Source organism: Anomaloglossus baeobatrachus, chromosome 5, assembly GCF_048569485.1.
Source record: "Anomaloglossus baeobatrachus isolate aAnoBae1 chromosome 5, aAnoBae1.hap1, whole genome shotgun sequence".
NCBI classification, from domain to species: domain Eukaryota; kingdom Metazoa; phylum Chordata; class Amphibia; order Anura; family Aromobatidae; genus Anomaloglossus; species Anomaloglossus baeobatrachus.
In genome coordinates, this window is record NC_134357.1 from 21,614,396 (window position 1) to 21,758,574 (window position 144,179).

General features: G+C 46.7%; 2 protein-coding genes and 1 gene segment (V, D, J or C); all 3 read right to left on the reverse strand.

Moving 5' to 3' along the window:
* Positions 1–2,511: 2,511 nt before the first annotated feature.
* Positions 2,512–3,177, reverse strand: LOC142313208 (T cell receptor beta variable 10-2-like). The segment is given in 2 exon segments: positions 2,512–2,885; positions 3,127–3,177. Coding segments are annotated over 2 exon segments (360 nt in total).
* Positions 3,178–19,863: 16,686 nt separating this feature from the next.
* On the reverse strand, positions 19,864–90,109 carry LOC142312580 (ephrin type-B receptor 5-like). The gene is made up of 16 exons (XM_075351568.1): positions 89,056–90,109; positions 88,826–88,902; positions 88,011–88,719; positions 59,022–59,180; positions 54,945–55,277; positions 50,425–50,549; positions 43,717–43,876; positions 41,168–41,285; positions 37,603–37,658; positions 33,798–33,917; positions 32,309–32,556; positions 31,891–32,067; positions 31,406–31,555; positions 25,950–26,143; positions 21,670–21,825; positions 19,864–21,359 (listed from the first exon to the last, which is right to left on the reverse strand). Exons 1-16 carry the CDS (start codon positions 90,107–90,109, stop codon positions 21,251–21,253), a joined length of 3,945 nt encoding a protein of 1,314 aa, XP_075207683.1. The 3' UTR covers positions 19,864–21,250.
* Positions 90,110–139,506: 49,397 nt separating this feature from the next.
* LOC142313209 (galectin-8-like) overlaps positions 139,507–144,179 on the reverse strand; it is a 36,410-nt gene continuing 31,737 nt past the window's right edge. For both annotated transcript variants that reach the window (XM_075352191.1, XM_075352190.1), the window contains exon 13: positions 139,507–139,684. In XM_075352191.1, the coding sequence (XP_075208306.1) occupies positions 139,664–139,684 (21 nt within the window). In that variant the 3' untranslated portion in view covers positions 139,507–139,663. The remainder of the gene's footprint in view (positions 139,685–144,179) is intronic.

The following is a 144,179-nucleotide window of genomic DNA, read 5'->3' on the forward strand; positions in this document are numbered from 1 at the left end:
CAAGTTGGCCGGGCCACATTCTCTCCTCCTGCCGCGTGGCTGTCCCCATGTGCTGCTGCACAGTGTATTTAAGGCATCCTCCCATTAGGGGAGGTGCCTGCTCAACAGCTTAGTTAGTCAGTCAGTCTCCAGTCTGATACCTAACTAGTTGTCAGGTCCTGAGCTCCTGTCCTGTTATCCCTGTGTCCGTCTCCAGTTCCTGCATTCCCATACCTATCTATCCCTTCCATGCCACGTACCCGCCTGTCCACCCTGCCTCTGTCATCCCACCTGTACCTGTGTCCACCACCTGTCCTGGGGGTTAGCTGCCACAGTCCTGGCCACTTCCCTGGAAGTGGTACCTGGCATCCGCCTTGTGGTGGGTGCTTAGTTAAACCCCTTAGTTGGTGTGGCCTTCTTTGCCTGCCCTGGATGAAACCCCTGAAGCAGCAGCCGTCAAGTCCGCCTCATACACTGGCCATGAGGTCATCTACCATCACTGAAGAAGAGTTGCAGGAGAAGACACCTCCTTCTGGCCTGGAGCTGAGGGGACGAAAAGAGGGGGTACTGCAGCACTGCAGAGAAGCCAAATTACTCACCGCCTTGGTGGAGCCACATCCTACCCTGCTGCCGCAAGGCCGTCTACGTGTGCTGCTGCTTCCTTCCCCTCCCGGCCCCGTGCATTCCGCGCAGAGTTTCTGGAAGTGCACCTAAGATGCGCGTGCACCAGCTCTCCTCTTAAAGGGCCAACATGCCATTTCCCGGAAATGCAGTGTATTTAAGGCAACCTCCTGCGCAACTGAGGTGCCTGCACAATGCCAAGTCTGCTACCTAGCTAGTTATCAGGTCCGGAGCTCCTGTCCCATTATTCCTGTGTCTGTTACCTATACCTGAGTCTGCCTTCCCATACCTATCTATCCCTACTGTGCCCACCATTCCTGTCAGTACCCCCCCTGTCCAGTCTGCCTCCATCATCCTGTCTATTCCTGAGTCCGTCACTGCCCTGGGCGTGGTACCTGGCGTCTGCCTCATGGTGGGCGCTTAGTTAATCCCCTCCCACTAAAGAGTAAGCCCGGGTCCCCCTGTGGCCAGTGGGTCCACCAATCCTGCTCGCTGCCCCTACACCGGCTGCGAGCGTTAAAATATGAAGTCTTGTTTTTTGCGGGAGAAGTTGCACTTTTGAATTAACCCATTAATTTTACCATACATTGTAAAAAAAGTGCCATTCCACCATTGTTTTGGGGTTTGTCATTTACCATGTTCACTATATGGTAAAACTGACCAGGCAGTATGATTCCCTAGGTCAGGATGAGCATGTAGATACCAAACATGTATAGGTTTTGTATATTTAATTGGTGAAAAAAAAACAAAACAGAATTTTGTCCCCCCCAAGAAATTGCACTTTTTCGGGATCTGGGGCTGTGTTATTGTTTGTGCCCTAATCTGACATATTTACTGTCCCATTTTGGGGTGCATACGATGCTTTGATCGCTCCTTGTTGCATTTTATTACAATGTTGCGGCGACCAAAAAAGCGTAATGTTTTGATTTTTCTTGTGTTTTGCTGTTTACCAATCAGATTAATTGATTTTATATTTTGATAGATTTCCGAACTCGGAGATACCAAATATGTGTATTTTTTTATATGTTTTTATTGTTTTATTTTCAACGTTGAATTTTTGTGTTTTTTAATTTTTTTCATATTTTTAAAAACTTTTTTTTTTACATTTTTATTGTTTTTACTGGTTCTTTTTGGGGATTTAAAGTTACAATATTCCGATCGCTTGTGCTGCTCAGAACGATGCTTCAGCATCAGCACTGCCGACGTTCTCAGGGAGTGCGTCATGACAGACCTAGGAGTCATCCATTGACCCCCTCCCAGCTGTCATGTGAACCCAACGACGCCCCACTATCACGTTACAGTCCCGCCGATCAGAGGGGAATGAGCACTCTCCGCCAGCATGTGTTAAATCTTTCTGTCAGAGATTGACAGTGGGATTTAACTAGTTAACAGCGGCAAATGGATCTCCAACGTCAGTGTCTGTATTGGTCGTTATCTTGAGTTTGCGGTATATTTGCATATTTAACTTCCCAGTGGAGCATTGTATGGCTTATAAGTCTCCTTACACTGACATGCCAGGCATGTCACTCTTCACAAGGAGATTCGTCCCATTGGATCTCAGTTTGTAGCTTCTCACCTAGCCAAATCAGATCCCGTACTGTGCACTGACAAGGGACAACATCTCGAAAAATGTGTCTGCAAACTGAGATCCTGGTTTGGCTTTTATCCTAAGTCATATGACAAGGCTCGTTAAACAACTTGGAATGATAATGTGGTTGTATTTGTGATATGTTGTGTTTTGGATAAGAGTATTATCACGTTGTGGAATGCAGTGATAATTAAGTTTCTTGTGAAGCTTCTCGTAGCATCTTATTTTGCAGTCAGTGCTGCCCTCTTTTGGTGACTTGAGTGTTTCTTTCTCTTTATTTTTGTCACGTTCCTGCTTCTCCAGTGGTTAAACCGTTCATGTCTGATCTGAGGCACCAGCTTATTAGGGTGGAGGTTTTATCACAGCCCTCCAGCTCTTCTGTGTCACTGTGCTTGACTGGAAGCACAGAAATAAACCCCCTGAACTTGGGCCGTCAGAGACTTGATTTTTAGGCTGCTCTGCTTTTTTCCTCCCGTTCTGCTCATCTCATAAAGTTCTTTGTAGCCGTCTTCATAGTTTGGCTCCTGATCCAGTAGGTTGAACACCATTAACTTCAGCCCCTCGTTGGCTTTTTGGTGGTACCAGTACATGTAGTCGTGGTCTGTGGTCTTCTGCTCACAGTCTATCTTGGCCTCGGCACCAGGTTTCTTTATGATAACTTTCGGTGTTTGAACAATGGTGGCCTCCTGGGCAAGACCTGAGACATGTAAGATGATAAATCAGTAAAGTTACCAGGCGGAAGATGAGGTGGAACCTCATGAGATGACCAGAACCCACCAGAATAGCCCTAACTTCCAACATGTGATGGACAATTCTGTAGGAGCCAAAAATTTCCACCTCATCCCATGTTATGGATCTGAGCCTTAAAATACTACAATTATTCTGACCCCAGACCTTTTGGTTAGTGACAAAACTTCAATTTTCGTTCCATAACTTACAGATTGGGACAAGCAGAAAGAGTGAAAGCTTCTGCAGAGGAGCCATGGTGACAATAGTGATGAAGAGTCTGGAGGAGCAAACACCATCATAGAGCGGAAGTCAAAAAACCTCAGTGTTACCTCCAAAACTTAGACTGTGCTCAGTACTGCCCCACATGGACACGTATATGTTGACATTATGGACTTACACTTTTTGATCTTTTGCCGTTTTTGCTCTTTGCAGCTGTTGGAGACTTCTCGTTACAGTTTGAGGTTATATCAAAGCCTCGCGGCTCTTCTGTGTCACTGTGCTAGGCTCGAAGCACAGAAATAAACCCCCTCGGCTTGGGAGGCCACTGCCTTTATCTTCAGGTAGCTTTGCTTGTGTCCTTTTGTTGATCCCACCTCACACAGATCTTTAAAGTCATCCTCGTAATTGGGTTTCTCATCCCTCTGCAATATGGCTATCAGCTTCAGTCCTTGGCTGCTCCTTTGGTGGTACCAATACATGAAGTTATGGTCGGTGGTCACCTGCTCACAGTCTATAAGAGCTTCTGAGCCGACTGTGCCTGTTATCATTGAGGGGGTTTGCTTGATGGTGTCTTTCTGAGCATGACCTATAGAAAGGATACATGGAGGGTTAGTTTTGGGCAACCACATTATTCTTTTTGTCTATGGGAACAATTAGTGGCTTGGTATATAGAGAAATCCATCGTATTACCCTGAGCCACCAGTATTGAGAGTGGCTCAATCAAATCTTTATAGGATTGAGAAGACCTGGAAGTCTCATCCTCTTTCTGAATGACATGTAATTGAGCTAACCTTTTGCAATTATTATGGGGTCCAGTTGATTAGATTCCGCTCTATAGAGAAATCCATGGTATTACCCTGAGCCACCAGTGTTAAAAGCGTCTCCATCAAATCTCAATAAGATTGAGAAGATCTGGAGGTCTCATCCGCTTTCCGAAGGACATGGTCATTGAGATTACTTTTTGTAATTGGTATGGGGTCCGGTTGGTTAGACTCCGCTCTGTAAAGAAATCCATGGTATTACGCTGAGCCACCACTGTTAAAAGCGTCTCCATCAAATCTCTATAGGATTGAGAAGACCCTGAGGTCTCATCCTCTTTCGGAGAGGAGGAAATGTCATTGAGATTACTTTTTGTAATTGGTATGGGGTCCGGTTGGTTAGACGCCGCTCTGTAGAGAAATCCATGGTATTACTCTGAGCCACCAGTATTGGGAGCAGCTCCACCAAATCTCTATATGATTGAGAAGACCTGAAGGTCTCATCCTCTTTGCAAAGGACATGAGATTGCCTTTTGTAATTGGTATTATGGGTGTCCGGTTGATTAGACCCCGGTCTATAGGGAAATCGATAGTACTACGCTGTGCCACCAGTATTGAGAGTGGCTCCATCAAAACTCTATAGCCTGGAGAAGATCTGGAGGTCTCATCCTCTTTCCAAAGGACATGTCATTGAGATTACTTTTTGTAATTGTTATAGGGTCCAGTTGGGTAGTCCTCAGTCTGTAGACATTGGCATGTCTGACACATTACTGAGAATCTACTAAGTACAGAGCCACAGAAAGACTGACACCTCCAGATCTCCATTAGGTTTGTGATAAACATTGGATCAGTAGGGTTCCCCATCCATCCTGAAAATGGAGGCACCCAGTCCTGGTGCTTGGTTCTTTCCCTATCTTTTAATGTAAAGTAACCATAAAGTTATCAGATCAGATCCTCCACGTCTGAGATCAGTGTAGGTTCTACTTCTACTAAATGGACATTTCTGGCAGGTCCAGCTGACAAGAAACCACTATGGGCCTACTGTCCTTGGCCCAGGCTCAGCTTGTCTGGTGGCTACTTACCATAGATTTCTATAGTTTTACTAACTTTTAGATACTTACATGCTGAGAAGATCAGACAGACGAGGAGCCTCCGTACAGGAGACATAGTGATACCGCTGCTTCAGGACCTGAGGCACCACACAAGTGATGTCCCACCCTCAGATACAGATGAATTAACTCTTCCCTGGTTGTAGCTAGTATACGGAGCGGAACAGAGAGAGACAGATTTTGGTTTCTTATATCTGGAGACTTGATACGTCTTGAAGATGTTTTTCCATTCAATAGTTATCACCAATCACTAGGATATTCCTCAGGATTCTGACTCAAGAGGAGTCCAAGATCCTGAAAATGATCTGAGAGAGCTCCCAACAACATCCTAGACCCCAAATACTCACAGACCCCAAGACACATTAAGTACAATTTTGATGGGACTGTCTGACTATCTGATGTGTATTAGGTTCTCCGAGTCCTAAGGGGCACTTTGCACGCTGCAACATCGCAGGCCGATGCTGCGATGCCGAGCGCGATAGTGCCCGCCCCCGTCGCAGCTGCGATATCCTTGTGATAGCTGCCGTAGCGAACATTATCGCTACGGCAGCTTCACATGGACTCACCTGTCCTGCGACCGTCGCTCTGGCCGGCGACCCGCCTCCTTATTAAGGGGGCGGGTCGTACGGCGTCACTGTGACGCCACACGGCAGGCGGCCAATAGGAGCGGAGGGGTGGAGATGAGCGGGATGTAAACATCCCACCCACCTCCTTCCTTCCGCATATCCTACGGAAGCCGCAGTGACGCCGGTAGATGTTCCTCGCTCCTGCGGCTTCACACACAGCGATGTGTGCTGCCGCAGGAGCGAGGAACAACACCGGACCGTCGCGTCAGCGTAATCATGGATTACGCCGACGCTGCACCGATGATACGATTACGACGCTTTTGCGCTTGTTAATCGTATCATCGACCCTTTACACACTGCGATGTCGCATGCGATGCCGGAAGTGCGTCATTTTCAATTTGACCCCACCGACATCGCACCTGCGATGTCGTAGTGTGCAAAGTACCCCTAACTCTACGTCCGAGGATGAGGAATCGAGAAGTTGGAATCCTAACGTCCCATCCTTTGGTTTTCAGGGGGGATGAGCCACTAACAGACATGTGTTGCTGCGGTTGTTGCCTGTCCTTGTTGTAAGCCCATGAACATGGGAGTGGAGGTAATTCAAAGATTCAAGTGATCTATAAGGAAGTGCTGTAGCTCTATAGTCACTCAGTGTAATATATAGAGAGAGGTGCTGCAGCTGTATAATGCTTCAGTGTGATTTATAGGGAGGTGCTGGAGCTGTATAGTCACTAAGTATTATTTATAAGGAGGTGCTTGAGCTGTATAACCCCTCAGTGTAATTTATAAGAAGGTGCTGGAGCTGTATAGTCACTCAGTATGATTTGTAGTGAGATGCTGGAGCTGTATAATCCCTCAGTGTAATTTATAGGGAGGTGCTGTAGCGTCATCCAGTGTGATATATAGAGAGATGCTGCAGCTCTATAGTCCCTCAGTGTGATTTATAGAGAGAGGTGCTGCAGCTGTATGATTCCTAAATATGATTTATAGCAAGGTGCTGGAGCTTTATAATCCTTCAGTGTGACTTATAGGGAGGTGCTGGAGCTGTATAGTCCCTCATTATGATATATACAGAGAGAGACTGGAGCTGTATAATCCCTCAGTGCTATATATAGAGAGTGGTGCTGCAGCGGTTAATCCCTAAATGCGATTTATAGCAAGATGCTTCAGCTGTACAATCCCTCAGTGTTATATATAGGGAGGTGCTAAAGCTGTATAGTCACTCAGTGTGATTTATAGGGAGGTGCTGGAGCTGTATACTCAGTGTGACTGTGAATTGATTGACCTGTGATATACCGAGGTAACAGTAACTTAGCAAAAGTCTTTTTTTAATTATTCACACACAACAAACAAGGAGAGGCAGTACTAAACTCCTCAGTACTAATTTTTCTACTGAAACAGAATCCTTAATCCAAATCTGCGGGCGAGATTGGTCATTGCTGCGTCATCTGAAAGACAGAGCGGGTGACGCAGGAGGAGCGCAGCTCCAGATGAAGTAGCTCTGACCAATCTCAGCTGCTTTCTGATTGGTAGTGGTCTCTTCCTACTCATTGATTGACTGCCATAATTAATGTGCCACCTGCTGGTCTGGCGCCATACTCCCTGATGAAAGCCATACACCGAAACGCACGTCGGAACCTGGCACCAGCAGTAGGAGATGTCATCAGGTACTACTCCCACTACTTTCTGTTTCCTAACCCTGTTATTAAGACCATATGTAGTAATTGCACTTTATTGTAATGCCACTGTGCTTTATACCGTATGTTCTTACATGGGTTCACAGTAATTATCCGTATTATATGCTAAGTGCCTTACTATTTGATATAGTGCACTGTTTATATATTCAGACATATATTAATATGTAGCACAGCAGGAGCTCTCCACCATACACCAGATGATTATAAAATATAATGATATATTGATTTAATATAGGTTTTGTGCAGCCACATACAGTACACACAGAGGAAGCATTTTTGTAAGGCGGCCCCCTCCACCTGCGTCTCTGTGGGACTCCACGCACAGTAATAGACCCCGGCATCCTTGTCTGTAATCTTCTCTGTTCTCAGGGTGAAGTCTGAACTAGTTTTTCTCTCCGCCTTGAAGTGATTGAGTGTCAGCTCTTCTACCGACTCCACCGTCACTGACATAAATATAAACGTGAGGGTCTCGTCCTGTAGTCCTTGTCTGTACCAGAGCATAGTGGGGGTCCCGGCATTACTGACCGTGCACCCCAGAGACACTGGGTAACCCGGCCGCAGGACGAGGAATGGTGAACTCTGGGTGATGGTGGACTGAGGAAGGCAAAAGGGACAGAATATAGTGAGGAGGAAGAGAAGATACATCATCAGCGCAGGAGGGGGGAAGGTCCGGTGTGCAGACTCAGATCTGGGGTCAGCGCAGGAGGAGGGAAGGTCCGGTGTGCAGACTCAGATCTGGGGTCAGCGCAGGAGGAGGGAAGGTCCGGTGTGCAGACTCAGATCTGGGGTCAGCGCAGGAGGATGGAAGGTCCGGTGTGCAGACTCAGATCTGGGGTCAGCACAGGAGGAGGGAAGGTCTGGTGTGCAGACTCAGATCTGGGGTCAGCGCAGGAGGAGGGAAGGTCCAGTGTGCAGACTCAGATCCGGGGTCAGCGCAGGAGGGGGGAAGGTCCGGTGTGCAGACTCAGATCTGAGGTCAGAGCAGGAGGAGGGAAGGTCCGGTGTGCAGACTCAGATCCGGGGTCAGCGCAGGAGGGGGGAAGGTCCGGTGTGTAGACTCAGATCTGGGGTCAGCGCAGGAGGAGGGAAGGTCCGGTGTGCAGACTCAGATCTGGGGTCAGCGCAGGAGGAGGGAAGGTCCGGTGTGCAGACTCAGATCTGGGATCAGCGCAGGAGGGGGGAAGGTCCGGTGTGCAGACTCAGATCCGGGGTCAGCGCAGGAGGAGGGAAGGTCCGGTGTGCAGACTCAGATCCGGGGTCAGCGCAGGAGGGGGGAAGGTCCGGTGTGCAGACTCAGATCTGAGGTCAGAGCAGGAGGAGGGAAGGTCCGGTGTGCAGACTCAGATCCGGGGTCAGCGCAGGAGGGGGGAAGGTCCGGTGTGTAGACTCAGATCTGGGGTCAGCGCAGGAGGAGGGAAGGTCCGGTGTGCAGACTCAGATCTGGGGTCAGCGCAGGAGGAGGGAAGGTCCGGTGTGCAGACTCAGATCTGGGATCAGCGCAGGAGGGGGGAAGGTCCGGTGTGCAGACTCAGATCCGGGGTCAGCGCAGGAGGAGGGAAGGTCCGGTGTGCAGACTCAGATCCGGGGTCAGCGCAGGAGGGGGGAAGGTCCGGTGTGTAGACTCAGATCTGGGGTCAGCGCAGGAGGGGGGAAGGTCCGGTGTGTAGACTCAGATCTGGGGTCAGCGCAGGAGGAGGGAAGGTCCGGTGTGCAGACTCAGATCTGGGGTCAGCGCAGGAGGAGGGAAGGTCCGGTGTGCAGACTCAGATCCAGGGGTCAGCGCAGGAGGGGGGAAGGTCCGGTGTGTAGACTCAGATCTGGGGTCAGCGCAGGAGGGGGGAAGGTCCGGTGTGTAGACTCAGATCTGGGGTCAGCGCAGGAGGAGGGAAGGTCCGGTGTGCAGACTCAGATCTGGGGTCAGTGCAGGAGGAGGGAAGGTCCGGTGTGCAGACTCAGATCTGGGGTCAGCGCAGGAGGAGGGAAGGTCCGGTGTGCAGTCTCAGATCTGGGATCAGCGCAGGAGGGGGGAAGGTCCGGTGTGCAGACTCAGATCTGGGGTCAGCGCAGGAAGAGGGACGGTCCGGTGTGCAGACTCAGATCTGGGGTCAGTGCAGGAGGAGGGAAGGTCCGGTGTGCAGACTCAGATCTGGGATCAGTGCAGGAGGGGGGAAGGTCCGGTGTGCAGACTCAGATCTGGGGTCAGTGCAGGAGGAGGGAAGGTCCGGTGTGCAGACTCAGATCTGGGGTCAGTGCAGGAGGGGGTAAGGTCTGGTGTGCAGACTCAGATCTGGGGTCAGCGCAGGAGGAGGGAAGGTCCGATGTGCAGACTCAGATCTGGGGTCAGCGCAGGAGGAGGGAAGGTCCGGTGTGCAGACTCAGATCTGGGGTCAGAGCAGGAGGAGGGAAGGTCCTGTGTGCAGACTCAGATCTGGGGTCAGCACAGGAGGGGGAAAGTCCGGTGTGCAGACTCAGATCTGGGATCAGCGCAGGAGGAGGGGAGGTCCGGTGTGCAGACTCAGATCTGGGATCAGCGCAGGAGGAGGGAAGGTCCGGTGTGCAGACTCAGATCTGGGGTCAGCACAGGAGGAGGGAAGGTGTGGTGTGCAGACTCAGATCTGGGGTCAGCGCAGGAGGAGGGAAGGTCCGGTGTGCAGACTCAGATCTGGGATCAGCGCAGGAGGAGGGAAGGTCCGGTGTGCAGACTCAGATCTGGGGTCAGCACAGGAGGAGGGAAGGTCCGGTGTGCAGACTCAGATCTGGGATCAGCGCAGGAGGAGGGAAGGTCCGGTGTGCAGACTCAGATCTGGGGTCAGCACAGGAGGAGGGAAGGTCCGGTGTGCAGACTCAGATCTGGGATCAGTGCAGGAGGAGGGAAGGTCCGGTGTGCAGACTCAGATCTGGTGTCAGTGCAGGAGGAGGGAAGGTCCGGTGTGCAGACTCAGATCTGGGGTCAGTGCAGGAGGGGGTAAGGTCTGGTGTGCAGACTCAGATCTGGGGTCAGAGCAGGAGGAGGGAAGGTCCGGTGTGCAGACTCAGATCTGGGATCAGCGCAGGAGGAGGGAAGGTCCGGTGTGCAGACTCAGATCTGGGGTCAGAGCAGGAGGAGGGAAGGTCCGGTGTGCAGACTCAGATCTGGGATCAGCGCAGGAGGAGGGAAGGTCCGGTGTGCAGACTCAGATCTGGGATCAGCGCAGGAGGAGGGGAGGTCCGGTGTGCAGACTCAGATCTGGGATCAGCGCAGGAGGAGGGAAGGTCCGGTGTGCAGACTCAGATCTGGGGTCAGCGCAGGAGGGGGGAAGGTCCGTTCTGCAGACTCAGATCTGGGGTCCTACTGCCAATACTCAGCTCTGCCTCCTCCTACATCCTGTGTCTGCAGCGTCTCCCATCCCCTATAGGAGGCCGGGTAAAAAAATACAAGAACCTCTACAGGTGCATATTATACATATGTTACGTATAAAGGAGGGAATGAGTACACGAACATTCTGGGGGGGGGGGGATTCCACTAAAAACACTTTAGAGTTAATATAAACAAATATAAACATAAATAGAAACAAAAGGAAACTTGGTAACAATAAGACAAAGGCTGATACTAAGTAAGAAGAACAGTATAAACAGAGGATACACAGTAACATCAATACAGAGAGACTGATACAATGAGTAAATGGACACAGAGGGATGTAGTATGGGGGGTTCTATAGTTGAGGGTCTTCCAGCACCCGGACCCCCACCATGTAGACTGCTCTGTATGTCCTTCAATGCTTAGTCTCAGACATATCATTACAGGACTGGGGCCGGCTGTATGTGCACTGTATGGCGTTATATTATGGGGCCTATAAGATCGTATGGGCGGAATACAGTACTTTGTATTACAACATACTGGTATTTGGCACTATATGGAGGTATTATATGAATACTATATAAAGATAGATAAAGTATATCACAAAAGTGAGTACACCCCTCACATTTTTGTAAATATTTTATTATACTAAAGACCTAACCCTGTGATGCAATGTACAGTGTCAGTGTGCAGCTTGTATACAATGTACAGTGTCAGTGTGCAGCTTGTATACAATGTGCAGTGTCAGTGTGCAGCTTGTATACAATGTACAGTGTCAGTGTGCAGCTTGTATACAATGTACAGTGTCAATGTGCAGCTTGTATACAATGTGCAGTGTCAGAGTGCAGCTTGTATACAATGTGCAGTGTCAGTGGGCAGCTTGTATACAATGTACAGTGTCAGTGTGCAGCTTGTATACAATGTGCAGTGTCAGTGTGCAGCTTGTATACAATGTACAGTGTCAGTGTGCAGCTTGTATACAATGTACATTGTCAGTGTGCAGCTTGTATACAATGTGCAGTGTCAGTGTGCAGCTTGTATACAATGTGCAGTGTCAGTGTGCAGCTTGTATACAATGTGCAGTGTCAGTGTGCAGCTTGTATACAATGTGCAGTGTCAGTGTGCAGCTTGTATACAATGTACAGTGTCAGTGTGCAGCTTGTATACAATGTACAGTGTCAGTGTGCAGCTTGTATACAATGTACAGTGTCAGTGTGCAGCTTGTATACAATGTACAATGTCAGTGTGCAGCTTGTATACAATGTACAGTGTCAGTGTGCAGCTTGTATACAATGTACAGTGTCAGTGTGCAGCTTGTATACAATGTGCAGTGTCAGTGTGCAGCGTGTATACAATGTGCAGTGTCAGTGTGCAGCTTGTATACAATGTGCAGTGTCAGTGTGCAGCTTGTATACAATGTCCAGTGTCAGTGTGCAGCTTGTATACAATGTACAGTGTCAGTGTGCAGCTTGTATACAATGTCCAGTGTCAGTGTGCAGCTTGTATACAATGTCCAGTGTCAGTGTGCAGCTTGTATACAATGTCCAGTGTCAGTGTGCAGCTTGTATACAATGTACAGTGTCAGTGTGCAGCTTGTATACAATGTACAGTGTCAGTGTGCAGCTTGTATACAATGTACAGTGTCAGTGTGCAGCTTGTATACAATGTACAGTGTCAGTGTGCAGCTTGTATAACAGTGTAAATTTGGTGTTTCCTCTAAATAGCTCAGCACACAGCCATTAATGTCTAAACCGCTGGCAACAAAAGTGAGTACACCCCTAAGTGAAAATGACCAAATTGTGCCCAAAGTGTGAGTATTTTGTGTGGCCATCATTATTTTCCAGCACGGCCTTACCTCTCTTGGGCCTGGAGGTCACTAGAGCTTCACAGGAGCCGCTCTATCCTCTTCCATCCTCCATGATGACATCACAGAGCTGGTGGATGTTACAGACCTTGCGCTCCTCCGCCTACTGTTTGAAGAGGCCTCACCGATGCTCCATAGGGTTTAGGTCTGGAGACACTTGGCCGGTCCAGCACCTTTACCCTCAGTTTCTTTAGTAATGCAGTGGTCATCTTGGAGGTGTTTGGGGTCGTTATCATGGTGGAATATGAAGGCAGGGGATCCTGCTCTGCTTCTCTATGTCACAGGAGATATTATCATTCAAGGTTCCTTCAAAGAACTGTATCTCTCCACAGCCGGCAGCACTCATGCAGTCCCAAACCATGACTCTCCACCACCATGCCTGACTGTAAGCAGGACACACTTGTCTTTGTCCTCCTCACCTGGTTGCCGCCACACACTCTTAGCACCATCTGAATCAAATAACTTTATCTTGGTCTCATCAGGCCACAGGGCGGTTCAAGTAATCCATATCCTTAGTCTGCTTGTCATGAGTAAACTGTTTGCGGACTTTCTTGGGCATCATCTTTACAAGAGGCTTCCTTCTGGGCCAAGGGCCATGCAGAGCAATGAATGACAACCCTGTAACCTCTGTAGTGTGCGGGGTATGGTCTGAGCACTGAGAGGAGGACCCCCCGACCCCTGTAACCTCTGCAGTGTGCGACGTATGGTCTGAGCACTGACAGGAGGACCCCTCACCCCTGTAACCTCTGCCGTGTGCGGTGTATGGTCTGAGCACTGACAGGAGGACCCCCCACCCCTGTAACCTCTGCAGTGTGCGACGTAAGGTCTGAGCACTGACAGGAGGACCCCTCACCCCTGTAACCTCTGCAGTGTGCGACGCATGGTCTCAGCACTGACAGGAGGACCTCCCACCCCTGTAACCTCTGCAGTGTGCGACGTAAGGCCTGAGCACTGACAGGCGGACCACCTACCCCTGTGACCTCAGCAGCAATGCTGGCAACACTCATATGTTTATTCTGAAAAGACAATCTCTTGATATGACGCTGAGCCTTGGCGAGTGGATCCTGTCTGGTTAAACTGATGTATGGTCTTGGCCACCATGCTGCAGCACAGTGTCAGGGTGGTGATAATCTTCTTATAATGTCGGCCATCTTTATGTAGAGCAGTGATTCCCAAACTCCAGTCCTCATGGCCCCCAACAGGTCATGTTTTCAGGATTTCCTTAATATAGCTCCTCGAGAATTCTTTGCCATGAGGAGCCATGAACTTCCAGTGACCAGTATGAGAGAGTGTGAGCGATAACACCGAATATAACTCCCCTGCCCCCATTCACACCTCTGACCATTTATCACTAATCAGGTACAATTGCTAATGGGGCACAATTTTGCCATTTTCACTTAGGGGTGTACTCACTTTTGTTGCCAGCGGTTTAGACATTAATGCCTGTGTTCAGTTATTTAGAGGACACCAAATTTACACTGTTATGCCAGCTGCACACTGACATAGACAGATGCATGACTGGTGGGTTTTTGTATGGCCCCCCGCACCCTCCCGGCCTCTGTGTGGCTCCAGGCACAGTAGTAGCTTCCCCCATCCTCTTCCTGGACGCTGTCGGAGCTCAGGCTGAATTCGGTCTCGTTGCTTCTGGTTGCGGTGAAGTGACTCACGGTCATTTCTTCTACAGATAATTTTCCGGTAGAAGAGGATATAAGGGTGAGAGCAGACGCGGGGGTCTTCCTGTACCAGTACATATAGGGGTCTCCTGTGGCTCGTGCGCTGCATCTAAGGAGAACCCTCTGCCCCTTGTGTGTGATCAGGAGAAGAGGTGATTGTAGCACGGACTGAGCGAGGAAAGGAGGGAAGAAGGAAAGAAGAGCGAGGAGCAGATACATTGTACAGTCCTGGACGTTCTCAGGGTAATATTGGCCTGGTTACGTTTCGTTGATCACCTCCTCCTTCTCCTCCTCCTGCTCCTCATCATCATCTTATTGCGTTTCCTGCTCGTCCTCTTTCATCCATAATGGCTCCTCACCCCCGATATACAACATATACTAAGTGATGGCACAAATGACTGTGAGAGAATACAAACCATCTTCTAACACTGATGGGCGGAGAAATTCACATTTCTGCTCACATCCCTGAGGCTCTTATTGGTGCATAGTTACTTCTTTGTTTGAGGTACTATATAAGCTGGTCACATGATTTAACAAAACAGAATCTCTCAGTACACCATGCTAGGCTGTGTTGTATTGATTTCTCCAAGCACTTGTAAAAAAAAAAAATCTTATAATTTGGAGTTTCAAGGGCATAGAAGGAGTGGATTTCACTCACATGACCGAATTATTTGCCAGCAGTCTCATGCACTGTGCACTGAGTTTTTGGAGCAGAAAGTCTTGAAATTCTTCTCAAAAACATGGAGTTTTTGCTCATTTTCTGTTCCAAAACTCAGCAAAAAGTCTCAGTATGAACACAGCCCAAACCTTCCTTGGCACCTGCATGACAAATCTGGTGGCCCAATGGTAATTTTTGGGGTTCTGTAAAATCTTTTTACACTACCCTCCCCCCCATCCCCATCTACCATGCAGCATTAATAATACTTGTTTTGTTTTTTTAATATTGGACAAAGTCTTCAGAAGCCACGTGTGGGTCTGGGGTCTGAAGCTTATTAATAGGTTTTGTCTGGGGGTCTGAAGCTTATGTATGGGTCTGGTATGGGGGTCTGAAGCTTATGTATGGGTCTGGTCTGGAGGTCTGAAGCTTAATTATAGGTCTAATCTGGGGGTCTGAAGCTTATTTATGGGTGTGGTCTTGGGGTCTGAAGCTTATTTATGGGTCTGGTCTTGGGGTCTGAAGCTTATTTATGGGTCTGGTCTTGGTGTCTGAAGCTTATTTATGGGTCTGGTCTTGGGGTCTGAAGCTTATTTATGGGTCTGGTCTTGAGGTCTGAAGCTTAATTATAGGTCTAGTCTGGGGGTCTGAAGCTTATTTATGGGTGTGGTCTTGGGGTCTGAAGCTTAATTATAGGTCTAGTCTGGGGGTCTGAAGCTTATTTATGGGTTTGGTCTGGGGTCTGAAGCTTAGTTATGGGTCTGGTCTTGGGGTCTGAAGCTTTTTTATGGGTCTGGTCTTGGGGTCTGAAGCTTTTTTATGGGTCTGGTCTTGGGGTCTGAATCTTATTTATGGGTCTGGTCTTGGGGTCTGAAGCTTATTTATGGGTCTGGTCTTGGGTCTGAAGCTTATTTATGGGTCTGGTCTGGGGTCTGAAGCTTATTTATGGGTCTGGTCTTGAGGTCTGAAGCTTATTTATGGGTCTGGTCTTGAGGTCTGAAGCTTATTTATGGGTCTGGTCTTGGGGTCTGAAGCTTATTTATGGGTCTGGTCTGGGGTCTGAAGCTTATTTATGGGTCTGGTCTTGGGTCTGAAGCTTATTTATGGGTGTGGTCTTGAGGTCTGAAGCTTATTTATGGATCTGCAGCTTATTTAGGGGTCTGGTCTGGGGTCTAAAGCTTATTAATGGTCTGGTCTTGGGAGAAGGTCCCCGTCACAACTAGTGGCAGCGGTGGGATCAACAGAGGGCAGCCTAATGGAGATCCACCCACAGAGTGAGTACAGAGACTGGACCGCATCCAGTCTACAGGAGAGAGCCAGAGATCTAGGCCTGGACCACCATGGACTGAGTAAAGAGGCCTTAATTGATCTACTGGTGGGTGAGAGCCAGACCACCTCCTCCGAGATGTCTGACGGACAAGCACTGGGGACGGAGATCCCTGCCCAAAAAAGCCAGTGGTTGGTGTGGTTTGAAGAAGAGATGGCAGCTCTTGGCCCTGGTGTATCTCAGCAGTATAAGGATGAGGCTGCTCGCCGAGCGCAGCGGAGACAAGAAGCAATGGAGTCCGAAAGAGGGAGTAATGGGAGTTGGAGTATAAACCCAGTGATCTGGGAGCCTGTACTGATCACCCGGGCGGACTTCAAGCCATTTGATGAGGCTTCTGGAGATGTGCAAGGCTTCTTCAAGCACTTTGAGCAGCAGTGTGTGGTGATGGAGGTGCCCCACTCTGGCTGGATGCGTTTGTTAGTGGGACTCCTGAGCGGAAGCCTGGCAGAGGCTTATCGCACCATTGACTCACAGCAGAACTGGGATTAAAACATTGTAAAGTGGACTATCCTGGATTACCATGCCATCACTCCAAACTCACATAGGGCACGGTTCCGAGACCTCCCAAGCACCACGTGGGGATCGATTAGGATGTATGCCTATAAGATATCCGAGGCATGTTGGAGATGGCTGGAAGCGGAAGACGCCTTCACCGTGGAAGACGTTATACAGGTATTTCTTATAGAACAATCTCTTTACAAGTGTCCCTCAGAAATATGGGAGTGGGTCAGAGAGCGCACGCCATGCACCTTGGATAGAGCTGCAGCCCTGGCTGATGAGGCCCTTACTATCCGACCGCAATGGAGGGGGCTTCTGGACAATAAGCCACAGCCTGCTCCTGCACCCCGACCCTCTCCAGTTATATCTGCCCCTTGAACCAGCCGCAGGCCGATGACAACCACGGCTCACAATCCTGGGCCCCAACAGTTCCGACCATGCCCTGGAGGATCACAGAGAGGAGATGTTATGGGTGCGAACAACCTGGGAACCTGCAATCCAGTTGTCCCGCAAGGATTCGGAGGGACCCCCATGCACCTTTTTGTGCACTCCATCCCGCCTGAGGAAGAGTTACCACCACCTCCACCGGAGTATACCGCTGACCCCTGCACCATAGATGCCCCTGTTAGAGTGTATGGACTCCGGCCTTTGTCACCAGGTTCTCCTACTGCCTTCTCCAGCATGCACATTAGAAGGAGTCCGACGCAGATGAGATGTTATCGATGTGGGCAACCTGGGAATTTGCAAAACACTTGGCCTGCTCGTCGATTGAGGAATGACTTTGCACCAAATCGACCTGTTCATTCTCTACAGCCAAATACAATGGGAGAAGAGTTCTCACCCCTTCAAGTTGACTTGCCTAATGACTCAGACACTCGTGGTTGGCCACTAGAGGTTTATGGGGTGCGAGCCACAGCCCCGAGTTCCTCTCACCATCAAAGTAAGCACTTACAGGAGGTCGTGCTGGATGGACGGAGAGTGGTGGGATTTTGTGACTCCGGGGCATTTCTCACAATAGCTGATCCCCGGGTGGTTCGGCGAGAGGCGATGCATCATGGAGCAGAGATTGTTATTGAATTGGCTGGAGGACAAAGGAGGAATATCCCAAATGCAACTGTAGATCTGGACTTTGGCTTTGTAGTCAAGCAATGTGTGGTTGGGGTGATGAGCGGCCTGCCTGCAGATATTCTCCTAGGAAATGATGTGGGAAATCTATGGGACATCTGCAATGCCGATTTGTGGGTGCAGGAAACACAGTTTGAGTGAAGGAGGACACAAAGGGAAGCTTGTCCTTCCAACCCTACCACTGTACAAGGGACTATCCACAGCTGAGCAGCATGAACTTAAGTGAGATGGCCAGAGGTCTGTGTAGACCTCATGGCATACTCACATATTCAGAAGGAGGGAGAGGTTGTGATGGTTGGATATGGTGTACTGTATATCCTGTTGTGTAGATTTGTATTTTAAGCTTGGTTCACTGTCCATTATTTGTACTGCTTGTGTGTGCATTGCATTGTTTGTAGGTAATCACCCCCTGTAGGGCAAGGTTATAGCTTCTTGAAGAGCTTCTATCCCTAGGTGTGGGGGGAGGTGGGCCTAGAGTCTACCTACTGTAAACTCTCTGCTTACCTGGGGAAGAAGCAGTCTATTTGAGAACTTGAAGAGAGAAGGATTGATCCTATGGGAGACGCTGAGACTTCTCAGAGAGACCTGGACATTTATCGCTGGACTAATTTTACCCTCTGTTTTGTGGATTATGTTATGGACCGATTGATTTGCTTGAATTAAATGCTCTTTGGATTGTTCACCCATCTCTCACTCTGCTGATTGTGTGGTATGGGAGAAGGACAACATCACAACCAGCAACAAAATCTGTTTGATACAATGTATCGGTGCGACCGTTCCTGCAGATCTGCCATTGATTCACTTGTTACAATAGTGACAAACCCTCAGCAATGAGATCGATTAGGTTTTTATAGTGAGAAATGGAAATATAAACTACATAAGCGAGGATCAGATTCACCCAGTTACATTTTATTTGCATCAGATGGAATTTCACAAGACTTTATACTGCTGATCTGCCGCACACACACAGAGGAGACGCAGAGGAGACGCTGGGGAGACGCTGAGGAGAAGCTGAGGAGACGCTGAGGAGACGCTGGGGAGACGCTGAGGAGACGCTGGGGAGACGCTGAGGAGAAGCTGAGGAGACGCTGAGGAGACGCTGGGGAGACGCTGAGGAGACGCTGAGGAGACGCTGGGGAGACGCTGAGGAGAAGCTGAGGAGACGCTGAGGAGACGCTGGGGAAACGCTGAGGAGACGCTGAGGAGAAGCTGAGGAGACGCTGAAGAGGCGCTGGGGAGACGCTGAGGAGACGCTGGGGAGACGCTGGGGAGACGCTGAGGAGACGCTGGGGAGACGCTGAGGAGACGCTGGGGAGACGCTGGGGAGACGCTGGGGAGACGCTGGGGAGACGCTGAGGAGACGCTGAGGAGACGCTGAGGAGACGCTGGGGAGACGCTGGGGAGACGCTGGGGAGACGCTGAGGAGACGCTGAGAAGGCGCTGGGGAGACGCTGAGGAGACGCTGAGGAGATACTGAGGAGACGCTGGGGAGACGCTGAGGAGACGATGAGGAGACGCTGAGGAGACGCTGGGGAGACGCTGAAGAGACGCTGAGGAGACGCTGAGGAGACGCTGAGGAGACGCTGGGGAGACGCTGAGGAGACGATGAGGAGACGCTGAGGAGACGCTGGGGAGACGCTGGGGAGACGCTGGGGAGACGCTGAGGAGACGCTGGGGAGACGCTGAGGAGACGCTGAGGAGACGCTGAGGAGACGCTGGGGAGACGCTGGGGAGACGCTGAGGAGACGCTGGGGAGACGCTGAGGAGACGCTGAGGAGACGCTGAGGAGACGCTGGGGAGACGCTGGGGAGACGCTGGGGAGACGCTGAGGAGACGCTGGGGAGACGCTGAGGAGACGCTGGGGAGACGCTGAGGAGACGATGAGGAGACGCTGGGGAGACGCTGAGGAGACGCTGAGGAGACGCTGAGGAGACGCTGGGGAGACGCTGAGGAGATGCTGGGGAGATGCTGGGGAGATGCTGGGGAGACGCTGAGGGTGATGTGTTAGGAGTGGCATTGTTTTTGCCAGGTTTACTAATAAAGGCTGCTAAAGTAAGATAGGCCAAACTATTCAAGAATTCATTAATGAGAAGTCCTGACCTGAGAGGAAAATTGCAGACCTATAAATGACCTCGCTGCTTCTGCTAATCTTTGCCCAGTTTGTAGAAAAGTTGTATCAAGTAAAAAAGTCACAAATTATAGTTCAAATATGATGTGTCCCTTAATATGCATTTTTTTTTTACTCCAATTCATACTGGGGAAAAAGTTTCACCTCCAACTTATTCTGAATTACAGCCTCTAGAGCTGCACTCACTATTCTGCTGGTGGAGTCACTGTGTACATACATTACTGATCCTGAGACATCCTGTATTATGCTCCAGAGCTGCACTCACTATTCTGCTGGTGCAGTCACTGTGTACATACATTACATTACTGATCCTGTACTGCTCCTGAGTTACAGCCTGCATTATACTCCAGAGCTGCACTCACTATTCTGCTGGTGCAGTCACTGTGTACATATATTACATTACTCATCCTGTACTGACCCTGAGTTACAGCCTGCATTATACTCCAGAGCTGTGACTACTATTCTGCTGGTCGAGTCACTGTGTACATACAGTACATTACTTATCCTGTACTATGCTGCAGAGCTGTAATCACTATTCTGCTGGTCGAATCACTGTGTACATACATTATATTACTTATCCTGTATTATACTCCAGAGCTGCACTCACTATTCTGTTGGTGGAGTCACTGTATACATAATTTACATTACTGATCCTGAGTTACATCCTGTAGATCTTTTATTATAAAAGTATGAGTTACATCCTGTATTATACCCCAGAGCTGCACTCACTATTCTGCTGGTGGAATCACTGTGCACATACATTACATTACTTATCCTGAATTACTTCCTGTATTATACCTCAGAGCTGCACTCACTATTCTGCTGGTGGAGTCACTGTGTACATACATTACATTACTGATCCTGTACTGATCCTGAGTTACGTCCTGTATTATACTCCAGAGCTGCACTCACTATTCTGCTGGTGCAGTCACTGTGTACATACATTACATTACTGATCCTGAGTTACGTCCTGTATTATACTCCAGAGCTGCACTCACTATTCTGCTGGTGGAATCACTGTCAACATACATTACATTACTTATCCTGAGTTACTGCCTGTATTATACCTCAGAGCTGCACTCACTATTCTGTTGGTAGAGTCTCAGTAAACCCATTTAATCAATGTGTGATGAGAACTTCGGCACTGTCTATTGTATCCTGTGAATCGTTGGTGACACTTTGCCCCTGATTCTTGTGTCCTCTCGATGTCTCTGCGGCGCCCCCTCCTGGTATGAACCTCTTCGTAGTCTCAGTACAGCTTCATTACATTGTATCTGTGTCTGGTTTGTTGGGTCGGCCCCGGTGTGGTCTCCCGCGTCCTCGCTTCACCCCTCATCGGCAGCTGTTCTATTCCCGTCTCGGCGGTCTGTCGGCTCGTCAGACTTCCACCGGCTCCAGGGGCTGCAGATGAGCCTTGAGGAGCTGGATACTGCTGAGAATCTTCTTCTGGTGACCGGACAGCGTCACTCCGATTAGCTGGATATCTCTGGAAACAAAGGAAAACACGTCAGATACAATAACGGGGGCGGAAAGAAACTAATTTAAAGGGCCGGGATCCCGAGAACCTAATGCTGCTCGTTACAGAGCATTAAATCCCCCGATATCTTATACATCCAGCCACATCCAGAGCAGCATTCCGAATTCTGCTGACCAGTGTTTCCCCAAAAATAAGACCTATCCCGAAAATAAGCCTTAAAGGATCTTTTGGACCCAAAAATAATATAAGACCCTGCCTTATTTTTGGGGGAAACACTTTACGAGTCACCCTTTATAACATGGATATCTGCTTCCCTTACTCTGCGGTCAACCGGGAGATGGCGTCCAGCGTGGTGTATCCGGCCTTGTCGAAGTTTTCTTTGTATCTCTCCATCTTGATGGCCTCCAGCCATTCGTGCGGCGAGGACAGGGAGGGGAAGTCTGGAGGGCAGTTACTGAGGAGCGGCTGGGAGGGTCTGTGCAAGAAAAGAAGGCGAAACGCGTCAGCAGAACAGGCGCCGGATAGGCTTTTAGGGTGAATTATTTACTTATATACATATATATCACAATAAATAAAAGAATATCCTCCATCTGTGCCGTCTCCGAGAATAAAATATGTAAAAGCTGCAGAAAGTTCTGACACGAGCAGATGTTATATAAAGGGAACAATCCAGCGGATCAGGAGATGACAGAGACGTCCAGGACATTAATGCTGCGTGGTTCTGGGGACTAGTTACACTTTTAGACACAATTTAGAGATTTCCTCTAATTTACTGTTAAGTTACAATGAGATTTCACTAATCATTTTTGGGTGATATTTCCTATTAAACCTGGAGCACTTTGATCTACAGCTTGGTGTGGAGGTTTACACCACCTCCATACACACAAACTGATGAGCAGAGGTGTAACTATACCTGTCATTTCACTGCTTGATGGGGAGGTTCACACCACCTCCATACACACACACTGATGAGCAGAAGTGTAACTACAGTTAGGTCCAGAAATCTTTGGACAGTGACACAATTTTGGCGAGTTGGGCTCTGCATGCCACCACATTGGATTTGAAATGAAATCTCTACAACAGAATTCAAGTGCAGATTGTAACGTTTAATTTGAAGGTTTGAACAAAAATATCTGATAGAAATTGTAGGAATTGTCACATTTCTTTACAAACACTCCACATTTTAGGAGGTCAAAAGTAATTGGACAAATAAACCAAACCCAAACAAAATATTTTTATTTTCAATATTTTGTTGCGAATCCTTTGGAGGCAATCACTGCCTTAAGTCTGGAACCCATGGACATCACCAAACGCTGGGTTTCCGCCTTCTTAATGCTTTGCCAGGCCTTTATAGCCGCAGCCTTCAGATCTTGCTTGTTTGTGGGTCTTTCCGTCTTAAGTCTGGATTTGAGCAAGTGAAATGCATGCTCAATTGGGTTAAGATCTGGTGATTGACTTGGCCATTGCAGAATGTTCCACTTTTTTGCACTCATGAACTCCTGGGTAGCTTTGGCTGTATGCTTGGGGTCATTGTCCATCTGTGCTATGAAGCGCCGTCCGATCAACTTTGCGGCATTTGGCTGAATCTGGGCTGAAAGTATATCCCGGTACACTTCAGAATTCATCCGGCTACTCTTGTCTGCTGTTATGTCATCAATAAACACAAGTGACCCAGTGCCATTGAAAGCCATGCATGCCCATGCCATCACGTTGCCTCCACCATGTTTTACAGAGGATGTGGTGTGCCTTGGATCATGTGCCGTTCCCTTTCTTCTCCAAACTTTTTTCTTCCCATCATTCTGGTACAGGTTGATCTTGGTCTCATCTGTCCATAGAATACTTTTCCAGAACTGAGCTGGCTTCATGAGGTGTTTTTCAGCAAATTTAACTCTGGCCTGTCTATTTTTGGAATTGATGAATGGTTTGCATCTAGATGTGAACCCTTTGTATTTACTTTCATGGAGTCTTCTCTTTACTGTTGACTTAGAGACAGATACACCTACTTCACTGAGAGTGTTCTGGACTTCAGTTGATGTTGTGAACGGGTTCTTCTTCACCAAAGAAAGTATGCGGCGATCATCCACCACTGTTGTCATCCGTGGACGCCCAGGCCTTTTTGAGTTCCCAAGCTCACCAGTCAATTCCTTTTTTCTCAGAATGTACCCGACTGTTGATTTTGCTACTCCAAGCATGTCTGCTATCTCTCTGATGGATTTTTTCTTTTTTTTCAGCCTCAGGATGTTCTGCTTCACCTCAATTGAGAGTTCCTTAGACCGCATGTTGTCTGGTCACAGCAACAGCTTCCAAATGCAAAACCACACACCTGTAATCAACCCCAGACCTTTTAACTACTTCATTGATTACAGGTTAACGAGGGAGACGCCTTCAGAGTTAATTGCAGCCCTTAGAGTCCCTTGTCCAATTACTTTTGGTCCCTTGAAAAAGAGGAGGCTATGCATTACAGAGCTATGATTCCTAAACCCTTTCTCCGATTTGGATGTGAAAACTCTCATATTGCAGCTGGGAGTGTGCACTTTCAGCCCATATTATATATATAATTGTATTTCTGAACATGTTTTTGTAAAGAGCTAAAATAACAAAACTTGTGTCACTGTCCAAATATTTCTGGCCCTGACTGTATATCTGTCATTTCACTGCTTGGTGCGGAGGTTCTCACCACCTCCATACACACACACACTGATAACCAGAAGTGTAGATATATCTGTCATTTCACTGTTTAATGGGGAGGTTCACAACACATCCATACACACACACTGATGAGCAGAGGTGTAACTATATCTGTCATTTCAGGGGACCTTTATATAAAGCTATTGTGTGTTGATAAGGAGTAACAATATTTATGGTCATCTTATGCTTTCATTTTTCACCAGTTTTTACTACTGCTCATTTCTCTAATTTTCAACAGCTATAATTTCTCCCATAAACAGCAAACACAGAGATGAGAGATTCCTGCTCTTCAGTCTTTACAAGACACACGCTCAGAAGCAGCATAGGGAACATTATACAACAGTACTGAGCTGTGTAGCTGTGAACCAAGCTCTGGAGTGAGATAAACACTTACTAGAAAGCAGTATCATGGAAGACATTACACATATGTACTGTGTAGTGTAGCTGTGAATCTAGCACTAGTATGAGATAAAACACTTACTGGAAAGCAGCAGCACAGAGGACATTACAGAGCAGTACTGAGCAGTGTAGCTGTGAATCCAAGCTCTGGAGTGAGATAAAGACTTACTAGAAAGCCACATCGCAGAGGCATTACACAGATGTACTGCGCAGTGCAGCTGTGAATGCAGCACTGAGATGAGATAAAATACTTACTAGAAAGCAGCAACACTTGAGAAGTGTAGCTGTGAACCAAAGCTCTGGAGTAAGATAAACACTTACTAGAAGGCCACATCATGGAGGGCATTGCTCAAAAGCAGCATAGGGAACATTGTACAACAGTACTGAGCTGTGTAGCTGTGAACCAAGCTCTGGAGTGAGATAAACACTTACTAGAAAGCAGTATCATGGAGGACATTACACATAGGTACTGTGCAGTGTAGCTGTGAATCCAGCACTGGTTTGAGATAAAACACTTACTAGAAAGCAGCAACATGGAGAACATTACTGAGCAGTGTAGCTGTGAACCAAAGCTCTGGAGTAAGATAAAGACTTACTAGAAAGCCACATCATGGAGAGCATTGCACAGATGTACAGTGCAGTGTAGCTGTGAATCCAGCACTGAGATGAGATAAAACGCTTACTAGAAAGCAGCAACTCTGAGATCATTACTGTGCAGTGTAGCTGTGAATCCAGCACTGGGTTGAGATAAAACACTTACTAGAAAGCAGCAACACAGAGAAAATTACTGGGCAGTGTAGCTGTCAACCCAAGCACTGGAGTGAGATAAACATTTACTATAAAGCCACATCATGGAGGACATTACACAGATGTACTGTGTAGTGTAGCTGTGAATCTAGGACTGGGTTGAGATAAAACACTTACTAGAAAGCAGCAGCATGGAAGACATTATACAGCAGTACTGAGCATTATAGCTGTGAATCCAGCTCTGGAGTGAGGTTAAGCATTTGTCAGTGTAGCTCTTATGCCCGCACTAGGCTGAGATTATACATTTATTACACCGCAGCAGAATGTCCAAGACCATGTGGTGTCTACAGTGTGTCCAATATGTCAGAGTATATAAGCCGGGGTGGTCTCATTTAGAATAAAACATTTCCATGCACATTGTTAGGGAATTAATCCTCAATTCAGGATCCTCATTTCTTGACCAGAGAGGACCGCATGTACAAGGAGCGGCTCTCGCTTTAAGGACCCATCACGTCCTGCATTACACAGACCACCCACTGACTTAATGAGCACAAATGTAATACTAAATTTCACCTGTAGGGGCGCTGTAGGGAATCTGAACACTTACTGCCAGATTCACCCAATGACTTCAGCCGATCGCTGAACGCATTGTGTGGTCCTCTTATTGTCAAGAGACCTTTTTGGTAAGTTTGGATTTTCCAAAGCAGAGACCCCCCCATTAACACCCAGGAGGAAATCCACCATGGAGGATAAAGCCGCACTCACCTGCTGCTGGAGACCCCTACTGTTTTCAAGCAGTTAGGATTTCGTATCATTCGGTCTAAAGAGCTGACAATCTGCTCAAACCGAGGCCTCTGAGAACGGTCCAGCTGCCAACAGTCCAACATCAGGAGGTGAAGAGCGCTGGGGCAATCCGGGGGCGGCGGAAGCCGATACTCCTGGTCTATGGCGTCTAATACCTGAGGAGTATAAAAACAGAAATGAGAAATCCAGAAAGGCTTCAAAGAGCAGAGGAGGCCTCAGACATGTAGACCAGTAGGACAGAAGGTCTGGGATCTGGTGGCAGGACGGGATAAAGGGCCTGAGGGCAGAGATCGACAGATTTATAGGACTACATTCAGCATTTTCATTTTAAAAGCTCCAACCAGAAGTCAGAAAGTCTAGGAGTCCGGCCTCCATTTATATGAAAAGCCTAGGAATCCTGCCTCCATTTATATAGAAAGCCTAGGAGTCCTGCCTCCATTTATGTAGAAAGCCTAGGAGACCTGCCTCCATTTATATGGAAATCCTAGGAGTCCTGCCTCCATTTATATAGAAGGCCTGGGAGTCCTGCCTCCATTTATATAGAAAGCCTGGGAGTCCTGCCTCCATTTATATAGAAAGCCTGGGAGTCCTGCCTCCATTTATATAGAAAGCCTAGGAGTCCTGCCTCCATTTATATAGAAGGCCTAGGACACCTGCCTCCATTTATATAGAAGGCCTAGGAGACCTGCCTCCATTTATATAGAAAGCCTAGGAGTCCTGCCTCCATTTATATGGAAATCCTAGGAGTCCTGCCTCCATTTATATAGAAAGCCTAGGAGTCCTGCCTCCATTTATATAGAAAGCCTAGGAGTCCTGCCTCCATTTATATAGAAGGCCTAGGAGTCCTGCCTCCATTTATATAGAAAGCCTAGGAGTCCTGCCTCCATTTATATAGAAGGCCTAGGAGACCTGCCTCCATTTATATAGAAAGCCTAGGAGTCCTGCCTCCATTTATATAGAAGGCCTAGGAGACCTGCCTCCATTTATATAGAAAGTCTAGGAGTCCTGCCTCCATTTATATAGAAAGCCTAGGAGTCCTGCCTCCATTTATATAGAAGGCCTAGGAGTCCTGCCTCCATTTATATGGAAATCCTAGGAGTCCTGCCTCCATTTATATAGAAAGTCTAGGAGTCCTGCCTCCATTTATATGGAAATCCTAGGAGTCCTGCCTCCATTTATATAGAAAGCCTAGGAGTCCTGCCTCCATTTATATGGAAATCCTAGGAGTCCTGCCTCCATTTATATAGAAGGCCTAGGAGACCTGCCTCCATTTATATGGAAATCCTAGGAGTCCTGCCTCCATTTATATAGAAGGCCTAGGAGTCCTGCCTCCATTTATATGGAAATCCTAGGAGTCCTGCCTCCATTTATATAGAAGGCCTAGGAGACCTGCCTCCATTTATATGGAAATCCTAGGAGTCCTGCCTCCATTTATATAGAAGGCCTAGGAGTCCTGCCTCCATTTATATAGCAATCCTAGAAGTCCTGCCTCCATTTATATAGAAGGCCTAGGAGACCTGCCTCCATTTATATAGAAAGCCTAGGAGTCCTGCCTCCATTTATATAGAAAGCCTAGGAGTCCTGCCTCCATCTATATAGAAAGCCTAGGAGTCCTGCCTCCATTTATATAGAAAGCCTAGGAGACCTGCCTCCATTTATATAGAAAGCCTAGGAGTCCTGCCTCCATTTATATAGAAAGCCTAGGAGACCTGCCTCCATTTATATGGAAAGCCTAGGAGACCTGCCTCCATTTATATAGAAAGTCTAGGAGTCCTGCCTCCATTTATATAGAAAGCCTAGGAGTCCTGCCTCCATTTATATGGAAAGCCTAGGAGTCCTGCCTCCATTTATATAGAAAGTCTAGGAGTCCTGCCTCCATTTATATAGAAAGCCTAGGAGTCCTGCCTCCATTTATATAGAAAGCCTAGGAGTCCTGCCTCCATTTATATGGAAAGCCTAGGAGACCTGCCTCCATTTATATAGAAAGTCTAGGAGTCCTGCCTCCATTTATATAGAAAGCCTAGGAGTCCTGCCTCCATTTATATGGAAAGCCTAGGAGTCCTGCCTCCATTTATATAGAAAGTCTAGGAGTCCTGCCTCCATTTATATAGAAAGCCTAGGAGTCCTGCCTCCATTTATATAGAAAGCCTGGGAGTCCTGCCTCCATTTATATAGAAAGCCTAGGAGTCCTGCCTCCATTTATATAGAAAGTCTAGGAGTCCTGCCTCCATTTATATAGAAAGCCTAGGAGTCCTGCCTCCATTTATATAGAAAGCCTAGGAGTCCTGCCTCCATTTATATAGAAAGCCTAGGAGTCCTGCCTCCATCTATATAGAAAGCCTAGGAGTCCTGCCTCCATTTATATGGAAATCCTAGGAGTCCTGCCTCCATTTATATAGAAGGCCTAGGAGTCCTGCCTCCACCACCCAGTTATATGGAAAGCCCTCATGCAGCTTTTCAACTCTGCTGCATATCCCTGGTGTCTCCACCTGGCTATAGGGAGGTGTGGCAAATTCCTGCAGGAACTTATCCCTGCTGTGTCCTGCAGGGTGTAACTTCCTCAGCCTATCCATAGGCAGCTCCTCTCACGGCTCCTCCCCTGGATGTAGAATCCTCGTAGTTTGTCTCTAGTTCCTGTTTGTGCTTGTTTGTGCTGTCTCTCTTGTTATTGCTTACTGTTTATCCTCAGCTCTTTGCTCCTGGCCTCGGCTATATATATTGAAATTGTGCTGACTGCCCTGATTTTGGATTGTCTGACCACATATTTGCCTTTGCCTACCTGTACCTCATACCCAAGTCTATGACCCTCTGGTCAGTTGCTGCAGACCCAGGGACTGCCCTGGATTGGTACCTGGTGACTACGAGCAGCCCAACATCTACGGTGCTAGTGAATATCTGGTAGGCACTTAGTTATGCCCCTCCATAGAAACAAACTACTTGGAAACCCTGTGTCATAGAGAAATTATAAAATCCAAAAGACGTTACTTTGGTCTCTGGATAGAGGAAATGTCCAGCCCCCACATCGAACAAAAAGGGAGAAACTAACTATAACTGAGGAGGAAACGAGATTCAATCTACCACTCCACATGAACCTTATGTAGTCAAACCCCCCCCTCTTTAATTACCTGTTTCCCCCATAGACCTCAAATGAAAGCAGATGTGAGCCCAGCACAAGAATGTGGAGAAGGGCAGATTTACGACCAATAGAGATAAAAGCCTCAGTGAACAGAAAACTTGAGTACATTCAGATCCTTTGTTCAATGCCAGGAAGGTACATTGCTGTGTAGGATTGTTCCGCGTTCCATTGGAGTCCTTCCCTCCATAAATCTGAAGCCATGGCAGTAACATCAAATTTAGTAATTTTATTTGTTAATCCCTTTTATTTGTATTTCAGCATCTCCCACTCTCACACTACCGCCTCCTCCTCTTCTCGCCCCCTATCTGTCGGTGTCCCCCAAGGTTCAGTTCTTGGACCCCTGTTCCCCTTCTTCTACACTTTTTGACATCAGACAGCTCATAGCGTCCCATGGCTTTCAGTATCACCTCTATGCTGATGATACGCAGCATGGTGGCTCAGTGGTTAGCACTGTAGCCTTGCAGCGCTGGGGTCCTGGGTTCAAATCCCACTAAGGACACCATCTGCAAGGAGTTTGTATGTTCTCCCCGTGTTTGCGTGGGTTTCCTCCGGGTTCTCCGGTTTCCTCCCACACTCCAAAGACATACTCTCAGGGAACCTAGATTGTGAGCCCCAATAGGGACAGTGTTGCAATTGTATGTAAAGCGCTGTGGAATTAACAACGCTATATAAATGAATAAATTATTATTATTATTATTATCTACCTCTCTGGACCTCACATCTCCTTACTAACCAGAATCTCACAATGTCTGTCCTCTATTTCATCCTTTTCTGATTTCTAAAATTGAACATGGACAAAACAGAATTCATCTTTTTTCCCCCATCTCACTCTACCATTCCTCCTGACCTATCCATTAAAGTCAACAGCTGCTCACTCTTCCCAGTCCCACATGCTCGCTGCCTTGGGGTAACCCTAGACTCTGCTCTATCCTTCAAGCCACACATCCTAGCCCTTTCCAACTAGTGCTGACTCCTACTCAAAAATATTTCCTACATCTGTGCATTCCTTAACCAAGAATTTGCTAAAACACTAATGCATTCCCTCATCATCTCCCGCCTCGACTACTGCAACCTCCTGCTCTCTGGCTTCCCTTCTATCACTTTTGCACCCCTACAATCTATCCTGAACTCTGCTGCCCAACTAATCCATCTCTCCCTCGCAATACCCCAGCCTTGCCACTCTGGTAATCCCTTCACTGGCTTCCCATTGCCCAAAAACTCCAGTTCAAAACTCTATCCGGGACATACAAAGCCACCCACAACCTGTCTCCTCCCTACATCTGTGACTTAGTCTCCTGGTACCTACCTGCACACAACCGCAGATCCTCACAAGATCTCCTTCTCTACTCCTCTCTTATCTCCTCTTCCCACAATCGCATCCAAGATTTGTCCAGTGCCTCTCTCATACTCTGGAACTCTCTACCACAACATATCAGACTCTCTTGCCTACCATGGAAATCTTCAAAAAGAACCAGAAGACCCACCTCTTCCAACAAGCCTACAACCTGCCGTAACCCTCAGTCCATTATACCGCTGCCTGACAAGCTCTGCCCTCACCTACTGTATCCTTCTCACCCATCCCCTGTAGACTGTGAGCCCTCGCAGGTAGGGTCCTTTCTCCTCTTGTACCAGTCTGTGCCTTGTATGGTCCTTAATTATTGTACTTGTTTTTGTATACCCCTTTCACATGTAAAGTGCCACGGAATGAATGGCGCTATAGTAACAAATAATAATATGCTGTATTGTTGTGTTTAACTTTGTAAATTTTTTTTGTATTTTTATATAAACACTGCATACTTTTCAATATTAAATTTATCAAATTTAGTAGCCTCATTCCTCTTGCTCTATAACGCATCCCTGAAGTCATACTCTACCTGTAACTGGTGTCCAATCAGCCTCTAAAGCGACTGATGGTGGAAGCTAAAATGTTTTGTTGTTGTGGAGTTGGCAGTTACTTTACCGAGGTATATATATATATATATATATATATATATATATATATATATATATATATATATATATATATATCGGTCAATTGTGTAATTATCCTGATGATTGGGGGCAGCAAAGTGCCATCCGTGACCGCCTGCATGTAGTCTGAATGGTGGCAAGAAGGCAGAGGAACTACCGGATCAGACTACATAAAGGGCTTTGTTTGTATTCTGTATACAGAGAGACACATAAATCTGCATAGGAGCTGCATACACAAAACTTTACACATGGAAATAGTGTTAACACTGAAAAGCAAACTTGTGAAGGACAGAAGATCTGTAGAGATCACCTCTTGATTGCTCATGTCCCAGTATGGCCGCTCCCCGTAGGAGGTGACTTCCCACATGACGATGCCATAGCTCCACACATCACTGCCACTGGAGAACTTGCGTTGCTGATGAGCTTCTGGTGCCATCCAGCGTAGCGACTGCCGGCCAACCTGCAGGACCACGGAAGAACCTCAATAAAGCAACGTTCTGAAGAGTTCATAATGATTAGAAGAAGGGCCCAGATCCTCCTCCTTTGGATTGAAGGTTTTTTTTACAACAATGTTAAAGGCATATTCCACTCCCTAACGGGAGACATTAGGAGGTAACAAGCTGGACAATATTTTAGGGGTTCTCAGAGGGCAAGACGCATAAGAACAACCTGGAGTGGAGCTGGAAAACATATGACGCTATATGGCAGGGGATGTGGATTGTACATGACGACTTTATTTCGCACCATATGGCAGTATTATATAAATTGGCCAGGACGCGATGCCTAAACACTTACCAGGTCCAGAGGTCCGCGCAGTCCGGAGACCTTGCACACCAACTGTCCATTCACCAGGATGCTGCGAGCGGCAAGATTTCTGTGGATGTAACTTCTATCGGACAGATATCGCATGCCGGATGCCACACCACGGAGCATGGAGACCATCTGTAGGGCGGACAGACCGCCCTCACACTGCTGAGATACAACAAGAAAGAGGTTGTCAAGTGTCAGGCAAATGGGAGAGTCATCGAGAGTGTCCACTGAGGAAAATGAGAAGATAAACCACCAGCCAAGAACATAAACCACCAACCAAAAACATAGTCAAGTAGCCAAGCATTCACCATCTGCTCCACCACCAGGACCGGTCACGTCCATGGTTCACCTTCCAAACGGAATATTCTATGGTAATTTATGGTGATTAATACTCATCCCCTACCCTGAGATACGCATCCAGGGCTCCGTTCTCCATGTACTCTGTCAGGATCATGATGGGGCGACTGCGGGTCACAGCACCTTCTAGACGCACCACGTTGGGATGGTCAAACTGCCCCATGATGCTTGCCTCCCCGAGGAAATCGCCCCGCTCCTTGTCACCGCTCCCCGAGCGCAGCGTGCGGATACACACAGAGATATCTCTCTTTCCAGGTAGACAGAGGCGACCGCGACAAACATCCCCGAAATCTCCTGAAGGAAGGAAATGAAACATCTCATCCATCATATTCATCCATCTCCCGGTATTTTCCTACATTATATTATTACCTATGCCGATCACCTTTGAAGTGAAACATCTCATTGATCATATCCATCCATCCATCTATTTATCCATCCATCCATCCATCCATTTATCCATCCATCCATTTATCCATCCATCCATTTATCCATCCATTTATCCATCCATTTATCCATCCATTTCTCCATCCATCAATCCATCCATCCATTTATCTATCCATCCATCCATCCATCCATCCATCCATTTATCCATCCATCTATCCATCCATCCATTAATCCATCCATCCATTTATCCATCCATCAATTTATCCATACATCCATCCATTTATCCATCCATCCATCAATCCATCCATCCATCCATTTATCCATCCATCCATCCATCCATCCATCAATCCATTTATCCATCCATCCATCTATCCATCCATCCATCCATTTCTCCATCCACTTCTCCATCCATCCATTTATCCATCAATTTATCCATCCATCCATTTATCCATCCATCCATCCATCCATTTATTCATCCATCCATCCATCCATTTATCCATCCATCCATTTATCCATCCATCCATCAATCCATTTATTCATCCATCCATCCATCTATCCATTCATCCATCCATCCATCCATCTATCCATTTATCCATCCATCCATCCATTTATCCATCCATCCATTTATCCATCCATTTCTCCATCCATCCATTGATCCATCAATTTATCCATCCATCTATCCATTTATCCATCCATCCACCCATTTATCCATCCATCTATCCATTTCTCCATCCATCCATCCATCCATCCATTTCTCCATCCATCCATTTATCCATCAATTTATCCATCCATCCATTTATCCATCCATCCATCCATCCATTTATCCATCCATCCATCCATCCATCCATTTATCCATCAATCCATTTATCCATCCATCCATCCATCCATCCATCCATCCATTTATCCATCCATCCATCCATTTATCCATCCATTTATCCATCCATCCATCCATTTATCCATCCATCCATCCATCCATTTATCCATCTATCCATCCATCCATCCATCCATTTCTCCATCCATTTCTCCATCCATTTCTCCATCCATCCATCCATCCATTTATCCATCCATTTCTCCATCCATCCATCCATCCATCCATCCATCCATCCATCCATCCATCCATCTCCCGGTATTTTCCCACCTTACATTATTACCTGTGCCGATCACCTCTTCAATCTTTACATAGGACACATCGATCTCGCGGGCGAATTCCCTCACGGCCTCTGCGGGGTCCTCGTATGTGGACGGGTCAATGTAATATTTCACCCCTATACCTGAGATAGATGGCGGCCGGTGTCATTAATCACAACAGCAGGATATAACACTTCTGCGCACATTATAGCTTTTGGTTTCTGAGCAGCATTATAACATTTATGTATAGAGTGATTTAGTCAATGGTTCAGTCCCTCCACAGCTGCATTCTCAATTCTGCTTCAGAGCTGAAATCTCCCAGCGTTTTTTCCTTTCTGGAAAGTGTTATTTTTGTATCAGATTTTATCCCTTACATCTTCCTGTGTTGACCGCCGAATGCCACTAGGAGGCGCTGTCAGCATATAGATTCTATCACTTTTTATAGATCTGATGCTAATGCTCAAGTTACAGTCATTTTACTTTTTATTTCATTAATTAATAGTACACATAGTCAGTGAAGACACATTTTCCCATCACTGAGATAGGAGATGACAGTTGGTGTTTTTAAGATTCTATGGAGGAGACACAAACATTCTCCTGAAAAGAGTTACAATCTCCATAGAACTTCATAGGCACCAACTGTCCTCTCCTTTATCAGTAATGGGAAAATCGGAATTTATATATTACCCATCAATTAGGAATTTTGAGAATGAATGGTCAGTCAAGAAGCAGATCTGTCTGATAGGATTTATTAGAAAGTTTCGTATGTTCTCGTAAAGTACTAATTTATGCAAAGAAAACAAACAAAAAAAAAAAAAAATACTCTTGAGGCTATGGTGCGCACTAGACCGTTTTTCCCGCGGATTTACCCGCGGATTTGCCCCGGAAATTTCTTGAGAAATGTCTGCAATCTTTGTGCAGACATTTCCCATGAAATTCAATGAGAAAAAAAAATAGCTGTGCGCACTGTGCGGATTTTTCTCAAGAAAATTTCTTGAGAAAATGTGCATGTCCATTAATTTCCGCAGGTACCGGGGGTATTCCGGGGGTATTCCGCAGGTAGCAATGATGTGCGGTATACCCCCGGTATAGCCGCGATTCACCTGCGGTAATGCCCATCGCTGCCTGCGGTTTTGCAGGAAGCGATGTCATTATGCCAGGAAGAGGAGCAGAGGAAACACACGTCGCACTCCCTGGACGCCGCACAGAAGCACTTCCGTGCGACCTCCAGGTGCCCGTGCAGTGTGTGTCCTGCTCCGGCCTCGCGGCTGCCTGCACTGCAGGGTGTCAGTGTCTGCCCGCAGTGTCAGCAGCCTGTCACGCGGCAGCGCAGGCAGACACTGACACCCTGCAGTGCTGGGAGCCGCGGGGATGACGATCGCTGCTGTCAGGAGGTGAGATCATTACCTGCTGTGACGATCTCCTGCCTCCTGACGTCAGCGCTGTCACTGCTGTCTAAGGCCGACTCGCGAGCGGCCCGAGACTGTCACTAGCGGTGACGTCACGGGCTCTCGCGATACTGCTGACAACGCGGCAGGCATAGAAGTCAGTGACAGCGCTGACATCAGCAGTACAGGAGATGATCACAGAAGGTAATGATCTCATCTATGCTCCTGATGGCAGCGCTCGTCATCCCCTGCAGTGACCTGAGCTGACCTATTGATGTTAGCTCAGGTCACTGCATTGCTCTCCCAGCCAATGGGGAACATTCTGTTCTTCATTGACTGGGACAGTGACTATGGTATGGATCGCCGTGCCCCCCCCCCCCCCCCCCCTTATTGGATTACGCCGGACGTGGAATTGATTGTGCTCTTTTCAATAAATTGGTTAAAGAGGGAATGTTTTGGGGAGTGTTTTTTCAAATAAAACTTTTTTTGTTGTCTATTTTTTAATTATTACTGACTGGGTTGGTGATGTCGGGTATCTGATAGACGCCTGACCTCACCAACCCCAGGGCTTGATGCCAGGTGACATTACACATCTGGCATCAACCCCATATATTACCCCGTTTGCCAACGCACCAGGGCGCGGGATGAGCTGGGGCAAAGCGCCAGGATTGGCACGTCTAATGGATGCGCCACTTCTGGGGCGGCTGCAGCCTGCTATTTTTAGGCTGGGGAGTGTCCAATAACAGTGGACCTCCCTAGTCTGAGAATATCAGACCCCAGCTGTCCGCTTTACCTTGGCTGGTGATCCAATATGGGGGGGACCCCACGTTTTTTGTTTTAAATTATTTATATAATTTAAAATAACAGCGTGGGGTGCCCACTGTTTTGGATTATCAGCCAAGGTGAAGCTGCCAGCGGTGGTCTGCAGGCTGCAGCCGTCTGCTTTACCCTAGCTGGCTACAAAAAATGGGGGGACCTCACGTCATTTTTTTTTAATTATTTATTTATTTTATGGCTAAATACAAGGCTAAGCACCCTTTAGGCTACTTTCACACATCCGGCTTGAGCTCTGCGGCTCAATCCGGCTGTGCAAGCTATGCAACGGATGCGGTGAAAACACCGCATCCTTTGCATAGGTTTTTCCTTTGCGGCCAGTCCGTTTTTTGCCGCTTGCGGCATGCTACTGAGCATGCGCAGTGGCAAAAACCGCATGCGGCGGCCGGATGCGGTTATTGCCGCATCGCGCCGCATCCGGCCGCCATAGGCATGTATTGAAAAATGTGCCGCATCGGCCGAATGCGGCGCGATGCGGTTTTTTTTGCCGCACGAAAAAACGTGCCAGGCAACGTTCCATCCGGCCGCCGCATCGGCTACATCTGCCGCATGCGGCAAAAAACGGACGGAACGCAAGGCCATGCGGCACAATGCGGCACTAATTAAAGTCTATGCAGGAAAATCGCAACCGGCAGCAAAAAAAACCGGTTGCGATTTTCATGCAAAGTGCCGGATTGTGCCGCATAGCAAAAACCGGAGGTGTGAAAGTAGCCTAAGTGCCACATGAAAGTCACTAAAGGGTGCCAGCTTAGAAAATGCAGGGAGGTGGAACATTATATAGGTTTTTCTCATCTATCTATCCATCTATCCCTCTATCTATCTATCCCTCTATCTATCTATCTATCTATCCATCTATCCCTCTATCTATCTATTCATCTATCTATCTATCCCTCTATCTATCCCTCTATCTATCTATCTATCGATCTATCTATCCCTCTATCTATCCCTCTATCTATCTATCTATCTATCTATCTATCTATCTATCTATCTATCTATCTATCTATCCCTCTATCTATCTATTCATCTATCTATCTATCTATCCCTCTATCTATCTATCTATTCATCTATCTATCCCTCTATCTATCTATCTATTCATCTATCCATCTTTCCCTCTATCCATTATCTGTCTATCGATTATCTTTATTATTTATTGCAGGGACAAACCTGCGGTAAATCCGCGGCAAATTCGCGGCAAATTCGCGGCAAATCCGCGGCAAATCCGCGGCAAAAACGCATGCGGATTTGGTGCGGATTTTTTCCGCAGGTCCGGAAATCTTTCACTGGCAGAAGTTTCTCAAGAAATTTTCTTGAGAAACTTCACATTTCTAGTGCGCACATAGCCTAAAGTTGATCAAATCTAAATGGAAAATCTTCATGTAGTGATCGCCCTCTAGTGGCCGTAGCGCTGAACTGCAATGGCAAAAATTCACCATGACATGAATTTTTTCCTTTGTTTTCTTACAAGCGCCGACAGCGACAAAAATAAAAAATGTTGCAAATTTTATTGAAAAAATTAGCAATTTATTTGCAACCAAAAAAATGGCAGAACCTATGTGATGCGCTCCTGCCTATGTGTTCACCTATAAACCAGCCAAAGTGTGCTCACCTCTGGACGTGATATAATGCTGCAGTCGGTCGGTATATGGCGTCTCTCGTCTTTTACTATAATTACACAACAGGAGAAAGTAAAATCAGTGCAAACAGAATAAAATGAATTAAAAAGAAACCAGTAGTATTTTCTAAAGCATTTGCAAAAGTCTTCACACCCTTGACCTTTTTGCTGTTTTACTGTGCATGAGATAAATACATTACTGAAGATTTCACTCGGGTCAGTATGAACACATGTCCCTTAAGGGTGTGGGGAGGGGGGGGTTGAATACTTTTGCATTCTTGTTTTATATATATATATATATATATATATATATATATATATATATATATATATATATATATATATATATATATATATATATATATACACAGTTAGGTCCAGAAATATTTGGACAGTGACACAAGTTTTGTTATTTTAGCTGTTTACAAAAACATGTTCAGAAATACAATTCTATATATAATATGGGCTGAAAGTGCACACTCCCAGCTGCAATATGAGAGTTTTCACATCCAAATCGGAGAAAGGGTTTAGGAATCATAGCTCTGTAATGCATAGCCTCCTCTTTTTCAAGGGACCAAAAGTAATTGGACAAGGGACTCTAAGGGCTGCAATTAACTCTGAAGGCGTCTCCCTCGTTAACCTGTAATCAATGAATTAGTTAAAAGGTCTGGGGTTGATTACAGGTGTGTGGTTTTGCATTTGGAAGCTGTTGCTGTGACCAGACAACATGCGGTCTAAGGAACTCTCAATTGAGGTGAAGCAGAACATCATGAGGCTGAAAAAAAAGAAAAAATCCATCAGAGAGATAGCAGACATGCTTGGAGTAGCAAAATCAACAGTCGGGTACATTCTGAGAAAAAAGGAATTGACTGGTGAGCTTGGGAACTCAAAAAGGCCTGGGCGTCCACGGATGACAACAGTGGTGGATGATCGCCGCATACTTTCTTTGGTGAAGAAGAACCCGTTCACAACATCAACTGAAGTCCAGAACACTCTCAGTGAAGTAGGTGTATCTGTCTCTAAGTCAACAGTAAAGAGAAGACTCCATGAAAGTAAATACAAAGGGTTCACGTCTAGATGCAAACCATTCATCAATTCCAAAAAAAGACAGGCCAGAGTTACATTTGCTGAAAAACACCTCATGAAGCCAGCTCAGTTCTGGAAACGTATTCTATGGACAGATGAGACAAAGATCAACCTGTACCAGAATGATGGGAAGAAAAAAGTTTGGAGAAGAAAGGGAACGGCACATGATCCAAGGCACACCACATCCTCTGTAAAACATGGTGGAGGCAACGTGATGGCATGGGCATGCATGGCTTTCAATGGCACTGGGTCACTTGTGTTTATTGATGACATAACAGCAGACAAGAGTAGCCGTATGAATTCTGAAGTGTACCGGGATATACTTTCAGCCCAGATTCAGCCAAATGCCGCAAAGTTGATCGGACGGCGCTTCATAGTACAGATGGACAATGACCCCAAGCATACAGCCAAAGCTACCCAGGAGTTCATGAGTGCAAAAAAGTGGAACATTCTGCAATGGCCAAGTAAATCACCAGATCTTAACCCAATTGAGCATGCATTTCACTTGCTCAAATCCAGACTTAAGACGGAAAGACCCACAAACAAGCAAGACCTGAAGGCTGCGGCTGTAAAGGCCTGGCAAAGCATTAAGAAGGAGGAAACCCAGCGTTTGGTGATGTCCATGGGTTCCAGACTTAAGGCAGTGATTGCCTCCAAAGGATTCGCAACAAAATATTGAAAATAAAAATATTTTGTTTGGGTTTGGTTTATTTGTCCAATTACTTTTGACCTCCTAAAATGTGGAGTGTTTGTAAAGAAATGTGACAATTCCTACAATTTCTATCAGATATTTTTGTTCAAACCTTCAAATTAAACGTTACAATCTGCACTTGAATTCTGTTGTAGAGGTTTCATTTCAAATCCAATGTGGTGGCATGCAGAGCCCAACTCGCCAAAATTGTGTCACTGTCCAAAGATTTCTGGACCTAACTGTATATATTTATTTTGAAAATACCTAGATTACTTTGTGCTGATTTGTCTTCACCATCGTGGATTTAGGGAGCAGCTATTGTTGAAAAAGGAGTGGTAGGATTTTTTTGAAAAGTGGGAAAACATGGTTTGCAGTTGTTGACCCCAAGGTCCACGAGTCACATGACGTTCGCACAAGATTGGACATGATGATAATTGGAGTCGTCCATGATCGGTTGGAGGCACAAGTACAAAATTTGCTCCCAGGACCAAGACCAGCATGGCTACTACAGGTAAACAACTGAGACTCTAGACCACCAGGGGCAATACTATTAACTTTTTCACCAGTGTCTCTCAAAGACCTGCAAAGGTATAAGTATACCACTCCCTACATCCACCTACAGACATACTCCTGAGACACGTACCGTAGGCTGAGAGGTTAACTCTAGACCAGCAGGGACGCTGCCATGAAACCACTTAACCAGTGTCACTTAGAGTACCCCGAAAAATTTGATCATACACTGTGCTGCTTAATAACAGTCAGCAGGAGCCCCCTATAAGTCCCCTTTACAGACATTCTCGTAAGAGCTCCTTTGGAACACTTACTGCAACTTGGGCTCTGGGCCACCAGGGACTTCACCATCGACCTCTTCCCAGTGTTTTCCACAGTACCTCAAAGGTTATTATTAGGGATGATCGAATACCAAAATATCCACTTCTACGAATATCCGATGAATGTGTCTCATAGACGCTTGCCATAATTAACCTAGGACTTAATGGCAGCTATGGGCTGCCATTAATTCCTTATTACTCTGATTGCCACCGCACCAGGGCAATTTGGGATGAGCCAAGTAGAGTCCTGGGACTGTCGCATCTAATGGATGCGGCAATTCCGGGCGGCTGCTGGCTGATATTTTTAGGCTGGGGGAATCCCCATAACGTGGGGCTCCCCATCCTGAGAATACCAGCCTTCAACACCACAACAAAGATGGCTGCGGCGTTACTGTGAGGGCAAGCAACGTCAGATGTGTTCATTGGCTTGAAAAAGGTGCCAGGAAGTCAGAAATGAAAATGAAAGTACCGGAGCGAATACCATATTAGCCGTCGGATAGCGAATACCTCGAATACCCCATTATCCGCCGGATACCAAATAGTGGCGAATACATTTGCTCATCCCTAGTTATTATCCTACATTATAACTTATAGTAATTGCTAGCAAAAAGACAGTACAGGTACCCCTACACCCATAACACCCAGATGGAAAACTTTTTACTCTAGACAACCAGGGACCATGAACTGCTTCACCAGTATCTCTCAAAGTACCACTAATAAAAACTACAGCATTAACACATTATTAGTTCACCCAACAGATAGACCCCTGGGAGACAATTACTATGACCTCTAGACCACCAGGGTCTTTATTTATAACATTTCATATAGAACTGGTCCTGCAGTTAGGAGTAAAAAAGATTGGGGAACTTGACTGTTTTAAGGACTGGTGAGGTCTATTTACTTGTGTATTGGCATGATTGTTAAAAAAAAGATCCAAGAACTATAAAATTACCTTTTAAAGAGAAGTATGAGGACCAGGAGGATGGACAGACCAATGAAGGCCAAAGCCCCAAGGCAAGACCCAACAATGAGAGGCAGCTTGTCCTGTGATAATTCAAACCTCTCTCCACCTAAAAAGAACACATGATAAGATTCTGTCTGCAGCCACCACTAGGGGGAGCTCCCTGTATACAGAGATACATGATAACATCCTGTCTGCAGCCACCACTAGGGGGAGCTCTCTGTATACAGAGATACATGATAAGATCCTCTCTGTAGCCACCACTAGGGGGAGCTCCCTGTATACAGAGATACATGATAACATCCTGTCTGCAGTCACCACTAGGGGGAGCTCCCTGTATACAGAGATACATGATAACATCCTGTCTGCAGCCACCACTAGGGGGAGCTCCCTGTATACAGAGATACATGATAAGATTCTGTCTGCAGCCACCACTAGAGGGAGCTCCCTGTATACAGAGATACATGATAACATCCTGTCTGCAGTCACCACTAGGGGGAGCTCCCTGTATACAGAGATACATGATAACATCCTGTCTGCAGCCACCACTAGGGGGAGCTCTCTGTATACAGAGATACATGAAAAGATCCTCTCTGCAGCCACCACTAGGGGGAGCTCCCTGTATACAGAGTTACATGATAAGATCCTGTCTGCAGCCACCACTAGGGGGAGCTCCCTGTATACAGAGTTACATGATAAGATCCTGTCTGCAGCCACCACTAGGGGGAGCTCCCTGTATACAGAGATACATGATAAGATCCTGTCTGCAGCCACCACTAGGGGGAGCTCCCTGTATACAGAGATACATGATAAGATCTTGTCTGCAGCCACCACTAGGGGGAGCTCCCTGTATACAGAGATACATGATAAGATTCTGCCTGCAGCCACCACTAGGGGGAGCTCCCTGTATACAGAGATACATGATAAGCTCCTGTCTACAGCCACCACTAGGGGGAGCTCCCTGTATACAGAGATACATGATAAGATCCTGTCTGCAGCCACCACTAGGGGGAGCTCCCTGTATACAGAGATACATGATAACATACTGTCTGCAGCCACCACTAGGGGGAGCTCCCTGTATACAGAGATACATGATAAGATCCTGTCTGCAGCCACCACTAGGGGGAGCTCCCTGTATACAGAGATACATGATAAGATCCTGTCTGCAGCCACCACTAGGGGGAGCTCCCTGTATACAGAGATACATGATAAGATTCTGTCTGCAACCACCACTAGGGGGAGCTCCCTGTATACAGAGATACTTGATAACATCCTGTCTGCAGTCACCACTAGGGGGAGCTCCCTGTATACAGAGATACATGATCAGATCCTGTCTGCAACCACCACTAGGGGGAGCTCCCTGTATATAGAGATACATGATAAGATCCTGTCTGCAGCCACCACTAGAGGGAGCTCCCTGTATACAGAGATACATGATAATATTATGTCTGCAGTTACCACTGGGAGGAGCTCCCTGTATACAGAGATACATGATAAGATTATGTCTGCAGCCACCACTAGGGGGAGCTCCCTGTATACAGAGATATATGATAAGATCCTCTCTGCAGCCACCACTAGGGGGAGCTCCATGTATACAGAGATACATGATAAGATCCTGTCTGCAGCCACCACTAGAGGGAGCTCCCTGTATACAGAGATACATGATAATATTATGTCTGCAGTTACCACTAGGAGGAGCTCCCTGTATACAGAGATACATGATAAGATCCTATCTGCAGCCTCCACTAGGGGGAGCTCCCTGTATACAGAGATACATGATAAGATCCTGTCTGCAGCCTCCACTAGGGGGAGCTCCCTGTATACAGAGATACATGATAAGATCCTGTCTGCAGCCACCACTAGGAGGAGCTCCCTGTATACAGAGATACATGATAAGATTCTGCCTGCAGCCACCACTAGGGGGAGCTCCCTGTATACAGAGATACATGATAAGATTCTGCCTGCAGCCACCACTAGGGGGAGCACATTGCATACAGGTTACAGTCAGTGCCCCCTAGTGGTGGTGCTATAAACACTAGAACTTTCCTATTTTCCTCAGTGCTGGAGATCTGTAGCTCCTTATACAAGGCTCTGACCTTAATAGAGATGTAATAAGAAACTAATCAGGACTGAATGTTGAAGATAAAATGACATGATGATAAAGGTGAAGGTTCCCTGTTCGGTCGCCTGCAGCGCTCGTCCCACGACCCGGCCCAGCTTTCCACATGCCAGAAATGCTAAGAAGCTGTCACAACAATTTTCTTCGAGTGCAGCCTCATATACATAATATATGGCATCTGCAGCCGCGCGTTCCTCGTCTATCGTATATAATTCATCCAGATGTGATGCACATTAGCTGTGCATTATCGGAGATGACATGTGTAGTGCTGCGCTCCGCTCCCAGCCGGGGACCCTGCGCTCAGGACGATGGATCGGCTTTCACTAATTGCTCTGCTTGTCTTTGTGTATCAATGAGCTTCTCCTGTACAATGCATTATTCAGTGGAGTACGGATTACCGGCGCTGCGCCGCGCTGCTCACCTCCCAGCAGGGTCTGGAAGTACATGTTCCCGCTGTAGGCTCCGTAGCCTCGCTCCGTTCTAGCTCTCACCTGGAAGGAATAAATGGCCCCCGGGTTGAGTCCACCAACTGTTGCCGTGTTCGTTTCACTGATCAGAGACAGAGATTCGCCCTCATCAGCCTGAGGACAGAAGACACATGGCACAAGGCGTTATATCATGGAGCCGAAATTAGGTCTAGATTCCAGGAACACACTGCAATCATCCATACTGAACCCAGTCTACAGAAAATCCGCGAAAGTCCATGATCATGTCCAACAGCCCGATGGCTCAATAACCTGATGGTCCAGCAACCCAACGGTGCAGCAACCCAACGGTCCAACAACCCAACAGTCCAACAGCCCAATGGTCCAATGTCCCAACGGCCCAACAAACCAACGTCCCAATGGCCTAACAACTCAACAATCCAACCGTCCAATAGCCCAATGGTCCAACGTCTCAACAGCTCAACGGTCCAATGTCCTAAGAGCCCAACAGTTCAACGTTGAAATGGCCAAACAGCCCAACAGTCCAGCAGCCCAACGGTCCAACGGTGAAATGTCCCAATGGCCCAACGGTCCAACAGCCCAATGGTGGAATGTCCCAATGGCCCAACGTCCCAACAAACCAACATCCCAATGGCCTAATGACTCAACGATCCAAGAGCCCAATTGTCCAACATCTCAGCAGCCCAACAGTCCAAATGGCTCAATGGTCCAATGACCCATTGGTCCAACAGCCCAACAATCCAATGTCCCAATGCTTCAACATCCCAACAACTCTACAGTCCAACAACTTAATGGTCCAATGTCCCAACATCTGAACAGCCCAACAGTCCAGTGGCCCAACAGCCCAATGACGCGACAACCCAACAGTCCTACAGCTTAACAGTCCAACGTCACAACATCCAAATGTCCCAACAGCCCAATAGTCCAATGATCCAATAGTCACCCAAGCTCTATCAATTAATGGCCGGAATAGAAAAATATCATCTGCCTTTATTATTTTATACCACACCCATGTGCCAGTGAGGGACATTCAGCAGGTGCCCGGACTGTTCATTCATTCATTCATTCATAGTCGTCGCAGGCAGAACGTTCTCCTCTTTATGTAGCTTCACTATATGACGTCAGATTTTTGTGTCTGTAAGGCCGTGTTCACACATTGCATGAATACTGTATTGTTATTTTCTGCAGTTGTCATTGCATCAAACTGCACAATATTAATCTTCTCTGGTTATTTTTGCTGCATTTTTTGCCTTCTCCCCCCATTCTGTGATAGCAATACATAGGCGACACGCGGCCTCCGATGACAGCTGATAATGGCGCACCCTCATGATTGTTAAATCCCACTGTCAGAGCTTGATAGCGGGATTTAACAGGGCATCAATGGTGGGAGGAACTCGGCTCCACCCACGATTCTTAAGGACAGGCGATGGCTGTAACACACAGCCATCATCTGCCAAGTATGGGGAGGGCACCCTGCGCCCCATACACCCGATTGTGACATGCGCCTTAAATATATGTTGTTAAGGGGTTAAAGGCCCGTTTTATTTGCTTCTCAGCTTTTTTGCAATGTTTTTTTTTCCACTAAAAGGTCACAAAAAAGGTTAAATATTTATTTCTTAACTTTTACACAAAAATCATTAACCATGTATGAAATTTTGAAAAACTTGGCTTAAAAAAAAAAAAGAAGAATCGGGGTCTCGAGGACAATGTAGCCAAGCTGGGGGGTCACTAAACAGAATTTCCAATATTGTGCTTGAAGATTTTATATTCTTAATTATTGAGCAATTGAAGTCTTCCTGAACAGTCTGGACTGGAAACTGAATGATGCAATGGCCTGAAACTCCTTAATTGCCAATGTACATTATATTTCTTTCTGCCACCACTAGAGGGAGCTCTGCAGACATTTCTGGTTATGAGATCCAATAAACTATAATTTACATTGCACGGAGCTCCCCCTAGTGGTGGCTGCAGGGAATCAGAATTTTATCATCTATCTATCGCTGTGTGGAGGGGACAGAACTCTGAGTGACACCTTTTTCTGCCCTGCCCTTTATTTACTCTTCATCACTAGTAATTATCAATCTTTTTGGATAATTGAGTGGAGATTTTTTTACATTTAAGGCTTCTTTAAATGTCCTTTGCTCCTTGTCACTAGTCTGCAGGTACCAGACCGGGCAGCTCAGATCTCTACTTTTCGGTCCACGATTACTGGAAGTGTTACTTTGCATTTGTGGACTCGATTGGAATGAAATTGTGCATGTAATTAGCAGTTAACGATTCTTCTCGTCTGGACGGGGTCCAATATCTGCCCTCTCTGTATACCCTATTGCTCCCAGTAAGGACATATACAGCAGGGATACAGTATATATACAATGTGTAATGCTACACAATCACTAGATAATGGAAAACAAGCACCATAGCCGATGATGGAAGGTTTTAATTTGGAAACTTGCAGTATCTTTTATTGTCCTGTAGGTGTCACTGTTGCCAATGTTAAATGTATAAGCCATTGAAAAAGTAATAATCATCTGCAAAATCCAAACTTCTTTCAACAATTTCTACAGTTGAAAGCTTTGCAGTGGGTTGTATCCATTCATCTGTTACTTTACTTATTTTATACACATTTGCCTGCAATTCCACGTCCATCCACATGGTGTGCTGTAGAGTTCTATGGGATTCTACACTAATGGACAATGATTAGCACCACCTAGTGGTCACGTTACAAATTGACATTTTCGTTTCAGCAAACTGCTTTTCTTAGGTACGAAAATGCAGAAAAATGAAAAAGAGAGGCCGTGTCACTTTATTTTCATATTGATCCTATTTATTGTATTTATTATTTATTTTTTATTTATTTTATTTTTTGCTTGCTTGTCTGAGCTTCCCTTCACTCTGGTTACATGATAAAATAATATCTGCCTTAATAAAAACTAGAGAAGGGGGAGGATTTTATTAGAAACATTGTACGGGGATAGTAATGCCAGTCGTTGCAATAACTTTTGGGAAATTTTAGCTGCATAACATGGGATTTAAAGCGGCTGTTTTATCTCATCATCTATCTGCAGATCTCTGTAATGTTAATCCATATTATGTCTATGTATCTATCTATCCATCTATCTATCTATCTATCTATCCATCTAGACTCCCTGACAGAAGTTCTGTCGCTTATACATGTTATGTAAATAAAAGCTTATAACCTGACTTTAAATTCATCCATTGGTTTTATAAATTACTCTTTTGAAAGCTGAAACCCTCCCAAATTTGGTTTAGGTTATGAAAATAAAGTTTCTGCAAAGCTGAAATATTGATCATTTAATGAACACCGAAAGGTCAGATTTTGGCAAAACAAAAGTTTTGTCGCCTTGTCATATAATGCACCCAATCCTAGTTTACATCCTCACTAAATGATCGGTTAATTAGTGGGTGTTTATAAAAAGAAACCCAGCACCCCAGACCTTCACTTGAACTGCAATTTGACCTCTGACAACATGCCAAAAACCCACCCTGCGACCAAAGGCTTGATTATCAAGAGGCTGAAAACCAGATCCAGTGCAGAGGTGGCTGGCACCTTTAATGTGTCTCAGCGTCAAGTGCAAAGAATTAAAAAAAGATTTGAAGAGACTGGAGATGTTTTTAACAAGCCCAGGTCCGGCAGACCCTGCAAGACAACTGCTCAGGAGGAACGTTTGTTGGTTAGAAAATCCAAAGCCAGCCCCTCTTCCACTGCAGCAGAGCTCCAACAGGCCTGGTCACCTCAAGTCCCTGTGTCAACTAGAACAATTTGTAGGATTTTGTCTCCATGGTCGAATCAGTGCCCAGAAGCCAGCACTAAACAAAAGGCAACTAAAAAACCGTGTGGCATTTGCCAAGTCCCACAGCCTCCTAAACAGATGGACACTGGAAAAGTGGCAGAAGGTGGATTTTTCTGATGAATCTTCAGTTGAAATACACCACAGCCCCCGCAAATACTACAGGAGACCTACTGGAGCCCGTATGGATCCAGAAAACAGTTAAGTTTGGTGGTGGAAAGATCATGGTCTGGGGTTACATTTAGTATGGGGTGTGCAAAACATTTGCAAGATGGAAGGCAATATTAATAGCCTAAAATATCAAGAAGTATTAGCTACCTCTTATATTCCCAATCATAAAAGGGGTCACATTCTGCAGCAGGATGGTGCTCCATCTCATACATACACCTCTACAGCAAAGTTCCTCCTGGCAAAGAAGATCAAGGTGCTCAAGGACTGGCCAGCCCAGTCACCGGACATGACCATCATTGAGCATGTTTGGGGTAGGATGAAAGAGGAAGCTTGGAAGACAAAACCAAAGAATCTAGATGAACTCTGGGAGGCATGTAAGACTGCATTCTGTGCTATTCCTGATGACTTCATCAATAAATTGTATGAATCATTGCTGAACCGCATGGATGCAGTCCTTCAAGCTCATGGAAGTCACACAAAAAATTAAATATGGCTCTAATAGCACCGCAACTTCACTCACCAATGTTATGCCACATATCTTTGTATTAGAAGTGAATTATTTGTGTGAATTTCACATTACTTTCTGTGGGCGACAAAACTTTTGTCTTGTCAAAATCTGACCTTTCTGTGTTCATTAAATGATCAATATTTCAGCTTTGTAGCAACTTTATTTTCATAACTTAAACAAAATTTGGGAAGGTTTCAGCTTTCAAAAAAGTAATTTATAAAACCAATGGATGAAATTAAAGTCAGGTTATAAGCTTTTATTTACATAACATGGATAAGCGACAGAACTTCTGTCAGGGACTCCATCCATCCATCCATCCATCCATACATTCATACAGTTAGGTCCAGAAATATTTGGACAGTGGCACAATTTTGGCGAGTTGGGCTCTGCATGCCACCACATTGGATTTGAAATGAAATCTCTACAACAGAATTCACGTGCAGATTGTAACGTTTAATTTGAAGGTTTGAACAAAAATATCTGATAGAAATTGTAGGAATTGTCACATTTCTTTACAAACACTCCACATTTTAGGAGGTCAAAAGTAATTGGACAAATAAACCAAACCCAAACAAAATATTTTTATTTTCAATATTTTGTTGCAAATCCTTTGGAGGCAATCACTGCCTTAAGTCTGGAACCCATGGACATCACCAAACGCTAGGTTTGCTCCTTCTTAATGCTTTGCCAGGCCTTTACAGCCGCAGCCTTCAGGTCTTGCTTGTTTGTGGGTCTTTCCGTCTTAAGTCTGGATTTGAGCAAGTGAAATGCATGCTCAATTGGGTTAAGATCTGGTGATTGACTTGGCCATTGCAGAATGTTCCACTTTTTTGCACTCATGAACTCCTGGGTAGCTTTGGCTGTATGCTTGGGGTCATTGTCCATCTGTACTATGAAGCACCGTCCGATCAACTTTGCGGCATTTGGCTGAATCTGGGCTGAAAGTATATCCCGGTACACTTCAGAATTCATCCGGCTACTCTTGTCTGCTGTTATGTCATCAATGAACACAAGTGACCCAGTGCCATTGAAAGCCATGCATGCCCATGCCATCACGTTGCCTCCACCATGTTTTACAGAGGATGTGGTGTGCCTTGGATCATGTGCCGTTCCCTTTCTTCTCCAAACTTTTTTCTTCCCATCATTCTGGTACAGGTTGATCTTTGTCTCATCTGTCCATAGAATACTTTTCCAGAACTGAGCTGGCTTCATGAGGTGTTTTTCAGCAAATGTAACTCTGGCCTGTCTATTTTTGGAATTGATGAATGGTTTGCATCTAGATGTGAACCCTTTGTATTTACTTTCATGGAGTCTTCTCTTTACTGGTGACTTAGAGACAGATACACCTACTTCACTGAGAGTGTTCTGGACTTCAGTTGATGTTGTGAACGGGTTCTTCTTCACCAAAGAAAGTATGCGGCGATCATCCACCACTGTTGTCATCCGTGGATGCCCAGGCCTTTTTGAGTTCCCAAGCTCACCAGTCAATTCCTTTTTTCTCAGAATGTACCCGACTGTTGATTTTGCTACTCCAAGCATGTCTGCTATCTCTCTGATGGATGTTTTCTTTTTTTTCAGCCTCAGGATGTTCTGCTTCACCTCAATTGAGAGTTCCTTAGACCGCATGTTGTCTGGTCACAGCAACAGCTTCCAAATGCAAAACCACACACCTGTAATCAACCCCAGACCTTTTAACTACTTCATTGATTACAGGTTAACGAGGGAGACACCTTCAGAGTTAATTGCAGCCCTTAGAGTCCTTTGTCCAATTACTTTTGGTCCCTTGAAAAAGAGGAGGCTATGCATTACAGAGCTATGATTCCTAAACCCTTTCTCCGATTTGGATGTGAAAACTCTCATATTGCAGCTGGGAGTGTGCACTTTCAGCCCATATTATATATAGAATTGTATTTCTGAACATGTTTTTGTAAACAGCTAAAATAACAAAACTTGTGTCACTGTCCAAATATTTCTGGACCTAACTGTACATTCATTCATTCATCCATCCATTTAGTAACCTGCACTTTCTGCAAAGCAAAATGTGCAATGACTAGTAACCCATCCCCCTTGTACACGACACGTATGTTGCTCTGCCCTTAGGCTTGTGCCCAGTTGGCCGTGCAGTCGCCGCTTCCTCGTTGCTGTGCGCATGCGCTCTGCCAGTGTTGCTGGCCGCAGTCACACGGGGCCGGTACCTTTTCCTTGTAGCGCAGCTGATAGTCCAGAATCTTCCCGTTCGGCTGGTCCGGCTCTGGCCAAGTTAACGTGATGCTCTGCATGGAGCGGCTCACCTGGTGGATGATGGGGACGGCAGATGGGACTGGAATGGAGATGATTAGACATAAGTGGAGAATTGGGAAGACGCGGGGGTGTAAACAGAGCGGAGACGATGAGACCCAACATATTTCCCTGTGTATCAAAACCATCCACAGAATGGTAATACAGAGGATGCCGGTGACATGTGACTTCGGGAGGGCGACGCTTGGCCGGAGCTGTCACTTTGAATTTGGGTCACAGCATCACCGCCTCTTACGAGACCCCCGCACGCACAGTGCAGAGGAAGCGTCACAAAGACAAATTCAATTAGAGTGCAAGGCCTGGGGGAGAGCCAGAGACTGGCAAGGAGACAGCCGAGGAGGCTGGGAAGGAGACAGCCGAGGAGGCCGGGAAGGAGACAGCCGAGGAGGCCAGGAAGGAGACAACCAAGGAGGCCGGGAAGGAGACAACCGAGGAGGATGGAAGGAGACAGCCGAGGAGGCCGGGAAGAAGACAGCTGAGGAGGCCGGGAAGGAGACAGCCGAGGAGGCCGGGAAGAAGAAAGCCGAGGAGGTCGGGCAGGAGACAGCTAAGGAGGCCGGGAAGAAGACAGCTGAGGAGGCCGGAAAGGAGACAGCCGAGGAGGCCGGGAAGAAGAAAGCCGAGGAGGCCGGGAAGGAGACAGCCAAGGAGACAACCGAGGAGGCCGGGAAGGAGACAGCCGAGGAGGCCGGGAAGAAGACAGCTGAGGAGGCCGGGAAGGAGACAGCCGAGGAGGCCGGGAAGAAGAAAGCCGAGGAGGCCGGGAAGGAGACAGCCAAGGAGACAACCGAGGAGGCCGGGAAGGAGACAGCCGAGGAGGCCGGGAAGAAGACAGCTGAGGAGGCCGGGAAGGAGACAGCTGAGGAGGCCGAAAAGAAGAAAGCCGAGGAGGCCGGGAAGGAGACAGCCAAGGAGACAACCGAGGAGGCCGGGAAGGAGACAGCCGAGGAGGTCGGGCAGGAGACAGCTAAGGAGGCCGGGAAAGAGGCAGCCGAGGAGGCCGGGAAGAAGAAAGCCGAGGAGGCCGGAAAGGAGACAGCCGAGGAGGCCGGGAAGGAGACAGCCGAAGAGGCCGGGAAGGAGACAGCCGAAGAGGCCAGGAAGGAGAAAGCCGAGGAGGCCGGGAAGGAGAAAGCCGAGGAGGCCGGGAAGGAGACAGCCGAGGAGGCTGGGAAGGAGACAGCCGAGGAGGCCGGGAAGGAGACAGCCAAGGAGACCGGGAAGGAGACATCCAAGGAGACAACCGAGGAGGCCGGGAAGGAGACAGCTAAGGAGGCTGGGAAAGAGGCAGCCGAGGAGGCCGGGAAGAAAAAAGCCGAGGAGACCGGGAAGGAGACAGCCGAGGAGGCCGGGAAGGAGACAGCCGAGGAGGCCGGGAAGGAGACAGCCAAGGAGACAACCGAGGAGGCCGGGAAGGAGACAGCCGAGGAGACAACCGAGGAGGCCGGGAAGAAGACAGCCAAGGAGACAACCGAGGAGGCGGGGAAAGAGACAACCGAGGAGGCCGGGAAGGAGACAACCGAGGAGGCGGGGAAGGCGACAACCGAGGAGGCCGGGAAGGAGACAGCCGAGGAGGCCAGGAAGGAGACAGCCGAGGAGGCCAGGAAGGAGACAGCTGTGGAGGCTGAGAGGGAGACAGCCGTGGAGGCCGAGAGGGAGACAGCCGTGGAGGCCGAGAGGGAGACAGCCGTGGAGGCAGAGAGGGAGACAGCCGTGGAGGCCGAGAGGGAGACAGCCGTGGAGGCCGAGAGAGAGACAGCCGAGGAGGCCGGGAAGGAGACAGCCGAGGAGGCCGGGAAGGAGACAGCCGAGGAGGCCGGGAAGGAGACAGCCGAGGAGGCCGGGAAGAAGCGGCCGATGTGGAGGCTGGGAAGGAAACAGCCGAGGAGGCCGGGAAGGAAACAGCCGAGGAGGTCGGGAAGGAGACAGCCGAGGAGGTCGGGAAGAAGCAGACGATGTGGAGGCCATGTCACAACAGGTTGTCATAAACCCGAGACACATACAGTGCACGAGAAAAGTATTTGACCCCCACATCCACCTCTGGGGGCTTCTCTGACCTCCCGTCCTACATCCATAGACATTAATATGGCGTCGTCCTCTGCATATGTTATGGCTCCCGCTCTTCTGGGGAGACTTTCTACAAGATTTTGGAGGAGTCTGTGGGGATTTTTGCCCCTTCATCCAGAAGAGAATTTGTGAGGTGACCCTGATGGGGGGAGGCCGGGCTCACAGTCTGCATTACAGGTATTGGATGGGGCTGAGGGTCAGTCATGTTCACCCCTCCATGTCTGTATGGACCTTTTGCACTGGACACAGACATGGGGGACAGAGAGGGGTCTTCCCCATACTGTTCCCACAAAGCTGAAGCTGCAATTGTCCACAATGTCTTCTGCTGGAAGAACTAAAGGCCCCGTCACACACAGAGATAAATCTGTGGTAGATCTGTGGTAGATCTGTGGTTGCTGTGAAATTGTGGACAATCAGTGCCAGGTTTGTGGCTGTGTACAAATGGAACAATATGTCCATGATGTCACTGCAACCACAGATCTGCCAAAGATTTATCTCTGTGTGTGACGGGGCCTTAAGATTTCCCCTCACTGGAACTAAAGGTCTGAGGCTACCCCCTGATAACAGCCCAGAGCATCATCCTCCGCCATGAAACTGTACAGCGGGCACAATGCAGTCAGTGGGTAATGGCTCGGCATTGTGCTTGGTGATGTACGGATCAGCATTGTGCTTGGTGATGTATGGCTCGGCATTGTGCTTGGTGATGTACGGCTCGGCATTGTGCTTGGTGATGTATGGCTCAGCATTGTGCTTGGTGATGTATGGCTCGGCATTGTGCTTGGTGATGTATGGCTCAGCATTGTGCTTGGTGATGTATGGCTCGGCATTGTGCTTGGTGATGTACGGCTCTGCATTGTGCTTGGTGATGTATGGCTCGGCATTGTGCTTGGTGATGTATGGCTCGGCATTGTGCTTGGTGATGTACGGCTCGGCATTGTGCTTGGTGATGTACGGCTCGGCATTGTGCTTAGTGATGTACGGCTCAGCATTGTGCTTGGTGATGTACGGCTCGGCATTGTGCTTAGTGATGTACGGCTCGGCATTGTGCTTGGTGATGTACGGCTTGGCATTGTGCTTGGTGATGTATGGCTCAGCATTGTGCTTGGTGATGTATGGCTCGGCATTGTGCTTGGTGATGTATGGCTCGGCATTGTGCTTGGTGATGTACGGCTCGGCATTGTGCTTGGTGATGTATGGCTCGGCATTGTGCTTGATCATTTATAGCTCAGTTGCTGCGGTTCCTTCCACTTCTCAGTAATATCACTCACAGGTGATGGGGGAAGATTCAGGAGGAAGACATGTCATGAACAAACTTGTTATCCCGGTGGCTCCTGTTACAGGACACGCTGGTATCAGTGAGATCTGCCCCACCGGCTTCTCTGTCACATGGTAGTAAAGACCTACTGCACGTTGGGCGTCCAGAAGTTATACACCGGGGCAGGGGGGCTGGATATAATACATCAGGACTAAAGGCCAGAGCTTATACACCAGGGGGGCAAGGATGGGATTGAATGAGAAACTGGAATTTTGGCCCAATACTAAAAAAATGTGCACACCCTTTTTTTTCATTTTATGTCACTCGGGAGCCCTCATCTGTGGATCGCTGATTTGCCGCCTGCTCCTCTCCATTTTCCGTGGCCTCCATCCATCCTTCAGCTGAATATAATAAAGTTGAGTTTTTCTTGGAGTCCTTTTTTCGGGGGAGGGAGTGAACACTTAAGAGCGAGACCCCAAGTTCTCGGTTCTGCTGCAGCAGATAAGTGTGAACACATCACATACATAACACGTCGGGGGCGTGAGACCACCTCCGCTGTTTGGCTCGGGGGATGTTCTCGCTCCGGCCGCCGTGAACGAACCGGCTCCTATAACCGCGGATTCAGTCACAGAACGACGCAACAAACGTCTCCTCGGTGCCAAATCTGCCAGACGCCCCCCCCCACCGGATGAGACGAAAAAAGTAGTCAAAAATAGTAAGACATTGGAACTACTTGTTTTTATGGATCTAAAAGCAAAAAATAAAGTTTGAAAACCTTGTACCGTTTGGTGTATGCAGCTCCTCTGCGGAGCTATGGGTTCCACCGTTTGGTGTACGCAGCTCCTCTGCGGAGCTATGGGTTCCACCGTTTGGTGTATGCAGCTCCTCCGCGGAGCTATGGGTTCCACCGTTTGGTGTACGCAGCTCCTCTGCGGAGCTATGTGCAACTGGAGACAATTGTTTTCCAAAGTTGCTTTTAGTTATTTGGGTTAGAGCCATTAAGAATGGTTAATTGTGCTAAATAATTCTCTTAAAGGCGTCCCCCTTATTTTTCAGGGGACCCCTTTAAGAGCCCATTAAGCTGTGTCCACTCACCTGATTGGCTGATGCTGACGTTCACAGACACGTATTTGGGTTGCTCCAGGCTCATCTCTGACACCAGGTTTGTGGACTGCACCTCCAGGGTATAGGCCACCCCGGGCAGAAGTCCGGACAGCTGGACCCTCGTCTGGGTGATGCCCACCTGCCCGGGCCGGAACGTCACTCCATCTCCACAGCGGAGGCAGCGTCCAATCACACACTCCTTACACGCCACCGAGTACACGATCTCCGGGCGTCCCCCCATGTCTTTAGGGGTCCTCCACGTCAGGGACACAGCTCCGGGACCACTGACTTCATAATTCAAGTCCCACGGAGCTGAGGGGGGTCCTGGAAATAGAGACATGGGATCATTATTTATGGAGAAGCCAAGTCATTGTCAATCAGCTACTACAAGTCCAAATTATGCTCTTCGAGGAGGTTATCACCCAACTGTCCTGGGATCCAGAATGGCACTGTCTTATTGATGCTGGGGTCTGAAAATGATCAAGGTCTGAAGAGTGGACGAGGGTCGTCTGTTTGCCAAAATTTAGGAAAAGTTCCACAAAACTGGCCTCAAATGGGGCAGAACTCATGGGAATGTTCAACTTTGAGAATCAAAGAGATGGGAGAATATGTGTTAAGTATGGAGGGCGGGGGTCTGGCGGGGTCCAATGAAGTGCAGTGGGGTTCAGTGGGGACTCAAATGTCTAATATGGTAGACTAGGGCTGACACTGTATGGATATCTATGTCTGACACTCATAAAGGGCACTGTCACCGTCACTAACTATTATGGGGCGCTGTGACATCACTATTAATACTCCCTCAGAAAAGTAATAATACACCCTCTAAACAACCCTTATCCAAAATACACCATCTACACTGCCCCTTTCCATCGCCCTCTCCATAATACACCCTCTACATGTCCCCTCTCCATAATACACCGCCCCTCTCCATAATACACCACGTACACCGCCCCTCTCCATAATACACCACCCCTCTCCATAATACACCACGTACACCGCCCCTCTCCATAATACACCACCCCTCTCCATAATACACCATGTACACCGCCCCTCTCCATAATACACCACCCCTCTCCATAATACACCACGTACACCACCCCTCTCCATAATACACTCTCTACACTGCCCCTCCCCATAATATACCCTCTCTCCCACACTGCACCTATGTATAATATCCCCTCACACTGCCCCTCTGTATAATATCCCTCACATATGCTGCCCCTCTTTATACTATAACCCCCACACAAACTTCCCCTCTTTATAAAATCCTCCCACACACAATGCCCCTTTATATAATATCACCCATACACATTACCTCTCTGGATAATATACCCCACACACATTGCCGCTCTGTATAATATCCCCCATACACACACAGCCCCTCTGTATAATATCCCCCACACACACTGCCCCTCTGTATAATATCCCCCATACACACACAGCCCCTCTGTATAATATCCCCCACACACACTGCCCCTCTGTATAATATCCCGCATACACACACAGCCCCTCTGTATAATATCCCCTACACACACTGCTCCACACAACACTTTGTTTAGAAAGAACTAGTGGACACTACAGTGTAATAAATATAAATAAAGGGAAGGGTGCCAACCCAACTATTTATATAGAAGCATGGTTTATATTGATACAAAACATATAAGGCTGACAAAAACAAAGATTAAAGACATGATTGACGAGAGAAAAAGAATGGATGAAATAGGGGGATGGCCATTATAATCCTTCACTTATCCCCAATGACCTATCAGGGCACTGATAATAGAATGCACAATAAGTATACAAAAAGCAGTGTCCGCAGATAAACAATATAATCTCAAAACACACAATACCTGGCAGAGCCTCACCTTAAAGGTAATGTGGCAGTAAATCAATAAAGAGTAGGTTTTTAACCTTTGCTTTTGTCAGCCTTATATGTTTTGTATCAATGAAAGCCAAGTTTTGATATATACAATAAATATATATATATATATATATATATGTCCCTCTCCTGGTATATATCCCCATCCTGGACCCCTCCTGGTGTATTTGTCTGTGGCGCCCTGGACTAGCCAGGTCGTCACAGATAACATACAAAACACCCCCACCCCCATTAGACAGGGACACCAGCCAAACACAAAACCCTTGTTGCCTCCCTCCAGTGTCTGATGTCCACACCAGGTGTACAGGAGTGGTGGAGCAACGCGGAACCGTAGGACCGGGGTCGGGCGCTGGCCCGCCGGTACCAACCGGGGAGCGAAGCAAAGCCAGCACACACAGGCAGGGCCATCGGACCCCGACCAGGCTTGGAGCCGCCGACAATAGTCAGATCCAAATGTGACAGGAAACCCAGGGGTTTCACAACAGCAAAAGTCCCGATTGAAGGCAACAGCCCACACCATGAGGGTATACAGCTACCGCCTAAGGCTAGAGACCCAAGGGCCAGCGCCTGCGGGCAAACGGGCTCCTCCGGTACCCATACACCGGAGAGCGGACTACCATTGGGGATCCATAGTAGTCAAACGAGAACAGCAAGGTGCAGGGAAAGACAGCCGCCATCACCTGTCCGGGGAGAGACACAGCAGCCGGCTGCGGGACCCATCCATCCATCCAGCCGTTTGGTTTACCGAGGACTTTGTACATTTCTTACTGAGTGAGTACACCCGTGCAATCCGGCACCGCGCCGCGCTGTCCCTGCAATCCTGCACCTCACCAACCCTGTCTCCCCGTCACATCACAGGGCCCCGGGACCACTGACCCCTACCAATGGAGGGGGAAAACAACATCCCAGCTGCTCCCTAGCATCGCTCCCGGGATCCCCGTCACCAGCAGTGGTGGTGCCCATCTTCACCACGACCCGTGGGTGGCGTCACAGACTAAATCCCCCAAACCAACCACCCCTTTCACTCACGGGCGAGGAGCGCCGCTCGAGTCCCCGGATCCGGCCCACCGCTCGAGCCACCGAGCAGCAGCAGCAGCAGCGCCGGACCCGAGCGTTAGCGAGAGCGCAGCAGCGACGGCGTCCTCCCCGGCCGCGACATGTCCTCATCCTGGTATATATCTTCCCATCCTGGCATATATGTCCCCATCTTGGTATATATGTCCCCATCTTGGGCCCTTCCTGGTATGTATGCCCCCTCCTGTTAAATATGTCCCTCTCCTAGACCCATCCTGGTCTATATGTCCCCATCTTGGCTCACCCTCCCCGGCTCCCACTTCATGGAGCATCCTCTGTGAGCCACAATGCATTTCAGCTGGATGTGCGCCTTCCATTGTGCATCTTGCTGAAGTAAGACAGGGACTGGGGTCCGTGTGATCATCCCCACCACCTCCATTGATCGACCCGCTCCTGTCTTCAGCTCACAGAGCACTTACCTTTCCCCACCGGCTGCCGCATCCTCACCACCTCCGTTGCTCTGTTACCTGCAGCAGTGTGATTAGGTCTCAGAGTGATTACCTCATCACGCTGCTGCACGCTGGGCCATGGAATGAGGCACCGACACCCTGCTCTGCTCAACTGACCTTGGCTAATTTGTATATGATGTCCCTTTGCATGCAAATTATTCAGAGTAATGGCCAAAGTGACACAGCCGGGCCCCTCTGCTGCTGTTGTGACTGGGACCCGGTGAAGAGAGAGGTCCAGGCTCAGGGCTTAATAAAGCTAAGTAATTACCGTGGGCCTGGCCAGGTCAACGTCTTCACCGGGCCCCATACACCAGTCATGTCCTGATGGCGGCCCTAGTTTCTATTGGTGGGCCCCTGATATAGCACTGGGGTAAATGCTGTTATGGGGGGGGGACCCTAGCTGTTTGTATTATGGAGATTAGCAGTCATTTAGCATAGCAGTGATGGATTGTACTAGGCTGGTGGACAATTTAGGGACATGACCTACAGTTTAGTTACCTAGACACAGCCCGTGTCCGGACATTATCTGGGGCGCTGTGTTGCGCCTTACAAAAGTGTCTAATCCTGTACTGGCCCTTTAAGGCTTTCCCCCTGGGTAGAGGACGCTGTGATACAATTAATAATAACACTTTATATGTAAATATTGGATATTATCACACATCTCACCGGTGCACGGAGAAGACGGCGCTTCCTCTGGGATGCGGAAAAAGCCCTTGTTACACGGACAGCTGAAGGCGCCGGGAGCCGTGGTGTTGCTGTTGGATGGGCAGACATGGCAGTGAGCGACGGCTGCATCTGGAGGACTAAAAGTCCCAGGAGGACAGGCTGTGGAGGAAGGTGAGACAGTCAATATCTTTGTTTTTTTTTTTTTTTTTAAAAAAAAAATAACAAAAAAGAAATAAATAAATTCAGATGCAGCAGAGCTGAGTTTGTCACTTACTATAACTGCAGGGTGATGGTTGTAACATTTTTTTATGCAATGACAAGTCCAGCTCTGCTACATATAAAGAACTCAGCGTCAGTTGAGAACAAACTCCGCTCAGCTACAACTAATAAACTCAGAGCTACATCATAAAAAGTTCAGCACGTCTGCTACTCCAGCTCAGCTCTGCTACTCCAGCTCAGCTTTGCTACTCCAGCTCAGCTCTGCCACTCCAGCTCAGCTCTGCTACTCCAGCTCAGCTCTGCTACTCCAGCTCAGCTCTGCCACTCCAGCTCAGCTCTGCCACTCCAGCTCAGCTCTGCCACTCCAGCTCAGCTCTGCTACTCCAGCTCAGCTCTGCCACCCCAGCTCAGCTCTGCCACCCCAGCTCAGCTCTGCTACTCCAGCTCAGCTTTGCTACTCCAGCTCAGCTCTGCTACTCCAGCTCAGCTCTGCTACTCCAGCTCAGCTCTGCCACTCCAGCTCAGCTCTGCTACTCCAGCTCAGCTCTGCCACCCCAGCTCAGCTCTGCTACTCCAGCTCAGCTCTGCCACTCCAGCTCAGCTTTGCTACTCCAGCTCAGCTCTGCCACTCCAGCTCAGCTCTGCTACTCCAGCTCAGCTCTGCCACTCCAGCTCAGCTCTGCTACTCCAGCTCAGCTCTGCCACTCCAGCTCAGCTCTGCTACTCCAGCTCAGCTCTGCCACTCCAGCTCAGCTCTGCCACTCCAGCTCAGCTCTGCTACTCCAGCTCAGATCTGCTACTCCTGCTCAGCTCTGCCACTCCAGCTCAGCTCTGCCACTCCAGCTCAGCTCTGCTACTCCAGCTCAGATCTGCTACTCCTGCTCAGCTCTGCTTCTCCAGCTCAGCTCTGCTACTCCAGCTCAGCTCTGCCACTCCAGCTCAGCTCTGCTACTCCAGCTCAGCTCTGCCACTCCAGCTCAGCTCTGCTACTTCAGCTCAGCTCTACCACTCCAGCTCAGCTCTGCCACTCCAGCTCAGCTCTGCTACTCCAGCTCAGCTCTGCCACTCCAGCTCAGCTCTGCCACTCCAGCTCAGCTCTGCCGCTCCAGCTCAGCTCTGCTACTCCAGCTCAGCTCTGCTACACCGGTATTTCAAGGGGCTTTGCAACTTTAGGGACATTTAAAAAATAAACAAATAAATAAATGAAACAAAATTCATATACTTGGGGCTTTCAATTAGTCTTCAAACATTTTACCACATTTGGCTTTTCCAAACTCTTGTCAACGATGATGTGGTTTGTGGTCATAAAGCAGCAGAGAGAAGGTAAAAAAAAGAAAAGAAAAAAAAAAAAGTAAAACATGTCCTATAAGAAGGCGCTCACTGACAGATTCTCAGTTAGCTCATTTTACAGCTGGCCACAGAGGGGTGTAACACAGAGTCTGCAGAGGCCAAACTGTGCAGAATATTTAATGATACTTACCTAAATAGATACATGTAACAAAAAATGTTGTCCCCAAAGATCAACAAGTCAAGCCCTTTAAATTTAGTTTTGTTTCATCATTAGAAATCAACTAACTCAACTCTGCTGCACCAGACACGTTCAGCTCTACTACATTTCATACTTAATTTCGTCCAACAAACTCAGCTCAGCTACAATGGACGGTCTTGGCTCTGCTGCTTCTGAAACCACCAGATCTATTTTATCTGACAAGCTTGTCTCTACTACAGCAGACAAATTCAGCTCTGCTACATCTGAGAACCTCAGCACTATACACACATCAGGTCCCAAACGTGGGTGCAACTGTTACCTCTCCGCCCCACATAATATTTCCCTGTTTGTTACATTTAAATACAAAATCTTAGCTACACCTGACAAACCCAGCTCAGCTACACCTTGCAAACCCAGCTCAGCTACACCTGACAAACCCAGCTCATCTACACCTGACAAACCCAGCTCAGCTACACCTGACAAACCCAGCTCAGCTACACCTGACAAACCCAGCTCAGCTACATCTGACAAACCCAGCTCAACTACACCTGAAAAACTCAGCTCAGTAATACCTGACAAACTCAACCCAGCTACACTTGACAAACTTAGCTCAGCTACACCTGACAAACCCAGCTCAGCTACACCTGACAAACTCAGCTCAGAAATACCTGACAAACTCAACTCATCTACACCTGACAAACCCAGGTCAACTACACCTGACAAACTCAACTCATCTACACCTGACAAACCCAGCTCAACTACACCTGACAAACCCAGCTCAGCTACACCTGACAAACCCAGCTCAGCTACACCTGACAAACCCAGCTCAGTAATACTTGACAAAATCAACTCAGCCATACCTGACAAACCCAGCTCAGCTACACCGGACAAACTCAGCTCAGTAATACCTGACAAACCCAGCTCAGCTACACCTGACAAACCCAGCGTAGCTACACCTGACAAACCCAGCTCAGCTACACCTGACAAACCCAGCTCAGCTACACCTGACAAACTCAACTCAGCTACACCTGACAAACTCAACTCAGCTACACCTGACAAACTCAGCTCAACTACACCTGACAAATCCAGCTCAACTACACCTGACAAACCCAGCTCAACTACACCTGGCAAACCCAGCTCAACTACACCTGATAAACCCAGCTCAGCTACACCTGACAAACCCAGCTCAGCTACACCTGACAAACCCAGCTCAGCTACACCTGACAAACCCAGCTCAGCTACACCTGACGAACTCAGCTTAGTAATACGTGACAAAGGCCCCACTCACACTTGCGCTATTTTGACGCAAACGGAATCCGTCAGTAATGTAGTACAGTTCATTTATTTACAGTGGAAGCGCGTTAATATGCCGCGTGTGTGTGTCATGCAGTACCCGCTTGTGTCCACATGGTGTCGCGCTTCCACTGTAAATAAATGAACTGTATTACATTACTGACGGATTCCGTTTGCGTCAAAATAGCGCAAGTGTGAGTGGGGCCAAACTCAAGTCAGCTACACCTGACAAACCCAGCTTTGAAACACCTCACAAACCCAGCTCAGCTATACGTGACAAACTCAGCTCAACTACACCTGACAAACTCAGCTCAGCTACACCTGACAAACCCAGCTCAGCTACACCTGACAAACCCAGCTCAGCTATACCTGACAAACTCAGTTCAGTAATACCTGACAAACTCAAGTCAGCTACACCTGACAAACCCAGCTTTGTAACACCTCACAAACCCAGCTCAGCTATACGTGACAAACTCAGCTCAACTACACCTGACAAACTCAGCTCAGCTACACCTGACAAACCCAGCTCAGCTATACCTGACAAACTCAGTTCAGTAATACCTGACAAACTCAAGTCAGCTACACCTGACAAACCCAGCTTTGTAACACCTCACAAACCCAGCTCAGCTACACCTGACAAACTCAGCTCAGCTACAATGGACAAGCTTAGCTCAGCTACTTCATACAAGCTCAACCTTGCCATAGGACTTCATATAGGATCACCTGTATATATTCAATATTTAATTTGGAAACCGTCAGCTCTGCTACTTCAGCAAGCTTCACCTAACAAACTCAGCTCTGCTACATCTAAATATTAAATTTTAGAAAATAGCAGAGTTTTTACAAATTGTTTATTATTAGTATATATTACTAAACCTTGTCCGCAGGGTGAGTGCAATGTAAATAAGTGGGCAGTGCCCGGGATTCCCTGCTCGCCCCGGCATTAATTAGCGCTCGGTCTGTGGGGCTCCCATGGATCCCAGAGATAGGTCAGGCCCAATCCTTCCATCTGAGTGCTCGTGAATGGCCGGGGGCGCTGCCCGCACTCACTGTCTGCACTCAACAGTCTCTAATTATAGCAATTAATACAAGGTTCACTGCAACTCAATGCAAACTGTGAAACTGACTGCTTACTCATTAGGCTTTTATTAACTGATTGTCTCTCTTCAAGGGAATTTCCATCTTTTATAATAATGAATTAAAATTCTCTATTATTATCTTTATAGGGGCCGGAGATCAGGTTATCTGAGAAAACCAAATCCCACACATAGTAACAGAATGAAGTGATAAGATTCTGTCTGCAGCCACCACTAGGGGGAGCTCCCTGTATACAAAGATACAGGATAAGATCCTGTCTGCAGCCACCACTAGGGGGAGCTCCCTGTATACAGAGATACATGACAAGATTCTGTCTGCAGCCACCACTAGGGGGAGCTCCCTGTATACAGAGATACATGATAAGATTCTGTCTGCAGTCACCACTAGGGGGAGCTCCCTGTATACAGAGATACATGATAAGATTCTGTCTGCAGCCACCACTAGGGAGAGCTCCCTGTATACAGAGATACATGATAAGATTCTGTCTGCAGCCACCACTAGGGGGAGCTCCCTGTATACAGAGATACATGATAAGATTCTGTCTGCAGCCACCACTAGGGGGAGCTCCCTGTATACAGAGATACATGATAAGATCCTGTCTGCAGCCACCACTAGGGGGAGCTCCCTGTATACAAAGATACAGGATAAGATCCTGTCTGCAGCCACCACTAGGGGGAGCTCCCTGTATACAGAGATACATGATAAGATTCTGTCTGCAGCCACCACTAGAGGGAGCTCCCTGTATACAGAGATACATGATAAGATCCTGTCTGCAGCCACCACTAGGGGGAGTTCCCTGTATACAGAGATACATGATAAGATTCTGTCTGCAGCCACCACTAGGGGGAGCTCCCTGTATACAGAGATACATGATAAGATCCTTTCTGCAGCCACCACTAGAGGGAGCTCCCTGTATACAGAAATACATGATAAGAGCCTGTCTGCAGCCACCACTAGGGGGAGCTCCCTGTATACAGAGATACATGATAAGATCCTGTCTGCAGCCTCCACTAGGGGGAGCTCCCTGTATACAGAGATACATGATAAGATTCTGTCTGCAGCCACCACTAGGGGGAGCTCCCTGTATACAGAGATACATGATAAGATTCTGTCTGCAGCCACCACTAGGGGGAGCTCCCTGTATACAGAGATACATGATAAGATCCTGTCTGCAGCCACCACTAGGGGGAGCTCCCTGTATACAGAGATACATGATAAGATCCTGTCTGCAGCCTCCACTAGGGGGAGCTCCCTGTATACAGAGATACATGATAAGATTCTGTCTGCAGCCACCACTAGGGGGAGCTCCCTGTATACAGAGATACATGATAAGATCCTGTCTGCAGCCTCCACTAGGGGGAGCTCCCTGTATACAGAGATACAGGATAAGATTCTGTCTGCAGCCACCACTAGGGGGAGCTCCCTGTATACAGAGATACATGATAAGATCCTGTCTGCAGCCTCCACAAGGCGGAGCTCCCTGTATACAGAGATACATGATAAGATCCTAGCTGCAACCACCACTAGGGGGAGCTCCCTGTATACATAGATACATGATAAGATCCTGTCTGCAGCCACCACTAGGGGGAGCTCCCTGTATACAGAGATACATGATAAGATCCTGTCTGCAACCACCACTAGGGGGAGCTCCCTGTGTACAGAGATACATGATAAGATCCTGTCTGCAGCCACCACTAGGGGGAGCTTCCTGTATACAGAGATACATGATAAGATCCTGTCTGCAGCCACCAATAGAGGGAGCTCCCTGTATACAGAGATACATGATAAGATCCTGTCTGCAGTCACCACTAGGGGGAGCTCCCTGTATACAGAGATACATGATAAGATGCTGTGTGCAGCCACCACTAGGGGGAGCTCCCTGTATACAGAGATACATGATAAGATCCTGTCTACAGCCACCACTAGGGGGAGCTCCCTGTATACAGCGATACATGATAAGATTCTGCCTGCAGCCACCACTAGGGGGAGCCCCCTGTATACAGAGATACATGACAAGATCCTGTCTGCAGCCACCACTAGGAGGAGCTCCTTGTATACAGAGATACATGATAAGATCCTGTCTGCAGCCTCCACTAGGGGGAGCTCCATGTATACAGAGATACATGATAAGATCCTGTTTATAGCCACCACTAGGGGGAGCTTCCTGTGTACAGAGATACATGATAAGATCCTGTCTGCAGCCACCACTAGGGGGAGCTCCCTGTATACAGAGATACATGATAAGATCCTGTCTGCAGCCACCACTAGAGGGAGCTCCCTGTATACAGAGATACATGATAAGATCATGTCTATAGCCACCACTAGGGGGAGCTTCCTGTATACAGAGATACATGATAAGATCCTGTCTGCAGCCACCACTAGGGGGAGCTCCCTGTATACAGACATACATGATAAGATCCTGCCTGCAGCCACCACTAGTGGGAGCTCCCTGTATACAGAGATACATGATAAGATCCTGTCTGCAGCCACCACTACGGGGAGCTCCCTGTATACAGAGATACATGATAAGATTCTTTCTGCTACCACCACTAGGGGGAGCCCCCTGTATACAGAGATACATGATAAGATCCTGTTTGCAGCCACCACTAGGGGGAGCTCCCTGTATACAGAGATACATGATAAGATTGTGTCTTCAGCCACCACTAGGGGGAGCTCTCTGCATACAGAGGTACATGATAAGATCCTGTCTGCAGCCACCACTAGGGGGAGCTCCCTGTATACAGAGATACATGATAAGATCCTGCCTGCAGCCACCACTAGGGGGAGCTCTCTGTATACAGAGATACATGATAAGATCCTGTCTGCAGCCTCCACTAGGGGGAGCTCCATGTATACAGAGATACATGATAAGATCCTGTCTGCAGTCAACACTAGGGGGAGCTTCCTGTATACAGAGATACATGATAAGACCCTGTCTGCAGCCACCACTAGGGGGAGCTTCCTGTATACAGAGATACATGATAAGATCCTGCCTGCAGCCACCACTAGGGGGAGCTCTCTGTATACAGAGATACATGATAAGACCCTGTCTGCAGCCACCACTAGGGGGAGCTCTCTGTATACAGAGATACATGATAAGACCCTGTCTGCAGCCACCACTAGGGGGAGCTTCCTGTATACAGAGATACATGATAAGATTCTGTCTGCAGCCACCACTAGGGGGAGCTCCCTGTATATAGAGATACATGATAAGATCCTGTCTGCAGACACCACTAGGGGGAGCTCCCTGTATACAGAGATACATAATAAGAGCCTGTCTGCAGCCACCACTAGGGGGAGCTCCCTGTATACAGAGATACATGATAAGCTCCTGTCTGCAGCCACCACTAGGGGGAGCTTCCTGTATACAGAGATACATGATAAGATCCTGTCTGCAGCCTCCACTAGGGGGAGCTCCCTGTATACAGAGATACATGATAAGATCCTGTCTGCAGCCACCACTAGGGGGAGCTCCCTGTATACAGAGATACATGATAAGATTCTGTCTGCAGCCACCACTAGGGGGAGCTCCCTGTATACAGATACATGATAAGATTCTGTCTGCAGCCACCACTAGGGGGAGCTCCCTGTATACAGAGATACATAAGATCCTGTCTGCAGACACCACTAGGGGGAGCTCCCTGTATACAGAGATACATGATAAGCTCCTGTCTGCAGCCACCACTAGGGGGAGCTTCCTGTATACAGAGATACATGATAAGATCCTGTCTGCAGCCTCCACTAGGGGGAGCTCCCTGTATACAGAGATACATGATAAGATCCTGTCTGCAGCCACCACTAGGGGGAGCTCCCTGTATACAGAGATACATGATAAGATTCTGTCTGCAGCCACCACTAGGGGGAGCTCCCTGTATACAGATACATGATAAGATTCTGTCTGCAGCCACCACTAGGGGGAGCTCCCTGTATACAGAGATACATGATAAGATTGTGTCTGCAGCCACCACTAGGGGGAGCTCCCTGTATACAGAGATACATGATAAGATTGTGTCTGCAGCCACCACTAGGGGGAGCTCTCTGTATACAGAGATACATGATAAGCTCCTGTCTGCAGCCACCACTAGGGGGAGCTCCCTGTATACAGAGATACATGATAACATCCTGTCTGCAGCCACCACTAGGGGGAGCTCCCTGTATACAGAGATACATGATAAGATTGTGTCTGCAGCCACCACTAGGGGGAGCTCTCTGTATACAGAGATACATGATAAGCTCCTGTCTGCAGCCACCACTAGGGGGAGCTCCCTGTATACAGAGATACATGATAACATCCTGTCTGCAGCCACCACTAGGGGGAGCTCCCTGTATACAGAGATACATGATAAGATTGTGTCTGCAGCCACCACTAGGGGGAGCTCCCTGTATACAGAGATACATGATAAGATTCTGTCTGCAGCCACCACTAGGGGGAGCTCTCTGTATACAGAGATACATGATAAGCTCCTGTCTGCAGCCACCACTAGGGGGAGCTCCCTGTATACAGAGATACATGATAAGATCCTGTCTGCAGCCACCACTAGGGGGAGCTCCCTGTATACAGAGATACATGATAAGATTGTGTCTGCAGCCACCACTAGGGGGAGCTCCCTGTATACAGAGATACATGATAAGATTGTGTCTGCAGCCACCACTAGGGGGAGCTCTCTGTATACAGAGATACATGATAAGCTCCTGTCTGCAGCCACCACTAGGGGGAGCTCCCTGTATACAGAGATATATGATAAGATTGTGTCTGCAGCCACCACTAGGGGGAGCTCCCTGTATACAGAGATACATGATAAGATCCTGTCTGCAGCCACCACTAGGGGGAGCTCCCTGTATACAGAGATACATGATAAGATTCTGTCTGCAGACACCACTAGGGGGAGCTCCCTGTATACAGAAATACATGATAAGATCCTGTCTGCAGCCACCACTAGGGGGAGCTCCCTGTATACAGAGATACATGATAAGATTGTGTCTGCAGCCACCACTAGGGGGAGCTCCCTGTATACAGAGATACATGATAAGATTCTGTCTGCAGCCACCACTAGGGGGAGCTCTCTGTATACAGAGATACATGATAAGCTCCTGTCTGCAGCCACCACTAGGGGGAGCTCCCTGTATACAGAGATATATGATAAGATGCTGTCTGCAGCCACCACTAGGGGGAGCTCCCTGTATACAGAGATATATGATAAGATGCTGTCTGCAGCCACCACTAGGGGGAGCTCCCTATTTACTGTTTCTACTGACTTCACTGTATATGCTGTATACAGAGGGCTCGCCCCAGTGCTGTCTGCGTGCATACTGAATTCTATCAAATAGAGTGGGTGAATAAGTATTGAACGTGTGATCAGTTTTCTAAGAATATATTTACCTAAAGCTGCCGTCCAATCCACCCAGGTAAAGAAATCAAATAATAGATGTCCATATATTAAGTGATGTGTAATAATGAGAAATGACCCAGTGAAAAAGTATGAAATGTATTTCATACTTTGTACAAAAGCCTTTGTTGGTGATGAAGCCTCCAGACTAGTGTTGAGCGGACCCGGATCTGCAAAATCCGAATCCGCACGGTTTGAGCGCCCGATCCGAGTCCAACCAGTACCCGGGATTCGGGGTGCACGATCCGGATCCGTTTTTTTGGGGGGGTTTTCTCTCTCTCTCTCTCACTCTCTCTCTCGTCCCCCATTGATTTATATGGCCGCGGATTCCGGATTATGACCGATTCGCTCAACTCTACTCCAGACGCCTCCTGTATGGAGACACTCGTCGCCTGCTTTGCTCAGGTGGGGTTTGGCCCATTCTTCCGCACACACTCCTCACATGCTGCAGGTCCCGGCTCCTTCTATGATCTCTGGGCTTTAGTTCCTTCCAGACATTTTCTATTGGGTTCAGCTCTCGTGATCGGCTCGGCCATTCTAGACGATTTATCTTCTTTCTGTGAAACCAGTTGGTAGTTTCCTTTTCTTTGTGTTTGGGATCATCGTCTGCTGAAATCTCCACCCTCGTTTTATCTTCATCATCCCGGTAGAGGGCAGCAGATTTTTATCAGGAATGTGTCAGTACATTTGTCAGTTTATCCTTCTTTCAGTCATAGACGTTTCCCAGTGCCCTATGCTGGAAACCAGCCCCACACCATGATGTTCCCACCTCCACACTTCACTGTTGTTGGTGTTTTTGCGGTGATTTGCCTTTTGGCCTCCAAACATGGTGTGTATTATGGCCTCTAAAGAGTTTGATTTTGGTCTCATCTGACCAGACTATATTCTCCAGTATTTCATAAACTTGTCTAAATGTTTTTGATCAAATGTTAAACGATTTTGAACCTGCTTTTTGTTCAGCAATGCAGTCTTGCGTGGTGAGCGTGCATACAGGAGCGTGCATACACACTATGGAGGGGGAGTGCATCACTTATTGTTTTCGGCAAAACAATTGTACCTGCTGATTCCAGGTCTTTCTGTAGCTCTCCACAGGTGGTACTTGACAACTCTTTTGATAAGTTTTTTCACTCCTCTGTCTCAAATCTTGCAGGGGGCATGTTGTCTTGGCTGGTTTATGGTGAAATTATGTTCTTTCCACTTCCAGATTATGGCCCCAGCAGTGCTCACTGAAACCTTCAGTAGTTTACAAATTCTTCTGTATCCAATGCCATCGGTATGTTTTTCAAAAATAAGGGGGCAAAGGTATTGAGACAGCTCACTGGTTTTACCCATCATGAGATGTTTCTTGTGTGGCACCCTGGTAACGACCGTAAGACATCAGTTGAACCAACTGATATTATTTTTCACTAAGTGGAAGGATTGCTTTGTAATTACTGATAGATTGATTTTTGCACCTCTCTTTCTTCATATGTTCAATACTTCTTCTCTGGGTCATTTCTCATTATTACACACTTAATTTTTGGGCATCTATGGATTTATTTTTTTGCCTGTGTGCATTGGATGAGTTGTTACCGACATTTGGTGAGAAATTCATGTCAATATCACCTTTCGAAATATACTAGCTGTAGTAGCCGGCGTTGCCCAGGATAGTAACTGTTCCTCTGTCTCTCTCCCAGTCTCTGTCTGTGTGTCACTGTCTGTCTCTTTCCTTGTCTGTCTGTGTCTATGTCTCTGTCTGTCTATTTCTATCTCTATATTTGTATCAGTCTGTCTCTATCTCTGTGTCTGTCTCTATGTGTGCATCTGTCTCTTTCCCCGTCTGTCTCTTTGCCCGTCTGTCTCTTTCCCCGTCTGTCTCTTTGCCCGTCTGTCTCTTTCCAGGGCTGTCTCTTTCCAGGGCTGTCTCTGTCTGTGTCTCTGTCTGTCTATTTCTATCTCTGTATTTGTATCAGTCTGTCTCTATCTCTGTGTCTGTCTCTATGTGTGCATCTGTCTCTTTCCCCGTCTGTCTCTATGTGTGCATCTGTCTCTTTCCCCGTCTGTCTCTTTGCCCGTCTGTCTCTTTCCAGGGCTGTCTCTGTCTGTGTCTCTGTCTGTCTATTTCTATCTCTGTATTTGTATCAGTCTGTCTCTATCTCTGTGTCTGTCTCTATGTGTGCATCTGTCTCTTTCCCCGTCTGTCTCTTTGACCGTCTGTCTCTTTCCAGGGCTGTCTCTTTCCAGGGCTGTCTCTGTCTGTGTCTCTGTCTGTCTATTTCTATCTCTGTATTTGTATCAGTCTGTCTCTATCTCTGTGTCTGTCTCTATGTGTGTATCTGTCTCTTTCCCCGTCTGTCTCTTTGCCCGTCTGTCTCTTTCCAGGGCTGTCTCTTTCCAGGGCTGTCTCTGTCTGTGTCTCTGTCTGTCTCTCTCTGTCTCTCTATCCATCTCTCCACTGACATCATATAACCTCACACATAAGCTTCAACTAACAGTTTATTTTGTTCCTATAGCAACCACTGACAGTTGCTATTAATAGCCTGTAGCTGCCACCTCCATTCAGTTTAATGGAGGCAGGATTTTAGAGACTGTAAAGCACGGGGTTAAATTTTTCTGTCAAAACATAGTCTATGACGTTCCCTGAGTCATATGAGGCGTATGTGCAAAATTTCGTGATTGTAAATGCGACGGTGCAAATTCCTTTAGCAGACATACACACACACATACACCTCACCCCACACACACACACACACACACACACACACATGAGCTTTATATATTACATTTACTTCCTCCTCTGTATATCCTCATACATTCCTAAGATAATGTATCCGTATTACAGACCGATAATTACCAAATTTACCATCTTGCCAAACTTTTTTTGGGGTATCTCATTGAGCTCCTAGAGTCTTACATCACCGAGCTTCTCATAGTGCCAAGATAGTACTACCACATAGTGCCAAAATAATAGGTAGTATTCGAGTACAGTAATGCTGCCTTAAACCGTACATTCAGGGTGATGGTTCAGAGTCAGCCATCCTGTGTCTGTAGATGAGGATTACACTATTCCTGGCAATTACATGACTTGAATTCTGCATTTTCTTCACTTTTCTCCACTTCAGGTTCTATCTGTAATTCTCAGTCGCCTCTGATCTATTGGGTGGAGATATTTCCCATATGCGGCATTCCTATTCTCCTTTCTCTTTTCTGCATGTTCAGAAGCAGTAGCCTGTGCATTGTGGCGATTATACACCAGTATTGAGCAGTGTAGCTGTGAATCCAGCTCTTTGTTCAGATAAACACTTACTAGAAAGCAATAGCAGCATAGAAAACATTATACATTGGTACTGCGCAATGTAGCTGTCACACCAGGTGGAAGAGGACTCCTGCGAGCGATGCGACACAAAGAGAAAACTAGGAAAGCAAAACAACGGAAAGCCCTGGCGCTGTGGAGAGGGAGTGGGGTCAACTCTGAACACTCACCTGAGGCTGATCCCTCACTCCCTCATGTCCCTAGATGGGTCCTTCTCCCCGTGTGCTATCACATGCCTACATCCTCCCCGGCCCTCAACTTACCTCGACTAGTATGAAGGTCAGCAAGAAGGTGGTCTCATCACTGTGTGGCGCCCCTGAGGCTTCAGTCGCCACAGGGTACTGCATCTCACTTAAGGTGCAGTACTCATCCCGGGTAAGGAAGGAGTTAATCGCTGGTGTTTCTCACATTCCCAAACCACACACAGTTTGGACTAGGGTAGATAGGGGTGTGGCCATCACGAGGCATGGGACTATCCTGGTCACTAGGACAACCACCTGGGAGGCGGGCACCACTTGGGGAAAAGGAAGGAGCATCGATATACTAGAGGAGTTGACCCCGGGCACACCTTGGGGTGAGGAGCACAGTCGGGACCTTGGCCCACGCATCACCTTTGCACTTCTAGGAGCACTACAAGGCCCGTGGCTTGGATGAGGCAGCTCAGCCCGGCTGCTCTATAGCTACCGGGGATTTCAGGGTCTGCGGAGAGTGCAGGAAACACCCATGGCCCGTTCCACATTCCATCCACGGGATTGGAGGGACCCCGACCTGAAAGGACACACAGTGGGAACACCGGCGGTGACCTCCAAATTATCCAGGATCGGCTGGGCCCATCACGACAAAGAACGGCACTCCAAGGGTGACAACCAGACTGTGACTAAAAGCCCTTGAACCGAAACCACTGAGTCAGCCCTTCATTGCCTGCGCCAGCACCCCACACTCCGGCGCCAATGGCCACTTACTCCCCCATCATCCTCCCTGGGGCTTAGCTCTACCTGTGGGGAGCTGAACCATCCCGGCTGCGACACCATCTGCCCCAGAGGACAGCACCGGCAGCGGCAGCTAATCCCTGGCCGCACACCACAGGTAGTGTCACGAGACAACTACTCCCAACATCCTCAACCCCTTCATCCTCATCATCCCACCATCCATCCCTTTTTGTGGACACCTTGGGGGTCACGAAATCGGGCAGGGCCACCCGTTACATCCCCTGATCCTTCACCAGCCCGTTGACAAGTATTGCCCGAAGCCCCGTGGGGTGTAAAAAAAACAAAAAACAGGTGGGTAAAGACACAACAAATAACACTCCACGTCTTCTCCAGCAGGAAACTTCACAGCTCCAACAGAAACGTGCACCTCAGTTTCTCTAGAGACAGGACAAAGTGGACAGTATGGAATAAACTATAGCCAGCTTAGGGAGCGGTGAGGAGACAATGTTTATAGCAAAAGGGAGTGGCTGCAGCTGAGGTTACAACTACCTGTTAAATCACAGCAGGATAGAAAGGAACCTTAACCCCTTCAGCAATGGATGAAATTAAATAAGCTCCAACCCAGGGTATGTCACAGGGTATGTAATGACAGGACAGGGGCCCCTAGGCTGGCCCTCAGACATGAGACCCTGCGCTGTCCCTTATCTCAGAGGTAGGTTTGATGGTAGCCAGGTCCAAACCCCCAGCGTGACCCTAACTCCTGTCTAAGACCTGATCTTACTCCCCCTCTCCCACTCCCTTGGTGTGGGCTGGAAAACAGTAAAAGAAAATCCACAAAAAGACAGAAACAAAGGAGAATGGAAACTTGTACACACAGCAATCAAAACACACAGGAGAGACAATATGTGTACCGGGGAACAATGAAAGGGGGAGAAAGTAACGCACAACAGGGGAAGAATCACACCACTCAAAAGCACAACACGGATCACCATTAACAGGATAACCATCAAGACTGGAGCGTATGCTGAAGCTATCATCAGCACATACAGGAAGGAAGCCGGACTTTAAATAGGGAGGAGACAGCTGCAAGAGGCAATTAGCAACCTGAGCTGTTAGGTCCTGCTCACCAGTCTGCAGGAATTAACTCCTGCAGTGCTGAAGACCAGTGAATCTGAACCAGCCGACTCACTGATCTGGCTGAACAATCCACAAACCTCAGATTGCTTGTCAGACTGCGTGGTGTGAACAGAGTCCACAAATACTGTGCCTGCATGTGTGTGCAGAGCCGAACATTACATGACAGGTAAACAACGAGCAGGCACTAATGAGGATCTGCAATCAACCATACGCTGTGACCTTCTGATCCCAGATCCCCCCAAGATCACATCAAGCTGTGCCACACTTGTGACAGCAGCTGTGAATCCAGCACTGCGGTGAGAAAAAAAAACTTAGGAAGAAGAAACAGCAACAGCAAGATATTATGAGGATATAAAACACTTACTAGAAAGCAATATTAACAATCAGGGCCTTATATAGGGGTATGGAGCAGGTCAGCTTTAATCCAGAACTGCAGCATAGAGGAGATTAGACAGTGTAGCTGTGAATCCATCTTTCTTCTCTGTTTCTGTCCTTTCCTCCTCACTTCTGCATATACTTCAATGGGCAGCTCTGATCACTCGCTGTACTGGCTGTCCCTTTTTGACCAAAACAGACTTAACTGCTCTTCAAAGTGAATGAAGCAGTAACATGTGCATTGAGGAGATTATAGACCTGTACCGAGCATTGTAGCTGTGAATCCAGCTCGTCGGTTAGATAAACACTTACTAGAAAGCAATAGCAGCATGGAAAACAGATCAAAACAGATTTAGCTGCGCTTCAGAGTGAATGAAGCAGTAACCTGTGCATTGAGGAGATTATATACCTGTACCGAGCATCGTAGCTGTGAATCCAGATCTTCGGTTAGATAAACACTTACTAGAAAGCAATAGCAGCATAGAAAACAGATCAAAACAGATTTAGCTGCTCTTCATAGGGCATGATAAGTTCAGGAGGCAGATGAGATGGAGAAGAGGCTCATATGTGGCTAAAGAAACATGTTTATCTGATCAGATACTACAAAGTTTCTTATACTTGCTTGAATCCACAGAGCCCACAAACTACTACCATAAAGTTCCAAGATAATGCTGCATAAAGCAGCTGTCATGAATCCTCTGTGCGGAGCATCTTGCCTTTGGAGATGCTCTGCTGCACTTTCCTGTGTTACTAGCTAGCAGTTTGATCAGCAGCACTGGATTCCATGTTGGTGCTGATTACTCAGGTATCACACCTTCCTGATCATTGCTCTGGCTATTTACTGAGCATGCTTTCCCAGAACCTCGCCAGTTTTATTCTCTTGTTCTGCAGTTGTGCTGTTGGCCTGTGTTCCTGCCTATGTTCTGATCTTTGTTCTCTGACCCCAGACTGTTATTTGACTCCTCTCTGCCCGCTCACTGTTCCTGTCATGACCTTCTGACTTTTGACCTCAGACCATTACCTGACTATGTCTCTGTTTTCTCCCTGAACCTATTACGTGCTCTGAACCTCGGATATTGACCTGACTACGCCCCTGTTTTCTCCTTGTGCTCATACATGTCCTCCTGTTACCAGACCATTTGTTGACTACTCTTTCATCCATACTTCCCGTAAGTAGTGGCTAGCACTACAGCAACCATGCTCAATAGAGGGCGCCACTGAGCATGCTCGCCCAGAATCTTGCCAGTTGTATTTTCTGGTTCTGCAGTTGTGCTGTTGGCCTGTGTTCCTGCCTGTGTTCTGATCTTTGTTCTCTGACCCCAGACTGTTATTTGACTCCTCTCTGCCTGCTCCCTGTTCCTGTCGTGACCTCCTGGCTTTTGACCTCGGACCGTTTCCTGACCATGTCTCTCTTTCCTCTCTGAACCTATTACGTGCTCTGAACCTCGGATATTGACCTGACTACACCCCTGTTTTCTCCATGTACTCATACGTGTCCTCCTGTTACCAGACCCTTTGTTGACTACTCTTTCATCGATACTTCCCGTAAGTAGTGGCTAGCACTACAGCAACCATGCTCAATAGAGGGCGCCAATGAGCATGCTCGCCCAGAATCTTGTCAGTTGTATTTTCTGGTTCTGCAGTTGTGCTGTTGGCCTGAGTCTTTTCTGCCTGCTCCCTGTTTTTGTTGTGACCTCCTGGCTTTTGACCTTGGACCGTTACCTGACCACGTCTTAGTTTTCTCCCTGAACATATTACGTGCTCTGACCTGACTACGTCTCTGTTTTCTCCTTGTTTTCATACGTATCCTCCTGTTAACAGACCTCGGCTTTCCTGACTACTCTTCCACCCATACGTCCTGTAAGTAGTGGCTAGCATCACAGCAGCCATGCTCAATAGAGGGCACCACTGAGCACCAGCGATAGCACCTACCACTATAGAGTGAGACACCCAGGACTACTGGACCTCAGAGAAAGGGGATTGTGAACATTGCAGCCCTCAATCTCAATATGTAACGTGCCCAGAACCGCTCGTTCTTCTGGCGCCCGCGGATCACAGAAAATGCAGTTTCCGGAGCACATTGTCCGTTTCTGTTGTGCTGCAGCCACCGTGACATTTTATTCTTCAGAGAAGCAGAAATCTGTTCACGCTTTGGGGCCTATGACCTAGATTCATCGTGGGGAGATAAATGTTTAAGTTTTATATATTTATTTATTTTCTCTTGCCATAGGGAATACAGGGCAAAAAAAAAAAGAAGTGGACCTTATTCTGCCTGATGTTGTAATCATGTAAAGCAATGAAGGGATGAATATTTTATGGAGAAAAGTGAGCTTTAAACACCACGTGCGCCTGTTTGATACATCCAGATCCATTGTGTCAAAATTAGAAAGGTCGGAGGGGGGAGGGGTTGAAGCAAAAATAACAACGGGGCACACAATGGAAGCATCAACACATAAAACAGCGCCGCGCTGCCAAGTGGACTCGAAACTGTAACCACTTGGAGCCACAGCCCGTTTGGCCATTTTTTTTGGCCTCGATTTCACCAGGAAGCGCTGGAGTAAGAATTGCGTCGTGACCAGGCAGGCGCCAAATTAACAAATTTCAAGCATTTTTCCAACTGCCAGAAATGTGTGGAAGGAGCGTAAATCATAGCGTAAGTCATGTTGGGTTTGTTGGGCGCTCTTGGCCATGTCTTCTCCCACCGGATCGGGTTCAGACTAGGGTAAATAAAGTTGGGACTGGTGGAAAAAAAATTCCAAAAGTTGCTACATTGTGGCACAACTTGGAGCTTTATGTTGCAGTTGCTCGACAGCTTTAATGACCTGTCCATTGGAATAAGACGCACCAAATCCTTTAAAGGGAACCTGTCACCAGATTTGGGGCCTATAAGCTGCGGCCACCACCAGTGGGCTCTTATATATAGCATTCTAACATCTAATATATAAAGCTGAGTGTATGTATGTGTGTCTGTATGTGTGTATATGTGTGTATGTATGTATGTATGTATGTGTGTGTCCGATAAAGAAATCCGCATCGCTCCATTTACAATCACAAAATTTTGCCCAGACGCCTCATGTGACTCAGGGAATGTCATAGACTATGTTTTGACGGGAAAATTTAACCTCGCGCTTTGCAGTTACTCTCCAAAAACCTGCCTCCATTAAAGTCAATGGAGCTACAAGCTATAGGTCATTAATAGGAGATGTGGTTAATTGCTATAGGAACTTAAGACATTCATAGCATAACAAGCTTATGTGTGAGGTAAGAAGATATCGGTACAGAAACAGAGAGAGACAGACATAGGCACAGACAGAGTAAGAGGCAGACAGGGAAAGGGAAAGAGACAGAGAGAGAAACAGACAGTCAAAGAGACAGAGGCAGACAGACAGGGAAAGAGACAGGGAAAGAGACAGACAGGCAGAGAGAGAGAGACAGACACTCAAAGAGACAGACAGGGAAAGAGACAGAGAGACAGTCAAAGAGACAGAGGCAGACAGACAGAGATAGGGAAAGAGACAGGGAAAGAGACAGCCAGGGAAAAAGACAGACGTGGAAAGAGACAGACATACACAGAGCTAGAGACAGACAGAGACAGAGAGAGACAGACAGACATAGATAGAGACAGAGACACATGGATAGAGACAGACACACAGACAGACAGAGACAGAGAGAGACAGAGACACAAAAAGACAGAGACTGGGCTGTGTAGAGCGTAAAAATCACTTTATAATACTCACCTAAGGGGCGGTGCAGTGCTGAACGGTCGGTTGGGTGTCTCCGTTCTCCGGTACCGGCGCCTCCTCTTTCGGCCATCTTCGTCCTCCTTCTTCTCAATCCTGGGAGCATGACGCGTCCTACGTCATCCACACTCGCCGGCATTGAGGTCCTGCGCAGGCGCACTTTGATCTGTCTTGAGCAGGGCAGATCAAAGTATTGTAGTGCGCCTGAGTGGGACCTCAATGCCGGCTAGTGTGGATGACGTAGGACGCATCGTGCTCCCAGGCTTCAGAAGAAGGAGGACGAAGATGGCCGAAAGAGGAGGCGCCGGTACCGGAGAACGGAGACACCCATCCGACCAGTCTGCACCGCTCCTTAGGTGAGTATTATAAAGTGATTTTTAGGTTCTACACTGCGGCCTGGGTTCTTATATACAGCATGTTAGAATGCTGTATATAAGAGCCCACTGGTGGTGGCCATAGCTTATAGTCACCAAATCTGGTGACAGGTTCCCTTTAAGAGATGTCAGCCACCTGCCATGTGCCAACCTCCAGAAATGTGGCCTCCAGTCAAGGATTGTCCCACGTTTTTGTCGTAAGTTACACCAAGTAGGCAGAACTGGTTGAGACGGGCATAAAAGCGCCAAAAGTCCCCAACATTTTGTGCATCTTTGAGATGTTAAAAAAATGTAACATTTCAAACAGATGTAACGATGTGACTGCATCCGTCACGTCAGGTCCGAGAGGGCACCAAGTGAGCGACGTAATACAGAGGGAAGACCGGGGTAACAATACAATGGAAAGCCCTGGTGCTAGGGAAAGGGGAGCCGGGTCACTTTCTAACACTCGTCTGAGGAAGATCACTGCACTCCCTAATGGCCCTAGGTGAGTCCTTCCCTCGTGCGACGTCATGTGCCTAGGACCTCGCTTGCACTGAACAAACCCTGACTAGTGAAGGAATCGAGAACTCACTGCAAAAAGACAACACAAAGTAGGAAAGACCCAACAAATAACACTACAGCAGGAACTTCTCAGCTGCAACTGAAGCGACACTTCAGCTTTCTCCAGAGACAAGTTTCTTCCAAGTGGACAGCATAGGTATGAGCTATAGCCAGCATAGGAATCAGTGAGCACTGGATATTTGTAGCAGAATGGAGTTGCTGCAGCTAAGATTACAACTACCTGTTAGATCACTGCGGGATAGAAAGGAACCTTAACCCCTTTAGCACTGGATGGAATTAAATATGCTCCAACTCAGGGTAAATGACGAATGGTCACTAAAGCGAATCTGCGAAAAACAACTGTGACCTTCTGATCTCAGATCCCCACCGAGGTCACATCAGGCCATGACACACTCGTGACAACAGCTGTGATGACTGTTACAAGGTGGCGCTAGTCCCTACATGTATGCAGTAATTGTAGAGGAAGTCAGACAGGCTGGGTTCATAAACCAGAAAGGCATGAGAGTAAAGGGGGGGCAGACACAGACAAGGTCAAGATACAAGCTGAAGGTCAGGGTTCTAGGAGAGCACATACAAAATACAGGGACATGGTCAGGAGGAAGTCCGAGGTGAGAAGCCGGGAAGTCATAACAGAAACAGGGGAGGACAGGCAGAGATGGTAAACAGCAGTTTGGAGTTGAGAGACCAAGATCTGAACACTGAGCACCACAGGAGCCAACAGCACAACTGTGACCAGGAAGTATGACTGGCGGCGTCCTGAGCTAATACACTCCCTAATGGAGCAGAGCAATCATCGGGAACGAGAAGCATCTGTGAGAGCACCTCCAAAGACCAGCGTGAAACCCAGTGCTGTGAAACAACCAGCAGAGAATTCAGCCTGCAAAACGCTCTGCACCATAGGCAACATATACCGGCTCTGCAGGAGAGCATAGCAGAACAATACAGAATGTTCTGCACAATGGATTTATGACAACAGCGTTTCAGAATGTTGGCGAAAACCGCTGCATGAATCCGGCCCATTGAGAAAAAAAAGATAGCACTAATATATCCAGTGAAGTAAGAAAAGGTGAAGAGACACAGCAAACATGGGCCAGATGCAAGGACCGGAAGCAGAAGAGGCTTCTGATACAGTAATGTAAAGAATGCCAGGCAGCTGCAGATAAAGCCAGCAATATAAGGGATTCATATGTGACTGAACCACAACTGAGCGTCTGGTAAATTCTCATCCAAACAATAGAAGAGAACACAATGTTTCCAAGAAAAAAGAACTTGGTCTTACACAAGTCTTCAAGAGCTCGGCTTAATTAATAAGGCAGTGGAATTAATTAGGGCTATTTGTATCGGAGCCCACTGGTCGTCTTGGACCCTCTCCTACGTCTCTTAGTGGCTGGATTTGTCATTTTTAATCAATTTGCCCAAATTCTAGGTCAACTGGAAAATATGAAGTGAAAAATATAGTAGAAAAAAAAAGATATAAGTATTGGGAAAGGCTAAAATATACAAGAAGAGGGAGGGGGGGGGGGCGATACTCCGAGGCTGGGGGCGCTAACAGGGAAAAGAATTTAGGAACGATCCGAATAATACGCCAGCGGCAGAACCCACTGCGGAGGGACGTATAATACCGCCAGGAAATGTGCGGATACGAGACTTACTGCTCAATCAGAATCACCACAAAGAACGGGATAAATGGGAGGAAATAATGAAGGGAGGAATCAACCTCAAAATATATACATACATACATATATATACTACTCAAAGTCAAGAATCAAGTAATTGTACAAAAAGAAATGTGGAGATGACAATAAAGAGTGCAATCATCTGGGCACTCGTATCAATAATAGTTATGTCCTTGTACATAGAGGCAGTATTATAGTTGTTATATTCCTGTACATAGGGGCAGTATTATAGTAGTTATATTCTTGTACATAGGGGCAGTATTATAGTAGTTATATTCTTGTACATAGGGGCAGTATTATAGTAGTTATATTCTTGTACATAGGGGCAGTATTATAGTAGTTATATTCTTGTACATAGGGGGCAGTATTATAGTAGATATATTCTTGTACGTAGGGGCAGTATTATAGTAGTTATATTCTTGTACATAGGGGCAGTATTATAGTAGTTATATTCTTGTACATAGGGGGCAGTATTATAGTAGATATATTCTTGTACATAGGGGCAGTATTATAGTAGTTATATTCTAGTACATAGGAGCAGTATTATAGTAGTTATATTCTTGTACATAGGAGCAGTATTATAGTAGTTATATTCTTGTACATAGGGGCAGTATTCTAGTAGTTATGTTCTTGTACATAGAGGGCAGTATTATAGTAGTTATATTGTTGTACATAGGAGCAGTATTTTAGTAGTTATATTCTTGTACATAGGGGCAGTATTATAGCAGTTATATTCTTGTACATAGGGGCAGTATTATAGTAGTTATATTCTTGTACATAGGAGCAGTATTATAGTAGTTATATTCTTGTACATAGAGGGCAGTATTATAGTAGTAATATACCTGTACATAGGGGCAGCATTATAGTAGTTATATTCTTGTACATAGGGGGCAGTATTATAGTAGTTATATTCTTGTACATAGGGGCAGTATTATAGTAGTTATATTCTTGTACATAAGGGCAGTATTATACTAGTTATATTCTTGTACATAGGAGCAGTATTATAGTAGTTATATTCTTGTACATAGGGGGCAGTATTATAGTAGTTATATTTCTGTACATAGGGGCAGTATTATAGTAGTTATATTCCTGTACATAGGGGCAGTATTATACTAGTTATATTCTTGTACATAGGAGCAGTATTATAGTAGTTATATCCTTGTACATAGGGGGCAGTATTATAGTAGTTATATTTCTGTACATAGGGGCAGTATTATAGTAGTTATATCCTTGTACTTAGGAGCAGTATTATAGTAGTTATATTCTTGTACATAGCAGCAGTATTATAGAAGTTATATTCTTGTACATAGGGGCAGTATTATAGTAGTTATATTCTTGTATATAGGGGGCAGTATTTTAGTAGTTATATTCTTGTACATAGGGGGCAGTATTATAGCAGTTATATTCTTGTACATAGGGGGCAGTATTATAGCAGTTATATTCTTGTACATAGGGGCAGTATTATAGCAGTTATATTCTTGTACATAGGGGGCAGTATTATAGTAGTTATATTCTTGTACATAGGGGCAGTATTATAGTAGTTATATTCTTGTACATAGGGGGAAGTATTATAGTAGTTATATTCCTGTACATAAGGGCAGTATTATAGTAGTTATATTCTTGTACATAGGGGCAGTATTATAGTAGTTATATTCTTGTACATAGGGGGCAGTATTATAGTAGTTATATTCTTGTACATAGGGGCAGTATTATAGTAGTTATATTCTTGTACATAGGGGCAGTGTTATAGTAGTTATATTCTTGTACATAAGTGGCAGTATTATAGTAGTTATATTCTTGTACATAGGAGCAGTATTATAGCGGTTATATTCTTGTACATAGGAGCAGTATTATAGTAGTTATATTCTTGTACATAGGGGCAGTATTATAGTAGTTATATTCTTGTACATAAGGGGCAGTATTATAGTAGTTATATTCTTGTACATAGGAGCAGTATTATAGTAGTTATATTCTTGTACATAAGGGGGCAGTATTATAGTAGTTATATTCTTGTACATAGGGGGCAGTATTATAGTAGTTATATTCTTGTACATAGAGGCAGTATTATAGTAGTTATATTCTTGTACATAGGGGCAGTATTATAGTAGTTATATTCTTGTACATAGGGGCAGTATTATAGTAGTTATATTCTTGTACATAGGAGCAGTATTATAGTAGTTATATTCTTGTACATAGGGGCAGTATTATAGTAGTTATATTCTTAAACATAGGAGCAGTATTATAGTAGTTATATTCTTGTACATAGGGGCAGTATTATACTAGTTATATTCTTGTACATAGGGGCAGTGTTATAGTAGTTATATTCTTGTACATAGGAGGCAGTATTATAGTAGTTATATTCTTGTACATAGGAGCAGTATTATAGTAGTTATATTCTTGTACATAGTGGCAGTATTATAGTAGTTATATTCTTGTACCTAGAGTCAGTATTATAGTAGTTATATTCTTGTACATAGGGGCAGTATTATAGTAGTTATATTCTTGTACATAGGGGGCAGTATTATAGTAGTTATATTCTTGTACATAGGAGCAGTATTATTGTAGTTATATTCTTGTACATAGGAGGCAGTATTATAGTAGTTATATTCTTGTATATAGGGAGCAGTATTATAGTAGTTATATTCTTGTACATAGGGGGCAGTATTATAGTAGTTATATTCTTGTACATAGGGGCAGTATTATAGTAGTTATATTCTTGTACATAGGGGCAGTATTATAGTAGTTATATTCTTGTACATAGGGGGCAGTATTATAGTAGTTATATTCTTGTACATAGAGGCAGTATTATAGTAGTTATATTCTTGTACATAGGGGCAGTATTATACTAGTTATATTCTTGTACATAGGGGCAGTGTTATAGTAGTTATATTCTTGTACATAGGAGGCAGTATTATAGTAGTTATATTCTTGTACATAGGAGCAGTATTATAGTAGTTATATTCTTGTACATAGTGGCAGTATTATAGTAGTTATATTCTTGTACCTAGAGGCAGTATTATAGTAGTTATATTCTTGTACATAGGAGCAGTATTATAGTAGTTATATTCTTGTACATAGTGGCAGTATTATAGTAGTTATATTCTTGTACATAGAGGCAGTATTATAGTAGTTATATTCTTGTACATAGGGGCAGTATAATAATAGTTATAATTTTATACATAATAGACAGTATTATAGATTTATTTTTGGTGCAGTAGTTTCAGTATATTCTGTTGAGATTTTTGATACCTGAATAAACATTAATTACAACTATTCTCTTTAGTTTATTAATTCCCTCCAAATAATAATGCTATAATGTCTGTACTTTGTAGTGACCGCTGCTAATATCCAGTGTTGTAGTGATCTCGGATGCGGCGCGATGTCTTTTCTCTTAATTCCACTTTAATCAGAATATTCCAGGATTCTGCTCAATCTTCAATGTTCATGAAATAGGTTTTATTACTAAATGGATTGACCGGATTACAGTGGTATAAGCAGAGCCGGAGCGCTCTATATACAGGCGATGGAGGATGGAGCCAGACATATGACCGATATAAAGTACAGACCAAAAGTTTGGACACACCTTCTCATTCAAAGAGTTTTTTTTATTTTCATGAAATTGTAGCTTCACATTGAGGGCATGAAAACTATGAAGTAACACATGTGGAATGAAATACTTAGCAAAAAAGTGTGAAACAACTGAAAATATGTCTTATATTCTAGGTTCTTCACAGTCGCCACCTTTTGCTTTGATTCCTGCTTCGCACGCTCTTGGCATTCTTTTGATGAGCTTCAGGAGGTAGTCACCGGAAATGGACTTCACTTCACAGGTGCGCCCTGTCAGGTTTAATAAGTGGGATTTCTTGCCTTATAAATGGGGTTGGGACCATCAGTTGTGTTGTGCAGAAGTCTGGTGGATACACAGCTGATAGTCCTACTGAATAGACTGTTAGTATTTGTATTATGGCAAGAAAAAAGCAGCTGAGTAAAGAAAAACGAGTGGCCATCATTACTTTAAGAAATAAAGGTCAGTCAGTCCAAAAAATTGGGAAAACTTTGAAAGTGTCCCTACGTGCAGTGGCAAAAACCATCAAACGCTGCAAAGAAACTGGCTCACATGAGGACCGCTCCAGAAAAGGAAGACCAAGAGTCACGTCTGCTGCGGAGGATAAGTTTATCCGAGTCACCAGCCTCAGAAATCGCAGGTTAATAGCAGCTCAGATTAGAGACTAGGTCAATGCCACACAGAGTTCTAGCAGCAGACACATCTCTAGAACAACTGTTAAGAGGAGACTTTGTGCAGCAGGCCTTCATGGTGAAATAGCTGCTAGGAAACCACTGCTAAGGACAGGCAACAAGCAGAAGAAACTTGTTTGGGCTAAAGAACACAAGGAATGGACATTAGACCAGTGGAAATCTGTGTTTTGGTCTGATGAGTCCAAATTTGAGATCTTTGGATCCAACCACCGTGTCTTTGTAGAAAATGTGAACGGATGGACTCTACATGCCTGGTTCCCACCGTGAAGCATGGAGGAGGAGGTGTGATGGTGTGGGGGTGCTTTGCTGGTGACACTGTTGGGGATTTATTTAAAATTGAAGGCATACAGAACCAGCATGGCTACCACAGCATCTTGTAGCGGCGTGCTATTCCATCCAGTTTGCGTTTATTTGGACCATAATTTATTTTTCAACAGGACAATGACCCCAAACACACCTCCAGGCTGTGTAAGGGCTATTTGACTAAGAAGGAGAGTGATGGGTGCTACACCAGATGACCTGGCCTCCACAGTCACCAGACCTGAACCCAATCGAGATGGTTTGGGGTGAGCTGGACCGCAGAGTGAAGGCAAACGGGCCAACAAGTGCTAAGCATCTCTGGGAACTCCTTCAAGACTGTTGGAAGACCATTTTCGGTGACTACCTCTTGAAGTTCATCAAGAGAATACCAAGAGTGTGCAAAGCAGTAATCAAAGCAAAAGGTGGCTACTCTGTAGAACCTAGAATATAAGACATATTTTCAGTTGTTTCACACTTTTTTGTTAACTATTTAATTCCACTTGGTATAATTCATAGTTTTGATGCTTTCAATGTGAATCTACAACTTTCAGAGACATGAAAATAAAGAAAACTCTTCAAATGAGAAGGTGTGTCCAAACTTTTGTTCTGTACTGTATGCACAGTGCAGATCACAGCACACCTCCACGGGTACTGACATCAGTGAGAGCGCCTTCATCAGGTCAGCACTATCAGTTTATACCCTATACTGCACCTTCCAACATGCAGAGGTTCGGATCGGGTTCTATAGGACAATTTATTGCAGAGAATAACCTAAAATGTGCATATATTCCGCTCAGTATTTCTCCATAATGTCCTCCATGCAGCTTCTGAACATGCACTACATAGGCACAAGAAAGCAAGAATCCCTCATGTCTGTGGCAGACATCATAGGAGCTGTTCTCCTCCCACTAGCTAAGAGATAACTGAAATTTAGGGATCAATCGGGAAAAATTGGTGAAAAATGCTGGATATAATTCACATAATGGCCAGAAATAGTGTTTTTCCTCATGTACACACGTAAGAGCTTATTCTCTAAAGTTTGCTTAAGCAACAGAAATGCTTTAAAATATGTCATAAGGTCTGTAAACACCAAGATAGCGTCAGTCCTGCCCAAATGTGTCCCATACTGTAGATTCCCCTGGGTTCAATAGAAGATTTTAAAATGAGACCAATTCTGTATGTTGGCTCATGGCATTATATGTCCACTTTTGGGGTCAAAAATGCCCAATTTTTGATCAGCCGCCCAACATTTTTCTGTCTGCCTGTGGCTTCCAGCACCTCTAGTAATGTTCTCCTGTCTGCCTGCAGCTTCCAGCACTTCTAGTAATGTTATCCTATCTGCCTGCAGCTTCCAGCACCTCTGATAACGTTCCCCTGTCTGCATGTGGCTTCCAGTACCTCTGGTACCATTCTCCTGTCTGCCTGCATCTTCCAGTACCTCTGGTACCATTCTCCTGTCTGCCTTCAGCCTCCAGTACCTATGCTAACATTCTCCTGGTTGCCTGAGGCTTCCAGCATCTCTTGCAATGTTCTCCTGTCTGCCTGTGGCTTCCAGCACCTCTGGTAACATTCTCCTGGTTGCCTCAGGCTTTCAACATCTCTTGTAATGTTCTCCTGTCTGCCCGCAGCTTCCAGCACCTCTGGTAATGTTCTCCTATCTGCCTGATGCTTCCGTACCTCTGGTACCATTCTCCTGTCTGCCTGCATCTTCCAGTACCTCTGGTACCATTCTCCTGTCTGCCTTCAGCCTCCAGTACCTATGCTAACATGCTCCTGTCTACCTAAGGCTTCCAGCACCACTTGTAATGTTCTTTTGTCTGTCTGCAGCCTCCAGTACCTCTGGTAACATTCTCCTGTCTGCCTAAGACTTCCAGTACCTCTGGTAACATTCTCCTGTCTGCCTGCAGCCTCCATTACCTATGCTAACATTCTCCTGTCTGCCTGCAGCTTCCAGCACCTCTGGTAACATTCTCCTGTCTGCCTGTGGCTTGTAATACCTCTGCTAATATTCTCCTGTCTGCCTGCAGCCTCCAGTACCTATGATAACATTCTCCTGTCTGCATGAGGCTTATAGTACCTCTGGTAATGTTCTCCTGTCTGCCTGCAGCTTCCAGTACCTCTGGTAATGTTCTCCTATCTGCCTGCAGCTTCCAGCACCTCTGGTACCATTCTCCTGTCTACCTGAGGATTACAATACCTCTGGCAACATTTTCCTGTCTGCCTGCAGCTTCCAGCACCTCTGCTAATATTCTTCTCCTGTCTGCCTGCAGCTTCCAGCACCTCTGGTTCTCCTGTCTGCCTGCAGCTTCCAGTACCTCTGGTAATGTTCTCCTATCTGCCTGCAGCTTCCAGCACCTCTGGTACCATTCTCCTGTCTACCTGAGGATTACAGTACCTCTGGCAATATTTTCCTGTCTGCCTGCAGCTTCCAGCACCTCTGCTAATATTCTTCTCCTGTCTGCCTGCAGCTTCCATCACCTATGGTAACCTTCTTCTGTCGGCCTTTGGTCTCCAGTCCCTCAGCTACCTATCTGCCTGCAGTTTTCAGCACCTCTGATAACGTTCTCCTGTCTGCCTTCAGTCTCTGGTCCCTCAACTATCTGTATCCTATGTGCCTCACCATCTGCTGCACCGATGCCCATGGTCCGTGTTCCCACCCGAACCGAAGGCTTGGAGGATCCATTTCACTAGGTGAACCTAACACTACCTATTGGATAATAAGCTGAGCCTCGCTGCTGATGATTTTCTATGAGCTTCCTTTATGGTTCATCAGCCATTGTACATAGTGCCGAATATTACACCAGATACCAATTGGTGGAGTGCGTTGGGCTTCTCGAGTCACAGTATGTTGTACCTTACCCCGACATTCAGTTCCTTCTTCACTTTCTTCTCTTCCCGGGTTACAGATGCAGCTCCCACTTGACACCATCCACTCGCCCTCTCCTCCGCAGTGTAGAGTAAGTCGCGTGGTGCCCAGAAGATGAGCCCCATTTACACAGCTCCCTACGGCTTCCGCCAGTGATGCCCCTCCATCGCCACTTGACGGAGTCTCAGGGAAAGATGCCAGGCTCCTCACAGAAGCCGGACACTTATTAAAGTAAACTTTTACTCCAGCCAACGATAAACAAGCCCCGGAATCCACAAAGGCCAAGTAGAATCCATTTCTAATGATTGGTCCAAAGTCTATAGTTCTCTCGTCCAGCCGAGGGCCCTGCCCACCTTTTCCCGGGTCTCGTGTGAAGCTTTTGCCGGCTCCAATGGTATCTACTTTTATCCAAGACGCTTCTGTCCATTCCCAGTCCTCGGCCTCCATGGCGCTGTCCACTTGCTGATAATATAAGGTAAATGTTTCTTTGCAAGCCATGTGACGCCGAGATGGCGGTGGGCGAAGGCTGGCACAGTCTCGTACTGAGAAACGTAATTTGACGTATACACGTCGAGCACCACGGCTGGGGATGTAGCCCGTGCGCAGCCAATTGCTCTGGTTGGAGCGCTGCGCGTATGAGTTGCAGACTTCATAGGTGCGCAGGAGGCGGCGCTGGCCATCCAAAACACTGACTTCATCCCACTACAGAAGGAAACAAGAGGGAAAAGATCAAGTCACGAAATCTAGGAGACAATTGACCAGTACAACACATGAGGGCTTCATGATGACATTCACTTGTGTTACTCACCCCGCCCTCCGGATGGGTGGACCAGCCGATCTCTGAGGTTTCTAGCGTTGTATCAAGTAAGATATCTGTAGTAGAAAGAATTAATATACACAAGTGTTAAGAATTGGACTACGAGCGCTAATATTAGATTTTCTGTCATTTTGTATTTTAATAGCTGATGTCATGGATTCACATTTGCCTTTCGCCTCTACTAGTGACTGCACTTTTATCATCTGTGACTGCACTTTTACCATCTGTGACTGCACTTTTATCATCTGTGACTGCACTTTTATCATCTGTAACTGCACTTTTATCATCTGTGACTGCACTTTTATCATCTGTGACTGCACTTTTATCATCTGTGACTGCACTTTTATCATCTGTGACTGCACTTTTACCACCTGTAACTGCACTTTTACCATCTGTGACTGAGCTTTTATCATCTATGACTACACTTTTATCATCTGTGACTACACTTTTATCATCTGTGACTACACTTTTATCATCTGTGACTGCACTTTTATCATCTGTGACTACACTTTTATCATCTGTGACTGCACTTTTATCATCTATGACTACACTTTTATCATCTGTGACTACACTTTTATCATCTGTGACTGCACTTTTATCATCTGTGACTACACTTTTATCATCTGTGACTGCACTTTTATCATCTGTGACTACACTTTTACCATCTGTGACTGCACTTTTACCATCTGTGACTGCACTTTTACCATCTATGACTACACTTTTATCATCTGTGACTCCACTTTTACCATCACCGACTGCACTTTTACCACCTGTGACTGCACTTTTATCACCTGTGACTGCACTTTTACCATCTATGACTACACTTTTATCATCTGTGACTCCACTTTTACCATCACCGACTGCACTTTTACCATGTGTGATTGCACTTTTACCATCTGTGACTGCACTTTTACCATCAGTGACTGCACTTTTACCATCTGAGACTGCACTTTTATCACCTGTGACTGCACTTTTACCATCAGTGACTGCACTTTTACCATCTGTGACTGCACTTTTACCATCTCTGACTGCACTTTTACAGTCTGTGACTCTACTTTTACCATCTGTGACTGCACTTTTACCATCTGTAACTGCACTTTTACCATCTGTGACTGCACTTTTACAGTCTGTGACTGAGCTTTTATAGTCTGTGACTGCACTTTTACCATCTGAGACTGCACTTTTATAGTCTGTGATTACACTTTTACTATCACTACCTGTACTTTTACCATTAGTGACTGCACTTTTACCATCTGTGACTGCACTTTTTGCCATCTTCGGTCACACTTTTACCATCTGAGACTGCACTTTTACCATCTTTGGCTACACTTTTATCATCTGTATCTGCACTTTTACCATCTGTATCTGCACTTTTACCATCTGTGACTGCAATTTTAGCATCTGTGACTGCAATTTTCCCATCTGTGACTGCACTTTTCCCATCATTGACTGCACTTTACCATCTGTAACTGCACTTTTATCATCTGTGACTGCACTTTTACCATCTTTGGCAACACGTTTATCATCTGTATCTGCACTTTTACCATCTGTAACTGCACTTTTATCATCTGTGACTGCACTTTTACCATCTGTAACTGCACTTTTATCATCTGTGACTGCACTTTTACCATCTCTGACTGCACTTTTACAGTCTGTGACTACTTTTACCATCTGTAACTGCACTTTTATCATCTGTGACTCCACTTTTATAGTCTGTGATTACACTTTTACTATCACTACCTGTACTTTTACCATCAGTGACTGCACTTTTACCATCTGTGACTGCACTTTTTGCCATCTTCGGTCACACTTTTACCATCTGTGATTGCACTTTTACCATCTGAGACTGCACTTTTACCATCTCTGACTGCACTTTTACAGTCTGTGACTCTACTTTTACCATCTGTGACTGCACTTTTACCATCTGTAACTGCACTTTTACCATCTGTGACTGCACTTTTACAGTCTGTGACTGAGCTTTTATAGTCTGTGACTGCACTTTTACCATCTGAGACTGCACTTTTATAGTCTGTGATTACACTTTTACTATCACTACCTGTACTTTTACCATCAGTGACTGCACTTTTACTATCTGTGACTGCACTTTTTGCCATCTTCGGTCACACTTTTACCATCTGAGACTGCACTTTTACCATCTTTGGCTACACTTTTATCATCTGTATCTGCACTTTTACCATCTGTATCTGCACTTTTACCATCTGTGACTGCACTTTTCCCATCTGTGACTGCACTTTTCCCATCTGTGACTGCACTTTTCCCATCATTGACTGCACTTTACCATCTGTAACTGCACTTTTATCATCTGTGACTTCACTTTTACTATCTTTGGCTACACGTTTATCATCTGTATCTGCACTTTTACCATCTGTGACTGCACTTTTACCATCTGTGACTGCAATTTTACCATCTGTGACTGCAATTTTCCCATCTGTGACTGCACTTTTCCCATCATTGACTGCACTTTACCATCTGTAACTGTACTTTTATCATCTGTGACTGCACTTTTACCATCTGTGACTGCACTTTTACCATCTTTGGCAACACGTTTATCATCTGTATCTGCACTTTTACCATCTGTAACTGCACTTTTATCATCTGTGACTGCACTTTTACCATCTGTGACTGCACTTTTACCATCTGTGACTGCAATTTTACCATCTGTGACTGCACTTTTATCATCTATGACTACACTTTTATCATCTGTGACTGCACTTTTACTATGTGTTACTACTCTTTCTCCATCTGTGAGATGTGGATGGATGTGTGAATTGCCCCATAGACTATCGCAGGTACAAGTGCTATCCATTAAAAACTGATATCACTGTTACGTCTAAATCGGATGTTTGAATTAGACCTCACTGCACCTCTACTATCATTGAATGAACCTTTGCCATATATTTTGCTCCATGTTGGGATTTCCAGATGGTCCATTATGATCCCATGTAATCATCTGTCTGGGCCTATATAAGGCTCACCAAGGAATACAGTTGAGTCTTGGTGTTAAGACTTTAGTGTTTCTGAGACTTGTCTGTGGTCTTCAGGGCATCTCCTGTCTGCTTGTGAGTTTCAGTACCTCTGCTACCTTTCTGTGGTCTCCTGGACCCCTGCTACCTGTCTGCAGTCTCCAGTACCTCTGCTACCTATCTGCAGTCTCCAGGACCTCTGCTACCTGTCTGCAGTCTCCAGGACCTCTGCTACCTGTCTGCAGTCTCCAGGACCTCTGCTACCTGTCTGCAGTCTCCAGAACATCTCCAGTCTTCCTGTAGCTTCCAGTACCTCTGTTATCTGTCAGTGCTCTCCAGATGTCTGATTTCTGTCTGCCTGTTAGTTCCAGTACCTCTGCTACCTTTCTGCAGTCTCCAGGACATCTGCTGTTTGTCTGCAGCTTCCAGTACCTCTTCTACCTGTCTGGAGACTTTAGAATTTCTCCTGTGTGCCTGCGGCTTTCAGTACCCATGCTACCTGTCTGCAGTCTCCAGGACCTCTGCTACCTGTCTGCAGTCTCCAGGACATCGCCAGTCTTCCTGCAGCTTCCAGTACCTCTGTTATCTGTCAGTGCTCTCCAGAACCCTGATTTCTGTCTGCCTGTTGGTTCCAGTACCTCTGCTACCTTTCTGGAGTCCCCAGGACATCTCCTGTTTGTCTGCAGCTTCCAGTACCTCTGCTACCTGTCTGGAGACTTTAGAATTTCTCCTGTGTGGCTGTGGCTTTCAGTTCCCATGCTGCCTGTCTGCAGTCTCCAGGATGTCTCCTGTCTGTCTGCAACTTCCAGTACCTCTGCTATCTGTTTCCATTTTCCTGTCTGCCTGAAGTCTACTGTACTTCTGCCTGCTGCACCGATGCCTGTGCCCTTTTTGCCCACCCACACCTTGGGCTTGGAAGATCCACCCCACCAGGTAAGCCTAAACAATTGCACCTGGGCACTAGTGTCTGATTGACCCTGAAGACCCTCTGCTACATATGTAGACCCCAGTATTATAAATGGCACTTAGTAGATTGCATATGCTGTACTGGGACCAGGCACTTTAGTTTTGTCTATTTTTGCATTTCCGTTGCCCCTTACGTTGCATTGATTAAATTGTGCGCTTGCCCTTTAAGGGCTCTCCGATGTTAATTGCACCTTTCCTTTTTCTCGTCTCTCCCGGCATTTCCTTCTGGAGTGTTGTATATTTTTTAATCTGCAGGATCAGAAAGTAGGTCATGCGGCCTGCATGTAGCAGCTGAGACCAGCCCTGGTCAGAGCCGCATTGTTTGACTGATGGCCCGTGGCGCAGTGTGGGTGACGTCTGCCATGTAGTGTGACAGTGCGCTCGTCTCATCGAGGGATCCTCGCACGGAATATCTTGTGTCACTGACACGCTTTCTCTTCTCACTTTATACAGATCCAGGGGGAAATTAAGGACATTTTTTAAGCACCTGACATGATACTACTTAGTAAATGAAATGAACTGGAAGATGTTCGCGACGCGGATACCGTAATATGAGAAGCAGGACACGGAGGTTGTCACAAATCGTCCAGATATTCCTCCCCCCACAGTCCTCCACCTTTCCTCGCTTGTAGGTGATAATCATTTCAGTGCTCTATCTGCTGTACAGGAGACTCCCTCCTCATTTTGCACAGACTTGTTTAGATCTATCAGACTGCCAGGCAGCATGTTAGGTTTCCAACATGGCCTATTTTGGAAGCTCCAGGTTTATATTGTGGCTGGAAAAGATTAGCAGATTTATTTGAGGCAAATTTGCCTTAAATTTTGCAAAAGCGTTAGAGTCTCATGAATCTGAATATTTTATGTTTTGCTTTGTGCGTATTCAGCAAAATGGCAGGGAAAGGCGTCACAAAATAAAGTGATAGTCCTCACCACTCACCTGTCCTGCCACCACAGTAGCCCCCTTGTCCGCTCCTCCACTCTGTCTAATCTCATCCTCTTTCCCCCCGGTGTGCCACGTCACTCTGGACCAGGACTTTGTCACAAGGACTTTGTCACAAGGTGCAATGTCATAAGGTCTAGTCATGTCATGGAGATGTCACGGACGGCTTACAATCCAATGACAGTGACTAATAAAATTCCAGCGATTGGCAGCACGTGTTCTTATCTGACAGTTCCCTGTTTCTGCAACAATGAACTCTATGACCCTGGGAAACTGTCAGTTTTTCCTCTCAGTTGCCAGTCTCTGACTTCCTTTATAAACCTCACCCTGGGAAGGTTTGGGTGCGGTTTATAGTTGTTCCTGGCTGTGGTCTGCAGCGGTCGTCTCCTCTTGTTGTCCAGAGACTTCTGTGGTTGCTGCTCTTAAGATAAATGGTTGGCTTTTGCTATCTACCTGGTCTCAGGTGGTAGCATTTGTGTTTGCCCTGTATGGTTTCATTTTGTCTCCTTTAGTGTTAGTGGTGTTGACAAAGTGCTCATATCCTCTGTCATTACTTAGGGCCCACATCATGGTTCACCTAGGGGGAGGTATTCCTGCTCGGCGACAAGTGTGGAGCCTGTATAGGGTTAGTGAAGGCAGTAAGGGTGAGGTGCAGGTTATTTTCAAGGGTTACATTGTCCCCCTTTCGCTAATGATAGGGCCTTTATTTTCCCTTCCCTTTGTATTATACCATACGACCGGTAAAGCTTCTATCCTCAGCTGTGACAAGTCAGTGCCTCGGGCGGTGCCGATTGAGACGTTAGAGGTATAATTGGTGCTGGAAGTCCTAGTGCAAAGTGAAGATTACTGAGGAGGACGTCATGTGCCGCGGGACAGAGAAAGAGGCCGGATGGAGAAGAGGACAGGGGCTCCGATGGCTCTACTCTACACTCAACTGTTTCCTTTTCTGGGCTCGAGATGGAATAATAAGGAACATTCAAATCCCCGTAGAATTACTATTTCCAGGCCAAATTCGAGCAAATTGTCTATTTTGACTTTTGTCAGATTCGCTCACCCCAATGCTCCGGAATTACAGAGGGAGTTGAAGGAAGCGAATGAGTGGAATGGAAAGTCATCCTTTTGTGTTTGTAGTTGTCTGGTTTCTCAATTTTTCTTCTTTTTATATTAAAAATGGATTCTCCAATGTGAACTTGTTCCTTGATAATAAACAAATTACAAACTGTTCCCCTGCTGTAATCTCTGAGTATCTGTCATGGTCGTCTCCCTGTTTTTGGAGACTGGTGACAGTTTTAAAACCGTAGCCTCTCATCTCCATCTGGCTCTCTACATATAAATGTTGTTTTGTTTCTTTTGGTTCTGAAACAGTTAATGTCAGCTGCTGCTGCTCTATAGCCATGCCCCCTTGTATTTAAGTAGCAAGGTTTCCAGCAATCTTTGCTGATTTGTATTGTGGCCGCCTGGGTGGAAGGAGCTGCTGTGGATTCATCCTGAAGTCGTATCTTCTACATTTTGGTTGTTTTTCCCCTTTTTGTCTCCCCTACCCTCTTGTCTTATTAGTGCAGTGGTGGGTCTAGTGAGCCTTACCTGCCTCTCACTAGTCAGGGCATCTATTGGGGTTTTGTAGGGACTCTGAGTGCTGCTCGGCGACAGTTGCAGAGACTGTATCGGGACTGGCTAATAGAGTAGGAACAGCAGGTGAGGATACGAGGTGACCATCTACCCTCTCACTAGCCAACCATTGTTATTGCATTCCCGGTATCCCCCCCTTGTTTGTGATGTTCATTGTGTGTCAGTTGGTCTGAATGCACTTGCCACGCTTGTAGCATGACTAGTTGTAAGTTTTCAATATCTCTGCAGCGCCCCTACAGGGAGAGTGAAGCATTTCACCCTGCCCATTCATATCCATGTGTCGTCTGTGTAATACAGGATCAGACCCTCTTTATATGCAATGTTTATCTCTGGCCAGGCGATGAGGATCTCAAACAGAGGACCCCCACCATTAGCTTGGGATGTTCTAACAGGGTGTATAGAATTTACAGGTCTGTGCACACTGGGAAATTTGTGTTTCTTAAGAAAAATATGCACCCTCTGGCAGAATTCTGCACCTGCAGCAAAAAATGCACCCAAAATCCGCATGCGGTTTTACCATGGTTTGGTGCGGTTTTGGTGCAGTTTTTTGTGCAGTTTTGTCACTGCGGTTTTTAACCATTATTTATGGCAAAAAACGCAGGTACCTGTGGAAAAGAAGTGACATGCTACTTCTTTTTGCTGCAGAAATGCTGCAGCAAAACCTGTAGGGAAAAGAAACGCAGTGTGCACACAGCATTTTGGATTTCCCATAGATTTTGCTGTGGATACGCGGCAAAAAACGCAGTGTGCGCACAGGGCCTTAATGTTTAAGAACATTAAGAGAATTGGTGGCGTTTTGATTGCTCGGAATCTGACCATTTACTAGCACAAGGGACCCCAGTCTCACTTCCTTCCCACCAATATGTCCACAATGGGGATTTTTGGTGCAGATTTTTTCCATTCATTACTATGGGGCAAATCTGCGCCAAAAAATGCTGAAACAAGTAACCTGCTCCAGATCTGCACCAAATCTGCACCAAATCTGCCAGGAGAAAATACTCAACATGTGCCGGAGACTTCAGGGATCTCATTCCCTTTCCTGGAATTAGGGGACCCTTCAGGTTTGAATTTAGTGCATCTTACTCCAGCTGAGTTTTCTTCAAAAGTGATGTAAGAAGCCACAGTGATGAATGGGCCCCAAAGTCTTCACACAAGAAGACAGAATTTCAATCCGTAAAAACAAATATGGCTCCGAGTTCTGCCCTCATTACCCTTGCTGCCCGCATTGTGAATGGATCAGCACTTGCAAGTGCACAGTGAGTGTCCACTCGAAGATGTTGTGCTCTGCATAGGCAGCAACTAAACTCACAAAGCTCAGCATAATGAAGTAAGCTGTGATAGCTTGGTTGTGGCCTATGTTGAGCACGGCAGCTGATGACCAACTCCACTGCTGCGCTCTGCATAAGGGGCAACAGGAAACAAACCAAAAAAAGGCATTGAGATGTAGTTCAAAATATAATTTTATTAACAAATATTTATTTGATATTCTAAGGAACAGAATAAGGGATAATGACACCAACAAAGAGTAGTCCACAAAAAATCAAGCTAAAAAATCACAAAAACATTTTTGAAAAACCTGTGTGAAAAAGCACATACAAAGTGCAATAAAGTGCATATAAGCTTCAATATTTTCAGATTGCAATATTATAAAAAGATCAAAAAAATAATTTGTATAAATGAATTTAAATTATTGCAGTCACAAATTGCACATAAAAAATATATGAGTGATTGCGCCCCTGACGAAGGAAAACCGAAACGTACGTAGGGGTTAGTGTTCTGTGGTGAACATATGTGAATCTAATTCAGGTATAATTCTTTGCTCACTTAGTATATTTAATAATTTTGCATAGGTATTAGTTACTTGCACATAAGGTGGCTCTATGGGGTATTAATTTTTAAAAATGAATTTAAATTATTGCACTAAATCAATGATATAAAAATATTGCACAAATCCTATTGCACTTATAAGATACTTGCGCGTAAGGTGGCTCTATGGTGTATTACCCTGTATTATATTGGGTCACTGAGATGTTATAGGCCTGTTGACTGTGCAATATAGCCCCGATTCTGCTGCTATATACCTCCCTTTGTGCAATAGTATCTTATAAGTGCAATAGGATTTGTGCAATATTCTCCAAAGGTGTAGTATTAATATATATTGTTTATGTGCAATTTGCCTTAACTATATTGTTATTTATTCTTATTGATGCTATATTTATATATGTATAAGGCCCTCTATCTGCTGCATTAGATTAATTAAAACATTTTTTTTGGGTGCAATATTTTTATATCAGTGACTTTAAATTAATTTACAAAAATTATAACATCTCAGTGACCCAATATAATACAGGGTAATACACCCATAGAGCCACCTTAGGTGCAAGTAACTAATCCCTATGCAAAATTATTAAATATAATAAGTGAGCAAAGAATTATACCTGAATTAAATTCACATATATTCACCACGCTGAGTGAACGCCAACCCCTACGTACGTTTCGTTTTTTCTTCGTCAGGGGGCGCAATCACTTGTATATTTTTTATGTGCAATTTGTGACTGCAATAATTTAAATTCATTTATAAAAATTATTTTTTGGTCTATTTATTATATTGCAATCTGATAATATTGAAGTTTCTATACACTTTATTGCACTTTGTGCTTTTTCACACAGGTTTTTCAAAATTTGTTTTGTTATTTTTTGCACAGATTTTGCAGCTTGATTTTTTTTTGACCATTAAATTTCCACGCACGCCCTTTCTGGATTACTTTTTGTTGGTTTCATTATCCCTTATTCGGTTCCTTAGAATATCAAATAAATATTTGTTAATAAACTTATATTTTGAACCACATCTCGGTGCTTTTTCTGGTTTGTTTGGTGTTGTTATGATACCCAGGGTTTTTTATTTTGTCCAACATATAGACATCTTATAACATATTATGTGTTTATTAGTGATTTTTTTTTTTTTAGTTTTTTTTGTATTGACAAAAAACTGCTTTCATAAGGGGCAACAGGGAAGATAAAATATTAGCACGTAATGAATAAAGACTTAGGACTAGTGTTAGCCTCAAAATTAGATGTGGGGCTAGGGTTGTGCTCAGAGTTAGACTAAGGCCTAGGGTTAGGCTCAGAGTTAGACTTAGGGCTAGGTTCAGAGTTTGACTTAGGGCTAGAGTTAGCCTCAGAGTTAGATTCAGGGCTAGGGTTAGGCTCAGAGTTAGACTTAGGACTAGGCATAGGTGCAGAAATAGACTTAGGGCTAAGGTTAGCCTCAGAGTTAGACAAAGAGCTAGAGTTAGCTTCAGACATAGATGTAGAGCTAGGGTTAGGCTCAGAGTTAGACTTGGGTCAAGGGTTAGGCTCAGAGTTAGACTTATTGCTAGGGTTAGGCTCAGAGTTAGACTTAGTGCTAGGGTTAGGCTCAGAGTTAGACTTAAGTCTAGGATTAGGCTCAGAGATAGACTTAGGTCTAGGGTTAGGCTCAGAGTTAGACTTCGTGCTAGGCTCAGAGTTAGACTTAGTGCTAGGGTTAGGCTCAGAGTTAGACTTAAGTCTAGGATTAGGCTCAGAGATAGACTTAGGTCTAGGGTTAGGCTCAGAGTTAGACTTCGTGCTAGGCTCAGAGTTAGACTTAGTGCTAGGGTTAGGCTCAGAGTTAGACTTAGTGCTAGGGTTAGGCTCAGAGTTAGACTTAAGTCTAGGATTAGGCTCAGAGATAGACTTAGGTCTAGGGTTAGGCTCAGAGTTAGACTTCGTGCTAGGCTCAGAGTTAGACTTAGTGCTAGGGTTAGGCTCAGAGTTAGACTTAGTGCTAGGCTCTGAGTTAGACTTAGTTCTAGGGTTAAGCTCAGAGTTAGACTTAGATCTAGGGTTAGGCTCAGAGTTAGACTTAGATCTAGGGTTAGGCTCAGAGTTAGACAGTGCTAGGCTCAGAGTTAGACTTAGTGCTAGGGTTAGGCTCAGAGTTAGACTTAGTGCTAGGCTCTGAGTTAGACTTAGTTCTACGGTTAGGCTCAGAGTTAGACTTAGTGCTAGGTTTAGGCTCAGAGTTAGACTTATATCTAGGGTTAGGCTCAGAGTTAGACTTAAGTCTAGGATTAGACTCAGAGTTAGACTTAAGTCTAGGATTAGGCTCAGAGTTAGACTTAGATCTAGGGTAAGGCTCAGAGTTAGACTTAAGTCTTGGATTAGGCTCAGAGTTAGACTTAGGTCTAGGGTTAGGCTCAGAGTTAGACAGTGCTAGGCTCAGAGTTAGACTTAAGTCTTGGATTAGGCTCAGAGTTATACTTGGGTCTAGGGTTAGGCTCAGAGTTAGACACAAAAAATACAATTATAGCTATTTTAAATGAAAGCAGAAAAAATATGAAGCTAAAGCCCAAACTATAATTATATCAGCATTTACCTCGAATTAGTATACGTGTGCATGTAGAATATGGAGCTCAATGTCGGACTGGTGGAAGGAAGTCAGAAAATACTGACAGGTTAGGGGCACAAAATACTTGCCCCAGGCTTTGGACATCCAGGCTATGTCACTGTCTTGGAGAGACCCCCACATCCTTGATTTCAGCCCCCAAAGATTTTAGACTGTACCTGATACTTGTGTATCAGACATATCTCTTGTAGAATCAATGGATAGTTGCATTCTGACGGTATTTCACATCTCGTCTCTCGGGACTGAAGGGAATCCCAGTACTCGGACTTCCACCCATTAGCAAGTTACCCAGACAGGGTGATAATTCGCGACAATCCCTTTAAAGTGAATATCCACACATTTCTACATAAGTTAATAAAAGGTACTGTGCATTATCAGAATATATCTTTACAGTTTTAGGTACTATGTTATTCTGAAACTTAGCTCAAAATCCCCTACATAAGCAATGAAAAAATACAAAAATTCTGTCCACCTTCAGTCACCACTAGGGGGACCTCAGTGAAGACATTTTGCCCATTGACTTCAATAATAACTCAGTCTGCAGTGAGCTCCCCCTAGTGGTGGCTGCAGTCATCCTGAAGTTAATGATGACTGCAAGGAGTTTACAGCTCCGGATCAGAAAACTAAGCTCTAACGACTAAAGGACATGAATCAATAAAGCGCGATAAGGCTTAAAAAATAAAAATGGAAGTTAAATTTAAGAACCAATTTTAATTTTAACCCATTTCATAGTAGCAACACATTGTGTGAAAATCACTGGTGTGATAGTGAAATATATATTCTACCGCCATAAGTAATTATGCTGATAGAAACCACCAATGTCGGACTCCGGGACCCGTATACTTCCAATTATCTGGAGAATTAATAGTGCCATCAAACTAAATACCGCACAGCCTGAAATGCCAGTAGACAAGGAGCTCGGTGGTAAGGAGCAATTAGCACGATTAAGACACTCACCCTGAAGAAGAGACGCGAGAGGCAGCAAGTACGAGATACAAACGAGTCTCCTGATGGGCACCATGATGTCAGTGCCGGAGCCGGGCCGGTGTCTGCGCCTCGTAAGGTGCCCACAAGTGATACTGGTGGAAGGAGTCAGCTTGTCCCCTCATGACCTGCTGTGGGAGCAGAAGACGGTGCTGGCAGCGTGAGACGGGCAGCACTCGGGAGCTTCCCATTCCCTGCAATAATCCATATTAGAAGGGTCTCCCCACTTCTGACCTCTCCTCGGGGGTCTCCCCACTCGTTTCAGTCTCCCGTGTAGGTTTTCGGGCTTCCTGAGATGTTAATGCCTCTGCTCCTCCAGTTCTGGGGCTCATGGAGACGCGTTCTGCTCTGAGCTGTCTCCCCCCCTTGTTCCCTCCCCAGCTGTCTCACTAATCTCTCCACGCTCAGTGCCCCTCATTCTCCACCAGTCTGTGCCCACCCTACAGCGCACATACTGCTGGGATCGCAGCACCTTCTGCACTCGCCCTGATGGATCGGATCGTACAAAGCACCTGGAACCAGAAGATACAAAATCCCTCCAGTAGATACAATGTTACAATGTGCTGCAGTAAATACATTGCAGTGCTCCACGGGAAGGTTCTGTCTAGTAAATCCTCCACCGATGAGGACTTTGCTGACTTCATTCATAACATCACGGGGGGACATATCATTGGTGCAGCCTGTGCGGCCTCACAGGGGCCCTGGAGGTCAGGGGCCATTTCTACCTACAAATCAGGTTGAATTGTGCATTATGATGAGCCCTTGAACTGTTCTTTTATGGGGGCCTCTTCTCTTTGTGTCCACCATATCTTTTCCATGTTCTTTATTTACCCTTCTTTGAAGTCAACCAGTAAAGTCAATTTCCACCATTTATTATCAAGTCATTTTTGTCCTTTTTATTTGATATCTCTTTATAGGGGTCAATTTCTCTTATAAAGAGCTCAATATCCCCTGCACAAATGTAAAAACATATAATTGTCCTTCCTTGTATCCTCCACTAGGGGGAGCTGTGGAGCTGACTGCATACTGCATTATCACTGATCTCAATGTATCAACTGTCTGCAGTCAGCTCCCCCTAGTGGTGGTTGCAAGGAGGTTAAATGCTATTATTTCTCTATATCTGAGCAGGGAATTTGTAGCTTTGTGTTAGAAAATAATTTAAAGAGTTCTGAATTTTGAATTTATTGGGATAACCATAAAAAAGGCTCTTGGTTTGGAAGCTTTTCATCCAGTGCATGGGTCACCGGGAGAAAATATGTTACCAAATCAAAATTAGAATCCAAGGTGAGTGTTTCAGTGAATATTGGAGGGAAATAAATAATTCACATCTCAGCTCGACATTATTTGCATTACTCCTAAGAAACCACTAGGAGGAGATGTGCACACTCATTATAGGGAGCAGGAAAAGGTCAACATACAGATGTAGAACAAAAAAAAACAAAACAATTAGTATCTTTAGAAAGAACTTTCCACAGATTTCATCTCCTCCACACATACAGTGTCATACGGTTTCCAGCCCTAAACTCACCGAGTGTCATGGCGGCTTCTGACCCTGTTCACACTGCAGAGTCTGACACGTCACACTATGGTGTCCCCCAGAGCCTTTGAGTTGCACAGTCAGACTCGTGCATCGACCAGTTGTGTGCTTAGTAGTGATCGGTCTAGCAGAAGTTAATGTCTCCTAGCCTGTGGATCACTGCCAGGGTCACAGGTTACAGGAGACCTATCACAGCCACCTCCGCCCCTTAAAAGGTGGTGGTGCCTGTTCCCCCATGCCGATTATAGCTTCACTTCCCTGTTTATTTCCTCCGGATAATGTCTTGCCTATACCTGTGCTGTGTGTGTGTGTGTGTGTGTGTGGAGAGACTTTGAGTTTTGGTTTTACCCTGTCTGGATATTTCTGTGGGATAAACCAGTCCTGACCCAGCCCTCCTGTGGGTGGGGAGAGGGGGTATAGACCAGGGCTAGGAAGGCGGCCCAAACATCCTCACCTTTAGACGTATCTTTGGTAGATGGGACAGATAGAACCAGTGTAGGTACCACTGTTACAAGATTCTTCGTCACATCCCATGACAGAGGGCCAGCCGAGCACCGACTGATCTCTGCCTGAAAAACAATCTATGTATTATCTATCCCTCTATCCATCTATCTATCTATCTATCTATCTATCCCTCTATCTATCCATCTATCTATCTATCTATCTCTGTCTATCTATCTATCCCTCTATCTATCTATCTATCCCTCTATCTATCTATCTATCTCTGTCTATCTATCTATCCCTCTATCTATCTATCTATCCCTCTATCTATCTATCTATCTCTGTCTATCTATCTATCCCTCTATCTATCCCTCTATCTATCTACCTATCTATCTATCTATCCCTCTATCTATCCCTCTATCTATCTATCTATCTATCTATCTATCTATCCCTCTCTCTATCCCTCTATCTATCTATCTATCTATCCCTCTATCTATCTATCTATCCCTCTATCTATCCATCTATCTATCTATCTATCTCTGTCTATCTATCTATCCCTCTATCTATCTATCTATCCCTCTATCTATCTATCTATCTATCTCTGTCTATCTATCTATCCCTCTATCTATCCCTCTATCTATCTACCTATCTATCTATCTATCCCTCTATCTATCCCTCTATCTATCTATCTATCTATCTATCTATCTATCTATCTATCTATCCCTCTCTCTATCCCTCTATCTATCTATCTATCCATCCCTCTATCTATCTATCTATCCATCCCTCTATCTATCTATCTATCTATCTATCTATCCCTCTATCTATCTATCTATCTATCCCTCTATCTATCTATCTATCTATCCCTCTATCTATCCCTCTATCTATCTATCTATCCCTCTATCTATCTATCTATCTCTCTGTCTATCTATCCCTCTATCTATCTATCCCTCTATCTATCCCTCTATCTATCTATCCCTCTATCTATCTATCTATCTATCTATCTATCTATCCCTCTATCTATCCCTCTATCTATCTATCTATCTATCCATCCCTCTATCTATCTATCTATCTATCTATCTATCTATCTATCTCTCTGTCTATCTATCCTTCTATCTATCTATCCCTCTATCTATCCCTCTATCTATCTATCCCTCTATCTATCTATCTACCCCTCTATCTATCTATCTATCTATCCCTCTATCTATCTATCTATCCCTCTATCTATCTATCCCTCTATCTATATATCTATCTATCTATCCCTCTATCTATCTATCTATCTATCTATCTATCTATCTATCCCTCTATCTATCTATCTATCTATCTATCTATCTATCTATCCCTCTATCTATCTATCTATCCCTCTATCTATCTATCTATCTATCCCTCTATCTATCTATCTATCCCTCTATCTATCCATCTATCTATCTATCTATCTATCTATCTATCCCTCTATCTATCCATCTATCTATCCCTCTATCTATCCATCTATCTATCTATCTATCTATCTATCTATCCCTCTATCTATCTATCTATCTATCTATCTATCTATCCCTCTATCTATCTATCTATCTATCTATCCCTCTATCCCTCTATCCCTCTATCTATCCATCTATCTATCTATCCCTCTATCTATCTATCTATCCCTATATCCCTCTATCTATCTATCTATCCCTCTATCTATCTATCTATCTATCTATCTATCCCTCTATCTATCTATCCCTCTATCTATCTATCTATCTATCCCTCTATCTATCTATCTATCCCTCTATCTATCCATCTATCTATCTATCTATCTATCTATCTATCTATCCCTCTATCTATCTATCTATCTATCTATCTATCTATCTATCTATCTATCTATCTATCTATCCCTCTATCTATCTATCTATCTATCTATCCCTCTATCCCTCTATCCCTCTATCTATCTATCTATCTATCCCTCTATCTATCTATCTATCTATCCCTCTATCTATCTATCCCTCTATCTATCTATCTATCTATCTATCTATCTATCCCTCTATCTATCTATCTATCCATCCCTCTATCTATCTATCTATCTATCTATCTATCTATCTATCCCTCTATCTATCTATCCCTCTATCCCTCTATTTATCTATTATCTATCATCTGTTTTCTAGCTGTTTAGCACACGCTGGATGTGGTAGGTGTAGGTGATACATCATCATCATCGTTTGGAATTGTCTGTTGAATTGAAACATTATTCTATTAATCTTCCGGAGACCGCATGATGATCGCATTGTTGGGTCGGGGGCTCCTGTGACCTCGGCCCCAGCTTCTGAACTTCTGGATACATTTACACTTCCATGTTGGACAGAAGCCAGTCGATCTCTATTTCCCACTTCTTCTATCACATTTCCATGCTCTGCTCCTTCAGGGATCGGCTCAGATCCCAAGATGATCAAGTTCTGAGAATATCAGGGAGCCACATTGTGAGAACTAGCAGCCAATCATCAGCTGCAGAATGTGCTGGAAGTATATCAGGAGCAATGATCACTCCTCAGGGCGGACAGAAGAAGAGGGATCGGGGTAAAGATTCTTCCTGGAATCCACCAGATTACACGATGTGACCCGGACTCCCTCCTGAAATCACAGATCCAGATCATTTGCTTTGGGACCAGTGAGAATTTCCTATTCTCCAGTCCTTGGGTAATTGATGTCATACATTGCACACTCCGCTAGAGGGCAGTAGTGAGCTTCACTTGTTGCATCGTTGTATCCAGCGCTGGATCATTGTTACAGGAGTTCTTTGTTACAAATCCAAACAATAAGTGAACATTCTCTACAAAATTGTATATTTTGAAGCATAGTTCTGGGTCCTGCAGCCCCCTGTGATCAACATATGGGGTCCAGATGACCTTATATGAACATAGATGGATGTTCATTGTGCCAATATTTCTGGATCATCTTTAATGCCTCTTATTCCTGTCATCTACCCATGCAGGGTAAGTGATCTCCAGTTCACCGCACCACACTTTAGGGAACTGCTCATCCCTAAATCTATGGTTTAGAGCATTGCTGTGACTTTTTCCAGAATAATACGTCGTACGTGAGTATATGACTAATAACACTATTTCTTACTATTTACAAACAGTATTTCAACACTATTTCCATTATAAATCTGCATCCAAAAAAAGAAGACCTGGCGGACCATAATAAGTTAATTTGTGTAACGCTAATGGGTGCAAGTGGGGAGTTGACCCACTGGACTAAGGCACCGATCTCTGACCTGGCAACTGATATTTCACTAAAACACATTAGTAATGTGGCACACAGCAATAACGCAGCAGCAGCATAAGGCACCTAATAACTAGCAATGTATAAACCTCATTGGCCAGGCACCTCTTTTAAAGGGAGGGTGCCTTAAATACTCAGAACCTCTCAGCTATAGGCTGAAAGGCTCTTCCGGGTTAGGGAACACTGGCCCTTTAAAAAAACATGCATGCACACCCTAGAAGTGATCTCAGAGGGCCTGTGCAGTGTTCGCAGGCCCCAGGAGATAACGGCAGAGGGTGGGGACAAAGCAGCCACCGCTGAGCGGAAGGTGAGGGTGCTGACATCCCACCCGATTTTCGTGGGATTCCTCAGTCAGTCAAAGTGTTATGTAGTGATGAGTGCAGAAAACATCTCCATTAGGAGGTGACGGTGAATCAATACTCCTGGTGGGCTTGAGGAACTTAAGTCCATCATTGGTCCAGGAATCTAAGACCTTTCCTAGAAGCAAAACACAATATACAAAAAATTGGGTCGGACCACCCATATAAGTGTTATTTTCTTTCCTATATGGGAAATGACTCATGGAATTATGAGTTGTAGCCAATTCTTCATGGTGGACGATCCCGAGAGGACACTGGTTCCCTCCCGTCTTCACGCTCTGCCCCTATACAAGGCTCGGCTCGGCTTGTTGTCAGCCTTCATCTTACATTCCGGTGATTTCCAGCCTGTTGTTTTTCATTTGTGATAAATTATTTAAGGAGAAATAAATTGAGAAAGATTTCTATAAAAGGCCCCATGGCGTGATCCAAAAAGAGCAGATATCGCAGGAACAGTCAGACAGTTTCCGAAACTCAACGTGACCTGTAGAGATCAATTATTGATGAGGTGTCACCATGGGGTCTGGTAGTTTGTGATTTTCAGTGTCTCTGGGTGGAGATATCTACTGAAAATGAATATAAGCACACTGATAGTTAAAGTGTATCTCCTATCTCATGTGATGTTTCAAAGAAAGCTGCCGTGTGTGAGCACATGAGCAATATCACTACTTCTGACCATTATATCACTTGTATTCTGCATTTTACACCAGTTTTGCCCTAATTAGGTTCTATCTCTACTTTTCTGTCGTGTCTGAGCTGGTGGGTGTAGCCTAGCTACTTAGATGTCTGCAATTCATAGCACAGCCCACTCTGACCTGAGGGATTCCTTCTCTCCTGTCTCCATGTGGCACCTCTGTAAGGGCAGCAGCTCCATGGAGGACATTATACAACAGTAGTGAGCAGTGTAGCTGTGAATCTGTCACGCTCCCCGGGTCCCCTGCCTTGCTCCCCGGCTCACCTACCACGCTCCCCGGCTCCCCTGCCACGCTCTCCGGCTCCCCTGCCTCGCTCCCCGGCTTCCCTGCCTCGCTCCCCGGCTCCTCTGTCAGGCGTCCCCCGCTCCACAGCCTCCAGGCCCCATCACCTGCGGTCCCCAGGCGGCCCGGTCCCCGCTCCCGGCGCCCGTCGGCAGCTCTGCTCCAGGCCGGCTCTCCTGCCTCCTGTTCACCGCTCCCTGCCCTGGCTTCTGGCACCCGGGCCTCGCGCATGCGCATTAGGGCGCGCGCGCGGTCATTGACCCTTTCTTAAAGGGTCAGTGTCCTCCAACAGGATATTGAAGGATCAGGTCCTGGGTATATAGGGGGATCCTTTCCAAGTGGGCGGGGCCTGTTCTTCGTGTTTTCTAAGCTAGGAGTCAGGTCTCCTTGTGTCTGTGATATACTCACCTATCTCTCTCGTAGAGCCGCTCCTGCCTCGCCAACCGGTCCTGACGATACCCGAACCCCGAACGGTGATGGCCTGCCATCCCGTCAGTTCCTGCCATCTCCGATCCCTGTGGTGACCCGCCTTCTCGCTCCATTGGTTCCAGACTCTGCCTGACGACATCTCGGCCTCCGAACCTGAGCTCCGTCACCCGGACTACCATCAGTGACTCCGTGGTCCCAGGGACTTCTTTACGCCACTCCTCTAAACAGACTGTCCTGCTAGTGCTCCAGCTACCGGGCACCTTGCCCTCGGTGAGGTGTACAGCCCAGTGGATCCACCTCCTGGGTCTGCCCGTCTACCTGGCCCTAACAGAATCCAGCACTGGGTGTGATAATCACTAGAAAGCAGCAGCATGGAGGACATTACACAACAGTAGTGAGCAGTGTAGCTGTGAATCCAGCACTGGGTGTGATAATCACTAGAAAGCAGCAGCTCCATGGAGGACATTATACAACAGTAATGAGCAGTGTAGCTGTGAATCCAGCACTGGGTGTGATAATCACTAGAAAGCAGCAGCTGCATGGAGGACAATACACAACAGTAGTGAGCAGTAGAGCTGTAAATCCAGCTTGGGTGAGATAATCACTAGAAAGCAGCAGCTGCATGGAGGACATTACACAACAGTAGTGAGCAGTGTAGCTGTGAATCCAACTTGGGTGAAATAATCACAGCTGCATGGAGGACATTATACAACAGTAGTGGTCAGTGTAGGTGTAAATCCAGCTTGGGTGAGATAATCACTAGAAAGCAGCAGCTGCATGGAGGACATTATATAATAGTAGTATGCAAAAAAACAAACCTGGGAACCTGGCACCAGCACTAGCAGGAGGAGATGCCACTTGGTATGTTTACATTCTATTGCTCCTTTTACTGACATCTTGCCTGGGTGTGATAATCACTAGAAAGGAGCAGCTGCATGGAGGACATTTTACAACAGTAGTGAGCAGTGTAGCTGTGAATCCAACTTGGATGATATAATCACTAGAAAGCAGCAGCTCCATGAGGACATTATAAACAGTAGCGAGCAGTGTAGCTGTAATCCAGCTAAGGTGAGATAATCACTAGAAAGCAGCAGCTTCATGAGGAAATTATACAGCAGGTGTAACCAGTGTAGCAGTTAATTCAACTTGGGTGAGATAGCCACTAGGAAGCAGCAGCTGCCTGGAGGACATTATACAGCAGCCGTGAGCAGTGTAGCTGTGAATCCAGCACTGAGATGAGATAATCACATCTTCATGGAAGACATTATAAACAGTAGTGAGCAGTGTAGCTGTGAATCCTGTTTGGGTGAGATAATCACTAGAAAGACTAGAAAGCAGCAGCTGCATGAAGGATATTTTGCAACAGTAATGAGAAGTGTAGCTGTGAATCCAACTTGGGTGAGATAATCACTAGAAAGCAGCAGCTGCATGGAGGACATTATACAGCAGACGTGAGCAGTGTAGCTGTGAATTCAGAACTGTGGTGAGATAATCACTCATGGAGGACATTATACAGCAGCCGTGAGCAGTGTAGCTGTGAATTCAGAACTGTGGTGAGATAATCACTCATGGAGGACATTATACAGCAGCCGTGAGCAGTGTAGCTGTGAATCCAGCACTGAGATGAGATAATCACATCTTCATGGAGGACATTATACAGCAGACGTGAGCAGTGTAGCTGTGAATTCAGAACTGTGGTGAGATAATCACTCATGGAGGACATTATACAGCAGCCGTGAGCAGTGTAGCTGTGAATTCAGAACTGTGGTGAGATAATCACTCATGGAGGACATTATACAGCAGCCGTGAGCAGTGTAGCTGTGAATTCAGAACTGTGGTGAGATAATCACTCATGGAGGACATTATACAGCAGCCGTGAGCAGTGTAGCTGTGAATTCAGAACTGTGGTGAGATAATCACTCATGGAGGACATTATACAGCAGCCGTGAGCAGTGTAGCTGTGAATTCAGAACTGTGGTGAGATAATCACTCATGGAGGACATTATACAGCAGCCGTGAGCAGTGTAGCTGTGAATTCAGAACTGTGGTGAGATAATCACTCATGGAGGACATTATACAGCAGCCGTGAGCAGTGTAGCTGTGAATTCAGAACTGTGGTGAGATAATCACTCATGGAGGACATTATACAGCAGCCGTGAGCAGTGTAGCTGTGAATCCAGCACTGAGATGAGATAATCACATCTTCATGGAGGACATTATAAACAGTAGTGAGCAGTGTAGCTGTGAATCCAGCACTGAGATGAGATAATCACATCTTCATGGAAGACATTATAAACAGTAGTGAGCAGTGTAGCTGTGAATCCTGTTTGGGTGAGATAATCACTAGAAAGCAGTAGCTGTATGGAGGATATTTTGCAACAGCAGTGAGCAGTATTAACCTATAAAAATACGAGTCAAAAGTCCACCAAAAAATTGTATGTGAAAGATTCAATTTATTGAACATATATCATAAAGGCGTAAACAGTACAAAACAACAAAAATAGGTGCTCAGTAAGGGAACCAAGTAAGGGGGGGTACAGCATTGCAGGAAAAAAAATTATATATAGGGTGGGTATAAATTGCATGTGCATAATAGCAGCCAAACAGTGCTGAGTTTGAAAAATTCAAAACTCACCGCTAAGAATAAGGAGCCTGTGAAGAAACATAACTAGAGAGCTGAATATGTCAATGTGACAAAGCACTTACCCATAGTCCCCACAGTCCAGCAATGTAGAGTCCCTCCAAGACCCCTACGCACATTTTGCGTGCGCTTCTTCCAGGGGGTCCAGTAGTGAGCAGTGTAGCTGTGAATCCAACTAGTATGAGATCACAGCTGCATGGAGGACATTATTCAACTTAGTAAGATGAATTACAAAGCTTCCTATATTTACTTGTACTCACACAAAGTTTGTTGAAATGAGTCACATTTTGTCTCCCTTACTATGACTCCTCCCTTTTTATTGCTAAAACATATGAAATAGGTTGTAAAAATGAAAGGGCTTAAAGGGAACTTTTTGATTTGGAAAAATCCTATTTAAAATACCCTGTTGGGGTTCATGACGCTCAACTGTCAATGGATACAAAGAGTGGCTGCCATCCAGGGAGTACTGGGAAGGGTGCTTCATGTCAATGAGAATAGTGTAATGCTTCATTTCACCTGTGGTGGCGCTGCAGGGAAGTTAAACACTTTTTGCTGATCACAACCACAAAACATAACTGATTCCTGCCAACCTTGGATCAGAAAATAATGATATACTTGGAGGATCTTTAATAGCTCGGCTGCCGGGAGATGGAAGGAACGCAGAACTTCTGGTTTCATCTTCATAAACCCAGCCAGGTATATTGATGACGTTCCCTTTTAATGTCAACGATTCTTCAATATTTGTTACGTCAACGCCCCCTTCGTTCGGAGTAATGGGCCTGACAGCTACAAGAGAACACTCAATATCGGCTCAGGTGGTAATGGACGATGGCTCCCGGATGCCACCGGTATGAGCGATGCACCGGGAGGACTGGAAATCCGCTCTTAATATTGATTGAGCCGCTCTGATTTCACTTAGTATTTTGTCCGCACCGCTGCTCTGACTCTGGCCGGATCTGAAAATTCTGCTTTTTTGTTGGATGGAAACTTGATTAGCCTCAAAAATATTCCGCAACTTTTCTTTAACCCTTGAGGCTTTTGTAATTTCTACGTTCCAAGAGCGAGGACTCTATGCTTTGTCCGTCAATGTAACCCTATGAGGGCGTGTTGTTTATTAATAGGATGAGAAAAGTGTGGAAAAAAATATTGTATAGTACAGGTCGTTACTTTGTTACTTATTTTATTACTATATTATTTTTTTTAATAATTTTACTTCTTTGATTTTCAATAAATTTGACAGTTATATTACTACTCTCTGTAGTACCCGGGCATTGCCCGGGATAGTAACTGTCTCTCTCCCAGTTTCTGTCTATCTCTCCCAGTCTCTGTTTGTGTCGCGGGCGGGGAGGAGGGTGTCAGCACACTACGCTCACCCCTTCTGCTCGGGTCCGGCGGTTGCTGCTCAGTGGTGGCTCGAGCTGTGGGCCGGATCCCGGGGGTTCTCGAGCGGCACTCCTCGCCCGTGAGTGAAAGGGGGTTGTTGGGTGTGGGGATAGTTTATTGTCCGTGACGCCACCCACGGTTGTGGTGATTTCACCACCGCTGCTCAATATGGGGATCCCGGGGATGGTGATGCGGAGCAGCCAGGTGTTGTGTTGCCCCTCCGTGGGTAGGGGTTGGTGATCCCGGGGCCCGGTGATGAAGTGGGAGATGCAGGGCCTGGTGGGCGCAGGGACGCGGGGGCAACGCTGTGCCTTGCGGCACTGTGGTACTCACTCAGCCTGAGACGTTGACACAGTTTTACGGTAAACCACACGGCTGGAAAGACGGTTCCCACGGACGGCTGCACTTGCTCTCCCAGTAGGTGACGGTGATGTCCCTTTTCCTTGCACCTTTGTTTCTGTGTTGGTAGAGATGGGTTCCCACCGGTAACCCGCTCCCCGGCTTCAAGCTGGACCGGAGGAGCTCTACTCTTTGCCCGCAGGCGCTGGCCCTGAGAAACTGGTGCCCTGGCGGTGGCGGTGTTTCTACTACAATGGTTGGGCTGTTGCCTTCAATCGGGACTTGGTTGTTGGGGGATCTGCGTCCCCTTCACTGACGGATTTGGCAAATTATGGCGACTCCAAGCCTTGCCGGGGTCCGAGAGGCCCCTGCCCTGGTGCTGACTGTCCTTTGGTTCACTGCTCCAGACCGCCGGGCCACTACCCGTCCGCGGTCCTTCCAGGAACTTCCAAACGGGCCCCCTCCAGACAGTCACCGCCGTTGCTGACCTTGCTGACCCTGTCCTGCACACAGCTGGACTCACTTCAGGCTTTCTTTCTGTCACCTTTCACCTTCCTTCAACTTCTCCTACTCCTCCTTTACCACTTCCACTTCACTTCCTTTCACTTTCACCTCCTAAACTGTTCTTAGCTGTTTACTCCATCACTTCCCTAGCTTATCTGCCTGGTACTTCCCGCCTCCAGAGCTGTGAACTCCTCGGTGGGCGGAGCCCACCGCCTGGCCCACCCCCTGGTGTGAACATCAGCCCCTGGAGGAAGGCAACAAGGATTTTTGGTTAGTTTTGATGTACCTAACTGGGGTGTAGGGTGTGTTGGTGCAATGACCTGTGACCCCTGGCTTGCCCAGGGCGTCACATTTGTCTCTCCCAGTCTCTGTCTGTCTCTGTTTGTCTCTCCCAGTCTCTGTCTCTGTTTGTCTCTCCCAGTCTCTGTCTGTCTCTTCCAGTCTCAGTTTGTCTCTCCCAGTCTCAGTTTGTCTCTACCAGTCTCTGTCTGTCTCCCCGCCTGTCTCCCGGTCTGTCTCCCAGTCTGTCTGCCCGTCTGTCTATGTCTGTCTGTCTCTGTCTGTCTGTCTCTGTCTGTCTGTCTGTCTTGGTCTGTCTGTCTTGGTCTGTCTGTCTCGGTCTGTCTGCCTCGGTCTGTCTGTCTCAGTCTGTCTGTCTCGGTCTGTCTCTGTCTGTGTGTCTGTCTCTGTGTATCTGTCTCTGTGTGTCTGTCTCTATCTGTATCTGTCTCTGTCTGTCTGTCATGGTCTGTCTGTCTCTGTCTGTCTGTCTCTGTGTGTTTGTCTGTCTTTTTCCATGTCTGTTTGTGTGTCTGTGTCTACCCATGTCTGTCTGTATCTATCTCTCTGTCTGTCTGTATCTATCTCTCTGTATCAGTCTCTGTCTGTCTCTATCTCTGTTAGTCTGTCTGTCTCTTTCCCCATCTGTCTCTTTCCCTGTCTCTGTCTCTTTCCCTGTCTGTCTGTGTCTGTCTGCCTCTGTCTGTCTCTTTCCCTGTCTGCCTCTTATTCTGTCTGTGTCTATGTCTGTCTATCTTTCTGTCTGTCTCTATCCGTCTCCCCACCAACATCTTATTACCTCACACATAAGCTTCTTATACTAACAGTTTATTTTGTTCCTATAGCAACCAATCACAGCTCCTATTAATAACATATAGCTCGCAGCTCCTTTGACTTTATTGTAACCAGGTTTTTTGGAGAGTAACTGTAATGCGCGGGGTTAAATTTTCCCCTCAAAACATAGTCTATGACGTTCCCTGAGTCACATGAGGCGTCTATGCAAAATTTCGTGATTGTAAATGCGACGGTGCGAATTCCTTTAGCGGACATACACACACATACATACACTCATCTTTATATAGATTATTTTTGCATTTTACCAGATTTTGAAGTCGCGTCTGTCATTTCAGGTTACTTTTCTGAATATGTGTATATGAGGAATAACACTATTTCTGGCCATTATATGACTTATTTCCTGTATTTTTTACTAGTTTTTCCTCTGCAGACTCTTTCCCTAGAGTCTTCGCTCCATTTCAGACCCGCAACACACATCCGTTTTTTTTGTACGTGTGCGGTACGTATTTGCACGTACCGGAGACACGTACACACGGAGACCCATGTTATTCAATGGTAGATGGCAGACGCACGTAAAATCACACGGAACGTGTGTCCGTGTCGTAAGTACGTGTGTGCGCTTTTCTACCGGGACGACATGTCCGTTTTTGGCCAGCAGCACGCAGGCACGGACCCGCTTTAGTCTATGGGTCCGTGCCTGCACGGACCGCACACTGAGTATGTCCGTGTTCAGCACGTATCGTCCGTGTCCGTTTTTCATCACAAAATCTGCAACACTTGTTTCCAATCTATCAGGTCAATAGAAAGCAAACAACACCAGGATCTCATGATGAATGATTAAAATCGTTAATTGGGTAAGAATGCGGGCCTTTAAAAACGGACAGCACACGGGCAGCACACGGACAGCACACGTACGTATTTTTTGTCAATACGGACATTCCACACGCACACACGGCTCGCATACGCCATCACACGGATGCCATACGTACCGGAGAAACGCCCCTATAAAACGGAACACAGACCCGAAAAACGGACCGTAAGACACGTACGTTTTTTTTTGCGGAAGTGTGTTTTAGGCCTCAGAGATATGGACCCTCTTCTATGTATATATATTTAACCTTTGTTAGGTTCCCTGAGCGAGAAGGGGTTTTAGTGAACTAACTGGGACCAGAGCACACAGAAAACCCAGAGGGGCTTGACTGTGGAACCCACCTGGTTTTCACCACAGCCTCTAATGATGAGGGTGTTACGCTGCATTTGTGAGACCGGGTGCCACTCAGGAAGACTGGGGCTGTGGTTGGATGGATGGATGTGGCAGCAGAAGATGGTGTGGATAATTCACAGCACCGGGTATTGTGGTTAGCGGCCAAGGTGGCAGCTTGTAGCAGCATCGGCAGGTTAGTGATATCAGCAGCAGTACTTTGAAACACAAACATATGTGAGCAGCGGAAGCTAGCACAATACAGCAGCAACAGCGGAGACAGCAGCGCAGTGCCAGGGGACCAGAGAACTAGCAACGTATGAGACTTGTTGGCATGCATTTCCTAAAGGGTGGAAATACCTTAAATAGCTGCAGCTTCTCAGCTGACTTGAGAGGCACTTCCGGGTTAAGGGTACACTGGCCTTTTAAGAAAGTTCCTAAGGCAGAAGCAGGAGCCTCCGGGACACAGCAGCATGGGACAGGAACGGAGCGACCACCACAAAAGCCACAGACGGGTGAGAGTGCCGACGTCTGCGTGGAAGGGGGCAGGACAATATGGGGAATCCGGTGTGGGAGTTACATCATTGTAGAGACGTGGACAGGATCCACAAGCATCAGAGCAGAGGAGGCCATATCTCAAGAATGGAGAGGCGCAGGAACAAAAGAAAAACCACGCCGGATTCAGGAGGATAGCGGCATTTACACCAGGTAAAAAAATGACATGTTTATAGCAAGTGACATATCCTATTTAAGTCAAGTAGTTTAAACTAAGACTGTCCGAGGAAGCTAGAGATGAGGAGATGAGTGGATCAGGCAAAGTTCTGCAGTTGTCCGTGAACCGGCTCTGCATGTGATCGAGGAGAGGAAGGAGAAAATAAGGGGGGCAATAGTTTTCACAAGGAACGCGCATCAGCCACTTCCCGTCTCTGCAACAAAGGGCCTGAAAATGCAAAGTATTACTGTGTACTGTCACCATGTGGACTCCTCCCGTGGATAGCATCCTCTATTGAGCCCATGGGGCTACAATGTGTCACCTTTGTTTATCCACATCTTCTCCGGTGACTTTAGTGGTTTCGTTGCGACACCTACCTGTCTGGAAGGAAGATGCGATCAATGATGTGGAATTTAAGGAAACAAGATGGGACTGGGGGAGCTGCGAACTCATCAATAATTGTGGACCTGTGCTTGGAGACTTAATCCTTTATTATCGTGGTTACCCCTCCAACATATCCGCGTGCACAAGGGTACATAATAAAATACATGGTTTAAGACATCTGTAGGGAATCTTTTGGTGTGTGAATATGGGATTCTCTGCACATTGTTACATTGGGTGTAACTGAGGCAAGAGAATGTACCATGATTGTGCCTCCCGGTGATTGTGCCTCCCGGTGATTGTGCCTCCCGGTGATTGTGCCTCCCGGTGATTGTGGTTTGCTTCATCTGTGGCCCAACATCTGACCAAACTAATGTCTCCCTCAAGGTTTTATTTTTCTTATAAGATGTGAGAGGAGCTTGAGGGAATGTGCCAGGACGGCCTTTTCTGTAGGATATGTCAATGTTTGTTGAGGATGTGCAGTATTTCGTTATAGCCTGATACAGTAACACATGGGACCATGGGTCTTGTTTGTTATATTGTAGAAGGATCTGCCTCAGGATATCACGGGTTCATTCAGATATTCATTCTAAATATTTCTGGGGGAACCTCTATTACCCTCTATATTATATCGCATATGGGTTCTGCAAACGTTATACTCCTCAATTTCATACGTAGAGATAGATAGGGATTTAATCAGCCTTGTTGGGTGACAGCTATCAATCCGTAGGAGGCAATTCTTGTCGGCAACTTTGGAATAGAGGTCAAATGTCAAACATCTGAGGCCATAAAACCAAAATATGGAATCAGCGTGATCACACCGGCTTGTACAGGTGGTGAGTTCTTATTTATCTCTACCCATTCAGGTTCTATTGAACTTATGGGCCTCATAGAGGAAGACTTGAGCTCTGGGGTTATCACAAAGAAGACAATCCCTGTGCACAATAACTACACACTACCTAAGGTATAAGCAAGCCTAACTGTAACATTCATGACTGCAAGCAGGAGTGGACACACTGGACCACATGGGTGACACAGGCTTATCCAGCATGGGAGGGGATTATCTAAGAGCCTACTAGGTTTTCACCAGCGCTTCGGATGGTGAGGATGGGCTTGGCTGCTGGTAGACACCAGTGGTGCATCTGTGGTACTCGGGCAGCTGACCGGCACCGCTGAGCAGGAGGTGGAGACCTGGGCAGACGCCGACCGGGTCTCGGTAACCGCCATTTTCGACAAACTGCAAGTCGCTTTTGAGACCCGTACTGAAGCGGAGCTGCGGATGCAGTTTTATAATTGCCGACAGGACCCACAGGACAGCATCCGAGACTACGTCCTGAGGCTGCAGACGGCCCTACGCACGCTGAAGCAGGTGGACACTATTAATGAGGCTGAGAGCAACAAAATGCTGGTGGAGCAGTTCCTGCAAGGACTGGGGTCCGCCGAAGATCGTAAGCAACTACGACTGTGGTCTCTGGAACACGCGGACTTGAGCTTTGCGGTTCTGAAAGAAAGAGCCATTAAAGCACTGCAGAAGGTCGAGGCTGGTGCCGCTGACCCGCCACCCTGGCTGGCTGCCACTGCTCCCGTCTCGGTGGTGTCCCCCTTGTTGGCCCTGCCAGCTCCTGCAGCAGCATCCGGGACCCCGAAGGACCTGTCGTCGCAAGTACAGTGCCTGAGTGATGACGTCACCAGGATCCTCGCCGCCTTACAGCTACCACCGAAAGCCAAGCCAGCGGAGAAGATACAGCTCTCCGACAGCCCGGAGGACGTCCCATGGATGCAGCGGAGGAGGAATAACGACAGCCGGTATGGACCACCCGTTTGCTATAAGTGTAACAAGACTGGTCACTACTCTCGCCAGTGCCCTTTAAACGAGCAACCCTTGAGACCAAGGGCCAATCCTCAGGAATAAACCCTCAAGGCCCAGCTGACTGGCATGATCGATACGTTGGAGGCCGCTTCATCATCTCCCTTGCTGTGGACGGTATCCCGACCTACGCCCTTCTCGACACCGGTTCGCAAGTAACAACTATGCCTTATGTACTGTACAAGCAATACTGGTCTGATAGCGAGCTCACCCCCCCCCCCCCCCCCCGGACCCCAGTTTGACCATCATTGCAGCTAACGGACTCTCTATAACCCAGGTGGGGTTTAAAGAGGTAACCTTGAAGGTGGGGCGGGTAGAGCTGAAACACCAAGGGCTAATCGTGGTGCAAAATGACCCTAGTGACCGTACCCCAAAAATGGTCCTAGGGACCAATGTGATCGAGAACTGCATGGGGGAAGTGCTGCACCTATTGCAACAACTGTCCGTCACAGCAGGAGGGGGTCAGCAGAGGGCTTTACAACGTGGAATCCGGACCCTACTGCAGCAGCAGCAAGTGAACATGTCAGGTGGAGAGATTGGTGGTGTGCGAGTGATGGATGTGGCGCCTCCGCAGAGCGAGATGGTAATCTGGTGTAGAGTGGCAGTGGGACCCCATGGAAAGGATTACCCGGCAGTGGTGGAACCTCTGCCTTCTGAGCATTGGCCCACAGTAATGGCAGATAGCGGGGCGATTGATGTCAAGAAAGGACGGGTGCCCATGAGAGTGATGAACTGCGGAGAGGAAGAGGTCAGGCTACCCTGCTACGCCACCATTGCTAAGTTATTCACTGTAGATGCAGATGCCATCAACGTAGTAACCTCCACTATGACCGTACCCCAGCCAGGCAGTGATACCCCATCAAGACAGTTAGAAGAGTGGTGCCGGGAGTTACATGTAGGCACCGAATCCACACCCACACATCACAAGGAAGGAATGTACAGGGTAGTGCAAGAGTATGAGCAGGTATTTAGCAAGCACCCGTTAGATTTTGGGAGGATTAAGGGGGTTCAGCATCATATTCCCACCGGAACACACCCACCTATCAAGGAGAGGTACAGGCCAATCCCACCTGCACATTACCAGTGCGCCAAAGATATGTTGAGGAACATGAAGGAGGCAGGGGTCATCCGTGATAGTTGTAGTCCCTGGGCAGCTCCGTTGGTTCTGGTAAAGAAGGAGGGCACTATGAGAATGTGTGTGGATTACCAGAAAATTAATCAGATAACGCATAAGGATGCGTACCCTCTCCCCCGCATTGAAGAGTCGTTGGCCGCGTTGAAGTCAGCTAATTATTTCTCTACTCTTGACCTCACTAGTGGCTACTGGCAGGTGTCGGTTGCAGAGGAAGACCGCGAGAAGACGGCATTCGCTACCCCGATGGAACTTTGCGAGTTCAACAGCATCCCTTTTGGGCTGTGTAATGCCCCGGGAACCTTTCAGAGGCTCATGGAGTCCTGCTTGGGACATCGCAACTTCGAGACGGTCCTGTTGTACCTGGATGACGTTATCGTCTACTCCAAGACTTATGAAGCCCATCTAGAACACCTCGCGGAAGTGTTTGAAGCCCTCTCCAAGTACGGGATGAAATTGAAGCCCTCTAAGTGCCACCTGTTGAAGCCCAGAGTACAGTACCTCGGACATGTGGTGAGTGCCGAAGGTGTGGCCCCGGACCCTGAGAAGATCACTGCCATCCAGAGTTGGCTGCATCCCACCACGGTTAGGGAGGTGCGACAGTTCCTGGGCCTGGTGGGCCACTACCGTTGCTTCATCAAGGGATACACCAAGATGGCTGCTCCCATGAAGGACCTCCTTGTGGGACAGACTAAGAATGGCAAGATTCCCGTACCCCCGTTTGCCTGGGGTGAGAAGCACAAGGAATTCTTCCAGCAACTGAAGACGGCCCTAACTGGAGAAGAGATCCTGGCCTATCCCGACTATGGCCTCCCATTCATTCTCTACACGGACGCCAGCAACGTGGGCTTGGGTGCTGTCTGGTCTCAGATGCAAAATGGCAGGGAAAAAGTGATTGCCTATGCAAGCAGGAAGCTCCGGCCGACAGAGAGAAATCCCAAGAACTACAGTTCTTTCAAGTTTGAGTTCCTGGCACTCGTCTGGGCGATAACTGAGAGGTTCAAACACTACCTGGCGTCGGTGAAATTCACCGCCTATACAGACAACAATCCTCTGACACATCTGGACATGGCGAAACTGGGGGCCCTGGAACAGCACTGGGTAGCCCGGCTAGCTAACTACGACTTCACCATTAAGTAGAGAGCCGGCCGCAAGAACACCAATGCGGATGCCTTGTCCCGGACGCCACACCTACTCGATGAAGGGGTGGATGAAGATGGGTTGGGAGAGATCGAGCTGCCCTCGTTCCACCAACCAAGGGATGAAAGGTGTTATGTTGGCCAGAAGCAGGCGAGCTTTGACCCGTTACCCCGCCATGGGTGGCGAGAAGCCCAAGATCACGAACCCGCAGTCCGGTTAGTCAAAGCAATGATTTCTCAAGATGCTTCCAGGCTGGATCCTACTGCCCCCTCTAAAGCGCAGCGGTTATGGAAAGAGAGGGACGCCTCTACTTGCAACAAGGCAAGCTGTAACGGGGATTGATCAACCCGAAGACGCACGAGAAAGTCCGCCAGCTGGTGGTGCCACAAGCATACGTACCTATGGTTCTGAAGGCTTATCATGGTGGGGCCGGACATTTCGGCTGGAAGAAGTTGGAGATGCTGCTGAGGGAGCGCTTCTACTGGAGCGGGATGAGAGAGTCGGTAGAGGCCTGGTGTAGAGAATGTGGTCCCTGTGCGTTGAGAATACGGGACGAAACCAGCCAAAAGGCCCCGCTGCAGCCAATTGTTACTCGCCAGCCATTGGAGCTGGTTGCCTTGGACCATGTGAACCTCACGCCTAGTCGGAGTGGATATACGTACACCTTGACCATCGGAGACCATTACTCCAGGTTCATGGTGGTAGTCCCTGTCAAGGATTTAACAGGTCGCACTGCAGCAAGAGTCTTCCAGGCGTACTTCTGCCGACCGCACAGGTACCCGGAGAAGGTGCTTACGGATCGGGGCCCGGCCTTTGAGGTAGAGGTTTTCCAAGAATTCTGTAACCTATACGGGTGCAAGAAAATCAGGACCACGGACTACCATGCCCAGACTAACGGAATGTGTGAGAAAATGAATCATCTGGTTCTCAATCTCCTCAAGACCTTGCCTCTGGAAGAGAGGAACTTATGGCCCGAGAAGCTGCCCGACCTAGTGGACGTGTACAATAATATTCTCTGCGGTTCCACAAAGTGCACGCCTGCATACGTGATGAGAGCTCGACCTGGGAAGTTGCCAGTGGACCTAGAATTGGACGTTGAAGTACTTGAGACCATCTCTCCCACTGCCAATTGGGACGTCAAGCGCCAGAAGCAGTATCGGCAGATTGAGGAATATGTAGAGAAGAACCTGCGCCAGAATAGAGAGAGGCAAGAGCAGCGTTTTAACAGATGGGTTCGGGCTGCTCCCTTTGGACCCGGAGATGTGGTACTGAAGAGGAAGAGAAAGACGCACAAATTGGACGTCCAGTGGGAAAGAACCCCTTACATTATCCAACCCACTGGATGGGAAGACCAGAAAACATACCTTATCAGTCGAGATCAGGGAAGAACTACGGCCACTTTTTCCAGGGACTACCTGAAGAAGTGCCCAGAACCCCTAAGGGGGATAGAAGAGGTCCTTCCTCCTACAGCGAACGTGGAGCAAAAGAAAGAGGTGATGCCCACTGTGATGGGTGATTTTCCAGCTGATTGGCCTATGCAGAATGGAGCGGTAATTGTTCCCATTATCATGTTCCTACAACCTGTGGAGGAAAGCGAACCAGAAGAGCCTGTCAGTATTGTACCCACACCAGCGCCCAGGAATGCACCTACACCCCGACCCTGTAGGTCTCTGCCAGCCATATCTGACGTTGGGGAAGAGGGGTCTGCACCCCCAGCTCCCCCACCGGTTCCATGTGAACCTAGAGAGCCCAGAAGGTCCACGCGCCCTAACTTGGGCCAGCCACCACTTAGGTACAGGGAGACCGCAATCTAGTGAGTGGTGTCTGTGCATTGTGTAAATATGAGTGTGAATGAATACCTATCAACTGAGACTGTCACCAGAATAAGATGTTTAGGTAGTGGTTCCCGGCTACCCATAAGTTCAGTTCCCCGTTGGGACAGTGTGCCTTTGATATTTCCGTTTCAGTTATAAGTTAAATTAAAGACAATGGCTGAGAACTTGCAGGCCAACCCATAAACTTTTGGGCCTTGTAAATAGCCCCCAGACCGACCTTTTCAACAAACCGCAGTTTCTGGAGAGGCTGATTGGAGGACGGGCCTACAGTAGAGTAGGCCGAGGCCCTGTCACCAACGAAACTGGTGACTACCCTCCGGGTCAGGGGTCCCCTGGACATGGGGCCCTTGAAAAGGACTGCTGGGTAAGGAACTTTTTACCCGGCCCGTTTGGGCAATACCCAGACCTAGCCTGGACTTGGGCAAGGGGTGCCAACCTGTGTTTTAGTGGTGGCACCAGGGCTAGGTTGTTTTGGGTGGGTGAAGTGGAAATTACCCGGTCCGTCCCGTTCCGGTTATGTTATGCAACGTTAAGCAACCTGCCTCCCGTAAGGGAGGAAACAAAATATTCTTGAAATGTAAATATGTTATTATGCTTGTAAAATGTTTTATTCTTTTATTTCCTGCAGTAAAAATAAACCGGTGGTGGTCAGACAGCCCACGGACGGTCTGTGTTTAACCAAGGGGGAGTGTGACGCCCTGGCAAAACCAGGTTGTCACAAATAGGCCCCTGCATAACACCTTCCCACACTAGGAAACACACAGCCAACCATTAAACCCTAGTCATCCCCCTTAGGGAAAGATAGACACACCGGTGGGCGTGACCAGGCAGTTGAGACAGCTGAGAGTCGAGAGTGGAGGTCAGGCCTGTGTGTCAGGCCTGAAGCAAACTGACAGGTACCAGGGTAGGAGCCCTGGTGCCTTGGCTAGGAGACAGACGGTGGTCTCACAACAGGAGACGGGAAGACGGCGAGGTGGAACCGAAGTGGACCGGGCCAGGGTAGGAGCCCGCCGGTACCGACACGGGGAACCAACCCGGAAAACCATAGCACAAAGGGGGGTACTTGGACCCTGAAGCTAGGAGCCAGAACCTACTGGAACTGGTTAATTAACCGATTGAGGCCAGGACTAGAGGTCCTGTCCCACCTAAAGTCCCTCATAGAAGACAATGGCCCACCGATTAGGGATAAGAGGTCACCGCCAAGGCCCATAGATCCCACGGGCCAGCGTCTGTGGGCACGGCTCCTTAGGCCACATCCAGCTGGGAGCGGACTCCTACGTTTCATACTGGGAAGTCTTTTCTACTTAAACAGGGATCCTGAACATAAACGGCTGTGGCACCGGCCACCACCACCTTGGTTTACCAGAGACTTGCGTGTTTTACTGAAAGTGAGTACACCAACACCCCCCTGCGGTCGTCATTCCCCCTGCACCAGAGCCATCGGTTTCCGGGGCCACCATACCTGCCCACGGAGGGGTTAACATCTTGCTGCACAACAGCTCCGCCGGGTGCCCCGTAACAGCAGCGGTGGTGTCCCACCTCACCACACACCGTGGGGGACGTCACGAACCTATTATGACCTAGCCCGTACATCTGCCTCCCCCATTTTATTCGGCGTGTCCGCGAGACCCCCGGGTCCAGAGACCCTCGAGCCACCACCCCTGAAAGTCCGGATCCGAGCAGCGACCGGCTGCTGGCACGGGGGCGGCACAGAGACAGACCTGTAAAATCCAGGGCAGGACAAGAGGCTGTGGTGGACCATGCGTGGGTTAAGACTGGCGTATGCGCTGGGTCGCTGTCCTGATGGAACACTATGTCGTCCTTTTCATCCCCATAGTACTCGAGTGTATGAAGTAACTCATCTTGCAGGATCCTAACATATAGCTCAGCATTAAGAACACCATCGATCCTGGTCAAGTATCCAATGCCTTTGACTGTGAAACATCCTCATATCAGGTGTCCTCCACCGAATTTGCCAGTTCCTTCAATTTCTCAATACGATAGCCCCTTTTTCTCTTGTTTCTTGAATCCTAACCCATTTGCACACATCAAAGCCTAGTTTGTTGACTTCCTCATTGCTTTCTCATTGCTCCAAAATCACCCATTTCCAATCTTCTACTTTGCAATTTTCGTACTTTCCTTGCAAACTCGAGCTCACACTTCTTTTGATGATATTGAAGTCAAGGCTTCTTCAACTTTTTTTCGGGCCAGACTTGTGTAGCGTGCGTCCCACGGTGGTTGCAGTTTGTGATCTCACTATTACGAATCATACACAGAACAATTATATGCAAAATAGTTGCAAGTAAGAATTGTATACAGTCATGGCCCATAGTGTTGGCACCTTTGAAATTGTTCCAGAAAATGAGGTATTTCTCCAAGAGAATTCTTGTAATTATACATTATTATTATTATTATTATTATTATTATTATTATTATGTTTGTTTGTTTTGGAACAACACAACACACAATGAGAAAGAAAAATTGCCAACTGGACATAATTAAAGACAAAACTGCAAAAATGGGCAGAACAAAATTATGGGCACCTTTCCAAAATTGTGGGTAAATAACTTTGTTTCAAGCCTGTGATGCTCGTTCACACTCAGCTGTGGCAAGACACAGGTGTGGGCAATATGGAAATCACACCTGAAACCAGATAAATAGGGGAGAAGTTGACTCAATCTTTGTATTGTGTGTCTCTGTGTGCCACACTAAGCGTGGAGAACAGAAAGAGAAGAGAATTTTCTGCGGACTTAAGACCAAAAATTGTTGAAAAATATCAGTAATCTGAAGGTTCCAACTCAGGAGATCTTGATGCTCCTTTGTTCATAGTGCACAAAGTAATCAACACGTGTACAATCTATGGCGCTGTAGCTAATCTCCCTGGATGTGGGCGGCAGAGAAAAATTGCTGAAAGGTTGCAATGCAGGATAGTCCAGATGGTGGATAAGCCCCAATCAAGTTCCAAAGAAATTCACGCTGTGCTGTAGCTCAGGGTGCATCAGTGTCAGAGAGGGCTATCCATCCACATGTGAATAAAATTAAAAGCTACGGAGAAGACCCAGAAGGACCCTACTGCTGACAAAGAGACATAAAAAGCTAGACTGCAATTTGCCAAAATGTACTTGAGTATCCACAATCCTTGTGGGAAAGTGTCTTGTGGACAGATGAGGCCAAGATTGAGCTTTTTGGTAAAGCGAATCATTCTACTGTTTACCAAAAAGAGAATGAGGTTTACAGAGAAAGAGCACAGGACCTACAGTCACACATGGTGGAGGTCAGAGATGTTTTGGGGTTGTTTTGCTGACTCTGGCACTGAGGGCCTTGACTGTGTGCAAGGGACCATGAAATCTGAAGATTACCAAAGGATTTTGGATGGCAATGTAGTGGCCAGTATCAGAAAGCTGGGTGTGTGTCCAAGGTCATGGGTCTTCCAGCAGGACAATGTCCCCAAATACTTTAAGACACCCCCAAAAATGTGTGGAAACAATGAGTCTGGATCTAAATCCCATTGACACCCCTGGAGAGATCTGAAAATTGCTGTTGGGAGAAGAAAAGAGAAAAGAAGAGAAGACGCCTTCAAATATGAGAGACCTGGAGATGTTTATAAAGAAGTGTCCAAAATTCCAGGTGAGAGGAGGAAGAAGCTTGTGGACGGGTATAGGAAGCGATTGATTGTAGATATTTATTTGAAAGGGTAACGGGGTGCAACCAAATATTCAGTTGAGGGAGCCAACAATTTTGTCCAGCCCATTTTTGTAGTTTTGTGGGAAATTACTGTATGTACAATTTGCCATTTTTTCTCTGTATTTCTATGTTGTTGCAATACACACAAAGGAAATAAACGTGCATAACAAAACGTGTCATTTCAATAATTTTGTAGGAAAAATACTTAATTTTCTGAAACAATTTTAAGGGTGCCAGGATGGGGAGCATTACTACAACTCGGATGTCTTTATTGGATTTAGAATGCTACAAGGACCAATATATCTGACCAGCATGCAAGGGGAGCAGGTCCAAATTTTGTACTGGGGACCATTAGGGCGGCTTTGCACACTACGACATCGCGGGTGCGATGTCGGTGGGGTCAAATCGAAAGTGACGCACATCCGGCGTCACTTGCGATGTCGTAGTGTGTAAATCCTAGATGATACAATTAACGAGCGCAAAAGCGTCGTTATCGTATCATCGGTGCAGGCTCCGACATTTCCATAATGCCGGTGCCGCGACAGGTACAATGTTGTTCCTCGTTCCTGCGGCAGCACACATCACTGTGTGTGAAGCCGCAGGAACAAGGAACATCTCCTTACCTGCCGCCGGCGGCTATACGGAAGGAAGGAGGTGGATGGGATGTTTACATCCTGCTCATCTCCGCCCCTCCGCCGCCATTGGCTGCCTGCCGTGTGACGTCGCTGTGACGCTGCCCGACCCGCCCCCTTAGGAAGGAGGCGGGTCGCCGACCAGAGCGACGGTCGCAGAGCAGGTGAGTGCATGTGAAGCTGGCGCAGCGATAATTATCGCTACGCCAGCTATCACAAGATATCGCAGGTGCGACAGGGGCGGGGACTATCGCGTGCGACATCGCAGCATTGGCTTGCGATGTCGCAACGTGCAAAGCCCGCCTTAGACTCTAGTTATGCCACTGGATATATATGTGACACTCGTCTGAATGAAATGGCATGGAGGTTGATATCTATAGGTTCCCCAAACAATACACAATCATCATCTGAACACAACCCGTGATTCCCCGAGGCAGATCCTCCTACCACATCTGACTGTGACCAAATACTGCATGTCCTCAACAAACATTGACACATCCTACAGAAAGGCCGTCCTGGCACATTCTCCCCAAGCTCTTCTCACGAATCTCGTGAGGGATACATCAGTTGAGCAGTCTTTGGTCCCAGATGATACAAACAACCATCGCCAGGAGCCAGTATCTGGGGACATTTCCTTGCCTCATTCATGCTCAATGTTACAATATACAGAGAAGTCCCATATACATGTAACGGGGTGCCAGGGGTGCCTCGGGGATTGTAGTCGTGGCCCCTTCTGCTAGGCTTACCCCTGGTGCCGCCGTCACTTTTGGGACAGGAGATGACTTGGTGGGGCAGAGTGTGGTGGTGCAGACGCCGTCGTCAGTTGTACAGAGACTCTGCAGACATGGATCAATTGAACCAGCAGGCATTTTTATTACGCGCTTTTTCTTCACAGAGGCACAACACTTCAGGTGACTTCACACTTTTTGGCTGAGGGGAAAAACCTGTCCCAACGTCTCCTCCAGTGGGGATGTGCCCGGCTAATCTACTTCACCTGGCTCCCACTACGGCTACCCACAGACCGGACCCACACCGGTACTGCTTCGCACTTGAGGTTCCGTCTTCTCCTCTTCTCTCCGGCTTTCCTATTCACCCAGCTCCCACACTCTGCCCCTTCTCTGCTTCTTCTCTCCCGTCCCGGACACAACTGCCTGCTAGTTCTAACTTTTTTCCCTTCACAACTCAACTTCTCCCTCCCCTTTCTGCTGCCGGCTCCTCCTTTCTTCTGCCCTGTTTCTGTGGAGACAGCCGTCCCACCCGGCCACTAGGGGAACCCCTAAAAACAGTGCATATGAATATAAAACATTTTTATTAAACAACATTAACATTCCGGGGAAACTGTACCTCATTGTAAGGGGTCTGCCCACCCCTTACATACCTCCCCTCTTTAAGCCTAAGCCTCCCGGCAAGGCACAAACCTAAAAACACATGTATGTAATAAAGTCAGTATAATAAAACTACAAGCATGTTCACCTTAGGGCACCCGCAAGGGGCGCACCAGTCCGGCGCCCGGAGTCCCTCCTGGGAGCTCCCGGTCTTAGCAGGGTACGTGCCCGGAGGCCTTCAGTAAGCACTTCCGGTCTTTGTAGATTTTCTGCCCGGAGGCTTTTGCAACACTCCGGGTCTTAGGCGGCAGAAGCACAAAATAGTAAAGTTTCCTTTAACCACACGGAGGGAACCCCTGGCTCAGTCCAGCGTCAGGCTCCTTCCGGGCTCAGTAGCTTGAACAAATTACAACAGCAGAACTTCTTCGGCTCTGAACAACGCCGGTATTTAACATAAACAGGTCCACTTCTTCCGGTCTTGACAGTTCACTCTTGGTGATAGGCACGTTGCCATTCGGCCCGTTGAGCCTTCACGTAGTCAGACAAGGACTGTCCAGGCAACCGGCGCAGCCTCCGGAAGGGCTCATAATTGACGGTTGGTTCCGGTGTCTCAGTCTCCGGTCTTGTCTCCTCAACCCCCGACGGGGGTGACGGGGTCGCTGCACGGGACGGCTGGGGGCTGCCCATGACGATTACCGGGTGAGTAACCAGGCTCTGTTGTATAGCCAGCACCGCCGGGGTCCCCTTCTCTGGGTCAACGCTCGGTCCGGTCATGATTTCAGGTGCCACCGCCAGTGTGCTTTTCGGGTGGGAGATCTCAGCCAGTACCGGTCTTTGCTGTGCACGTCGCCGGTATTGGCATTCCTCCCACTCGATTTCTTGCTGCCATTGGGCAGCCTCTTGGGTAGTGGGCATCCGGGTCACTCCTACCGCAAAGAGGCCTCGGCATCCCACCTCTCTCATGAACCGCACCTTCTCTCCCGGGTATAAAGTGTGGAGGCGTTGTGGTAGGCCCTCGGTGTTAAGATTCACCCGGTTGTAAAAGTATTGATCGCCGGTCTCTTCATCCTCGATGAAACCGTAGCCTTCTTTCTGGTTAAACTTCACCACAGTCCCGACGGTACACTGGCGTTCGAATTCCTCACTCCAGGGACCGGCCATCATTTCACGGGCTACGGTCTCGGCCAGTAGTATCTCCTGTACCGGGTCGGGTTCTGGTGATGGGGACTTCCGCCGAATCTGGGACGATGGCTGCACTGGATCCCAGAAGAAACCCCACTCGTCCTTTTCTAGCTCCCGGGCGTATGGTTCTTCCGGGGCCGGAACTGTTACGTGGGTTGAAGATCCCACCGTGACTGGCGGGGGTATCTCCGGGCACGGGTATGGAGTTCCCAGGAGTCTGTTTCCCGACGGCAGCTGTGCGGTGTAAGTCGCTCGGACCTCGGTCGTGGTCTCTCCGGTCGCAGCGTTCCAGGTCGTAACCCAGGTAACTTTCGTGGGCCGCTCCGGTCCTCCGGGTACAGCCGGTAGGTTGAGAGAAAGTCCTTCCGCAGCTGCAGCCGCAGTCTGCTTAGGGCGTCCTCTGCCCAAGTTAGTTGCTGCTAGCGTGGCCACCACATCTTGCTGCTTTCCTACGGTCTCCATCTTGCTTGTAGTCAGCGTCTCTGGTAATGGCGGCGGGGTCAGTGGAGATGCTGGAGGAAGTGGAGGCGGGCCTACTTTTCCTGCTCTTGGGTATACTCCACCCCCAGTCTCCCACATCAGATCGACCCCTCCGCGTCGGTTCTTCTTTTTTTCTGGAACACCGCCCACTTCACATGTTTTCCTCAGCATCCTGGGGCCAGCACCTCCCCTCTTTGGGCGGAGTACTCCGTACTTCTTTTTCTTCACCGGCCAGCCCCAGGCTCTTCTTTTGGCGCCAATTTTTCGCGCGCCCACTGTGTCCATGAAGACGGCGGCCATCTTGCCGCCATCTTGTGCCTGGTCCAACGCCTTAGGCACCACTTCTTCTTCCCACCATGGGATCGGGATTCTTCTTCAATAATCCGGATCCTGTGCCCTAGGCACCACTTGGTCTCCGTCTTCTTGGGTCAGGACCCCTTGCATACAATCCGGATCCTGCCGACTACGCCACATGTAACGGGGTGCCAGGGGTGCCTCGGGGATTGTAGTCGTGGCCCCTTCTGCTAGGCTTACCCCTGGTGCCGCCGTCACTTTTGGGACAGGAGATGACTTGGTGGGGCAGAGTGTGGTGGTGCAGACGCCGTCGTCAGTTGTACAGAGACTCTGCAGACATGGATCAATTGAACCAGCAGGCATTTTTATTACGCGCTTTTTCTTCACAGAGGCACAACACTTCAGGTGACTTCACACTTTTTGGCTGAGGGGAAAAACTTGTCCCAACGTCTCCTCCAGTGGGGATGTGCCCGGCTAATCTACTTCACCTGGCTCCCACTACGGCTACCCACAGACCGGACCCACACCGGTACTGCTTCGCACTTGAGGTTCCGTCTTCTCCTCTTCTCTCCGGCTTTCCTATTCACCCAGCTCCCACACTCTGCCCCTTCTCTGCTTCTTCTCTCCCGCCCCGGACACAACTGCCTCTGGTTCTGATTATTTTCCTTTACAACTCTCCTTCTCCCTCCCCTTTCTGCTGCTGGCTCCTCCTTTCTTCTGCCCTGTTTCTGTGGAGACAGCCGTCCCACCCGGCCACTAGGTGAACCCCTAAAAACAGTGCATATGAATATAAAACATTTTTATTAAACAACATTAACATTCCGGGGAAACTGTACCTCATTGTAAGGGGTCTGCCCACCCCTTACATACACACCAGAAGATTCAATATAAGGGGCATTATACCAGTGATTTAAACCACGTATTTCACGATCAGTGGGTCCCCAGCGGTCAGACCCTTCCTCACGATCAGTGGGTGTCTCAGGGGGTCACACCACACCTCACGATCAGTGGGTGTCCCAGCAGTGACATCCCCCTCACGATCAGTGGGTGTCCCAGTAGTCAGACCCCTCCTCACGATCAGTAGGTGTCACTGAATTCAGACCCCTTCTCACGATCAGTGGGTGTCTCAGTGGTCAGACCCCTTCACAGTCAGTGGGTGTCGCAGCAGTCAGATCCCTTCTCACGATTAGTACATGTTTCAGCAATCAGATCCCTCCTCACGATCAGTAGATGTCGCGGCAATCAGATCCCTCCACACGATTCGTGGGTATCCCAGCGGTCAGACTCCTCCTCACAATCAGTGGGTGTCCCAGCGGGCAGACCCTTCCTCACGATCAGTGGATGTTGCAGCGGTCAGACCCGTCCTCACGAACATTGGGTGTCCCAGTGGTCAGACCCCTCCTCATGATCAGTGGATGTCGCAGCGGTCAGATCCCTCCTCACAATTTGTGGATGCCGCAGCGATTAGACCCGTCCTCACAAACAGTGGGTGTCCCAGCGGTCAGACCCCTCCTCACGATCAGTGCATGTCCCAGTGGTTAAACCCCTCCTCACGATCAGTGGGTGTCCCAGTGGTTAGACCCCCTCCTCACGATCAGTGGGTGTCCCAGTGGTTAGACCCCCTCCTCATGATCAGTGGGTGTCCCAGTGGTCAGACCCCTCCTCACGATTAGTGGGTGTCCCAATGGTTAGACCCCTCCTCACGATCAGAGAGTGTCCCAGCAGTTCTAAGAAGTGACTTCTTACACTGATGCTACAGAAAGTCCATGATCCTCTGTATGGTTCTTTGAATCCTCCTCACGGTTCTTTGGATCCTCCTCACGGTTCTTTGGATCCTCCTCACGGTTCTTTGGATCCTCCTCACAGTTCTTGGATCCTCCGCACAGTTCTTTAGATTCTCCACATGGTTCTTTGGACCCTCCGCACGGTTCTTTGCATCCTCTACACAGTTCTCTGGATCTTCCTAACAGTTCTTTGGCTCCTTCGCATGGTTCTTTGGCTCCTTCGCTTGGTTCTTTGGCTCCTTCAAACAGTTCTTTAGCTCCTTCGCATGGTTCTTTGGCTCCTTCGCTTGGTTCTTTGGCTCCTTCAAACAATGCTTTGGCTCCTCCGCATGGTTCTTTGAATCCTCCGGCGGTGAGGCCCTTGTTGTTACATGGGGGGTGATGCAGGTCAAGTGAGGACCTCGTACAACTGAATATAATTTTTTTTTTTACTTTTTAACCCATTCCCTCCTCTTCTTTCCTTATGTTTTGAAGTCTGGAAAGACCACAGAACATAATAAACATTTTTTTTTAATCGCAATTGTGCCATTTTCCAATTGGATGGATTTTGTTTGGACCAAGTTAAATTTGCTGCCAAATTCAAGTGAATCTGCCCAAAATAAATTTAGTTGTTACTCAGTAAACATTTGCAACCAAGTTGGTAGTAAGGAGTAAATATCATGATTGAGGAACTCACCCTGAAGATACAAACAAGTCTCCTGATATGCTCCATGATGTCAATGCCAGAGCCGGGCTAGTATCTGAGCCCAGGCAGGTGCCCACAAGGGATACTGGTGGAAGGAATCAACTTGTCCCCCCATGACCTGCTGTCGGAGCACAGGATGGTGCTGGCAGCATTAGACTATAGTATTACTTATTAGCTGTGTTTCCCCATTTCTGACCTCCTTGTTTCCAGGATCTGAGGTCTGATGACATCCCCTGCACCCACTACAAATATATTTTTACCAATTGCCAATCATGTTTGTGTAAAGCGCCGAAGAGGGGTGTGACGCCCTGGAGAACCCAGGAGGTCAAGTTGAACGGTGCCTCTTACTAGGTGGCAGACGGAGATCTCCATCAGCAGGAGACGGGAGACGGCTCGGTGGAACCGAGGTGGACATGGTAGTTGCCCGCCGGTACCGACATGGGAAACCGACCCGGAAACCGTAGCACAAAAGGGGGGTACTCGGACCTTGAAACCAGAAACCGGAACCAAGAGGACTGAACCAGAAACTGGAACCAAGCGGACTGGTTAATTAACCGATTGAGGCCAGGACTAGAGGTCCTGTCCCATCCAAAGTCCCTCATAGAAGACAAAAGCCCACCGATTCGGGATAGGAGGTCACCGCCAGGGCCCATAGATCCCACAGGCCAGCGTCTGCGGGCACGGCTCCTTAAGCCACATCCAGTCACATGGGTATGACCTCACACAGGTCCTGCAAGTAAAAGTGAATAGTTTGTATAATTTTTATCTCCTCCCCCTGTTGGAATTAGCATAACTATGAATATATTACCTGCTCCTCAGCTGCTGTCACTCAAGAAGCTGCCGATTTTATAAACTTTACTTTCTTGTGTTTCAAAACCTAAACATCCGAGCTGCCCACTGCAGGTATGTATAGAATCAGCCTGATAGTGCCGGTATAGCACTGTATGTATAGAATCAGCCTGATAGTGCCAGTATAGCACTGTATGTATAGAATCAGCCTGATAGTGCCAGTATAGCACTGTATGTATAGAATCAGCCTGATAGTGTCAGTATAGCACTGTATGTATAGAATCAGCCTGATAGTGCCAGTATAGCACTGTATGTATAGAATCAGCCTGATAGTGTCAGTATAGCACTGTATGTATAGAATCAGCCTGATAGTGCCAGTATAGCACTGTATGTATAGAATCAGCCTGATAGTGCCAGTATAGCACTGTATGTATAGAATCAGCCTGATAGTGCCAGTATCGCACTGTATGTATAGAATCAGCCTGATAGTGCCAGTATAGCACTGTATGTATAGAATCAGCCTGATAGTGCCAGTATAGCACTGTATGTATAGAATCAGCGTGATAGTGCCAGTATAGCACTGTATGTATAGACTCAGCCTGATAGTGGCAGTATAGCACTGTATGTATAGAATCAGCCTGATAGTGCCAGTATAGCACTGTATGTATAGAATCAGCGTGATAGTGCCAGTATAGCACTGTATGTATAGACTCAGCCTGATAGGGCCAGTATAGCACTGTATGTATAGAATCAGCGTGATAGTGCCAGTGTAGCACTGTATGTATAGACTCAGCCTGATAGGGCCAGTATAGCACTGTATGTATAGACTCAGCCTGATAGTGCCAGTATAGCACTGTATGTATAGAATCAGCCTGATAGGGCCAGTATAGCACTGTATGTATAGAATCAGCCTGATAGTGCCAGTATAGCACTGTATGTATAGACTCAGCCTGATAGGGCCAGTATAGCACTGTATGTATAGAATCAGCCTGATAGTGCCAGTATAGCACTGTATGTATAGACTCAGCCTGATAGTGCCAGTATAGCACTGTATGTATAGACTCAGCCTGATAGGGCCAGTATAGCACTGTATGTATAGACTCAGCCTGATAGTGCCAGTATAGCACTGTATGTATAGACTCAGCCTGATAGGGCCAGTATAGCACTGTATGTATAGAATCAGCCGGATAGTGCCAGTATAGCACTGTATGTATAGACTCAGCCTGATAGTGCCAGTATAGCACTGTATGTATAGACTCAGCCTGATAGCGCCAGTATAGCACTGTATGTATAGACTCAGCCTGATAGGGCCAGTATAGCACTGTATGTATAGACTCAGCCTGATAGTGCCAGTATAGCACTGTATGTATAGAATCAGCCTGATAGTGCCAGTATAGCACTGTATGTATAGAATCAGCCTGATAGTGCCAGTATAGCACTGTATGTATAGACGCAGCCTGATAGTGCCAGTATAGCACTGTATGTATAGACTCAGCCTGATAGTGCCAGTATAGCACTGTATGTATAGACTCAGCCTGATAGCGCCAGTATAGCACTGTATGTATAGAATCAGCCTGATAGTGCCAGTATAGCACTGTATGTATAGACTCAGCCTGATAGCGCCAGTATAGCACTGTATGTATAGAATCAGCCTGATAGTGCCAGTATAGCACTGTATGTATAGAATCAGCCTGATAGTGCCAATATAGCACTGTATGTATAGAATCAGCCTGATAGTGCCAGTATAGCACTGTTTGTATAGAATCAGCCTGATAGTGCCAGTATAGCACTGTATGTATAGACTCAGCCTCGTAGTGCCAGGATAGCACTGTATGTATAGAATCAGCCTCATAGTGCCAGTATAACACTGTATGTATAGAATCAGCCTGATAGTGCCAGTATAGCACTGTATGTATAGAATCAGCCTGATAGTGCCAATATAGCACTGTATGTATAGAATCAGCCTGATAGTGCCAGTATAGCACTGTTTGTATAGAATCAGCCTGATAGTGCCAGTATAGCACTGTATGTATAGACTCAGCCTCATAGTGCCAGGATAGCACTATATGTATAGAATCAGCCTCATAGTGCCAGTATAACACTGTATGTATAGAATCAGCCTGATAGTGCCAGTATAGCACTGTATGTATAGAATCAGCCTGATAGGGCCAGTATAGCACTGTATGTATAGACTCAGCCTGATAGCGCCAGTATAGCACTGTATGTATAGACTCAGCCTGATAGGGCCAGTATAGCACTGTATGTATAGACTCAGCCTGATAGTGCCAGTATAGCACTGTATGTATAGAATCAGCCTGATAGTGCCAGTATAGCACTGTATGTATAGAATCAGCCTGATAGTGCCAGTATAGCACTGTATGTATAGAATCAGCCTTATAGTGCCAGTATAGCACTGTATGTATATAATCAGCCTGATAGTGCCAGTATAGCACTGTATGTATAGAATCAGCCTGATAGTGCCAGTATAGCACTGTATGTATAGAATCAGCCTGATAGTGCCAGGATAGCACTGTATGTATAGAATCAGCCTCATAGTGCCAGTATAACACTGTATGTATAGAATCAGCCTGATAGTGCCAGTATAGCACTGTATGTATAGAATCAGCCTGATAGGGCCAGTATAGCACTGTATGTATAGACTCAGGCTGATAGCGCCAGTATAGCACTGTATGTATAGACTCAGCCTGATAGGGCCAGTATAGCACTGTATGTATAGACTCAGTCTGATAGTGCCAGTATAGCACTGTATGTATAGAATCAGCCTGATAGGGCCAGTATAGCACTGTATGTATAGACTCAGCCTGATAGCGCCAGTATAGCACTGTATGTATAGACTCAGCCTGATAGGGCCAGTATAGCACTGTATGTATAGACTCAGCCTGATAGTGCCAGTATAGCACTGTATGTATAGAATCAGCCTGATAGTGCCAGTATAGCACTGTATGTATAGAATCAGCCTGATAGTGCCAGTATAGCACTGTATGTATAGAATCAGCCTGATAGCGCCAGTATAGCACTGTATGTATAGACTCAGCCTGATAGTACCAGTATAGCACTGTATGTATAGACTCAGCCTGATAGTGCCAGTATAGCACTGTATGTATAGACTCAGCCTGATAGTGCCAGTATAGCACTGTATGTATAGAATCAGCCTGATAGTGCCAGTATAGCACTGTATGTATAGAATCAGCCTTATAGTGCCAGTATAGCACTGTATGTATAGAATCAGCCTGATAGTGCCAGTATAGCACTGTATGTACAGAATCAGTCTGATAGTGCCGGTATAGCACTGTATGTATAGAATCAGCCTGATAGCGCCAGTATAGCACTGTATGTATAGAATCAGCCTGATAGCGCCAGTATAGCACTGTATGTATAGAATCAGCCTGATAGTGCCAGTATAGCACTGTATGTATAGAATCAGCCTGATAGTGCCAGTATAGCACTGTATGTATAGAATCAGCCTGATGGTGCCAGTATAGCACTGTATGTATAGAATCAGCCTGATAGTGCCAGTATAGCACCGGCTTTAGGTTATATAGGAAAATCCTGCTGATTGGTGCGCTGTAATGCAAGACAGTTTACAAAAATACAACCCATTGCAATTCCATCATTCACCAGAAGAGAAGTGGGGGCGGTAGTGCACTGGTCACCCTATTACATTTGCTGCATTTATTACTTAATATTTATCATTCATTTATTTGTTATTAGTGACTTTGTGCATTCAGCTTGTATTGTTTAGTTGCACTCTTTTACCTTGTGATTTGGCACCATCGGTCGACTCCTCTCTGAGCCTGGTGAAGGGCGGCTGGGTTTTGTTCCCTTGTATCAGCCGTCGTGCCTGTCTGTGTTTTCACTAAAGAAGAATCCAGTTCTGAATTGAAATCACTTTATTTCTGTACAATAAATACCTTGAAGTAATACAAGTCTCAAGATTGCCGGCAGCACATATAGTGCCCACGAGCCGCTCCTCCGTCCTGTGCTCATTTTGATCTTAACACCAGAATTACATTCAAAGTAAGTAAGTATACCAGCCTCTTTGGTTGCATAGATTCAAAGTAAGTATACCAGCCTCATTTGTTGCATGGATTCAAAGTAAGTATACCAGCCTCATTTGTTACATACATTCAAAGTAAGTAAGTATACCAGCCTCATCTATTGCATAGATTCAAAGTAAGTATACCAGCCTCATCGGTTGCATAGATTCAAAGTAAGTATACCAGCCTCATCTGTTGCATAGATTCAAAGTAAGTATACCAGCCTCATTTGTTGCATAGATTCAATGTTAGTATACCAGCCTCATTTGTTACATAGATTCAAAGTAAGTAAGTATACCAGCCTCATCTATTGCATAGATTCAAAGTAAGTATACCAGCCTCATCTGTTGCATAGATTCAAAGTAAGTATACCAGCCTCATCGGTTGCATAGATTCAAAGTAAGTATACCAGCCTCATCTGTTGCATAGATTCAAAGTAAGTATACCAGCCTCATCGGTTGCATAGATTCAAAGTAAGTATACCAGCCTCATTTGTTAAATAGATTCAAAGTAAGTACACCAACCTCATTTGTTATATAGATTCAAAGTAAGTATACCAGCCTCATCTGTTGCATAGATTCAATGTAAGTATACCAGCCTCATTTGCTGCATAGATTCAAAGTAAGTATACCAGCCTCATTTGTTGAATAGATTCAAAGTAAGTATACCAGCCTCATTTGTTGAATAGATTCAATGTAAGTATACCAGCCTCATTTGTTGAATAGATTCAAAGTAAGTACACCAGCCTCATTTGCTGCATAGATTCAAAGTAAGTATACCAGCCTCATTTGTTAAATAGATTCAAAGTAAGTATACCAGCCTCATTTGTTGCATGGATTCCAAGTAAGTACACCAGCCTCATTTGCTGAATAGATTCAATGTAAGTATACCAGCTTCATTTGTTGCATGGATTCAAAGTAAGTATACCAGCCTCATTTTCTGCATGGATTCAATGTTAGTATACCAGCCTCATTTGTTGACTAGATTCAAAGTAAGTATACCCACCTCATTTGTTAAATAGATTCAAAGTAAGTATACCAGCCTCATTTGTTGAATAGATTCAAAGTAAGTACATCAGCCTCATTTGCTGCATAGATTCAAAGTAAGTATACCAGCCTCATCTATTGCATAGATTCAAAGTAAGTATACCAGCCTCATCTATTGCATAGATTCAAAGTAAGTATACCAGCCTCATCGGTTGCATAGATTCAAAGTAAGTATACCAGCCTCATTTGTTGCATAGATTCAAAGTAAGTATACCAGCCTCATTTGTTACATAGATTCAATGTAAGTATACCAGCCTCATCTGTTGCATAGATTCAAAGTAAGTATACCAGCCTCATTTGTTAAATAGATTCAAAGTAAGTACACCAACCTCATTTGTTATATAGATTCAAAGTAAGTATACCAGCCTCATCTGTTGCATAGATTCAATGTAAGTATACCAGCCTCATTTGTTGAATAGATTCAAAGTAAGTATACCAGCCTCATTTGTTGAATAGATTCAAAGTAAGTACACCAGCTTCATTTGCTGCATAGATTCAAAGTAAGTATACCAGCCTCATTTGTTAAATAGATTCAAAGTAAGTATACCAGCCTCATTTGTTGCATGGATTCCAAGTAAGTACACCAGCCTCATTTGCTGAATAGATTCAATGTAAGTATACCAGCTTCATTTGTTGCATGGATTCAAAGTAAGTATACCAGCCTCATTTTCTGCATGGATTCAATGTTAGTATACCAGCCTCATTTGTTGACTAGATTCAAAGTAAGAATACCCACCTCATTTGTTAAATAGATTCAAAGTAAGTATACCAGCCTCATTTGTTGAATAGATTCAAAGTAAGTACATCAGCCTCATTTGCTGCATAGATTCAAAGTAAGTATACCAGCCTCATTTGTTAAATAGATTCAAAGTAAGTATACCAGCCTCATTTGTTGCATAGATTCCAAGTAAGTATACCAGCCTCATTTGTTGCATAGTTTCCAAGTAAGTATACCAGCCTCATTTGTTGCATAGATTCAAAGTAAGTATACCAGCCTCATTTGCTGAATAGATTCAATGTAAGTATACCAGCTTCATTTGTTAAATAGATTCAAAGTAAGTATACCAGCCTCATTTGTTGCATAGATTGAAAGTAAGTACACCAGCCTCATTGCTTTTGTAGAAGATGCATGAATGTTTACACCGACTTATTCCAAAGGTTTAGCCAACTCTTAGCTTATAAAGGCATTTCAGGTATAAACTAAATTTTTGCAGACCTGCTATCTGACTGCAGATTAATGAATCTTGACAGTGTGCATTATAATCACTATCAGGATTCCTACCAATTTCCAGAGCGAGCACCAGAGTGCTACGTACATACCGGCAGTCACTTGCTGACTAGACTCTCATCCTTTTTTCTGAATGTTCTATTGAGAGAAGCTGATGAGAATCTACATGATCCTGACATCTGCTCACTTTGACACTTTAGGTCAATCTTGACAGTATGCATGATGCACATCTGTCAGCATTCGCCAATCTGCAGTCACACAGCAGAAGATTAGCTAAAGACTGAAAAACCTCTTTCCATGTGTACAAGTATATAGAATGAGACGCTGCAGCTGAAATCAATATTCCCGTTTATTGTTATACATGATCAGTGTCCCCCGGTGTAAGTGCACGCGGATCACACCGAAGAATGGAAAAAACGATATAAATCAACAATAAATCATAGAAACACGGTGACGGCTGAGACCGCGAGAATCTGTTCTGCTGATTTTATTTGTTCGCCTGGAAACTATTGACATTGGCATTCACCCTAGAAAAAAGCAGATGACAGTCATTCATGAGTATCGTAATAAAAGTATCATTAGTCTACAGTGCCTTGACAAAGTATTCACACCCCATGAATGTTTCTAGATTTTTTTTCATGGTACACCACAAAATTAAATGTATTTTATTGGGATTTTCTGTGACACCAGCACCAAGTATAAGTATGTGTGAAGTGTAAAGGGAATGATACCTGGGTTTTCTAAATACGTTAAAAATACAAATCTGAATATAGTGAGGTGCATATGTATCCACCCTCCGGAGTCAGTGCTTTGTAGGACCACCTTTCTCTGTCAGTGGTTAGCACTGCAGTCTTATGGTGGCTCAGTGGTTAGCCCTGAAGTCTTGTGGTGGCTCAGTGGTTAGCACTGCAGTCTTGTGGTGGCTCAGTGGTTAGCCCTGAAGTCTTGTGGTGGCTCAGTGGTTAGCATTTCGGTCTTGTGGTGGCTCAGTGGTTAGCATTTCAGTCTTGTGGTGGCTCAGTGGTTAGCACTGCAGTCTTGTGGTGGCTCAGTGGTTAGCACTGAAGTCTTGTGGTGGCTCAGTGGTTAGTACTGCAGTCTTGCAATGCTGGGGTCCTGGGTTCAAATCCCACCAAGGACACCATCTGCAAGGAGTTTGTATGTTCTCCCTGTGTTTGCGTGGGTTTCCTCCGGGTACTCTGGTTTCCTCCCACACTCCAAAGACATACAGATAGGGAATTTAGATTGTGAGCCCCAATGGGGACAGTGTTCGGGATGTGTGTAAAGCGCTGCGTTAGCACTATATAAAAATGTTTTACATGTTAGCATTATATAAAAAAAAAAATGTATTATTTATTTTATTTTTTCTTTTGGGGTCTCTCCAGTTTTGCACATCTAGAGGTGACATTTTCCCTCTTTGCACACTTGCTCGCTCTGGCTCTATGAGATTAGATGGAGACGTCTGTGATCAGTAATTTTCCCATCTTGTCACAGATTCTCGGTGGGTTTGGGTCTGGACTGTGACTGGGCCGTTCTCGGTGGGTTTGGGTCTGGACTGTGACTGGGCCGTTCTCGGTGGGTTTGGGTCAGGACTGTGACTGGGCCGTTCTCGGTGGGTTTGGGTCTGGACTGTGACTGGGCCGTTCTCGGTGGGTTTGGGTCTGGACTGTGACTGGGCCGTTCTCGGTGGGTTTGGGTCTGGACTGTGACTGGGCCGTTCTCGGTGGGTTTGGGTCAGGACTGTGACTGGGCCGTTCTCGGTGGGTTTGGGTCTGGACTGTGACTGGGCCGTTCTCGGTGGGTTTGGGTCTGGACTGTGACTGGGCCGTTCTCGGTGGGTTTGGGTCTGGACTGTGACTGGGCCGTTCTCGGTGGGTTTGGGTCTGGACTGTGACTGGGCCGTTCTCGGTGGGTTTGGGTCTGGACTGTGACTGGGCCGTTCTCGGTGGGTTTGGGTCTGGACTGTGACTGGGCCGTTCTCGGTGGGTTTGGGTCTGGACTGTGACTGCGCCGTTCTCGGTGGGTTTGGGTCTGGACTGTGACTGGGCCGTTCTCGGTGGGTTTGGGTTTGGACTGTGACTGGGCCGTTCTCGGTGGGTTTGGGTCTGGACTGTGACTGGGCCGTTCTCGGTGGGTTTGGATCTGGACTGTGACTGGGCCGTTCTCGGTGGGTTTGGGTCTGGACTGTGACTTGGCCGTTCTCTGTGGGTTTGGGTCTGGACTGTGACTGGGCCGTTCTCGGTGGGTTTTGGTCTGGACTGTGACTGGGCCGTTCTCGGTGGGTTTTGGTCTGGCCTGTGACTGGGCCGTTCTCGGTGGGTTTGGGTCTGGACTGTGACTGGGCCGTTCTCGGTGGGTTTGGGTCTGGACTGTAACTGGGCCGTTCTTGGTGGGTTTGGGTCTGGACTGTGACTGGGCCGTTCTCGGTGGGTTTGGGTCTGGACTGTGACTGGGCCGTTCTCGGTGGGTTTGGGTCTGGACTGTGACTGGGCTGTTCTCGGTGGGTTTTGGTCTGGACTGTGACTGGGCCGTTCTCGGTGGGTTTTGGTCTGGACTGTGACTGGGCCATTCTCGGTGGGTTTGGGTCTGGACTGTGACTGGGCTGTTCTCGGTGGGTTTTGGTCTGGACTGTGACTGGGCCGTTCTCGGTGGGTTTGGGTCTGGACTGTGACTGGGCCGTTCTCGGTGGGTTTGGGTCCGTTCTCAGTGGGTTTGGGTCTGGACTGTGACTGCGCCGTTCTCGGTGAGTTTGGGTCCGTTCTCGGTGGATTTGGGTCTGGACTGTGACTGCGCCGTTCACACACAGGAATATGCTCTGATCTAGACCCTCCATTGGGGCTCTGCAGGATGTTGAGGGCTGTTGTCCTGCTGGAAGGTGCATGTGACGCCCCTGCGGTAACCGGGTATCACAAAAACAAGGTAACAGCTCAGGTCCTACATGACGGTGCCATCAGTACACACACTAGCACACCAGGACACTTACACTCACAACCAGGGTGGGAGACCCCCCTTAGAGCCAGATGACAGGGCTGGGCACTGTGAGATAACAGGCAGCCAACTGGGAAGGGAGTGACCAGACCTGGGGAGGAGAGAGTGACCTGGGAAGGTGGCTAGTCAGTGGAAGACAGAGAGAGAGAGAGAGGAGTTGAGAGTTGAGGAGAGGAGTAAGAAGTGAGTGGTAGTAAAGGAAAGGTGTCAAGACAAACAACGGAATCTTGAGACACAGTGAAAGTAGCAAAGACAAGCAAAGACCTGAGTAGAAAGATCAGCCACTCAGAGGAGAAAGTAGCTGTAGAGCGAGAGAGCAAGCTCCAAGGACAGAGGGATCCCGTGGGGAGGACATTCAGGGCTCCCAGTACTTTGCACGTACGGGGTGCAGATCCCAGAACAGACCAGGACTTCAAGCCATCTGTTAACTCTTCCAGGCGGGTGGGTTCCCAGGACTCATCTGCCACCACTAATGTCTGAGGCAACAGCAGCAAAGAGGGGACCGGGACATATTCCCTTAAATAGTCCAAGCTGCCTGCGGCAGGACCCAGACACAGACGGACCTCCAGGAGCTGCACGCCAGGGAGGACCCACATACACCAGAGTGCATCGTTGGGAGAGTGGCAGCAGGTCGGCTGGCACAGCTATAGAGGACTCAGGCGCACTTGGGATCCAGCACGTCTCCAGGGTGCGAACGCAGTAGTAAGTAAAGACAACCAAACTGCACTCCCCTGTCTGGACTGATTTATTGCCCTGCGCCTCCACGTTAACCCCTCACCTACCCCTGGGGAAAAGCCCTGCTCGCGGAGGGCTTCACCATCCACGCTGCCCCCATTCATCAGCCCCAGCGGGAACCCAAAGCGGCGGCCCTACCATCCCTGGCCGCACACCGCAAGTGGCGTAGTCGGACTATATTTTTATTTTTCCTTTCTTTTTATTTAAAACCGGTCGACGGTGCCCCCGGGTTCAGGACCCCTTCAAGCCACGGACCATCTGGATCCGAGCAGCTCGGCTGCTCCGGGGCGCTACATGAACATCACAGTCTCAGGTCTTATGCAGCCTCTAATAGGTTTTCCTCCAGGATTGCCTTGTATTTAGCTCCATCCATCTTCCCATCACCTCTGACCAGCCCCTGCCCCTGGTGAAGAAAAGCCTCCCCACAGCAGAATGCTGCCACAACCAGGGATGGAACGATTGTGGTCACAGGGGTCGTGATCGTGACAAGGCTTGGAGCAAGAGGGTCCTGCCAAACCCAGCACCTGCTTCAGCTGGACATGCATCCGAGGGCACAGTAACCCAGGATGAGGACACATATACTAGGAGGGAGATATATACCAGGATGGGGAACATATATACCAGGAAGGGTCCAGGATGGGGACATATATACAAGGATGGGGGACATATTTACAAGGATGGATGATGTTTAGAAGGATGAGGGACATACATACCAGTAGGGGGACATATATACCAGGAGGGGCCCAGGATGGGGACCAATATACCAGGAGGAGCCCGCAATGGGGACATATATACCATGATGGAGGACATATTTACCAGGATGGGTAATATTTTAGGAGGATGGGGGATATATACTAGGATGGGGGATATACTTACCAGGAAGGAGCCCAGGATGGGGGACATTAGAACAAGATGGGGAACATTACTACATAATGGAGAGGGGGGCAACTAATATGTCTTTATAGGATTTAGAATGCTCCAAGCGCCCATAGATCTGAACAACATACAGCATGGGGGCAGGTCCAAATTTTGCATCGAGGCCCATAGAAATCTAATTACACCAATGGCTTCCACCATGTGTGATGGTGGGGATGGTGTTTTCAGGGCAATGTGCACTGTTAGTTTTCCACCACACAATGTGTTTTGAATTTAGCCCAAAAAGTTATACTTTGGTCTCATCTGACCAGAGCACCTTCTTCCAGATGCCATGTAGTGGACCCAGATCGCATGTAGAAGAAAGTGCTCTGGTCAGAAAAGACTAAATTATATGGATTTTATTCCTAATTTCTCATGACTGGC

What these genes read in the sequence shown, in the direction of transcription:
- LOC142312580 (XM_075351568.1), bottom strand. Translation starts at nt 90,109, where the DNA reads ATGGCAAAAAGTGCAGTCACAGATGGTAAAAGTGCAGTCACTAATGGT. An exon ending in AGCTGCGCTACAAGGAAAAG is followed by an intron (nt 43,877 to 50,424) that starts GTACCGGCCCCG and finishes TTCTGTCCTCAG; the next exon opens with GCTGATGAGGGCGAATCTCT. An exon ending in GCATTATATCACGTCCAGAG is followed by an intron (nt 33,918 to 37,602) that starts GTGAGCACACTT and finishes CATCTATCTCAG; the next exon opens with GTATAGGGGTGAAATATTAC.